The sequence below is a fragment of the Amphiura filiformis genome, chromosome 1 (genome assembly GCF_039555335.1).
Source record: "Amphiura filiformis chromosome 1, Afil_fr2py, whole genome shotgun sequence".
In the NCBI taxonomy this organism is placed as follows: domain Eukaryota; kingdom Metazoa; phylum Echinodermata; class Ophiuroidea; order Amphilepidida; family Amphiuridae; genus Amphiura; species Amphiura filiformis.
In genome coordinates this window covers 5,576,461-5,699,318 of record NC_092628.1, presented here as the reverse complement: position 1 = coordinate 5,699,318, position 122,858 = coordinate 5,576,461, and the positions used below count along the sequence as shown (strand labels likewise).

At 35.9% G+C, this 122,858-nt stretch overlaps 3 protein-coding genes across 8 annotated transcripts; 2 read left to right on the top strand and 1 right to left on the bottom strand.

The window, feature by feature from the left end:
* Positions 1-3,045: 3,045 nt before the first annotated feature.
* Positions 3,046-11,272, bottom strand: LOC140154715 (uncharacterized). The gene is made up of 4 exons (XM_072177284.1): positions 10,941-11,272; positions 6,399-6,546; positions 4,827-5,016; positions 3,046-3,722 (listed from the first exon to the last, which is right to left on the bottom strand). Exons 1-4 carry the CDS (start codon positions 11,270-11,272, stop codon positions 3,046-3,048), a joined length of 1,347 nt encoding a protein of 448 aa, XP_072033385.1.
* Positions 11,273-18,335: 7,063 nt separating this feature from the next.
* On the top strand, positions 18,336-65,811 carry LOC140157358 (uncharacterized). Of its 6 annotated transcripts, none has more exons than XM_072181408.1 (11): positions 18,336-18,464; positions 26,587-26,959; positions 33,032-33,061; positions 34,902-34,952; positions 35,699-35,749; positions 36,677-36,805; positions 47,417-47,551; positions 50,753-50,794; positions 60,753-60,873; positions 61,545-61,774; positions 63,245-65,811. In XM_072181408.1, exons 2-11 carry the CDS (start codon positions 26,842-26,844, stop codon positions 63,439-63,441), a joined length of 1,104 nt encoding a protein of 367 aa, XP_072037509.1. In that variant the 5' UTR covers positions 18,336-18,464; positions 26,587-26,841; the 3' UTR covers positions 63,442-65,811. The 6 variants fall into 6 exon arrangements, with proteins under 6 accessions (XP_072037509.1, XP_072036986.1, XP_072039026.1 ...); XM_072180885.1 differs by having other exon boundaries at positions 50,750-50,794; XM_072182925.1 differs by lacking the exon at positions 34,902-34,952 and having other exon boundaries at positions 50,750-50,794.
* Positions 65,812-75,431: 9,620 nt separating this feature from the next.
* On the top strand, positions 75,432-93,037 carry LOC140156481 (uncharacterized). The gene is made up of 15 exons (XM_072179775.1): positions 75,432-75,843; positions 78,731-78,970; positions 81,064-81,163; positions 82,816-83,053; positions 83,580-83,619; positions 83,863-84,032; positions 85,078-85,291; positions 85,736-85,852; positions 87,115-87,302; positions 89,152-89,256; positions 90,071-90,141; positions 90,539-90,579; positions 90,809-90,905; positions 91,764-91,863; positions 92,064-93,037. The coding sequence occupies exons 1-15, from the start codon at positions 75,771-75,773 to the stop codon at positions 92,133-92,135; spliced, it is 1,866 nt and encodes a 621-aa protein (XP_072035876.1). The 5' UTR covers positions 75,432-75,770; the 3' UTR covers positions 92,136-93,037.
* The last annotated feature ends 29,821 nt before the right edge of the window (positions 93,038-122,858 follow it).

The window sequence follows — 122,858 nt, the reverse complement described above, 5'->3', positions numbered from 1 at the left end:
TGGACGATATACATGTTATTTATTTTATTTGGCCTAAGATCTTATTTATATTTTATTGAATGCACTAGGTTTGATTAAACCTCCAATTTGAAAAACACTGTACAGAAGCTAACTAATTAATTATTTACAGGATAGTAAAATCAATGGTTTCAGCTAAAGTATTATAAACATATCCAATTGGTTGGGATAACACGAAAAGGAGAAATACATACAGTATACAATTGCATTGAGCATTTTTCAAAAATCCACTGTTGTGAAATAAAAAAATCTTCATTTACTTGTGTGCTGCTAATTTTTTCTGCAAGGGGGAAAACCTAGATGTAGATTAAGGGAGTACTACACCCCGCCCAATTTTTGTGCTTATTTTTGCATGTTTCTCAAAAATTATAGCGCATTGGTGACAAGTAAGATTTGGATATTATAGGGGCAAGGACTACAACTACCGCACTGGAAATTATATTTCGGCACAGACAACAGTTGTGGAGTTACAGGGAAAACCAATATTTGATCAATGAATTTTCAGTGCAGTAGTTGTAGTCCTTGCCCCTATAATATACAGTCTTATCATATCAATGCGCTATAATTTTGAGAAAAATGCAAAAATAGGCGCAAAATTTGCTAGGGGTGTAGTACCCCCTTAAATCGTGATGGTGTACCTAAGCACTTCCATGGCAAGTTACCACACCACAAGTATGATATTGGTGATATTTAGATTTAAATTTAGCAAATCACTGACAGCATCTTTTAACCAGAAATGTTAACAAAAACTTACAAATAGATTACCATGTTAATATGTGTACATAGTTTGCAAGTTGTATTTGAAAGTACTACAGTTAAGGGGGTACTACACCCATGTGGTAAATTTGTGACTATTTTTGCATTTTTCTCAAAAATAATTACACACTGGTAACAAAAGTTATGTATATTATTGGGGCAAGGAATCCAATTACTACACTGAAATTTCAGTGACTCAAGACAAGCGGTTCAGTATATATGACAGGAAACGAGGTACATCCTAGCGGTACCTTATTTCTGATCATAAATAACAAACCGCTTGTCTTGGGTCACTGAAATTACAGTGTAGGAATTGATTCCTTGCCCCTATAATATACATAACTTTTGTTACCACTGTGTTATTAGTTTTGAGAAAAATGCAAAAGAGACACAAATTTATCGAGGGGTGTAGTACCCCTTAAGGAACAATCCAAAGCTTTATGAAGTCCAATAAATGTAACTAGTTTTGTTTCTTTGCTGGTCACTTTCCCCTTGGTAGAAATGTTAACTTGAAACATAAAATTAAAGCCTTGTAGAATTTCTTGGAGACCTTTTTTGAACTGATAGTTTTTTAACACATTCAGAAATTGGACAAAATAATCCACTTGCGCTGATGTTAATCCGTCTAATACACTCCCACGTGCGTGAAACACTGCGCATAGTATGTGGAGTGCCCAATATATACAATCAATGCATGTTTCGTACTTTTCTAACAGCTTTTCTGATTGGCTGCTTTGATAACAGAGTGTTGAAAACTAGTTAATGTGAATAGGACTTCATAAATATTTTGGGTTGTTCCTTAAGATTCATGGGATAAAGTGAATTGAGCATATGTACTTTGTATAATAATCTAAGATCAACCAAGGAAATATTTTTATGCTGAGATCACGTGATCACAAATCACTATGAAAATTATAATCAGTGAATTCTTAAGGGGAGGTATAGGACTTGTAGGTGATTTTCTAAAATAAACACTTAATCACATCCAAATTTGGATATGCTATGTATATTTACATTGCGATTCATTTTGATACGATTTTATCTGCGCTGCGTCGTTCGTTGCCATGGTAACGGCAGCCATATTGGATTTTTCAAGGTTGTTGAACGCGCAGTTTTTAAACACTTTCTGAAATTATTTTTTACTTAATTTTGGCGTGCATGTACTTCAAAGTACTTTTGACAATTCTATGAAGAGAAAAAAATGAAAAGTATGTTCCGCTTATGCATACCGGGATATAAATTTTCCAGAATTACATAATTAGTCAAAAAAACCACACAAATGCGCTGTTTTCAAAAATGTTGAAATTGCTCTTCATAGCCTTGCAGATAAATGTATTTTCAACCTTCATGCAAAATTTTAAGTCAATCTGATGAGTGGTTGTGGGTAAAAACTGCGCGTAAGATTTGAAATAACGCGAAACGACAAGTGGGGGAAAAAGGCATTTTATGTTTAGAAACACTAAATATGTAAATTCAGACGAAATTATGCAAATGAATTTGACAAAAAACTTATTTCTGTTAACCACATCAATTTTAGACATTACAGAATAAAAAAAATCTGCACCAAAAATATGTTAAATTGTATATCTTATAATATTTAGCTAATTTTCTTAAATATCGCACCTTGAAAAACAATAAAATACAAAAGAAATACAACGCATTCATTAGTATTGGAGAAAAATAATTTCGCGTAAATTCTTTTGGTTAAAACAGCCATAACTTTTGATCTAAATGTCCGATTTAAGTCAAATAAAAAACATATTAAGGCTCAAAATATGCACAATTTGAAATTCAAAAGAAACTAAAATGGTCAAAATTGCCATTTTCCCACTTTCCATGTCCTATGCCTCCCTTAAAAGTAGCACTGAAATGAAAAACTCTCATGTTTTTCAGTTATGTTTCAGATGATTCATTTCAGTGGGATTAATAGGTTGATGAATCACACCGAAACTCCCTATAATACTTTAAATGATCACATTTTCAGTGGTTTTTTAGTGACCAATACAGTTATAATCTTTGAGTGTTTGTTTCATAATTATATTATCAGTGATATTTCACAGCATTATGTTGTTCCAATGTGGATTAGCACAGGCATGTATGCAGTTAATTTTCTCCAACTTTTGGAACTTCTTGCAAAAAAAAGTGAACCTTTGTGAGTTGGGGTGCTGCCCACCCTGTGTTCAGGCCTTGTCTGCACTATCTTGGACACAACCTTCATTTGCTTTAACAGAATAACAACAGAAAAGAGTTCCATACCGGTACTTAATTTATCTAAGAATTATTCTGCTCATTGGGTCTTTGCACCCTTCCTCGTCTCACCTTAGCCAGCTGCCATGCTACTTCTCCAACATCCGAGTTAAAATACTCCATGAAATGTTCCCTAATCTTACCAGCAGCATTGCTGAAATTATTACTCCCCACCCTTGCAACTGATTCAATCAAACTCCCACCCTCATGCTGCACAATTCGTCTCCATTGACCATTTTCTTCTTCGTTTCTGTCCATGAACTGTGCTGGACAATAAACCCTTTCTTCAGGTGGCATATCCTCTTCTGCTTTCAACAGGAAATTATGCAACACAATCGCAGCTTTGACATAGGATATTAGGCGCTCTGGTCGGGCTATTGTCGAGCCCTTGAATATCCTCCATCTTGCTACCAAAATGCCGAATGCATTTTCAATAATCCGTCGTGCCCTAGACAGCCTATAGTTATAAATGAGTTTCTCCTCTGGAATATTAACACCAGGAAATGGTCGCATCAGGTTTTGTTTCAAGGGGAAAGCTTCATCTGCTATGACAACATATGGAAACCCCACCTCTTCTTTCCATCCAGGGAGGCTTGAGGCGGGTGGCAAATTCAGCTCAGATGGATTGTCTACTAACTTACTGCCAAAACTGGTATTTGAAAAGACTCCGCCATCAGAGTTTCTTCCAGGGCATCCAATATCTGAAAGTAACAATACAAAAATGATAAATGAAACCCATTACATAAGTAAATTCATGCGTGTTTACACTATCATATTTTAACTTTTTTTATATGTTCTGAGGGGCACTTGTATTCCAAGTTGTATATCATCCACGTACAGAAAACAAGTAAAAAGGACAGTAATTGCACTCTGTGAACTTTCATGTAGTCGTGGTGTTCAAGGTGAGGTGAAAGGTCCTTTGAGGTCAAGTTGTCAAATAGACTGAAAATGAACTAAAAATTCCACATGAATATTTAGTATGTGTGGTGTTCACTACCCATTTCTTCAGATGACCTAATCGGGAATGCTTTCCTGATATCTGAAGTCGCTTACTCTTCTCATAATAAATTGTACAAAATCACAATATTGCTAAATGTGTAGTGTTTTGTCTTTAATAAACTGATAATGCTGTAGCTGACATGATATTGCCAGAAAAATGTGTACATGTATGTATTGTGTGTCTAATTTACCAAGCCATTTATCTTTTATTTATCTATTTTTATTTACTGTATTGTAACTAATAAAAATTCTTTGAACATTGGTACCATATTCTACTTAAATAATAATCCCTACCCAATCACGATGTTTGTGGTGTCATAGGTATTTTCAGTACAGAATCAGGGACATCATGCACTCTCAAGAATTTATGAATCTCTACTTGAAACCAGACACAGAAAACAATGATGCATAAAAAGCTGCATGGCGCAACTAATTTTACCTATTTTCTGCGACAAAAAAATGCTTTAGTAATCAATGTATTTCAATGGCTTCAACTTTGTCAATAATGCTGTTTCCTTTTTTTTTGCCAAAATTTGTTATTTCAGAAATTATACCTAATGATAATTTTTACAATTTATCCTTTGCTTTTAAGGGAGTTATACACAATTGTAATTTTTTTGTACTTTCGATGGGATCACTGAATGGGACTTTATTGAAAATATATAAATGTAATGTATGCTACCAAAAATGGATTTCAACTTGCAGAATCGTCATCATTTCACATGTTCAGACCAACAGGTGTTTTTTTTAATATAATTTTTACGATCCTCCAGATGAGCAAATCACTGAATAGGCCTTTAACTTACCTACAAATGTGAAACAGTAGTTGGCGTCACAAAGAGCCATCAATACAATGGAGTGCGTCTTCTTATAATTAAAGTAGTTGCTTCCTGCATTTGGGGGAGCTTGCATGGTTACATGTTTCCCATCCAGCGCCCCTAGGCAATGTGGAAATTGCCATTTGTCCTCAAAGCCATGGGCAATTTCAAGCCAATCCTGATAAAATAAGATCAAACCAGTTCTTAAAGTATTACTTCAGTGCAGTGCTAGGAATATTTTACTGTTGAGAAAAATAGTATTAAACATAATCTGAAAATATTTAATATCAGAATCAGAATTTTTATTGATATCCACCTCACATTGTTAAGTTTTCTATTTAAATTGGAAATGATGAGGGAACATTGACATAGGTTGCTATACCAGGAACAACCAAATGTTACATTAAATAATTGAATCAAATATAATGATACATTCAGTGGCGTAGCTTGGATTTTTTCCAGGGGGGGGGGGGGGAGAGCCAATATGGGGCGGGGGCCCAAATACAAGAACAAAAATGGGGGTAGGTGTGGGTGGTGCAAGGCACCCCCACTGGAAAGAAAGTATACTTTTAAAGTAAAAATATAAAAGAAAAAGAAAAAACAAAGGAAAGAGGGAAAATGGTAAACTGGGGTATTATTTAAAAGATATTGCGCACTCCGCAAGACAAATATGCTTTTTGTTATTACTAATTTGGTCTTAATAGAAAGAATTTTGTCCATAATTCTTAATAATTTCCTGGCTAATGTGCGCATGAAGCGTGCTAAAAATGTCCAATTTCAGACAATCTTAGCCCAAAATGAAGGTAAATTATATGTAAAAGCAGCTAAACACACTTGCCCCTATCACTTTTCAAACTGGCAGCTCAATATGTCAAATCATGGTGAAAAACACAGCCTGAGACTGAGAGCAATTTAATCCAAATTTCAAGAAAACATTTGACCTCAAATGACATACGGTGACCTTGAAATGACCTTCAAATTATGTGACACAACTTCATAATGTAAAGACCTTCATACTTCACCTATGGCCCAAGTTTCCTTGCAATAGGATTGAACTGTTCATATGAGAGCATTTAATCAAAACTTTAACCAAATTTGTCACACACACCCACCCACCCCCACACACAGATAGGGAAAAGTGATTACATAGTCTCCTGCCTTATCAGGCGAGACAAAAAATAAGGCAGGCCCATATCAAAAATCTAAAAAAACGGTTTTTGGAATGGAGCCTCAAGATTAAAAGAGAAAGACAAAACAATTTCTTTTGGAAAGAGTGGTTTATTGTTGTGATGTACGAAAACAAAATTGCCAAAAATTCACTTTTTGTGAATTTCTTCATAATTGTTGTTTTTACACCAAATCTATATTTATATTAAGATTCATTGATGTCTTGCCCTTATAGAAATGTATACTTTTATATGTCTTGCGTGAAGAATTACAAAGTTATGGCACTTTTACTACATGCATGTCTGAGAGTAGACAGCCACCTTAAATATACAGTTTTATTGGGCAAAATCTATTCAAACTGAATTTACATACATATCACATGAAGTTTCTTACCTCAACTGATGATGGGAATTTGACAAAATGAGCTTGTAATACTTCCCAAATGACATTGCATGTCTCTTCAACTACCATGTTTACTGTCGCTGCACCAACCCTGAACGCAAGCGCCACACTTGCCTGCTCGTTTCCTGATGCAAGATAACTGGAAGTAAATAGAAATATTATTATTGTTATTAAATTTTCTCATTTACTGAGTTTGGCAAATTGGTGAGGCTAAAAACTTTTATGTACATTTGAGGATAGCTAGTAACATTATTATAAATACGCTGGATATGGTTAAGGCGTTTTTCGCCTTCGTGGTTCGAATCCACGCCGTGTACTATTAATAATGTTATCATGTATGCAAAATATTATGGATCCTCAAATGGAACACTAGCTTAGAAAATATGAATTGTTCCGAATAAATTGATGCTCAACAGAGAGTCTTATCTGTATCGTACTATCATTGGAAATACACAGCTATAAATAGCCCTGATTAAATATGCCAGTAACTTTTGCATTGCACCATCGTCGAAAATGCACAGTGAATATCCCGGAACCATTATGCACTCTGGGTTTTTGAACTATTTATTTAATGTGTATCACGCGCCCTGAAAGGGGGAGTGCATTAGGCACATCAACATCTCAGTACAAATTGCAGCTAGGGGTTGAAAGTATGGGCAATTTCAAACATTTTATTTTTTTGGACCCCCTGATGGTCGCATACATCACAAATAGGTCACCCAAAAATGGGGGGTCCGTAACATGAAAATGCTTTCTTCACACTTCAAGTTTGGTTTATTCCAAAAGTATAATACCTATTGTAGCAAATTTGGTGTCATTTTGTAGATAATTATGTTCTTTGTCAAATACAAAAACCCCAAGTCAATTGGACATATACTTTGAGATTTATACTTCAATATGTAAGATGTGTCAATGGAGGATCCGGGGCGGGAGAGCCGGGGTGGGAGAGCCCCATAGGATTGTACACAAAATCGTGAAAATATGGCCAACTTTAAACATTTGTATCTTCAAAAGTACAAGTAGCATATGGACCACAAATTGCACATATATCATCCTGGATTGTAGATCTACCTCATAGTAGATCAAATGTAACAAAAGATGTAACTAATAAATTGCCTAATTAAATGCTAATTAAGACAGTTTTCCCTATATGTTTATGTACAAAGTATGCACGTAACGCCCCTACATTTCTAAGTGGCTTATCTCTTGCCAGAGTCACCCTGCTTATTCAAAAGTACACACATTTTTAAGGAAATTTGATGAGGAATTCAATTATGCTATTAGTTTTAGTGCCAGAAATGACCACCCTGTATGTTTAACGCAAGGGATAGCAAACTCTTTCTTCCTAATTTGCTTGAAGGGCCCATGCAATGTCTTTCTGAATCCATATTTATTTTGAGCTACATAGCTTTCAGAAAAGAAAAATATGGGGTTCATCATGACAAGAAAGATGCTAATTTTGTTGTTGTTTCACCCTGTATATTTCTTACCCACCCTGTATTATGATGTTATACTTTGTTGATTCGGCATCCTTGTAATATAAGCTTTCCAGAAATATATACTTTTAATGGTCTAAAAGGTTTTCATTAAAAGTTGTGTTTAAGTGAATAAAAATTGTGATTTTTTTCTCATTTTACATTAAGTTAAAAAATACACAAAAGATGACAGTTCATGACATGCGACCTGATACACATTTATTAACCTATTACATTTATATTTCACAGGTAGCCGATGTAAATCATGAAGGTTTGAAGTACTGTGATCATGTTTCTTAGTAAGCGAAATTAATCTAGCAGCTGTGTTTTGAATTCGTTGGAGTTTGGAGATCTGTGAGTCAGGTAAACCGTAAAGAAGACTTGCATTGGTCAAGGCGACATGTAATAAAAGCATGAACAAGCATTTCAGTACAATTTTACCGTTTTGTCCCCATTTAGTTTTAAATCATTCATGGTTGACCAGGTTTTAATGATGTTTATATATCTTTCAAACTTTGGAAGAAGATATTAACGTTCACATTCAATTTCTTTGAGCACAATATATATTTGAGTGTCATAGGCAATTTGGCATAAATCATTTTACTGAAACTCTGAGCATTAAGGGGGTACTAGTTACTACACCCCTGTGGTAAATTTGTGACTATTTTTGCATTTTTCTCATAAACTAATAACACACTGGTAACAAAAGTTATGTACGGTATATTATTGGGGCAATTAATCCAATTAACATACTGGAATTTCAGTGACTCGAGACAAGCAGTTTGTTATTTATGATAAGAAAATAGGTACCCTGGTACATCCTAGCGGTACCTTATTTCTTATCATAAATAATGAACAGCTTGTCTTGGGACACTGAAATTCCTTGCCCCTATAATATACATAACTTTTGTTACCAGTGTGTTATTAGTTTTTGAGAAAAATGCAAAATAGAAACAAATTTATCAATGGGTGTACATGTAGTACCCCCTTAATAACATCCTCCAAAGGAGCTGTGTACCAGTTTTGGAGATCCAAAATAGATTAGATACATGGCAACATTATCAATAGTACACGGCGTGGATTCGAACCACGAAGGAGAAAAACGCCTTAACCATATCCAGCGTATTTATAATAATGTTACTAGCTATCCTCAAATGTACATGCATCAGCATGATATACGATCCGGCCAGATGCACTGCTTTTTTCCCCAACATTAATATGTGCACAGACCAGAACTAAGTATACCTTCATACTTATGAAGGTTTGTGCATTTGTGATAAATATGCAGTTCTTATGCCTTCCCCTAGGAATGCGACAAACATCATTCAAACCTTATACCTTTTAGATTTACATTATACCAAGTGGCGTATCATGGCCGCTCCTACATTTTAAAACTTTATGAGTATATCTAATATTCTTAGTCAGTAGGAGTGGTCTATTACGTAGACACATAATCTGATTGGACAATCGCATGATTTTGGATGTTGTCTATCAGACTGTAGACGACCACCATCATCATGCGTGTTGATAACGCGTAACACGTTCATAGAGGTGCGCGTATGTATCGTGTTGTATGTGTAGACGCAGCGCGCAATACTCGCACGCGCTTGCAGTACACGCAACAACAAATGTGAAGTTGTAAAAAAAAATTATAAAAAAGTTATAAAAGTTTTTAGTTAACTGGCTAAGAATGAGAATAAACGATAGGAATTTTTATTTTGACTCTCCTTTACCTATGATAGATGACAGGTAGTCCAAATAATCAGACCCAGAACAAAATATTAATTTCTGACATGATCCTGTTCTGGGTCTGAACTGTTTCTATTCGAAATCTTGATGGCAAATTGGACAAAAGAAGCACATGGTCCTACTTCACAGTTTTTTAATCCCCTATTCATGTTGCGTGAATCACTCTATTGTGGACCATCCTTTTGATACTTGAGTATTTGGACAAGCGGAACAGTTTTGACAGACCCTTTGTCTACCTCTCTATTTGTAAACAGACGAGGAGGTCGAAATCGTCCTCCTCGCCGAAGAGGAAAGTCAGCGTAATAGTACGGCACTGGATGACAGGCAGGTCCAATATTTTTATCGGAGCGGAAAATACTCAAAATATTGGACCTGTCTGTCATCTATCACACGGTAGAGGATAGTCAAAATAAAAATTCCTATCGTTTATTCTTTAAAAATAATATGGTATAGAAAAATTATTAAATTTGTGTACATCGTGGAACATTCAACTACACTTGCATACTCCGCGACTAATACATGAGCGTACAGCGCTACTCTACACGTCCATATTGCGAGGTTATCTGCGTACAACAGCTTACTACGCACAGCCACACAAAGAGTATGTTCCACGATGTACACGAGTTAAGTAATTTTTCTATATTAATAACTATTGGCAACCTGTTTGACCCATCCATACATTCATACATCATGTGATATGCTTACATGTACCTGTGTTCATATCATATATTTTTGTGCTGTAAAATGGTGGTTACAAATGACATGTGTGATTTCAAATCATAGCAAAGATATTTCTTCGTGTTGTGTGCCATATAAACATGATGATGTAGTTTAAATGAAGAGAATCACTTGTATTGTACGTATTGAAACGCCACGGCGTATCCCCGAAGTTAAGTGGAGTTCACTCCCACGAAGTAAGCTTAAATTTTACGCTGCAGTATCAGTTTTCTGCACTGCCAAAACCCTCGACGGCTCAGCCAGGTAACGGTTTATCCTCGTTTCTTTACCACACTTGCACTTTTGCTCTTTGCATACAAAGATAAAGATAATTAATATTTTATGGTCGGCCAAAGGCTCAGCTTCAATTAAAACTTTAAATCGATCAGCTGTTCATGTTTACATTTGTTTGTTTGTAAATATTGCGCACACGTGACTGTACATGCACGACAATTAATTGACATGTGGGTTGATTTGACCAATCACATATTTCGATATTGAAAACAAAGAGGGCAGGTCATTTCATTATACTATATGGGGAAGCCATTAATTTCTGATTGATTGAGAAGAATTAATATATATATTTACTCACCGAATTGTCATTGCAAGCCTCTCCGCAGGTGATATAGGGCATGCATGGGTGTTTTTATGCTGAAGATGGGGCTCTACTCTTGCTAACAGCCAATCAAATTGATCGATGGTCATGCGCATCACTTGCCGGAATCGTTCACCCCCATCGCCCGAATTCCGTAACTCCTGTAACAGATTGTAAAAATCGCCCTGCTGCACCCGATTTTTATTTACTTCGTGCTGGTAGGTGCGGATGCGGCGCCGTCTTCGCCGCCTCAAAACTACCAAAATCAACAGAAGAAGGACATTATTAGCAATGATAGCGTTTCTGTGAGGGGCGAAGCCCGGCGCCATGTTGTCGTCTGCGCTGCGACGCACAAAAAAAGTATAAATGCAAAAGCGACGAGCGATACATCGCAAAATTCGGCGATTGCAAATCGCTTTTTCAAAAGCGATTAGTCGCATCGCTCGGCGATCGAGTATAAATTCAGCTTTAGAGAAGAATATTTTGCATACCATGGTATGCAATGGCTTTAACATTGCTCGTCTACTTGTTGAGAAAATCAGCGATACATAAAAAGACCGATTTGACGACTGCTAACTACATTTTCCCCTTGTGTATTCATGCGCAGATAGTCTTAAATATTGCCCGAATATTCCCGTTTCTTTTTAACCTGTGTGACATTCACATTAAGAAATTGTATTTAAACACGATTTTGAACACTAAAATTGCTAACCTATATCAATTTGTCACATTTTGAATGTAAAGATGGCACTATATGACTGATAAACTTGGGCAGAAGCTGGCAGAAGTCTAATTTAGTGGTATAAGCCCTTGAATTAAAATGAGCACGTGGTGATACATAACTGGGTGGAATATTTCCTAAAAATTGCAAAAATTCTTCAAATTATTTGCGAACCACACAAAAGGTTAATCAAAATTGTTAGGATATAATGCAATATATTTCTTAATTCACATTTGATTCACAAGTTGACAAATATTTTTATAGTTACGAACACGTATATTATCACCAAACTCGATACAAAAAGTCTATGCAAAACATCATACTTTAAAAGTATGTACATAATTATGCTATACCGGGCGGTATGCCCTACACTACTATGACTGCTTTTTCTGAATTCAACATTAGATTCTCTTGAAATGGCTCCAATAATAGTTTTATGACATACAAATGGTGGATAATATGCTGCATTATGTGACAGCTAGGTTCAGGGTCGTCGCTGTCAGGGGGGGGCAGGACAGGGTTAGTACGGCGGTGACCTGCTAAGTCCATGGGCTCCAAATTTGCAAATAAAGGGGTAAGGGGACAGACATCTAATTCTACACAGACGTACAAAATTAATGGGTCCAAATCACGGGGACCTGCCAAATCAGTCCTGGTCCATGATACCCCTTAAAACGCTACACCGGGGGGGGGGGTTGAGAAATAAATTTTGCTGGTCACAGTATGAACGTATTTGTGACACGATCTGGTCCTTGTGGGCAAAAGGAGGCATTTATGAAAATTGAGTTACACTAACTAGGCCTATTACCTAATACAAACTTTAGGCTATCATATACTGAAAACACCAAAGGTCTAGCATAGGTTTCTAAAGTTATGAAGTTTTGTGATGTCTATTTTCTTATGTATTTTATTGTTTTTTATTCCATATTTTTGCATTTATCTCAATTTCAAATTTGCCTTCTTTGGCCCCCATGGACCAGATCGTGTCACATTTTAGGCCTACCGGGGCCATGGCAACATGATTGCCATCCTTGGCTCTTCGGAAAGAAGACAACCACTGTAACCCAAGTTTTTGTCCAAGCTGTCGGCCCCAGAAAATGTTGACACGAAAATATGCTGTTTCATTAATTGTTTAAATTCAAAGGGGATGCCCACATATGCCGGAGTCACCGAGCCAGGGGCCAAAATTTCCTAATCGTCCACTGATCTGCTACTAAAAGAACATTACCGGGACAAATGCGAGTGAATTGCGCAAAGAAATGCAATGCTAAAAACTTGAAATAAAAATAATGAACAAAAATTGAGTACAATCACTAAAAGTCTACTACTAAAATCGTGCCAAAGAAAGATGCATAGGGGCATACGGTATGCCTTTTACAACTTTTAGTTTAATTTAGTCCCAATATTTTCCATACAAGTTTTATGCTTTTTTCCAGGCATCAGGCTGCCCTATACTGATATTATTTATGATTTACATATTATATAGAGAATGGAATGAACTCTCACTTTTCTCGTGTTCAAGTTCGATCTACAAATGTATTCAGATGGCCTGAGATAAATGCGCGCTAAGCGGGAGGCAACTTGGCATTTTAATACCACTGGGCTAAAATTTTGGGTCTAAAATAGACCACAAAAGGAAGATGCAAATGCAACAGAGGATCGAGGGCATGGGATTAACTTGATACCTTGCCCTATGGCTAATCTAATTGGTGCTGATCGATGAACAGTGATGTATTTGGGGAAGATTTCACGTTTTAGAGTTGTCCTTAACTCCTTGAAAGAGTTAAAATTCACTCTTTTAGAGTGGTTTTCACTGGGGCTCATATAATTATTGCACAGCCCAGGTGCGGATCCAGGGGGGGAGCGGAGGGGGCGCGCGCCCCCCGTAAAAATAGCAAAAGTAGGAAAGATGGGGCGCACGCCCCCCGTAAAAACGGGGAAAGAAGAGAAAGAGAAAAGGAGAAAAAGAGAAGAGAAAGGCGAGAAAAAGAGAAGAGAAAGGTTAAATTGCGCGTAATTGAGTCCTTCATTTTGCAAAATTTTCCCCCTCAAACACACCTACGTATGCGTAAACAACTAGCTGGCCGTTTTTGCTTTTGTTCGGACACCCGTACACTTTAGGCCTATATTGTTTTAAGTAATAACTGAATAATAATGATTAGGCCTACAGTAATAGTGAATAATGATAATGTTCCACGAATGGCTTCGATTGGGCCTTCATTTTCACACATTTCCGAACTTTATCTAAATAAAATTTTACACAATAATACTTTAATAGTGTCAAAATCGTCCACCAAATGGCTTCAACTGGACCTTCTTTTTGCACAATTTTCCAACTTAGACACCCCCCTGCGTATGTATAAAGAAGTTGTCCTTTTCTTTATGCTTTGGATACCCGGAACTTTATGTTTAAAGCAATTGAATTTATACAATAATATTGAAAACTTGTCCACGAATGTGAAATGAGCCGGCATGGTCATTTCACAAATTTTCCGCTCTTTAAAACTCAAATGTCACACAATAATAATGTCAAAATGGTCCCCCAAATGGCTTCAATTAGGTCTTCATTTTGCAAAAGTTTCTCACTTCTGAGGGGCACATCCCCCCTCAAACACCCCCTGCGTCGCGCAAGCAATTAAATTTATACAATTATAATATTGAAAACTTGTCCACGAATAGGAAATGAGCCGGCATGGTCATTCCACAAATTTTCCGCTCTTTAAAACTCAAATTTCACACAATAATAATGTCAAAATGGTCCACCAAATGGCTTCAATTAGGTCTTCATTTTGCAAAAGTTTCTCACTTCTGAGGGGGCACATCCCCTCAGACACCCCTGCGTCGCGCAAGCAATTAAATTTATACAATTATAATATTGAAAACTTGTCCACGAACAGGAAATGAGCATGATGAGCCGGCATGGTCATTTCACAAATTTTCCACTCTTTAAAACTCAAATTTCACACAATAATAATGTCAAAATGGTCCACCAAATGCCATCAATTAGGTCTTCATTTTGCAAAAGTTTCTCACTTGTGAGGGGGCACATCCCCCTCGGACACCCCCTGCGTCGCGCGAACAATTTAATTAATACAATTATAATATTGAAAACTTGTCCTCGAATAGGAAATGAGCCGGCATGGTCATTCCACAAATTTTCCGCTCTTTAAAACTCAAATTTCACATTAATAATAATGTCAAAATGGTCCACCAAATGGCTTCAATTAGGTCTTCATTTTGCAAAGTTTCTCACTTCTCAGGGGGCACATCCCCCTCAGACACCCCCTGCGTCGCGCAAGCAATTAAATTTATACAATTATAATATTGAAAACTTGTCCACGAATAGGAAATGAGCATGATGAGCCGGCATGGTCATTTCACAAATTTTCCACTCTTTAAAACTCAAATTTCACACAATAATAATGTCAAAATGGTCCACCAAATGCCATCAATTAGGTCTTCATTTTGCAAAAGTTTCTCACTTCTGAGGGGGCACATCCCCCTCAAACACCCCCTGCGTCGCGCAAGCAATTAAATTTATACAATTATAATATTGAAAACTTGTCCACGAATAGGAAATGAGCCGGCATGGTCATTCCACAAATTTTCCGCTCTGAAACTCAAATTTCACACAATAATAATGTCAAAATGGTCCACCAAATGGCTTCAATTAGGTCTTCATTTTGCAAAAGTTTCTCACTTCTGAGGGGGCACATCCCCCTCAAACACCCCCTGCGTCGCGCAAGGAATTAAATTTATACAATTATAATATTGAAAACTTGTCCACGAATAGGAAATGAGCCGGCATGGTCATTCCACAAATTTTCCGCTCTTTAAAACTCAAATTTCACACAATAATAATGTCAAAATGGTCCACCAAATGGCTTCAATTAGGTCTTCATTTTGCAAAAGTTTCTCACTTCTCAGGGGCGCATCCCCCTCAGACACCCCCTGCGTCGCGCAAGCAATTAAATTTATACAATTATAATATTGAAAACTTGTCCACGAATAGGAAATAGCCGTTATGGTCATTTCACAAATTTTCCGCTCTTTCAAACTCAAATTTTACACAATAATAGTGTCAAAATGGTCCACCAAATGGCTTCAATTTGGTCTTAATTTTGCAAAAGTTTCTAAATTCTGAGGGGGGCACATCACCCCTCAGACACCCCCCTGCGCGACGCCATGACCCCTTCGCGGCCATATAGTTCGTCGCCCTCTAGAAATCTCATGTATTTTGCGCCCCCCGTATTTTTTTCTCTCTGGATCCGCGGCTGCAGCCCCTAACACATTTCACTCTTTTTTCTTATAGGTGAATCTCTCTTTACATTTAGAGAGTATGCGCGTCTGGCCGATGGCATTGTAATTCACAAATTTTTTTTCAGGTAACATTTTATAGGTGTTACACCTTTTTCATTGATAATTATTCTTGTCCCGCCCTTTTTTCTTTAGTTGGTATTTTTGCCGCCCCTTTATCTTCCGCCGCCCCTTCTTTTTTGCCTCGCACCCCCAAAGCCCCCCAAAAAAAAAAATACGCGCATGGCTGTGCCTAATAATTATGTGTACCCCCGGTCTGGTGAATTAAAGATTTTTTGCAGGCCAAAAGGGTGGGGGGGGGAAGCACTTGGCAGGTCGAAAGGGGGAGGGGGTGAGCGATTTTTGGCAGGTCGAAAGGGGGGGGGGGAGGGTCGGATTTTTGGCATAGATATTTTCGGCACCATTTCTATATTTACACCCTCAGTAAAAAGGTCACGGTAGGAAAACATTCAAATATGCATAATTTCCTGTTCGCTGTGCTCGAATTATATGATATTAAGGGATGGGGTATGAACGTTTGGACCGTATTTTATTGTGGGACATTAGAGCACATCATAAATATCGAATTGCATTCTGAATACGAAGAATGTCCTTCTGATATCAAATAATTTTGATTTTTTGAAATTCGCAATGTAATACACATTTTATGGCAAATCATTAAAAATTGATATTTTTGATATTCAACAGTAGGGCCTACTTGAAGTAAACTTTATCAATCTGATGATTTATACTTAAAGTATATGTAGGTGGGATGAAAAGCCGACGATCAATTGTAAATTTTGACCTTTCGTATTGAAGATACAATGTATGGAAGATAAAATTAGGTCTTTTTGGGAGAAAAAATCCATATCTTCAATATGAAAGGTCAAAATTTTCAATTGATCGTCGGCTTTTCCTCCCAGCTAGCTAAATACACTTTAAGAATAATATTATTAAATTTATAAAATTTACTTCGAGGACTGTTATATATCAAAAATGTGAAAAATATCAAATTTTAATAATTTGTCATAAAATTTGTATTATATCATGAATTTCAAAAAATTATTTGATATCAGAAAGACATTCTTCGTATTCAGAATGCGATTCGATATGTCTGATGTGCTCTCATATCCCACAAAAAATACTGTCGAAACGCTCAAAACGCTCATTCCAGATCCCTTAAGGGTATGAACCTTTGGACAATATTTATTGTGGGACATTAGAGCACATCAGACATATCGAATTGCATTCTGAATACGAAGAATGTCCTTCTGATATCAAATAATTTTTATTTTTTGAAATTCGCAATGTAATACACATTTTATGGCAAATAATTAAAAATTTACATTTTTGATATTTAACAGTATATACTCGAAGTAAACTTTATAAATCTGATGATTTATACTTAAAGTAAAGTATATGTAGGTGGGATGAAAAGCCGACGATGAATTGAAAATTTTTACCTTTCGTATATATTGAAAATATGTATTTTTTTCCAAAAACACCAAAAAAATTAGGCCTTTTTGGGAAAAATCCATATCTTCAATATGAAAGGTACAAATTTTAAATTGATCGTCGGCTTTTCCTCCCAGCTAGGCCTACATACACTTTAAGAATATATCATTAGATTTATAAAATTTACTTAGGCCTATAGGACTGTTATATATCAAAAATGTGAAAAATATCAAATTTTAATAATTTGTCATTTAAATTTGTATTAGGGCCTATATCTTGAATTTAAAAAATGAAAATTATTTGATATCAGAAAGACATTCTTCGTATTCAGAATGCAGTTCGATATGTCTCATGTGCTCTCATGTCCCACAAAAAATACTGTCGAAACGCTCAAAACGCTCATTCCCGATCCCTTACGACAATTACATGTAAGGTTTTAAATTTGGGTTCCCAAAAACTTTGCATGTAAGGGGGGGGGGTAACGGTTTTTTGGCACATCAAAAAGGGGGGCAAAGGTTTTTGGCACGTCAAAGGGGGGGGCAAGCGATTTTGGCAGACCATTTTGAAAATTCAATTATTGCACAGCCCCTATTGTTCGGACTAAAGCATGCTCCGCTGCTGGCACAAGGCACAATCTGCGCCTAATAGTGCTCTTCCCCTTTCGACAAAAAATTATGTACCCCGGGTCTTCCCAAAATCGCTTGTTCCCCCCTCCACTTTTTTTTTTGGTAGTGCAAAAAATCTTTGCCCCCCTCCCTCCCTTTCAACTAGGCTGACAGAACAAAAGGGGAATCCCAGACACTGATTCTCTTAATTTGGAATACTTCTTTACAACCGGCAACACTAAAATTTAAACTCGACTACAGTTTCTGTAGGGTATGAGAACTAAGATTAACAAATGAGAACTTCGGCATGGGATTGAGAGTGTTATTGCAGAGTCAGACATGTCAACAAACAAAACACGGTGAGCTGCTACACAAAATGAGTCTGGTTTCTATGATGATTTCCCCGATCCGATGAGGATTTTAGCTGTCAATAATATATTAATTGTAAGTAAAGATATCCTCTGATCTATGCTTTCCTGTAAGAATTTAGTTCCATAACATTAAAGCCACAATAAAGGACTTGCAATTTCACGTCATTTTAATGCGTATGCCACCTGTCCCGGCTGTCGAATTCGTGTTGACAAATTATTGTACAGGCTTTTGCTATAGACGAATCCAACAAGCCAAGTGATGATGGTCAGAATTTAAGTCGGCCATTACTCATGTTACTGGGTCCCCGTCGCACCCAACTGGTGTTGTCACTGCCCAATTGGGTTGATTAATTAAATCGATGTTAACAGTAAATGTTGTTCAATTCAATTGTGTGTTGTTACAACTTGTAAGTTGTATTAGCGAGATCAGCGCATACGATGATTTAGTCATTTACGCATTTGTATCTGTTTGTGTGTGAAACTTAGTGAAAACAACTCACCATTTCTCATCCTTTCAAAACTCCAAATACAATAGGAAATTATTTTTACAGAGTTTAAAGATGAAATTTTCCGATTATGTAAAGTTTTCCACAAAATAAGAACAATAAGGGGTACTACACCCCTGGCCAATTTATGCCTATTTTTGCATTTTTCTCAAAAATTATAGCACATTGGTGACAAGTAAGATATGTATATTATAGGGGCAAGGACTACAACTACTGTACTGAAAATTCAGCAACTCAAAGCAAGTAGTTATTGATTTATTGATCAAATATTGGTTTTCCTCATTTTTTACTGTAACCCCACAACTGTTGTCTGTGCTGAAATAAAATTTATAGTGCAGTAGTTGTAGTCCTTGCCCCTATAATATACATATCTTACTTGTTCCCAATGTGCTATAATTTTTAAGAAAAATGCAAAAATAGGCATAAATATTGGCAGGGGTGTAGTACCCCCTTAAGCAAGTTTTTTTATGTCATGAACTTGTTGAAGTTCAGGAGTTACCACCGTAGCGACTCGATCGACGGGACGCCATTTTTTCGTCTGCTTGAAATTCACATTGTATTTATCCACGAGACTCCACGAGACTTACCTGGATGATGTCATCATTTTGTGGGTAATTTTGTGACCTTTGCACTCATACCAAACACGACGGGGTTTGTTTTGGGGAAAGCCCCTAATTTTTAAGTTTTTTGAGGTCTATTTTTTAGGTAAGATTTGGAGGTATTTATTTTGGGACATCAGAGCACATCAGACATATCGAATTGCATTCTGAATACGAAGAATGTCATTCTGATATCAAATAATTTAACCCTAACCCGCCTGAATACTACAAAATACTACTTGATATATGCGCTGTTCGTGCATGCATCCCACGTGGTGTGATGACGCAATCGCCCTAAGTGATAGGCACGGTTTCGCTGGCCAGCGAAGCCCAAGACCCGTGGCAAAGTGTCGCCGACCGAGTGCTTGGCATGGGAGGGGTCTCGGGTTCGAATCCCACCCAGAGCAAACAACTTCTTTCCTTCTTTTCTCTCTTTATTCTTTCCTTCTTTCCCTTTCCGTCGCCGAAAAGCCCTTAGGGGGTTAGGGTTAATACACATTTTATGGCAAATCATTAAAAATTGATATTTTTGATATTTAACAGTACTTGAAGTAGGGGGGTCACACATTAGCTCATTAGGTGTCTGCATATACGACCCATAAATGAACAATGGCATGTTTTGAGCATAAAAAAATATCAAATTGTTTTCTTCATAGAGACCTAAACATTTTCAAATATTTATTTAGTATGTGTAGTTACAAAAAAAATATTTTTAGGTCTATTGACCTTTTGAATTTTACACGGCGGCTCTGTGAAAGCACCAGATTATTTATCAGCAAAGACCAGTGTCTGGATCCGCAGAAGAAATTAAGAAATTGCCTTTAGAAAGTGAGTTTTTCGACCCGGTGCCAACGATGTAGTGAATTTTAAAGTTACTTTTTCTGAACCATGAGAAATGTATCTTTATTTTGGCACAACTTGTTTTTTTCTACGATATATTTGAAAATTTGATGTTTTTTTGCCCGAAACGTGTGTATTTTCCCATAGGAAACGCTGTCCAAGGGTGAAATTTTGATATGATGACTGTAGATGATGAGTTACCCTACTGTGTGCCACATGTGCAATCAAATTGAGACTCCTTTTTCCTGAATCTCCACAAAATATCTTTCTTTTGACGTAAACAAGAAATTTCTAGGATGTTGGGTTAAAAAATGGCAATATATTGAAACATTTGTTTTTTTTTCATTTTCCTGTGTATTTTCCCATAGAAATTGTTGACCTTACTTGTGAAGTTTTCATATTTTTCCATTTCTGGAGTGTAGTTATCAACATATTATGACCAACTTGTTGTTTTTATCTACTGCAGTGGTCCAACTTGAAGTCCTAGAGTTGTTTTACCTTGAATATGGATGTACAAAGTTGATATTTTTATTCCGAGGGTGTCCGTAACTTGCTGTTTCATTCTGTAGCACTTTTTTACATTGAGCGACAATTTCCTTGATTTTCTAGATTTTTCCCACTTTGGAGGCAATTTCTCACAATATTTTGATGCACATGAAGCTTTTGTTGTTGTTTTTGTGTTTCAACCCAAGGGTTAGAGTTGGCTTAGTGTAAATGCAGCCATTCACAATTCATATTTTTAATCTGAGATTGTCGTAAATCTGCAATTTTATTCTGCAAGGGGTTAAAATGAGAGTGCGACGATCCTTGATTTTGGTGTTTTAGTCCATATTTGGAGTAATCTTTTTCAAAAACTGAAGCAAATGATGTACCTCTTGACATATCTATGTTGAAAGACTCAGTTATACAGCAACTTTAAGTGAAAATCGGACATAGGAAGCATATAATTTTGATTTTTTAGTCTTCAAACATGCCATATTGTCGAAAACATGCGTTTTTATCAAAATCATGCTGAAAAACAGCCATTTTTCGAACTTTTAAATTGGCGTAACTTCAAAACGCTTTATCCAATTTGAACCATTTAAATTGCTATCTTCATCATTTTGCAAGATGCTTCTGAAAAACTTAATGCCAAACATTTATATTGTAGATAAAAGAATGATGTGACCCCCCTACTTGAAGTAAACTTTATAAATCTGATGATTTATACTTAAAGTGTAGGCCTATGTAGGTGGGATGAAAAGCCGACGATCAATTGAAAATTTTGACCTTTCGTATTGAAGATATGGATTTTTTTTCCCAAAACACCAAAAAAATTAGGTCTTTTCGGGAAAAAAATCCATATCTTCAATATGAAAGGTCAAAATTTTCAATTGACCGTCGGCTTTTCCTCCCTGCTACATACACTTTAAGAATATATCATTAGATTTATATAATTTACTTCGAGGACTGTTATACTTATATATCACAAATTTGAAAAATATCATTTTTTATAATTTGTCATAAAATTTGTATTATATTGTGATTTTCAAAAAATGAAAATTATTTGATATCAGAAAGACATGCTTCATATTCAGAATGCAATTCGATATGTCCGAGGTGCTCTCATGTCCCACAAAAAATACTGTCGAAACGCAATAAACGCTCATTTTAGATCCCTTAAGAATTATCTATAAAAAGACCTAAAGTTCATACTCGACTTGTGATACTGCTGCCGTTGATCATGAATGTTAAAAAACTAGGTCATGCTTGCATCACGCGATGCTATGTAGAGTGAACAACAAATAAGGTGCCAATCTGCCATCGGAACCCGCAACATACATATTTCAATTTTCATGTATTTCGGAGACGAACGAAAACAATTCTGCATCTCATCTGAAGCGTTTTAGGATAGTATCGTGTACAGCTCACATCAAGTGCGTCTCTCAAATGCGCCCATCATCCATGTCATGCATGAAGCATGACATGGATTGCCTCAACTTGAGCGCATTCCAAAGTCCAGGGAAACCAAATAGCCCCAATTTTGGTTCCATGCTTGTATCAAGATGGCCCGGGCGGTCGAGTCAACCTGGTTCTCTTTCTCTAATTATAACGTGTTTGTGACTAGGGACAATGCATGACCACTGACCAGGGCAGCTAAAAATAATCTCCTTTCTGGGAACGTGAATGCTGTGAGCGTGGAGCCGGAGTATGTCTGGTTCCACACAGCAAATACGCAGTATTTGCTGTCTGGTAAGCAGATCACGAAATGAGACCGCGTGAATTTAGTCTTGCCAGCAAGACTTCAGTCTTTATCATAAACATAATGACATCTACGGACCTGAGGTTTTGCCAACTTGGGGAATGTTGAACCCACCCAAACGATGAGATCAGTGTAGATCAATTATCTCAACTTTGGTATGTTACTAGTACAATGGGATTAAAATCATCCATGTACGCCCAAACTCTGGTACAATGGGATTAAAATCATCCATGCCGGCCAAAACTGTCCTTGAGAGAGTTCCTCGGCTACATCCTTGGAGCCCAAAATGAGCCCACATATTGTGATGTTTCTTATTTGTGGAATAGATATTTTAATAAAGAGCACTGTAACCATAGAGAGTATGGTTACATGTACAGTTACTGGAACTAGCGTGAATTGAGACATCAGAGCAGGTCAAAGTACTATTTTAGCCTATGTCCCTGTATCCTACTATCGCTCAAACAAGGAAACCTCCTCACGAATTCACTCACCTTGCAATCCTACATCACCAGTTGAAATATAAGTTTCCAAAAATAACTTTGTCTTTCCTCAAAATAACATGTAACTTCATTAACCCTAACCCAACTAGTTCTCACTAAAGCTCACTATTAAAACCGCTCTGCGTGCATGCATTCCACGTGACTTGATGACGCAATCAGCGTCATATATACCCAGGGAATCGTTGGACGTCACCTGTGTGGCTACATACTGGGAATCTTCTGCGTGGCATACGAGGGGTCCCAGGCTCGAATCCCAGGGGTGCCAAGTGACTTTTCTCCTCATCTTCTCTCCTTTTTCGTTTCTTCTTTCCCTTCCGATAGCAAAAAAAACACGGATAGGGTTAGGGTTAATATGCATGTTTTCCTAGACTTACATTACATGTAGGCCTCCTTAACCCTAACCCAACTAGGTCTCACTAAAGCTCACTATTAAAACCGCTTTGCGTGCATGCAATCCACGTGACTTGTAATTGATGACGCAATCAGCCCAAGTCATATATACCCAGGGAATCATTGGCCGGGCCAACGTCACCTGTGTGGCTACATGCTGGGGATCTTCTGCGTGGCATGAGAGGGGTCCCAGGCTCGAATCCCGGGGGACGGGGTGCCAAGTGACTTTTCTCCTCATCTTCTCTCCTTTTTCGTTTCTTCTTTCTCTTCCGATAGCAAAAAAACCACAGACGGGTTAGGGTTAATAAAAAATTGAAATCTTAACTACTATTACTAGTGGTGGATTAAGGAATCCTTCAATTGATGCAGTATGATCTCCTGAGCATTTTGACACCATTTTCATCCAAATCGGCCAAAAAATGAGTTGGTGCCGGCCAAAACAAGTATTTGATGGGGGTGGGTCTGTGGGGGTGTCTGAAAATCAATATTTTTTGACAATAATCATTATTATATGCACAATTCCAGCGTTCGAAATTTTGGTTGTCCGGTTGCCCGGGACAACCAAAAAAGTCGCCGGACAACCAAAAATACTGATTCGGTTGTCCGCCAGACAACCATAAATCTAGCCAAAAGTCACATTTTTGTACTTTTATTGTAGGCCTACGGACAACCAAAAATTGTAATCTGGTTGTCCGTGGGACAACCATTTATTTTTCCTAAATTCGAACACTGCACAATTCTATTAAAGTTGATGCTGATTTGTATGTAATTGATGTCTAGAATTCCATTTATGAAAGTTGCATCAAAATTGGAGTTGTCGTTTTCTTAAAATGGCTGTTTTACGTCCAAATATGGATGTGAGGGCGCTTGTTGAACTTGCTAGTGTCCATAGGTTCTGTAGCGCAGTTTGTTTACGACTGGAAAACCGGAATTTAACTTTGTTAGCCCGATTCTCGAAAAGTTCTTGTCAATTATGCTAGTTAAGAGGGTACTACACCTCTCGATAAATTTGTGTCTATTTTTGCATTTTTCTCAAAACTAATAACACACTGGTAACAAAAGTTATGTGTATTATAGGGGCAAGGAATCCAATTACTACACTGGAATTTCAGTGACCCAAGACAAGCGGTTCGTTATTTATGATAAGAAATAAGGTACCGCTAGGATGTACCTCATTTCCTATGCTGAACCGCTTGTCTTGAGTTACTGAAATTTCAGTGTAGTAACTGGATCCCTTGCCCCAATAATATACATAACTTTTGTTACCAGTGTGTTATTATTTTTTGAGAAAAATGCAAAAATAGTCACAAATTTACCACAGGGGTGTAGTACCCCCTTAATATAGCGTGTAATGTCTGAATGAGGGATTAATTTTTGCTTTTTGTTTTAAAACCCTAACTAAACAAATCTTACAAAGCAAAGCCCCTGTGCATGCATCCCAGATGATGTGATGAGTACTGATGACACAACCACCCTAAGTGTAAGTAAGGTTTGTTGGCCAGGCCAGCGAGACACCTATGGCTACCGCCTACCAGTCGCTGATGGCATGCTTGGCCCAGTTGACACCCAAGGGCGAGGGGTCAGGGGCAGGGTCTTAGCTAGCCACCCGTCTGGCCGTCATTTTAGACCGGGAGTTTGCTCCTGGGATGGGCAAAATTAATGCCTTTGACAGACGCTATTATAAATTGTATGTTTTTAGAAGCTAGTTTAAAACCTCTTTTGTAGTAAATAATTTAAAGGTCAAATTAGGACAGGCAATTTTATTCAAATGATGGGCAACCCTCAATTTCTAGCTAAGACCCTGGTCAGGGGTTGGAATCCTAAACAAACAACAATTTTTGTTTATTGTCTTTCTTTAAAACTCCATTAACCCCAGACGGAGACAATGAAACAAAGTAAACCACAAATTTTTCGTCTATCCCGACTGGAAGCCAATTGCAATAACAATAATACGCCCACTATGGCGACCTAGCGCCGATGAGAGAGCAGCTCTCATTGGTCATTGAAGCGTGATTGCGTCATACAGCCATGGAAACACACGGGAAAAACACAATAGGCACGACCGGGGCGAGCTCCGCATAGGGTCAAAGTTGTTTTCTTCCTGTTGCACGTCAGAAAACTTGGCACCCGAGGGTCTGGGGTTCGAAACCCGGGGCAACACACTTGTAACTTCTTTGTTCATTTTCTTATTTTAATACTCCCTCTTTTCATTTCCCAGCACTAAAAAGCCCTGCTGTGTAATCATCTTTTTTAAAACACTAATAATTTATGTACACCCCTGAATGCTACCAGATGTATGTTTACACACAGTGGTACATTTCATTGTACTCTGCACTTTAAATTTCATGTTGCCAACCAGCATTGTGAGGGTTGTCATGGTAACAGACTGGTAAAGTAGTATTAGCCATCTATTGTGTACATAGTCTTGGTGATTAGTCTAACTGCCATTGTTTGCTGACAGTTGTCAAGGCAACTAATGACATCATCAATACAGGGGATTCCCTGCCTGTTTAGCATACCGTACCATTTAAAAAAAACATGATTAATGGTAAATATCAAAACAGGGATGCTAAATGATACAATCACATATTGGGTTGGCAAGTTTCAATATATTGTGGTATTCAGTTTACGCACCGGTAACCATTTATACATGATACAGTATTTGTTATATAATTTTTTAACAGAATTCTGCATTACAATTTATATACTTATAGGTCTGAAAATGACTCCACATTTTAGGTCTTCTTTGAGAAAGTTAGCACTTTATAAAAAAGGTCTGATTTTCGTGTGTGATAAGATTTTGCCGGAAGCCGCTTCACAGGTGGATTTAGTGATGAGCATAAATAGATCTCACCATCTCCCATGGAACAGTTCAGTGGCCTCCATTCAACAATCATAGTGTAAAAGTTGACCTCAAGTTTTTGGGTACCCAACATAATATTCAAGTTCAATCTGTGAATGTAGACTCATATCAGAGTGACAGAACTGTGCCTGACAGATGAGCATGTTTGAGATCCCATTTGAGATCATAGTGAAGTGTGTATTTTTTCTTTTCCCCCAAATATTTTCTGACAAAATAAGTCTTCTATTTAATTTATTATTTATATTTATCCTCCAGGTTTGCTACGAGTGTTTGCCTACAGTAAACTCACAAGCTCAGTCAACTCAATACCCCATATCATCAATGATGAGCGTCATCTTAACAGGCCATAAGAAACAAGCTACTCCATAACTCCCTATATCAATGATGAGCACCGGTAGAATACGAGCTACTCCGTAACTCCCTATCACTGTGAGCACTAAGGATGACAGGATGTTGAGTGTAATCAATTCATCATTACCACTAGTCTAAGCAACTTGTCAGACTTTCATCATGAATGTGTCCCTGTACCCACTGATGACTATGACTTGGTGTTTCATGCAGCCTCCACCATCAGGGAGTGTGTGTAATTGTAGTGAAGCACCTCCTGAGTTTAACATCACATTTCCAGGTAAGTGTCTGTGTTTTTCTTTCTTTATTTTGTTCTGTGGTGACTGTGTCATTTAGTATACAGCTCAACTTACCGTACTTTGCCTAACCAGACAGTCCGTGCCAAAATTGTTACTACACCTTTACATTTCATCGAATCTCTTTTTGATGTCTGTCATTTTGAACATCATACTTGAAAGATGTATGCTATGTAGAAACTTTATTTTGCAATTTCATAATTTGCATATTATTAGCATATTTGCAAGAAAAAACATGAAAATCAATAAATACCTATATTTTTCACAATTTCAATATTTTATTAGAAATTAAGCATGTAGGCCGTTTGTTATGACTTGATGAATGAAACTGTTTGACAGATTTTGATATTTTTGCTTATTTTTCCTTTTTTGCCCCAAAATGTGTAAAAATCACAATTTTTTGGATGACCTATATTTTCTTTGAATATTTATCAAATTTCTTAATTTAGGTATAATACAGTGCAGAAAAAGATGTCAAAAAATCTGTTAAAACAGATTTCCAATAAATTGTTCCATTTTCATTTTTGGGTTAAATACTCAATTTTCATGCGCGGGATATTTGAAACATAAAATGAAAACATGTCCATTGCACTTTTTCCTCGAGATGTACTATAATATCAAGGTTACGGATATATTATAATCCTTCTTATCTTCACTGATCCATCAGATACCTATTGTTATGAATGATCAATGAAAAGGTTCAGAACTGGGCTACTAATGGTCTTGTCAAGTATCTATAGTTATTTTCATGACTGTGTCAACTCAAAAATCATGCAAGGTCGAATGTAGGAAAAGTATGATCAGTTGAGCTGTAGCAGAATTAATTTTAATCAAATTTAATTTAAAAGTATTTTTTTGTAATTTTGAAAACATTTGTGTGTTTGTTTTTTGTTCCCTTCTAGTTTAATTTACTTGTTTCTTCACTTTAAGTTGGTATACCTAAGCTTGCTCTTTTTCTTTCCATCTATAATAAATTACCGAATTGCAAAACTTTTCGTGATAAAAACTCGAACGGTGGTGATGCAACTGCAAATTGCCCTTTCAGTTTTGCCAACCTAATCATTCACCGAGTTAAGCTGCATATTCACCTCATTTTTTTCAATCTTAGTGATTAACCCTAACCGCCCAAGGGCTTTTTGGCGACGGGAAGGGAAAGAAGGAAGGAATAAAGAGAGAAAACAAAGAAAGAAGTTGTTTGCTCTGGGTGGGAATCGAACCTGAGACCCCTTGCATGCCAGGCACTGGGTCTGCGACACTTTGCTACGTGGGATGTGCGCACGAACAGCGCATATATCAAGTAGTATTTTGTAGTATACAGTCCTGTTAGGGTTAAAAAGTCTAAAATGTGCAAAAATACCTTTAAAAAATATCTAGGGACCTCAAAATAGTGAGCATCAGTTACTATGTCCGCCTAACAACTATATCGCGTCAAACAAAAAAATCTTGCGTCTTCGCGTATCAACATGCCGCTTCAAACAAAAAAATGTGTATCATTTAGTTCGCGACATCGCGTATCAACACGCTGCCTCTAAAGCAAATGGGAATAATAAACATGGGAAATCACAATGAGTGAGTGCATGGGTGCCATGGGTTGGCGATATTATTATTATCCGCGATGCACAGGTGACAATCAAACTTTGGGACATGGCAAAAATACAAATTAATAGCCGTTATAATATATTTTTTGAGCATAGGACCTACTTATACTGACTTAAAAATTGTACATTTTATGTTTCACATTCACTAATTTTTTAGCAGTTGAAGTACTAAAACCATGATACTTGGGACAGATAAGAGGCAGAGCGGATAAGAGGGAGAAGAGGATGTGAGCTAAAGGGGAAAGAACGGGAGGATATGGATAACGGGGGTGGGTGGGGGGCAACAAAGAAGAAGTTGATTAAATGAAACGACTGATCAATCAGTAATAAATTAGGGAGTTGGTAAAACTGTTCGCAATAAAAACTCGGAGAGTGGTGATGCATTTGTAAACTTGCATTTATTTACGAACCGCGAAAGACGGGTGACCGCTAGTTTATTAAAAAGCTATCATTTTCTAACTCTTCCTAAAAAGCAAATGGTGATAAATGCAAGTTTCAAATTTTACTTGATATACAGTGTGTATTTACATCATTATTACATGTTCGTTGTTTGTTTCAACCATTCCACTTTACCCCATTGTAAAATCCTCAATTGCCATAAATTTATGAAATTGAACTTGCTTTTTGTACTTCACAGTCAATTACATTCAATGCATGTGCCATTAAGAATTTGGAAAATGGTTTAGTGTTCTAGTTTTCATGCTTGTGGTAGAGCTAGCTGAGTTCAATTATCAAACCTATCAAACCTATTGCACATTATGGAATCATATATTGGGATGGATGATATTTAATAGCTCCCTGATATTCTGACTCATAGGGCTATTGAAAACACAACCTTAATCTTCCACACAGGGAGTGTGAATTTCAAATGTGGTTATACCTGAATGACCTGACTCCATTTGAAATCTACACCTCCTGTGTGGGAGAATAAGGTTAATGTCTTCCATAGGGGTGTTATGAGTTTCAACAGGAATAGCACATTTAAAAACAGCCAATACATGTAAACAAATATAAATAAACACATTCAAAGATGCATTTCATTCACTTTTTATGCAGGGAGGTAAGTTCTCTGATATTTTTCGAATTTCTGTTTTACTCTGGATCGGGAATCCGAAAAATCAACAAAACATCCCTGTTAAGAATAGGGTTGCATTTCACTTTTTAAGAAAATTGCAAGAACCAGCCAGAAAATTGCTTATTATTTGGGAAAATTTAAATTTGCCACCATACATGTATAGCTGGTTTTAAAAGGTTGATAGCCCATAATGCGTCCATGCATCGCTGTTGCCAAGTATATCGGTTTCTATGACAATCATTAAGATACTGTAGGGATTCATTAAATTATAATTGCAGTACAATTTGATAATGGTTTCTGTTTTCCCATTTGTCACGAATTCAAGTGTTAACTACCACTATTGTATTAGAGTCCATAGTCTTGTGCTTGGATGTACATAGAATACTCGGAATTATGTGTTGGGTTTTGTTGTTGTCAGATGAAATTTAAACCAACACAATACACAATTTATGGCATATGGTCATTTTCACGGTAAAGGGTGTAACTTTTGATTTTAGGGTCAAAATTTCAAACCACTTAAATATGTTTCTGTTTACTGAAATCATGCATAGAAGCAACTTAAATTCAAGTAAAATAATGTTTCAAGGCTTAAACCTTTTGATTTCTAATAAAAAATTTGACATTTGCATAACATTTTGATTAAAATCTAAGAAAAAATGTATTTTACATAACCTCAGAAAATTTTGACATGAAAGCTGGAATACATGTGAAATTCCATTCCAAAGTAAGTCAACAGATATAAGTTAAATTTTATACCATGTTTTGCTATGTTTGTAATTGCAGTTTTGAAAATTTTTAACATCAAGTGTTATTTACAATGGAAATTTCCAAACCTTAAACATATTTTTTAAGTTTTAATTGGGTTCCTAAAATAATTTGAATGTCTAACTTCATGTACAAATACTACTTGATGAAAGGAACCTCCCAGCCAAGTTTCACAGAAATTGGAGTTATTTTTTATAATTGGCAATTCAAGCGATTTGTGTTTCGGAGGCTTCAGTTAACAACACAGGTGATCATAAAAGTAAAATATTTAGCTAACTACTACAAGTTGACATAAAAAATAGGTAAAAAATATCACAATTACCAATTTTCATGCTTTGCTTCTAAGTATTGAATTTCAGTTGTGACAAAATTAAATTATCACAGCAAGTCATTTTTTTTTGTTTGGAGGCTTCATGTTAACAATTGTTAAACATTGCAGAAGTAGTTTTTTGAAAACAACAGTGTTGGGATCATCTAAGCTGTTATTTTCTTGTGTGTATTGAATCAATGATTCTATGCGGCAGATATTGTAGATTTATCACACATTAATTTTTTCACCCATTTGTTAAGTATGGTGTTTTTTGCATGTGAAGCCTCCGAAACAGGCTTTTTAAGTTATCAGTATATTTATCAAACATTAACCATAATGTCAATTTTTTTTAAATTTATGACATTCTGCACATATCAAGTAATAATTACAATGCAGATATCAGTATGAAACACACCAATTTAGATATGCATAGATGATAATTAAGTTTACTGTTGTTTGGAGGCTTCATTTGTTTCGGAGGCTTCAATTGTTAACGGAAAGTTTGTATTGGGTCCCATTTTCAAACGGTGATATATATCTCCACGATTTAAAAACATGTGACTTGAGGATCTACTTTGCTACATTTTGATAAATAGATTGGATGAGCTCTTTTATTTATATTTGCACAAGCTTGCTGAACAGTTTGTTTCGGAGGCTTCAAAAAGTTAACGGAAAAACGGCTATTTGAAGTCAAGATTTTATAAAATTTTAAAAGCTTGCAAATCGGCTAATTTTGTTACCCATTTCAAGTTAAGATAACAACTGTTATAAATCAAGAAGAAGTGAAGAAATAACCAAGAATTATGAACCAAAGCTACACCCACAAAGTTTGTTAACAATTGTTAACGGAAAATGAAGCCTCGAAACGACAAATATCAAGTCCGGTTCTCAAAAATACAGGGCCGTTCACAATTAAATCTAATGTGGCAGTGTTTACTGAACATATGACTGTACTTTCAGGATAAGAAAAATTATCCATGAACTAACTGAAGAAAACACAGGGTTTTACAAAAATGTTACTGGTTTTATAGTTTTTCAAAATGGCAATATTAAGTACATTTAAGCCTGCTAAAACTGAACGCAGTAACTCCCAAAGCTGATTATGCTACCCAAGGTAGCTGCTAACTAGATGACTTATGTGGCCAAAAATTATGGAATTCTGTGGCTTTATTAGAACACTACGGATTAAAATGTTAAAAATCCAAAGTTACACCCTTTACCGTGAAAATGACCATATACATTTGTACATGTAGGAGAGAAGAAGTAAAGGTAAAAATGTTACAAAATTTTGTATTGTCTTCATGTTATTGTTTGTTTCAAGGGAAGGAGTAAGCATTTTCTTTTCTTCATAAAAGCATTGGCCAGGAGTAAACAACCAACACAATGCAATGTATTGTTGTATAATTGTAACATTGCAAAGGTGGGGTTGCTTGACTGAAGATCAGATAGCAATGTATGCCATGCGCATTGATTTACATATTATTTGCCTTAATTCTTGTACATTGAATGACATTCTTGCATTTTGATATGAATAGTTTATCTATTGGCTGTTGCAACATGACCAACTTGTTTCTATTTCCAATGTTGTTTATTCTTTGATCTCCGTGTTATTTTCTATTTTAAATGTACATATTTGTTTAACATTTTTGTTGTTGTTGTTGTTGTTGTTGTTGTTGTTGTTGTTGTTGTTGTTGTTGTTATAGTTCTGTGTTTGTTTAATTGTTTTGTTCCTTGGTTATTTCTGAAGTATGCATTTAGATCTAAAATCAAAGCATGCTATTTTAATTCTATTTCCATGTTGTCTTGCCATCTTTAATATCTCATCTCTTGGGGAAGAAATGCAGACATTGCAGAAGATCCCATTATAATACCACCAGCCTCAATTTAATCCAGCCTCAATTTAATCTTGCATAGAGGTTTAATAAGCAAATTAATGCCAGCAGAGAAGAAGAACTATGGCTTCAGAAACCCATCATCTTCAAGTCAAGTTTCATCTTAGAGATATCTGATGACACAGTCCCATCCCCAACACTTCTGGAAAAAGTGTGGAATGTGGGAAGCCCCTTCCAGGGAAAATTTGAAATTTGGAAGGAAATTAAGGTCCTTAAACAAAGAAATACACAAGAATTTGGAGGAAATTTGTCCTTTTGAAGTGAAATTTTGATCATCTTCCAGGGGAATTTTCATTTTTTCCAGCCCTGATCCCCAATATCAATCATATTTCAGTGAAAAGATCTATGAGGTCAGTATTGTAAATTGTAATAATAATTCAAATGTTATATTGCGTTTTCGTTATTTTACTTTATAGTTTACCCTACGACCCCAGGACCAAGTACAGGTTAGTTTTAAATATGTTTCTATTTTCTGAATTTCAATATTGAGGGTTCAGAGCCAGAAAGTCTTTAAAGTATTTCTGGTTCTCAACTCTCGATATGCATGGTTTGCATTTTTTATGATTTTCTTACATCTCACTCAACCCTCAATATGCATGGTTTGCATGATTGCATGATTTTCTTACATCTCACCCAAGATATATAATTGAGATCAGGAGTGTAACCATGAATGGGGTACTGGTAAGAGCACCAAACAAGGGCACTTCTGCATGCAAGAACACAGAAAAAGCTTTTGTTAAATCTTTGACTTTATGTTTTTTAGACCTGCGAGAAAATTTATATGGATTTGTGTATTTGAAATTGCAATTCTTTAGTAATATTTTAATAGCATTTTCTTTGATTTGCCTTGTTGTTTGGAAGCAGGTGCACCCCTACTCCTACCCCCATAGTTACACCTGATTTAAGATACAGCATGACTTTAAAAGTGATGCATGTACTTTGTGTTGTACTTTGCTAATTTGTTTGCTTTCATTTTATTTGCAAAATTTTAATTTCTCAATTATTCCCATACTTCTTTCCCACAACATCCATCCATCCTCACTTAAAGAAAACACCTTAAGCTGTGATATACTGATTGGTGCTAATGGATCATTTTGATGTGGCTGTCTTGTATTAATCAAGTTACCTAAAATGTTGAGAAAACAGGTTCACCACAATGCAAAGATAGAAAGTGTAACAGGCAGCAGCTAGACAAATAAATAGAGAAAACTGAACGAGATATGAAATTTAGTCAACTACATAATTTCTGTACTAAAATATAAAAAGCAAAAAATATAAAAATGTGACAAAATATTTTAATTTTAAAACTGGTTGTGTTCATTACAAATTTACAACATGCTATTATCAATAAATACAAATGAATACACTCTTTTAGAATGTAAAAACAACATGCAGAGTGCATTATTATATAGCACTTTGATAAGTATGGACAGTGCTTTCAACTATGTGCGTGCCATGTATAGGACCGATTCATTTCCCTTGGAGATGGATGCATTAAAAAATAATATATATTTCAACATTTTGGGGGTAATTTCCTATAAAAAAACAACAAATTGTGTTTGTTGTTTGTACTGAAAGCATTTATGGCATGGATATCTCCGAATGTGTGTATTGCCTTTCTCTCAAGACAACAAGTGGTATGCATTGAGTACATTTGCCAAAACCAATTTCTATTCGCAGTTCATAGCTTTTGCCTCCTTTGATGGAGGCTTGAGTCATGTGAAGTGATCTGTTCCACTGCTGTTGGACTTGATTCTCTTTCCCAGTCGGGGTTTGTATTAAAAGCAGACATTCATACATATGTGATCTGCTGCTTTTAATGCAAACACTGACTGGCAAACAGAGTGACTACTATCATGTTCTGCATGAAAAGCAGTAGAGCAGATTACTTTGTGTTACAAACTGCATCTACAAAATGACCATTCCAGTTGAAATCCACACCCCCTATGGAAGACATGTTTTTTAGTTCTCATACAGGGGTGTAGATTTCAAATGGAGTCACCCGTTCATTTGAAATTCACACTCCTTGTGTTTGAAGATTTAGATAAATGTTTTCCATAGGGGGTGTATGAATTATAACTGGAATAGCCTAATGCGTCTGTTTCATGGAGCGATGCAGTGTTTAACCTATTAATCATGCATCTTGTTTCATTACAAATATAAAAGCCTATACTTCATTCATTCATTCAGTATTGCTACAACATCACTATCATATTTTATCATCGTGTTTTGCTAAAACAGGTCATCACTATCATGTTTTATTCCTACCCATTCTTTACTAAACAGATTCCATTGATACAACCAGCAGTGACATAGAAACAAGGACATTATATACAGGTATACCTTTGACCAAAATAAAAATCACAAAATTTCATGCCTCAATAGTACTGATTGTGATCTACAAAACTCAATAGGCATATTTATTGCAAAATGTAACGAAATGTTAGTCCTAAAAAAGAAATCTGTTTTGAAAGAATATGAATTCAATATCGATTTGAAACAATTTTAAATGCACACACATATAAAAAATGCACACAAAACTATATTTTGGCTCGTAGCTTATTCTCTTTTTGTAACTGAAAATAGTCAGTGTTGGAAATAGGCAGTCCCTCAGGTCAAATGTGATATAGGCCTGCAGACTCCAAATGCCAGTGAAAATCAATTTAATTCTGATACACCAGACTAACAGGCCTGAAGGATCCGTGATATTTGGGTACTAAAAGTCGGAAAGACTAACTTGTTTTCCACATTAATCCTTTTTAAAAAAGAAAAGCTTCTGCCATTATTATGGCATTACTATTTGTTGATCTCGGAGTCTGATGTCTTTAAAAGTGCACATGTTTAAGACATGTGTATGCGCAAAAATTTTTAAAAAAATAGTTTGGGCCTATACAAATTGATGGGAGCCCATAGCATTATATACGTAGGTGCTAAAATGGCCCTGGAAATTTTTTGGCTTATTTCCAACACCGACTCAAAATCTACAACTTTGAATCGGACAAGTGAGTACAGCCACCTATCCTTTCATTACTGTTCATCACATGTGTTGTCCCTACCCTTTCTCTTCTCTCATACCATACCAGATTCCATAGCTACAACCAGCAGTGGTACAAAAACAACCACAAAGCATACAGGTGAGATAACTTGACAAAATGGGAGTGGGGAGGGTAAAAAATTAGGACATTTTGGTTTTCGCCTTTCCAATCCAGCAATCCTATTTGCCATATAATTAAACATTTTGCTAGGCAAATCCAATAAAAGCAGTGGACCAAGACACTTGTGATCAAGCCATCAGCCCAGATGGTGAAAGCTAAAGTAGTGAGTTACTTTTTATTGGATTTGCCTAGCAAAATGTTTAATTATTTAATCTACAATCCTACAAAATGCATCTATTTACTGAATCCTATTTGCCATTTTTCTTAATGTGTTTATTATTTTGCTTTTTGATTGAGCCTTAATTAAACATTTTATTAATTAACTGATTAATTATTTATGCTTCTTAATTGAGCCTTGATTGAATATTTAATCAATTGATTAATTGATTGATTGACTGATTGATTGATTGATTGAATGATTGGTCGATCAACAACAAATTGAAGCTACAGCATTTTATTTGGCTTATTATTTTGCTTTTGCCCAGCTTCATTTTATCTGCAATAACACTGTTTTTGTGTTGAAATATTTGTTGTCACCAACTTCTTTTCAAAAAAAATTCAAAAAATTTTCTTATTAGTTGTCATGAACAGAAAAAAGAAATGCCTAATAAGTAATTAAATTAAATGATTAATAAGTTCTACCATCAAAATGAACATTATATGAAGCTATCTTAATTTATGCCTGAAAAAGTGTATGCACTTGAGACTTAGTTTTCTGATTTGCTTAGTGCTTACATTTGTCCTGAAGTATTGCAGGTTTTCAAAATGCCGGTTTTCAAAATACCACATTGATAGAGTGCTGCTATACATGTAAGACCTTCCATTAATAGAAACAATGCAGTCTTGAATTAACTCTATGCTTCTTTAATTTTGGCTACTAACACATTTGCCTCCTTAACACATCAGCAAACCCTACAATCCCATCAGATACAATCCCCACATCAGACATGACAACTAGCAACTCAGGTGGAGGGATTACAACACCCACAAGCAGCGATGTAACGCCTATGTCACCCTCAGCTGCTCCCGTAACAGGTGAGAGTTATATGCATTAACTTATACTAATGCTTCAAAACATTAACATGCTTCTGTTTTCTCAATTTTAAAAGCAAGAGCTTTGTTATGACTAATAGAAAGATTTTGGTTACATTAATGAATCATGAAGTTTGCTCATGCTAACCCTAATAGTAGAAATCTTCAGTATGCTAAAATGCTTTTACCATACAATCCATGCAATCCCTATCCTTTGCATCACACACAGCTTATGCAGTTTGTAAAAGTGATGGAATAATATGTTCCATGAACAGACTTAGCTTTCAATTTGTGGAAACATTGCCACACTTGTTCAGTGTAGGACACGGTTTCAGATTTGAAGCAGGTTTGACTGCCAAAAATGGCAAAATATAAAGTTTCAAAAAATATTGTTTTAAATATGTTTTCTAGACTGAAATTTTGTGCAGAATTCATTTCTGAAGTCAGAAATGCACAATCTGTCATTGTTTTCCTGATATGAGCATTACAGTAGAGGCATATGCTTTTGACGGAAATAAAAATATGAGATCCATAAGTGACAACATTATCACAACATATTTGAACTCTATTGGCACACTTATAAAGGCTCTGCAAGGCTCACATCATGTTGTAGTGCAAGTCTGACATCTGATTGGTGCACACACATTGAATATAGGTCACATGATTGCTAATATTACAGGTACTAATTGTTCCCGATTTTGCTCAAAAATGGGGTGGCGAAGTCAATTTGATAAAAAATTAGAACTTAAAAATATGCATTTTAGCACAAGTTTGATACTATATCCCTGTAGTACTGTATCATGGGAATAACGAATAACTGATTAGTTTTTCTGAAGTCAGAAATGCAAAATCTGTCATTGTTTTCCTGATATGAGCATTACAGTAGAGGCATATGCTTTTGACGGAAATAAAAATATGAGATCCATAAGTGACAACATCATCACAACATATTTGAACTCTATTGGCACACTTATAAAGGCTCTGCAAGGCTCACATCATGTTGTAGTGCAAGTCTGACATCTGATTGGTGCACACACATTGAATGTAGGTCACATGATTGCGCAATATTACAGGTACTAATTGTTCCCGATTTTGCTCAAAAATGGGGTGGCGAGTCAATTTGTTAAAAAAATTAGAACTAAAAAAATATGCATTTTAGCACAAGTTTGGTACTATATCCCTGTAGTACTGTATCATGGGAATAACTGATTAGTTTTTTAAACGTGTCGCTCTCATATTTTTTTTTTTGCGATTTTTCGAAATGCCAAATTTTACGTAATTTACAGATGTCACAAATTGTTAAAAAAATTAGAAAAGAAAATTGAGAAGGAATGGAAAGATATTAATGTTATACCCAAGTAGGAACTTATACTGTGCATAACTGATTAGTTTTTCAAGCCTATAGCTCTTGTAGTTTTCTTGTAATCCCGATTTTTATAAATGGTGGGAATTTTTACACACATCAAAATTTTAAGGGGTAGGGGAAACATTTTTACATTTTGCAAGTTTTTCCCTTAGTTAAAATGAACAAAGTTAGGTATCAAATGAAAGCCCATTCAATACTGCATAGACTGGTAGGTCAACCATCACTGTAGCACCTTCCTATCAAGAGTTATGATTTTTCAAATCAATTTTTTTGCCGAAAACAGCTTATTTTGGCATGTCAATTGTCACGGGCGTGTCATATTTGAATGAGTCTGGCGCGCGAATGATTAAGTCAATCACAAAACAAATACCTGAATCCATCAAATAGTACCCTCAGCTGATATGTTAACATTTTAAAGGGCCATATCTATGTATATTGTAGACTCTATGAGTATACAAAGTTGGCATGTGAAAATTTTTGTCACCCAAAAAGTGCATTTTTCGGGCAAAATCGGCCACAAATCAACATTTTGTAGCAAAACGATGTAAGATGCACGCGTTTTGACAAAAAAATCATGTTCTACAAACAATTTTACCCTAGAAAAGACACCTTAGAAATTAAACATAGCTATTTTCACTCTGGAGTGAATTTTTACACACTTTGGCAGTGAAACCTGCTTCAAATTTGAGACCATGTCGTAGGTGTTTATGTTGTTAGGAGTTTGGCAGAATGCCAAATTACGATTCATCTCTTTGTTTAAAGTCATGTCACATGAAATGGAGAACAGGGATGTAGACAGTAGATAGAGAAAGAGTTAAAAGGGCAGTATATCAATTATTTACTGGTAAAATTTATTTATTCAGCATAATTGAGACGTACATGTAAGATAGAGGCCGGCATACATATGATCAGTTTAACATTGTGCACTGCCACACCCTATGATCCATTTGCTTCAATTTTTAATACAATTTGTGTTTAACATGAATTAAATAAAGAGAAAAATTGATATTTGTCGCTCTGCCAAACTCATAAAGATATGACATAAAAAAGCTTATTTCAATTGTTGCTGATGGGAATATAGCATTCTGTAAAGTAAGATGTTAAATTAGTCAAATATTTCATTATGGGTACTGAAACAAACTATTGTCCATTATGATTTAAATTGTCATTCCCACAATTACCACAACACATACACACAAAATACACTTCACAGTTTGTGATGGCATTATCTTTGGCAGCAAAGTATCTTTTTACCGCTGCAAGTGAAAGACAGGAGGAGCAGGGTTGTCTTACCCAATGCAAATAAACTCACTAGACTAGAAATAATATAACATGAAGTAAACTTCCTCCAGGATCAATACGATGAGACAAGGGGCTAACTAAATATCTAGCTAATAGTGATGAGGTGACTTGTAAAAGTGTTACATGTGACATCAGCTGCCATGTGGAATGTTGTCATTACATGCACTTTGCAATAACAGCAATGATAGAAGTGTGTTAAATTATTCTCAAATATGTCCAGTTGGGATAGTACTTAGTTGGAGCAGCCTTCACAGCTCAATTTGCAAGTAAAATCATATAGTGCATGGTTGTCTGTATCCGACCATACCGTACTCTTAACCAGAATTGGGGTCAGAGTGTCCTCAACTGGTGCAACTTGAGGATAGTTGTTGCCAACACAAACAATTCTAACTTTAATTTCTTATCCCTAACAGAACTGTGTACTACAAAATGCTACTTGATATATGCGCTGTTCGTGCGTGCATCCCACATGGTGTGATGACGCAATCCCCCTAAGTGATATATAGACATGGTTTCGCTGGCCAGCGAAGCCCAAGACCCATGGCAAAGTGTCGCTGACCCAGTGCTTGGCATGGAGGGTCTCGGGTTCGAATCCCACCCAGAGCAAACAACTTCTTTGTTTGTTTTCTCTCTTTATTCCTTCCTTCTTTCCCTTCCCATCACCAAAAAAGCCCTTAGGTGGTTAGGGTTAGCCCCAACCATAATCCTATTCCTAACCCTAAAACATAATTATATCCTTATTCCTAACCATGAAACATAATCATAACCTTAATTCTAACCCTGAAACTTAATCATAACCTTAATCCCAAACCTATTCCTAACTAAACTAACCCTAATCCTTATCACTTAAGGGTTGGTGGCAGTTATTCCAACTTTAAAGTATTGGCATTCTCTTTGAAATATGAATGACCGTGAAACAGATCCAGTAGCACACATGTTGATTATATTACCAATATACACATGACTTCAGCATTTGAAAACAGAACTTGTAGACATCAGAGCAGCTTTCATACACGTTAACTTTCCCCCTATAGTCCGACCACAAACTAATATCATTTCTATCATGCACTATATCCCACCTGAACTAATAGCCTATAACCATGATGCATGCAACAAACCTAACTCCTTGAGTTTAAACATCCCCGAAGCATCCTCCTCACGTCTTGCATGTTATCTAACTTATCCACAGTTATACTAGCTGTACTTTTGTGTGCATGTATGCATGATGAATTTTAAGTTGTAAAACTGTTATTTTTAGTTGTAAGCTCATGGTGATGGAGTTAAATTGCTGGATTAATAAAATGAAAAACATGTTTAAAATGTTGTATTTCATATAAGGCCAAAAAAATAAAAGGTTCGTATCAAAGGTTACGAGTGGTTTGAAAACAAATGTGAAATGCGATTTTTTTTAATTCCGATTTGGTATTTTTATGGTATTTTGAGAAATATAATCTGATTTTCGCTTAAATTTTTCCAGAAAAAATAAAAATGTCTTTTATTTTTAAATAAAAAAAATTTCTGCATTTCTTTTTTTTTTAAATCATGCGATTTTACAAATGCGTGCAAAAGCTTTGAGATGAACCCTTTTTTTTTTGGCCTAACCTTATTGCAAAATGTAATAAGGACATGCTACATTATTTTGTTTTTACACACTTTAAAGCTTAACCAAAAATAAAAACATGGAAAAGGGAATATAAAAGCCAAGGTGAAGTCATTTTACTGGGCATGCAGGGCAGACAATGATAACAATTGCATGAAAACAGCAATGTATTTAAAAAATAACATTTGGTAAGGAATAAATAGTCAAAATCCTGCACTTTTCCCATGTCTTTGACATGGTAAATAAGCAGATAGGAGAATTGGCAGAGGACATGGTTTTTTAGCCAAGGGGAAATATCTTTATAAATAAAGCCTGGTGAAACGATTTCAATAGCAATAAAAGAAGCATAAGAACCATCCTTTAAAATGTGCATTAATATTGAGAATAATCATTACTTTTAAATAATGTTTATAGCTCACAGGGCATAAATATTGTACTTTACACAAGGTCCTCAAGATCAATTGCATATATATGCTATATTGGAACAAGTTTTACTATGCACACTCCATAGTGAAAAAAAATTGTTCAATGGAGTGGTTTTTCTCCACGTGTACATTTGTATACATGTCATGCTTTTAGCAAATTCTTATATCAAGTAAGTTTGAAAGCTTCAAATTTGGTCAGTATCCCTGTAATATGCCAGAGATGTTGTTGCTATGAGACCAATGGCTTCTATAACGTGGACAAAATATGAGTAATCATTTGCCTTATGCATGAAACTACTTCACAGTACTTGATGCTCACTGTATTTTACTTGAAGAGGGAAATGGTAATAACATTTAAAGGTTAAAGCCACAATGTACAATCTTATAATATTAAATGGGTTAGTTATATTCAAACCTGATTTTTTTTGGCATATTTGTAATGTTTATTCATGTCCCAACTTAATCCTAAATGGAATCAGCCAAATTTGTTGTGTGTTTGTCAGGTGGACAGAGCAATTTTGACACAAGTCATATTCAGACATTATGTCCCCCATAGATCTCCATATTAATTGGCCAACATATAGCCAGTGGGGTTTCTTTCACTTTACCTTGTTATTTTGGCTTAAAATGAACAGAAACATCTCTTGACAATTATTGTTAATATTATTTCAGCATGTTGAGTAAAGAATAAAGTAGAATTTGACGGATATCGTACATAATGGCTTGGATGAAAATCCATTACATGTTAAGGGGGTACTGCACCCCTGCCTAATTTTGTGCCTATTTTTGCATTTTTCTCAAAAATTATAGCGCATTGGGGACAAGTAAGATGTATATTATAGGGGCAAGGACTACAGCTACTGCACTGGAAATTTTATTTCAGCACAGACAACAGTTGTGGAGTTACAGTCAAAAATGAGGGAAAACCAATATTTGATCAATAAATCAATAACTACTTGCTTTGAGTTGCTGAATTTTCACTACAGTAGTTCATGGAAGAAAGAGATGAGAAGGAACCACAACGACTTCGATCGGCCAAGTTTTAATCCGCTTATCCATTGACGCATGAAAAGAAAAGCTATCAATGGTACTTACTTTCATGTATGATCCATTTACCGCGATCGATGCTTGGCGTAAATCATTACTGGAAAAAACTATAACAAACCCATCCAAGAACAAACAAACGCTACCCAGAAGTAAGATTATGGAATTTCACTGATGCTCTGAACATGTATAGTAGCTTTGTTTTGGGATCTACAGTCAAACTGTTTTCTTGATCGTGTTGTGTAGAAAATGTCCTTTAACACATCGAAAAGGTCATCAAAATCGGCCGTTTATTTGCTGAGTTTCATCTTTTGCAAATAAGGTAAGATTTTGGTGACTTTTTCGATGAAAAATAGATGCAAAATGTTCTTAAATAATGCACAATGTTCCGGTTGAGTCTGGTACATGAAACATGTTTAATTTAATAGTTTATATGTGTATAATCGTAACTAGCTAACTCGTTTCAATGCCAAAGACTGCCAACTCTGAGAAAAAAGTCATCAAAGTTCGGGAAAATTGGGCGAAATGGAAGAAAAAGATGTAGGCCATCAATGACCGATGATCACGTCACCAGAGAAAATCCTATAGAGTGCTTGCACGGAAGGTCATTAGTTCAAATCATCCTTCAGACACGCTCCAGAAGATATGCAAATACATAGAGTACAATACCAATCACCTATTTAACGCGTGGTATTGATCAAAGTAAATCCTCATGAATAACAATGTCAATTAAATGTCGGTAAAGGGAGTGGACAAAGTGAATGTGTTCGTTGTGGTTCCTTCTTATCTCTTTCTTCCATGAGTAGTTGTAGTCCTTGCCCTATAACATACATATCTTACTTGTCACCAATGTGCTATAATTTTTGAGAAAAATGCAAAAATAGGCACAAAATTGGCCAGGGGTGTAGTACCCCCTTAAAGAATTATCTCATAGAATTTGTCGATGCTTAAGAGAACCATAACCTCATATCAGATACTGCTTTTTCATAAATTGGTAGTTAGATAAATTACTCATAATGTAATGATGTATTTTCTACCTGCTATCTACTGAAGATAGCAGGTTTATACAATTTCAACAACTGCAGCTCTACAGGGACCAATAAAAAAGGTCAGCATTACTTTATGGATGTTTGGTTTATCAAGAAATGTTTTTATTCATTTTCTTGCTATCTACACAAGCTAGTAGATTTTAGAGATAAATTCACCAACAACAACCCTACAATTTAGAACCTTTAATAAAATCTTATGAAAACAAGTTGACAACATTTATCAAGAACAATTTAGTAAATTGGTAAAAATTTTATATTTGCTATCTACCGAAGATAGCCAGTGAGATGGCATATTTAGATAATTTCAACAACTGCAACTATTGCAAAGAGTTAAAAGTTACTTGATGCAGATGATTTCATAGGGATATCAAGAACAATTTGAATATTTTTATCATATTAATGTTGTTTTATGATTTATACTTGCTATCTACTGAAGATAGCAGATTTAGACAATTTCAACAACTGCAGCCTTACAATTTAAAAAAGAAATGTTAAAATTATCTTAATAATTAGATTCAATTAAAAATCACTGAAACAGTTCCAGTGAGTTTTGTGAAAGATTGTTTTATTTCTCTGCACATCTCTAAATCGTCATGTTTTAAGGCTTTATTTTTCAAAGTAAAACAAACATCTTGACGTCAATGCCATTGCAAATCTGGACACCGCTGTTCATACAAATACATGGAATTGATTTCACAGCCAACTAAATAAGGGAAAACAACTTGTTAACAAATAAATGTATGATGCTCAACTTTGCCAGATGTGCACCAGAATTGACAATATAAATCCTATTTCAACTTTGCATGTCTAATTTTCCCATTGTCAGGAAAAACAATGCTTCTATGCTATTGTGTTATTGTTTGTGACTGTTGACCTTTAGTGCAGCCTGCGCAGGTGCTACATATTGATTTTAGTCTGTCTACCAACATATGCAAGTACCTATTGTTTAATTGATATAAACTGGAACAGTGTGTGAACTATATTGGAAAATTATGTTAGAAATAAAAAACAATGCAGTACATTATTATTACATTTTACATTTTTGGGAAAAATTAAACAGTATAATAGAAGCCATATGCAGAAGATATAAAGTGTGATTGCACAGTGTGCTGTTCGGAGGCTGTCCCTATAACATACACATCCATGGCTGTCCTAATGGGCAGGATAACATACCTGGCAAGGTCTTAATTGAATTTTCTGTGCAGAATTTCACTGAATTAGGCAATTGTATTACAACTAAGTGTGTAAAAAGCTATAGTTGCATTGATTTAACCCTTTCCACAAAACCCAAGTCTGTACACTCAAAATTTAAAATTTATAATTCCTGAAAATGTCAGAATATAATTTTCATGTCCTTACAATTGGGGTGTGTATGAAAATGCATATAATGAGAACAAACATACCTAGTTTGGTTCATGGTTTCTTGTGATAAAGTGTTAAACTATTGACAGGAAGCGCCATATGAACTGCATTAATAGTATAGGTGTAGTAGTATTACCAATTACATCAATTTAGACTCTCTTCCTGATGGGTATTGACACAATTGCTTCATCTATTTTCAAAGTGATACTGTTGCTCCCTGGATACATGTATAGGTGTGGGCTATTCTTGTTGAAATCCATACACCCCATATGAAAGACATGACCTTAATCTCCCAGACAGGGAGTGTAGATTTCAAATGGAGTCATCAGGTAACCCCATTTGAAATTCACACTTCCTGTGTGGAAGATTAAGGTCAAGTCTTCCAACTGGAAGAGCCCAGTTCCATGGCATTCCAGACTTCCAAGCATCTAAATTTAACCAAATATTTTTTTCTGAACGAGTATTTTCATTTGCATGGTATTAAAATTATATATTTTAATATACTCTTTCCGTCTCGGCGAGTCAGTGAGGTCATCATGAGGCAGCTATGTGCTCCGGGGTACTCAAGTTTGGTGCTGCTGAGAATTTGAAAGTGGACCCATAAATATACCAATCTTTCAAGAAATTTGGACCCATTTATATACCAAAAGTCAAAATTTTCGGCCAAATTTAACCCAAATTTTCTTAGTTTTTACAATTTTTCCCAAAATTTTGGGAGAATTTTGAAAATTTTGGCTAGATTAAGGAAAAATTGGGCTATTTTCCAACAAAATTGAGAAAATTTTGAAAAAAGGACCCATTTATATACCAAAATAGGCTTTGAAAAAGGGGCCATTGATATACCAAAAGGCTGAAAATGCTACCCATATTTATGCACGCCCCTGTATGGTCATTTGTACTGAGACCCCCGGCTATGTGCATCATCTTTGATCATGTGTATGTATACAATAAGGCTGGCATTTTCGGTCGGGTAAACGGGTACTACCGAGATTACATTACCCGGTAGGAAATACCCTACCCGGTACCAAATTTAAAAAAAAAAAAAAAAAAGATTTTTTATTTTTTGGTTTTGTAGTGTCCCTGGACCTAGAAAATGCTAGGATCATTCATGGTTGACCTAAAAAAAAAAAAAAAAAAAAAAAAAAAAAATTTCAAGATTTTTTGTATTTTTAATATAAAAATTGATAATTTGTATTCATGTCATAGTCTATTAATGATTTCAAAATGCATTGAATTTGAATGCATTTTGAAATCATTAATAGAATATGACATGAATACAAAGTATCAATTTTCATATTAAAAATACAAAATATCTTGAAATTTTTTTTTATTTTTTTTTTTTTTTTTTTTAACCATGAATGATCCTAGCATTTGTCTAGAATGATTCCCACTACAAAACCGAAAAAAAAATTCTTCTCTTTTTAAAAAAAAAAAAATTTTTTTTTTTTTTTTTTGTATTGGTACCCGTTACCCTTGAAAAATGCTTGGTACCCGGTACAAAATTACCCGAAAATGCCAGGCCTAGTATACAACAGCAGATTGTGTGAATATATGTGATTTGAAGATGCAGCCAATGATGTGTGCACTGTAGTTGTAGACTCGCCAATGCATGTGAAGATAGTATAGTTCTCTATTTTTACATCATCTATGTAATTTATAAAGATACACACAAGGAAATGTTTATGTGAATACATATAAACTGCAATAAAAAGCAAATGTCTTTTATGATAGATTATTTCCATTAAGTATTGTGAGCGTGACAGGTAATACAATGATAAAGCCCTAGTATTCAAGCTAGTTCCTTTCATAATTAATGTGTTGTGAGCATGTTATCTTATGGTATGACTAGGGTTGCAGCAGTCAGTAACATTAAGCCAGGATTTTAGTCTGAGGGGGCAAAGCCAAATTTTTGTCCCCATTTGTCAATTTACACCCCAGGCAGCAGTACATTTGTTTCAAATACAACTGTCGCATACTTTAGGCCAGAAAAACTTCTAGTCAGCAGAATTCTACTGATCTCACATGCTTGTAGAAATGTATTGATCTGGTTGAGGCCGTATAAAATTAATGTTTTGGTTCTCGTCCAGAGGATTTTCATGAATTGATGAGGGAGGGAGGTGTTTTTTTTTTTTTTTTTTTTCAATGTAAAATTAGCATTGTCAGTAGTTTTCGGTCTTCTCCAACAGTGCTCTAGGAAACGATGAGGCCCTTTTTTTTTTCAAATGTGAGATTCTGAGGGATAAACCCCCTAGAGTACCACAAAAAGACTTGGAAGTGATGCTTGTTCTCTCATAAACTTATTTATATGTATGAAGATTTCATAAATCATTCCAAAGTCTAAAAAAATTGAAAAATCTATAAAAAAAAATTAAATTCTATGTTTCAGTGTATGATTTGTAAGCCTCTTGTTTATTTGTGTAATGTTTTGTTTCACGTCTGTCATGCATTCCCGGATTTTTCGTGAAGATGATAGTATGAGCTCTGTAGCCATGGTAACAGAGATGGAAACCATGGCAACAGACATGGTGACCATGGCAACAGACATGGAAACCACGGCAACAGACATGCCCACCATGGCAACAGATAATATGACAACTGCTGGTAAGATGGTGGTCTTTTTGAGCAATTCTCATAATAATTTCACCATTATGATTATGGCATAGATTCTGTAGTGTAAAGTGGCAGTAGAGATTTGTACTTTTTGCCTTGCAAGTATATTGCTCAATGTATCAACTCCATTTTCCAAGTAAACATAGGTGGCAGAGAAGTTGGGGGCACATCCCCCTAAATTTCTCCATGGGGGAGTTCCTCCCCCTAAAAATCCTAGAAGGAAAAATAAAGTAGTAATTGCACTGTGCATCGTCCTTTTTAGCATGCAAAACATTATGTTTTGGGTCAAAATAGGGTAAAATTGAACAATGTTGCACACTTCGTGCACACTACCCCATCAAATTCCAAAATTTACCTTCATTTTGGGTTATAAGAATAGTCTGAAATTGAATGTCCCAGTAATATACCCCACAAAAAATGCTCGTCTCCCCTAAATTTTCATACTTCCGACACCACTGAACAAATTTAGGTATTTTTTCCGCCCTTGGATTTATTAAAAATGCACTCTCAAAAGATAAATAACAAGAGCGATAACCGCACCGTAGCTGAACCATGTGGCTTCGGCAGTACATTGTGGTAGGCCTATACCACTGTCACAGTATGACCCCTTTAATGACCTTAAATGAATTTTAAAATATTTAAAACATGTTAAGAATGTCATAAGGATCATTGCATTTAAATTTCAGCTCAATTGAAGCATTTTGAAAACTTGACCTTTGACCCCTTTATTGCCCCTTAATGACCTTAAATGAATTTTAAAATATTTTCAACATGTTTAGAATGTCATCAGGATCATTGCGCTTAAATTTCAGCTCAATCAAGCATTTTGGAAAACTTGACCTTTGACCCCTTTATGACCCCCTTAATGACCTTAAATGAATCTTAAAATGTTTTTAAAATGTTTAGAATGTCATAAGGATCATTGCTTATAAATTTCAGCTCAATTGGAGCATTTTGAAAAACTTGACCTATGACCCCTTAAATGAATTTAAAAATATTTTTGAAATGTTTAGAATGTCATAAGGATCATTGCATTTAAATTTCAGCTCAATTGTAGCATTTTAAAAACCTTGACCTTTGACCCCTTTATGACCCCTTAATGACCTTAAATAAATTTTAAAATGTTTTAAACATGTTTAGAATGTCATAAGGATCATTGCATTTAAATTTAAGCTCAATCGGAGCATTTTTGGGTTTTTTTTTTACCCCTGTGACCCCTGGATGACCTCTGACGTTTGGAAATATTTTTATTATATTCTTTATGTCTTCCTCTTTCATATGACACCACTCATGGCGTCATACCTTCGTGGCATTTAGAGATATGTCCATTTCAGACCAAATGGTTAGTCAGTTAGCTAGTAAGCTAGTAAGATAGTAAGCTAGTAACATTCACTCATATAGGCTGATACCATTTCATGGTTCAGCAAAAATGGAAACAAAAAATCCTTGATAGTCTATGATGACTTGCAAGTCCATGTGTGTAAAAATGGAGAAGTTAATTTTTTTCCAAAAAAGCTTTGGATGACAATATTAGATGAGGTTTTTGTTTTGTTAATATTTCATTTAACATTTCGTTATCAATTGAACTTTGTTTGGAGAACTTTTGAAAATGTCTTTATCTCACCTTGTTTTCATAACCTGTCAATGTAACTAGAAGAAAGCAATTAGCTAGAAATATATAACTATGCAGTCACAAAGTCACAGTCTGTGTAGCTCAGTGGTTAGAGCGCTCGCCCGACAAGCGAGAGGTCTGGGGTTCAAGTCCCCGCACAGGGCAGGTATGTCCGGAGTTTTTTCTCTGGTATATCTGCCTATGATGCATGTTATGTTTCCATTTGTAAATTCATGTTTAAATGTGCTAGTGTGCGATGCGTAATTCTTCTTTCCCTGTATATTGATATATTAAGAATAACGATTAAGCATCATTAATTTGATCTCGTGCGCTAGTTGTAATGTTTCCATGTTCCAGTGTATGATGCGTAAGCCTCTTCCTCTGTTAGTATCCGTACACTTAAAACAAAAGTAATTCCTGAAAGACACTAAAACTAAATTACAAAATAGAGTGGTCGATAGATGGAGAATTTTGTTCTGCATATTTTGATACCTCGTTCGGCACGATACACCTTTATTCCTAACTTCTATGAATGAAAAAGAGAGCTTTTTAAAAGGGACAAAATTACATTGACTTTTCCCTTTACGCAGATATTGAGCACACCGGAGTGAGCGTTCATCAGTCAAGCTGTAAAAAGCCCATAACAAAAGGCAGCAGACATTTAAAACTCATAACTTTTGTCATTCCACTGCATGTAGCTTAAAAGGGATAAAGTTGCATCTTTCCGAATGAGTTATCAAAATACACAGAACAAAATTCTCCATCTATCGACCTCTTTGTGTCATGTTTTAGTTTTAGTGTTTTTGTATGTGTGCTTTTTGTGCGCAGCATAGATTGGTGTACATGTGAAGATTTGCTGTCAGATTAATGAATTTTGTTAAGCTTTTGGCAAGGCTTGATCAGAAAATGTACCATTATAATACATTGCCAAGCTGTCTGTTTCTGTGTTGCATTATGTATGTATACAGCAGTGTATGCCTAATTGGCTGTTAACAGTGATACAAACGGTCTGTAGTGTACAGGTATGTTGTCAAATATTGCTGAAATTAATATCTGTGAAAGCCTATGCCTAGAGTTCCAGATATTGTCAGAGAGCTTTAAAAAGGTGCAAATGCTGGTGACAGTTAAAAATTTTTGTAAAGAGAACTCTTATTCTAAACTAGTAAGTAATTTGTGATCCAGAAAAATGTATCCGCCAATATCCCCATACCCACCTTAAGGACCCTCCCATAGTCTTTTACAGTAGAAATTGTGTTCTTCACCTGTTGGTGACAAATATATCTTGCTTCTATCTGCTTCCAAAATCCTAGTAAATAAGAGAATCTTTTTAAAATAGATAGCAATATTCAAATGCAAAACTGCTGGGACACATACACAGTTCAATTATCCCCCGCCCCTTATTCAATGTCATATACCATACCAAATGCCTCAATTTGGATTGTTGGGTGAAGGAGGTATTGTGTTGATCCCAGCTCAGGGAGTTTTGCACTTGATTGTAGATGTGTTGCAATACAGCAAAAAAGGCAGTTTTTAGAACTCACACAATTCTTAAATTTGATTGAATTTTAAAACTTCAGCAGCTGGGACCACCAAATCAACTAACTATGTTGGCAGTAGGACTGGTAAGAGTACTACAGTGGTTGTTTCTCCGGCTGTAATGCATCCATCCCTTTAATTGCTACAAAAACCTTTTATTATTTTTCCCAGCAAGCCCTGATACCATTTACTTTACAGCAGTCCCTGGATGAACCTTCTTTATATACCATGTCTTGGAAAAGATGCATTTGTGCTTGAATTGTGTCCTGGGTATGTGTTGTTGAGATGAGTAAAGAAAAATTGGCAGTTGGGTGCTAATAAAATTGATTTAACGAACCCCAAAGTGTTTGTATTGTTTACTGCAACATGGATATAATTGCTTCCCTTGGATAACCATATAGCCTCCAGGGGTAGCGTTAACCCCAGATTGGGGGTAATTGACCCCCTAAATTTAAAAAATATTAATTTTTCACCCTCTATATTGGGAATATGTGCAAGCTCGGGGGTGAACTCTGACCCTCTACTTTTGGACCTTACTCCTACCCCTGACTACACTGCAAAACATTTTTCACCCCCGAGATTTAATTTTCACCCCATGTATTTGGATTTTCTGCAAGCTCTGGAGTGAAAAACACGGGAAAACAACCCCCGACTTTCGGGCCTTAATGCTACCCCTGATAGCCTCTACAATACCCTAGGTATAAATGTAAATAACTTGCCAAGTTACCTCTCAGTTTAGTGTTACCCTTATCACCCTGCAGGAACCAGTTTGCATACCCTTTGATACCACTCCATTTACTGTGCATATTAATACCAATAAGTTGCTTCAGTCTGCTGAATGCAAGACTTTCTTTTGTGTTGCTCCTTGTAATGAGTTACCAAGTTATATTAGACAATGTTTCACTGTTTTTGAATTCAAGAAAGCTCTAAAAATATTTATATTTATCTGTTTACTTTTTGCTCTGTTTATATGTGCATGCCTGTGGCCCATTATGTTTTTATAGTGCTTCGATCTAGATGTAGCAGCACTTGAAAACTATATGTACATGTAATATCTAAAAAAACAAAAATGGTCTTACTTCACAAATTGGCTCATTTTACTTGATCACATCACATATTGAACTAAAGGGCGCATTACACCAAATCACTGCGCGGAAGGTGCAATGGTGATGAGTTCCGGTTAAAAGTATATGGCTACTGGAGACAATGTGGTGTCCTTAGGGACTATGTTCTTCTTGAGGTTGGCATGTTCTGATTTAAATGAAATTTAATGTCTAAAATAGATATGAAATTATACAAATCGATTTCACAAGAAAAGTAGGCCCTGTCCGAATTACTGCTAACGGAACAAGTTTTAATGCTAGTTTTGGCGTTGAAATAGCGGCGTCGCTTTTCAACATTTTTTAATAAAAAACTGAATCTATAAAGTTCACCAAAATTGAAGCTTAAATGAAATTTCAGTCCTTAATTAATACAGGGATGATATAAAAAAGTGAAAAATATTGTCACACCACGTAGAAAACGTCGCTTAAAAAAGTTCATTTTTACATGCTTTTCAATGGAGAAGTTATTTGGTGGTCTACAAATACAGTAGATGTCATTCAATAGGGTATCCTGTACAATATGCACTTGATTTTCCCAGCAATAGAGGCCGTCAGCCTTTTCCGCGGGATCCGCCATCTTGTGGGTACTGCCATTCTGCATGTCATGCGTTAGACATTACGCTCCCGATTACGCGGAAGTCGCAGCGCGCGACGCACCTCTTCAGTCAAGCGTCAACGTGGTGATCTTAGCAACAAGATGGCGGCGTTGACGTCACAATGACTACCTCTATAGAGTGTAACTTTGGTATTTGATATACCATTTGTTTGTTTTCAATGATGCAGGTTCCTTATTCATGAAAAACACACATTTCAAATGGCATTATCTTGAAATTATCAAAGGCACTATGCAGTACACAGTGGCGGATTTAGAGGGGGGCGCACCCGGCGCGCGCCCCCTCTATTTTTTGCAGATCGGCGCCTGACTCTGTGTATTTTTACAGATCGGCGCCTGACTTTTTGTGGGCGCCGAGCCGTGGCGGCGGCGGTGTTGGCTCGGCGCCCCCTCTATTGAAAATTCCTGGATCCGCCCCTGGTACAAGCTACTTACTATTATGCCTGTTGCAGTCTAATTTTCAAGACATTTCTACCGAAGGGGACATATATCACCATGACTCAAAATGTTCTTTCTTGCTTTTTTTTCATATGCACTTCAAAATGGAGTTAGGTTGCTGCAGTGCAAATTTGAAGACTATATATGTGAATTGTGCAAAGGATACTTATCATTCAGATTCATTTAAACTTTACTTTGAAAGTTGCAATGACATTTTGAATGCAAGTATATGGCTCATTGTAGTATATGATATGTAACACACAAAATGCCTGCGTCAAGTTTAAGTCTGGCAAAAGTACCAAGAATAACCCAGTTTCATTCATTTAACTGCCTTTAGCCATAGTGCATATCCATAATTGTTACAGACACTCAATATTAAAATACTAGTTTGTATTTCAATCTGGTGTGTTATCAGGTTACATACTCATCATTGCCAATGCTTCATTGTCATCAACTGTTGATCAGAGCATGGAAAGAGTCTTATTCATCTACTTCCGTGATCAGGGAGACTACAATTTTAGAGATGAATTAAAATGTGCTCTGGGGACACTTATGCTGAAAGCTTTTTGACAAAATAAAATAGTTCTATGTTTAAGTACTGTTGCGTGGTTGTGCAGTAAGAAAAGTAGCGTTAATAATTTAGAATTGTACATTGAAATGCAGGGTGTCTCTGAAAGTACTGTACTGCAGGAAAATCTTACTATAGAGTAGGCCCATTATAATACCCAAACCTAACAAAACTGAATAGTTTATGTCATTGACTAATCAAACCGGGTCTCCCCATCAGTCCGAAACACAGTCAGTCCAAACCACCACTAGTCCGAATTTTTAGGGTTAGGGTTAGCATTAGGGTTAGATTATGGGTTAGGTTTAGGGTTAGGTTTAAGGTTAGGGTTAGTGTTAAGAAAGCTTAAAATTCGGACTAGCGGTGGTTCGGACTGACAGGTTTTTGGACTTCATTCTTGGATTATAGCAAGTAATAAATTGATAATGTGATATATTATCTGTTGGCATCTGAAACTGATGTCAGCAATCTAATGAAATTCAGATATGATAAAATATGGGGAAAAAATGATATAAAGCACAAGATAATGGACAAATTGAAAGTTAGTAACTTTGCAACCAAGTATGCTAGGAAACTTCATTATAAGGTACTGAACAATTTAGTTAGTATTAAATGCCAAAACCAAATTGTAAAAATTTCATACTTTGATTCTTGTGGATCAACTTGTGTAATAATAATTAATATTTCAGACTATACAGTTGTGTCAGAGTCACCCTAGGCTGTAGATAAATTCTAAAGAGATGAAGCAAACACAGATGTGTCTGAAGTCTTTCGACATCTTAAAAATCGGTGTATGTGAAAGGTTCAAGGAATGATCTATGTCTGATTCAACTAAATAAATATTGATAATATTTGATAAGAAAGATAAAATATGATAAGACATTTATGAGTAAATATGCACTTGTGATTTGTATGTGATGAAGGTTCTTATAAATGAGAACAATAGCAAGATTGTTTCTTTCATCGTATATTTTATCCAGACAATGGTTCATATATTTTCAATCCACATTAAGGGATCTAAAATGAGCGTTTATTGCGTTTCGACAGTATTTTTTGTAGGACATGAGAGCACCTCAGACCTATCGAATTGCATTCTGAATCTGAAGCATGTCTTTCTGATATCAAATAATTTTCATTTTTGAAAATCACAATATAATACAAATTTTATGACAAATTATAAAAATTGATATTTTTCACATTTTTGATATATAACAGTACTCGAAGTAAATTATATAAATCTAATGACATATTCTGAAAGTGTATGTAGCAGGGAGGAAAAGCTGACGGTCAATTGAAAATTTTGACCTTTCATATTGAAGATATGGATTTTTTCCCCAAAAGACCTAATTTTTGTTGGTGTTTTGGGAAAAACATCCATATCTTCAATACGAAAGGTCAAAATTTTCAATTGATCGTCGGCTTTTCATCCCACCTACATACACTTTAAGTATAAATCATCAGATTTATAAAGTTTACTTCAAGTACTGTTAAATATTAAAAATATCAATTTTAATGATTTGCCATAAAATGTGTATTAAATTGCGAATTTCAAAAATCAAAATTATTTGATATCAGAATGACATTCTTCGTATTCAGAATGCAATTCGATATGTCTGATGTGCTCTAATGTCCCACAATAAATACTGTCCAAACGCTCATACCCCAGCCCTTAAGGAATTAATAATATGTGACCATTTCAATAAAAACTGACAATTGCTGACATTGGTCATTGTTAATTTTAAGAGAAATGGATGAGTACGAAGAAAGAAAGTGATCAGGGTTTTTATTCTTCCTGAAATTGTAAGGAAATACTGTAATTATTGTATTTTGGCTGATAACTACAAGGTTTTGTATGTGATCACATATTTTATGGTAATTGTGCACAAATTCAGACTCAACCTTAAACATTGATGACAATTTTCTGATAACTCTGTACTCTGTGCAGTTTCAGTCAATAGCCAAAGGGTTGGAAACTGTCGTAAGTAACCTATTGACCATGCCACTCAAAGTATAGAAGCTGAAACATGAAGAGAAGAAGCATCAATAATCACATGGGAATAGTCACATATAGTTACTGATTGGATTCAGAGAGTGTCATCTTTATTGTTAGGCCAAAAAAAAAAAAGGTTCGTCTCAAAGCTGACGCGCGCTTGTAAAATCACGATTTGACAAAAACAAATGCGGAAATTTTTTATTTCAAAAAAAAAAAATTTTTTTAGTTTTTTCCAGAAAAAATCGGCTTTTTTCTCAAAATTTTCTCGCCGTGATTCTAAACCAACTATCTCGCTTTTTAAGAAAGTTTCCAAGCAGTGCACTTACTATAAAAATGTTGCTTTATGCCATAAAAGTTCGCGAATTCAATAAAATGCAGTTCGACTTCGCCAAAGTGCAGAATTCAGCAGCATTGCAAGCACATGGATGAGTGTAAAACTCAATAAAAACTGACATTTCATTTCAAATGAGTTCAAGTTTAGGCCAAATATCATTATATTAATCGAATTAGTGGAATATTTTGACTATAAAACATAATTCATGGTCAAATTTTTGTCACTTTTTCTTCGACTCACGCCGGGCCGGTAGTTCAGTGAGTTATTCACAAATTACATGACAATCTATACTGACCTAATCTGATCAACAGAGGGCCAGGTAGGCAATTTTTTTTAAATTTTTTTTATTATTTTCGTATTTTCGGGCGTTAAAAAAAAAAAAAAATCGCATTTCGCATTTGTTTTAAATTTCTCGTCAGCTTTGAGACAAACCTTTTTTTTTTTTTTTTTTTGGCCTTATCCAAATTCTTTATCACATGCATTTCTATATTCTGATGAAAGATACATGATGTTTTAAAACACTTGAGAATGTTCCTGCAATCTTATTGGTTCTTACCGGTGTGATATGATATCGTTATGAACACGGCAGAGTGACGAATCCGCAAAATCGCTGTTCTGAGTAAACGGCGTTTGAAAATATTGGTACCATTCCATCGGCCCTTCTAAAATATGAGAACATTCGTGAGCACTCATTTGAAATGTATATTATAGAAGTGAATGTGCACTAATTATCTGCAATACTTGCATGTTCTGAAACAATCGATATATCCTTCAAAACAGGTATTTACAGCTATTCGGCTTTATGCTAAATCCAAAAAGTGTCAACCGCTGCAAAAAGAGTTACATACGGGGACGAATCCGCATTCAACTACGTGTAAACTATAGCACCCATCCTTGATTTGGGGATTTTATGTAAAAATTGCTGGTTATCCTAAGGCTATAGATTCTAAACTTGGTATATCAGTTATAATTAGTCATCCCCGTAATATTTAGTGAAAACTCCAGTTGAAATCAAGGATTTTAGAGTAGATATAACAATATTTTGTGTATAAATTTCCCAATTTTGCGACGGCGCTCTGACATAATTACGCCATAGCGATATCGTGTGGGGTATGTTTGTACTTATTTTGGCATCACTGGGTAGAAGATACCTATAGCTATCCATTGGTATCAAAAATAACAGTATATGACATGTAATATAGAAGATTCGGAGTTTTCAGCTATACTATACAATTTATCATCATGATTTGTACAGCTAAGTATACGATTAAGTCTTTTGGTCAAATTCATTAATCGCACTTAGGCGCGATTCGTCCAAATCACAATTTCAATATCTACGTCGGGAAGTAAGATTTATCATTAATTTTTGGTGGAAATGAAAGATCGCCTGAAACATAATCACAAGCATACAGTTACTCAATGTGCTCAAAATGCTCGATTCGTCACTCTGCCGAATTCATAACGATATGATATAACACTGTTCAGCACATGCGCATCGACACTATACGCGTACCTATTATTTGAAACAATCAGAGGCACATAGCAACAATGGGACTGATTGATTTTAAGCCCTAAATAATCAGTGGCAGTCTAGAAATGATTTACAGGGGGACAAAATTCTAAAAACAAATGACCTAAAACCTTGCAAATTTGAGCACCAAAAGTGATCTTTTTATTTTTTATTTGTTTGATGAAGCATCTGTGGAAACCCCAAGACCCAAGACGGGCAATTTTCCTCAATGCTCCACCACCCTGGTGTCGCTACTGGTCGAGATCAGCTTTTTTATTTCTTTCTGGAAGTAAGTTAATGATCCTCAAAAAAGCTTCACAGTATAATAATTTGTAGTTGTGACCTCATTCTAGCCACAATATCACCACTCTAATAATGACTCTTCCTATTCGTCATGAAGCCATAATACCGCAGGCATATTGGTTCATTCACCCAGCTGCCTAGAAAGGAGCGTTTGAAAACCACAGCATTCTGAGAATCTTTCATCTTGTCTTTGTACTGAGAAAATGATGCTCAGTGACAGTGCACAATTATTGAGCCACAGGCAATTGATAATTTGTTTAGGGATAGATTCAGTAGGTTGGTCATATTTGGAATAATGCACCATTGCCAAATTTGTTTTTTAAGTATTCATGAGCTGATTTACCACACAAATCACTATTTTCGTTTATTTGTATAAATACCCAATGTTTTCATCTATAACTTCTTTTCTAGTTTATATTTTAATGGCATTTTTTCATCCGAGTTTAAAGTTATCCTATTTCAAAAATCTGAAAGTTTATTTTTAAGTGACATTGTTCTTATTTATTGGATTTGAATTTAAAGTGTTATCGTCAATATACTTCATTAGTCTGCTGTTAAGTACCTTTTTGATTCAGAGCTTTATAACCAACATCCAAGATTCCTCATGATCATTTGGTTTTTTCTTATTAATCTCTTACAAAAAAGAAAAATGGTTTTCATTGCAAAGTTTGAGGGTATCGAACTATTTCTACCATTTTTGAGCCATGTGTCTTTGCTTTAGCTGTTCTAGAATGAAGCCCAATTCAAGCAAGATACTGTAGAATTCCGTCTACAAACATTCAATGAGGGTTTTGTGACGGAAGGTAGACACCCTCAAACAACAACATTACAAAAGATTGATCTTACAATAATACTTAGTACATGTTTGTACAGCCACCTGTATAAGTAATAAGAGTTGCTCAATCTCCAAATAATGTTTTTATGGCCGGTGCATGCCTTCCGTCTCTTTCGTAAAAAAACTCATTGATAGGCATATGTGCTTGTAGACGGGATTCTCCTGTAATTTCAGGTAGCAAATATTGTGAGAATCCTTCATTCAAGTAGATGAATAGTGAATCATGGCCATAGTCAATTTCCTGCAATGTGTTTGGGTACGTATTATAGTGATGGCAGTTCAAACAGTATTGCTAGCCCACAGGCGATAGGTGATCTATGTTAGTATCACTGTGGTTATCATTACTGCCATTGTATTATCATCAAGCGATATGAGGACAAAGTCACAATTTCGAAACTGTTTTTTCTTTTTATTCATAGGGTTTTTTTAAATAATAACATTCAACAAATGAAATCTTTGTTGTTGTTACATATTTATTACCATCATTTTGTATAAAACTTGACCATTGCAGGATGCAGCTAATGTAATATATTTTCATACAAAGCGTAGTACATGTTACACATCAAATAATAATCTTAGAATCTCACATTCACCTTGCTGTCTTTGTCATCACTGATGAGATCAGAGAGAGAAGTGAAATGATTCAGAGCCTGGATAACAGGTTTGAAAAAAGAGACAGCATACAGGATCTTTCTTATTTCTGAGTCAGTGTACATGTCAGCAATGAAAAAATCCCAAAGTTGTGTCCAGTCGCCAGGTATGTGAGATAAACCTGTCCGCACCAACATGACCAACAGAGTGCATAGAGTGGATTCATTTTAATTGATGAATGGTAATGCTTGGAAACATCTCTAAGCATCTTTAGGAGTTTTGTTTTTTTAATTTCCATCCTCTTGTGTCTTTTTAACATTCATCCAAGCAAAATTTACAGTAAAATGCACACTGAAATTTCAAAGCACTTTTTTACTTACAAAATCATATGCATCCCAAGTTCAAAAGCAGGGAGGTGCAAGGGGTAGCTCATATCGCATTGTATTGAAAAGACTAGCAAGATGTATTTGAAACTTGTCCATAGTAATTTGAGATTTCCCTTGATATGTTTGACATAGTAAAGTCAGTTCAAATAGTAGATATTGACAGCCCATGGGCAATAGGTGATATGTATAGCCATACATTCTGTACTAGTTATTTCCCAGTTGTGCGTTATATGGGATGAGTGCTCCCAAATTAAAAATAACATCTCGTGAATAAGAGACTGTAATTTCTCTTCATGTTAGCTGCAGGCATGTATTTGTACATCTATGGATATATTTGGATGAAATCATAATCATTTCTCTTCAAAATGGAACATACATTTTATGTTGTATTTTATATTGCATCAAAGACAAACCAATTTGTAGACAGAACAGGGTGCAACTGTAGTAAAATGAAAATTGTCATCTGAAATATGGTAATCAATGTCCCAATGTGTTCCCTGCCAGTAAAGCAAACTGTATATTATAAAGCTTGCAAATTGTTCTGGATTCTCAATACTCCCGGGTGGTAGTAATCATCCTAAGAATCAAATGCATGCAATGAGCTATTCCAGTTGAAATGCACACTACCCCTGTGGAAGATTTAGCGAAGGTCTGCCACAGAGGGAGTATCAATTTTGAATAGAATAGACAATTGGGTAACTTCCATTTGAAATACTCATTCCAGTTGTGGAAGACATAGGTAAAGCCATAATACAGTGGGAGTATGGGTTTCAAAATGATTAACCCTGACCAATTACATTTGAAAAACATACTCCCCCTGTGGAAGATATTTCCAAAATCTTCCACAGGGGTGGTGTGGATTTTAAATGGAATAGCCCAATGGAACCCACTTAATACAAAATAGTCAGGGTCTGGGATTTTTAGATTTTGTGTTATTAGGTCATTAGAATGTATAAATACACATGCTTGGGACATAAAAAACATTTTATTTCCACTGTATTATTATGTCTGGAACAAGAATAAGTTTTTGGTTGTAATTTCCTGATGAGTATCGTTACGATTAAACTTAGTGAAAAACACACAATAAATACCTGTCAGAAAACACTCTAAGTGAAGCGATACATTGTGGCAGTATTCCATTAGTGCTAATATTTTAAATTAAAAAAATGTTTTTCTTCTGGCAACAATGTGTGTATGAAAGGTTTGACATATTTTGCAATATCCGGATAAGAGGTTTACATAATATCCGCATGCTTGCTTTTGTTGCTTGCATTTTGTAAGTGTTTAATATAAGATATGAACATATCAATTTTTATAGTTTAAACTTAACCCAAACTGATATTTTAATTTGGTTTCTCTCTCTTATATTCCAGATCCAGACGGAAATGAAATTTGGCCCATTATTGTTGCTGTGATATTCGGTGTGGTATTAGTTGTTTGCATAGTGGCATTCATAATATGGTGGATGAAGAAATATGGAATTCTAGCACAGTGGTAAGTATATAGGACATTTGTAGACTATTTATTTCAATATGTTTGGGGCTCGAGCAAACTGACATAAATGAAAATTTTGAGAGAGAAATAATTAGGACTCAGCGGGGACTGAACCTCGGTCACAGGATTACCAGTGACTGGGGTTCAATCCCCACTACCAGGGTTCAATCCCTGCTGAGTCCTGATTTTTTTTCTCTCTCAAAATGTTCATATGTCAGTTTAATTGCTTGAGCCCCAAACATGTCATTTAAATCATAATTTCTCGGGCTTGCATCATTTATTTCCGATCCTCGCATATATTAATTTGTGTCTCGCATTGTTACGCCCTGCTAGGGTGAAGCATACATATAGGCCTCCTCCTTCTTCATTATTTCAATATTTGAGCATGTTTCAGAGTAACAGTTACCTAGGACAGTGGCCCAGGAAGATTTTCAATATGAGGGGTGGGTGACCAATTTTGATGAAATTGAGGTGGAGCATGGTGGGCTTGTAGACGGCAGATAGATAGTGTCTCCTGATTGTGTTTGTAAGTGTAAGCCAAATGTTGTGCTAGTTATTATTGTAGTTGAACCAATATCCTTTTAGAATTACGGGCACAACTGCTAATAGATATCTGAGAAAAGCAAGCTACATTAATATTGTAATTTTGATATTGACCTTTTTACCCACAGCAAAGTGCACCCCGATGCAATGCATGATGAAGAGAAGATGACCCCAGACATGACAGAAGTGGACACTCTGTCCACAGACAAGCCTCCTCCATCAAATCCAGCAGCTCCTGTAGCAGCAGTAGGAGCAATAGGAACAGGTGCAGGTACACCTGTTAAGAAGCTATATAAGAAAGGCAGTGTGGAGTTGAAACCTATAGGAAAACCACTGCCACCTATAAAGAAGGGTAGCGGTAAGTATAGAGTGTGTGCTAAATGCCTACCAAAAAGTAATTACTCCCTTTTATTGCGATATAAAACTTAAAAACTATGCATCAAATTTAAGAACTAAAATAGCAAAAATAAACCCAGGCTAATTCTGCAAATTTTGATACCTCATTTGTTTGGATAGATCAAAGTTTGTAGCCATGGTGACTCCTTGAATGAAAAAGATGCATTTTCAAAAGTTTGCACTAAAAAGATACTCAAGGATGACCCGCAGTGACCAGTGACCAGGTACTCTAGCAACATTTTCAATGGGTTTAGGTGCAAATTTTGAATGGGGGTCTTTTTCATTCAAAGGGTCACCATAGCAAAAAATTTTGTGCTATTAAGATAAATGAGGCATCAAAATTTGCAAAACAACACTTTTTTTGCTATTACAATTTTAAATTTTGATGTATACATTTTGAGTTATTATCTCATAATAAAGGGGGGTGATTAATTTTTGGTCGATGTTTATTTCATAGTGAAAATAAATAAAACAAGAAATAAAGAAACCAGTTCACATCTTACAATCCTGTCTATCATTTCCCTATAGCCTGTGATTGGTTAGTATAATGTAACTAAGACTCCCCATCCTAGTTACCCGATTCTAGCCAATCAGGGGCTGAGCTGAAGTGTATGCAAACTACTCTGTCCTAGTTAAGTGATTCTAGTCGATCAGGGGCTGAGCTGGAGTTTAATTGACAGAATCGTCAGATGAATGTGAACTAATTTGTTTTATTTCCAAGTTTTATAGAGGTAGCTCAGTGGTTCATGGTCTTGTTGCATGTTGTGATGTTACAGAATAGCAAATAACAGTTTATGATATAAACTGTCCCTGCATACATTACCTGTGAATTGTCTTACTTGTTTTGTCGAGTGTGGGTAGCAAATTGGATTTGTGCCACCAACAAATTGTAATGCTGCCCTCTATAGTTATATAATACCATGAGGTACATGTGCAGGTGGTTTGTAGTTGGATGCTATTTGTCAAAATATGTTGATCATAATGATATGGTAGTTATGTATGTAACCAATCAGTATACTGATACAACTGCCACTACACAAAAACAAATGAACTGTGTAAACTACAGGATTTTTTTAGTCAAAATTTATGCAACTTATTTAATTTTGGCCTGTTTTTGGTACTTTTTACCCAATTTCACTCACATTTTCAGGTTTTTTAGGAGAGTGCAGTCTCATGGCTGAAACTACTGTGTATCAAAATAATCCATTTTAATTTGGATTCTTGAAGAGCATTATTTTGATTGGCAGTATTAAGTGGGAAAGACAAAACTAAATGGCTTAGCAAGCTCAATGTAAATATCTGAGTGCACCAACTTGTCACGGCCAGTCATGGATGGTACATATCATCAGAAAGGTCATACATGACCTGATTCAATATTTTGATAATTATGTACTTATCACATATTTCTTTTATGTTTGTTTCCTTGTTCCAGTAATCTTAGATCCATCTAACTTAACTGAGCCAGAAACAGACCATCCACACGTAGTGGCAAATTCAAACTCCAATAATACTAGCAACCAGAAACCTAAAAAGAAGAAGAGGAAAAAGAAAAAGAAGTTATCGACTAGTGAGGAAAGAGGAGACACAAATTTGGGGTATGAGAACACAGAGGACCTGCCTGATGGATGATGAGTGCAAGGGGTGATCAGGATGGACAAAGTATTTTTATATGGTTATTTATTTACTTGTTTCTATCGTATCAAATGTTCCCTCCAAAGAAACTAAATTGCTGTTTGTCGGTTTTTGTGTATTTGGAGCTTCAAAAGCTCAGCTGTTATGTTTATTTGTATGTAATATGTATTAAGTGACAGGAGATGATCCACACAGACCAAATCGACCTTTTCAGTAAATCCCAAAAGCCTTTGCGAGTACACCTGAGATGTCGTCATTTGGCATCATGCCGATCTGCGCACATCGTTTAGCGAACATATTTACTGCGCATTGCAAGTCGGTGTGACGTCAAATGACAACATCTCGGGTGTACTCGCAAAGGCTTATGGGATTTACCGAAAAGGTCAATTGACTGGCTGTCATTGTTTAACTATTCGGACACCAAACCAGTGATGTAAGGTCATAGGGGCAGGGGTGAAAAATATTGTGAACATTTTGAGAAATCTCATTAAAAATTACAGAAAAACACCCAGCACCCCCATAAGGCTTGGTGCTCCCAATCTGATGACTTGTGCTATGCTTCTACATCACACTTATCAAAGTTGAAATCTCCACAGCTCTATATAAACAGATGTGGTTGATATAGTTAAGTCTGTTTTTCTTACTGTATTTGTGCTCCTAAATTTGACATTTATTAATACATTTGGTTTGGAGTGGATCAGGTCATGTCACAATTGATATTTATACAGTGTGCAATGTTTTTATTAGAGGATACTATTGGATTCTACAAGGTACCAGAATATAAAAACATTGTGTGGTGTAAATTGTAAAACTGATGCAGGCCGGAGTACACTGGGCCATGTATCACCCACTGACCAAATTGGCTAAGGCAAATCTATATACCTGATTGGATAATAAGGTATCACTTGTTTATATAAGAAGATTCTTGAAAACAAATTCAAAACTTGCTCACTAGTCGTGACAGGTAGGCAGTGAGCCTGTCGTATCTTTTCATGATATTGGTTCCTCAATTATACACTCTGTGGTCTAGAATTGTCCTACTGGAAGAGAGGACCAGGAAAAGAGAAGAAAAGAAAAATCGTCAAAGCTAGTGAGCTTATTTTGACTTTGTTGAAATTTACATAATCTTCAAACTTACTGAATCTATTCAGTAATATAAGAACACTTATATATGTCACTTTGTTAAATTTGAATCCCTGAGTTTGTAAAGCAACTTGTGATCTCCTTAGCATACCATGGTATGGAGTTAATCACAGGATTACTGGTTCGAATCAAATCACAACATGTTATAAACTTAGGTAGGCCTACACTGTACATCATAGTATACATTGAAAGCAGTCAGATGCTGGTTTTTAATATGTGAAGATTTTAAAATGTTTTTACTTTAAGTTTTTACTCATTCAAACATTTCTTAAGCATATTGGACTGTTGAGGTATTGGTTCGTAATTTTGTAGAAAGTGTATTGTGATGAAGACTAAACCCGATAAGTAGTGTCAAAAGCCTTAATACAGATCTTAAATGAACTGCACAGATCTTAGTGAAGCGGACTCAATCAAATGAACCAAAACGGTACTAGTGTTTTTAAGTTGGTTTGCAGTAATAAAGATGATATGTACTTTTGACCAAAAGTATTAATATTTTAGGAAGAACTTATTTAAATATGGGTATATAGCCTATATATCAAGGCTGTATCAAATTGATTGGTGCTCATCAGTTTTAATGATTATTGACAAGACTGTCTCATCCAAATGCAGATGCCTAATTTGTAGAGCAATGTTGTGAAAGGTTATCAGTTCTGTTCATTTCAAGACAATCCAATGTTGCATATTAAAACTGATGGGTACCAATCATTTTGATACAGATTGTATATGTGACACAATTTGATCTAACCAGACCAATAAAATTGAAATGTAGGCAAAGATAGGTGCAAAAAAACATATTGACATAACTTTGTAATAAAGTATGCCAGAGACTTTGGAATCACAACATCAGTAAGCTTAGATTAGTGATGGTAATAACATACTTTTTTCTAAAATTTCCGCCTTTGGCCCGAGTGGATCAGATCATGTCACATACTATAAGTATTCTGAAAAGCTTTAAAATAGATATCTGAAAAGAACTGCACTAATTTTAAAAACTCATTGAATATGCACCTTTAGGGTTTCAATACAATATGCATAACAAAGGAGATGAACTGTATCTATTATTATGCAATATGCCAATTAGCTTGTGGGAAGGAATTTAGGTAGAAATCAACATCTGGTAGAGAAACCCTAATGGTGCATATTGGACCCAACCAATAAGCAGTATGGTATAGAATGTGCCTCCAAAGTAAGATTTGGAGATAGTTTAAGTTACTTGAAGGAACATTTATTCCAAGTATGTTTTGTTTGTTTATTCACATGCAGTAATGGATGAGTTTGAACCACAGGTCGACTAGTCTTTGTATATGGAATAAATACTAAATAGGTGACCATCCAGCACAACTGAGCCCTGAAGTCGCCAATCATCATTTTTGAGATATTCAACTAAAATATTCTGCTTGAAATTAGCTTTAAAATGATGTATATCATGTCTATAGTACTTGACATTTAAGTAGTGAAAAATCAATAAAACAGTCAATAAATCCTTTGTTTCCTATTGTTTATTGTTAAGTTCAATTGAGCATATCTCAATAGTGGCACTGTCGACATCCGGGCTCAGTTGTGGTGGATAGTCACATATCACCAATACCTTGCACATAGAAATGTATCCTTACTAGGGGAAAAGGAAAATTGAAATTGAATAATATTTAAAAAGCTCACACTAGGGTTTGAAACTCAGACCCCATTGTAAATTCTCCTTTGAATTAGGAATTGAATCTACCATAAAGTGTGATGCTCTTTAGCTAGGATGCATCACTATTGTTGGTAAGTTCCATTCCTACATGTACTCGCTTGACAGCTTTTGTTACAAGACATACTTGCTTGTGATAATTATTACAGCATTCCAATTGGGGGCTTTCAATTGGTTTTAATTTCATCAGGAGTGAGGGTCAAATTGATCAAGCACAGTTGTTTTACTATTTTATCTAATGAAAAAAGTATACTGAAAGTATGAACATGTTTTGAATATCATGGACATTTGAATTATCATCAATCTTTAATTATGCACATTATAACGCTTCTTGCCATGATGATAATGCAACACAGACCATATTGTGAACCATTCCCACAAAACCAGGGTCATGTCAAAATTTCAAAAAGAGACAATAAATTGGTGCTCGCATGACATATATTCCGGCGTATCAGCCATTTTTGCTAATAATGAGATCAGTTAAAAGTTTCATAATACATGTACAAACTTTCAAGACAAGCATATCGTTAAGTAATCAGATAATTATTGCTCAATGGGCAAATTGTGTACAACATTCCCCATGTTGTGTACGACATTGTGGCGTATCATTGACATACGCCACTATCTTGTAAATATGTGGCATACATCACTATGCCATTAATATGTGACATGCCACTATTTTGGTATTTTGCGACTGTGTGGCTGATATGACTTGACATACCTACATATCATGTGTAATATGTCAATTTTGAATGGAGAATCATTTTCAAAAATGTCTGAGAAGTAAAGCAATGACTTTTCTAATTACATACATGTAGTATTAATAGGGATTGCCCCATATACTCTGATTGGATATCACATCCAAATACAGTACAGGCCTTATCATCAGAGTAGGTCTGCTGGCATGTAGCCATGTTTTGTGCAAATGAGTCACCATTATGGTCATAAAAATTTTTTGTACGTTTCATGCCAAGTTAATTTTGTTACTCTAAACAATTACCTAAATCTCTGGAACTCTAAGTTATTATGTTTGGGTTTTCAGCACAATAAAGCTTTTAGAATGGCTCATGAAATGAAATTGAAAACACAAATAACAGGTGAAGACAGCACAACTTATTATAAAGAATATAAATTGCACACAGCAGCATATTATTACACTTTGATAAGAGGTAATTTCTTAAAGACATTAACACTCAATGACCAATTTAAGAGTTCTATGGATGGATAAATTTGTTTATTTTGATACTTCTTTTCTTGTTACAATGTAAGTTATTGTTTCAATATGTGTCCAGTAACAAAAGTAGAGTTTCAAAATATCTTACAACACACCAATGATGAACCATAGCATTGTGCAGTGATCCTGTTTGAAATGGGCTGGTAAAGCTCTTTGGAATAGCCAATAATTTAATTTGTTGTTTTTGTGCAGAACTAATGTCTCTATCCATGTCTCTATCCATGGACAGTTGAAAGTGGAAGAACATAATTATGGACAGTTGAAAGTGTAGGAACGGCCCAACTCCAACATTTTACAAAAATGAGTTTTATCGTATTAAGACCTGTACCTTTGCCATTGAAACATATATCATTTCACATGTATGTTATGCACCGGTACTAATGGTCCCATAAAAATGAAAACAGTCTGTCTCTAAAACTTTTCAAATATTAAGTTTTTTGTTAATATCTCAAAAAAGTGTTGATGGAGTTGGGCCCTTCTTCCACTTGAGTATTCAATTTTCCCTATCCATCCAAAAAGCACACGTTTTTTGAATGTTATAGAAATTTTGAATTTGGTAACATTTGAATGTGAGGCCACAGAAACCTAAAATGTGAAAAAACGCTACAGCAGAATTTTAAACATATTGTCAAAATGTTATTGTTAAATTATTTTTGGCAAACATTTTGTCAACACATAAAAACATATTAGTATCTTTTGCAGCTAGTTTTCAAAAATATTTTACTAAAACATTTTATACCATTTAGCCCAAAATTCAACATTTTTGGTAAAACATGTGTTTTATGGGTCATTGTACATTTCTTCAAGAAATTATCTCATAAATATATAAGTGTAAAATGGACTATTCAAGTTGAAATCCATACACCCCCTATGGTATGGAAGACAGGGGGTGTATGTATTTTCACTGGAATAGCCCAAAATACTCTCTGTATGCAGTTTAGTCAGAATTAATTAAAGTGTTAATTCCATAGTCTCATGGTTTATTGGAACCCGTAAGTATTATTTATTCATATTGTATTCTCATCAGTTCAGTGGTGACATAATTCTCGCTATTCACAATAAGGGCGCCGCCAGCGGTTTGCGATGTAATCGTGATGTATCATGGGAAAAGGTCGACATCCAAGTCCGCGCAATACGTATATTACCATGCTATTACATAAGAACATGTGACAATATTTTTTAGTTTGTCAATATAACGGTGTTACACGCGAATCGATACTCAATAATACTTGATAATGTGATTTGAAATGTGCACAATTAAATTTTTCTCTATCGATTTGCGTGTAATACCGTTATATTGACAAACTAAAAAATATTGTCACGTGTTCTTATGTAATAGCATGGTAATATTCAGTACGCGGACTTGATGTCGACCTTTTCCCATGATACATCACGATTTTCCCATGATACATCACGATTATCGCATAAACCGCTGGCGGCGCCCTTATTGCTAATAGCGAGAATTACTGTAAATAACTGTGTATTTATATATTGTGTAGAATATCTTGTGCATACCAAATTTTAAAACAAAGCCTTGATTATGTTGTCTTTCCTTTTGAATGTAATTCTGTTCAAGGTAATGCTTATGATTTCCTAAGCATTATAATAGAGGATGCTTGTGATCAGAGGCGTAGCTAGGGTTTGTGGCACCCGGGGGATAGGATAAGGAATGGTGCCCACTTCTCAAACAGGGAAGTTGTCCAGTAGACCTGATCCCATGATGACTCATAATGAACAGAGTGCTAGTAAAAATTCACACAGATATTACTAATTTGGTTATCGGCACCCGGGACAATTCTAGCTACGCCACTGTTTGTTATTATTTAGCTTGATGTCAAATTCAATACATCAAATTGTGTTTATTGCCTTAATTGTGTGCTTTTTTTTTATCTTGAAGTAACATTGTAATATGTGAGATGAGTTCTGTATGCAAGGTTGTGAACACGATGTCAAAATTGGACAACTAATATTGGACAACAGTTGTACAAAATGATTCTTGGATAAAGACCAAAGTTTTCTGTCCCATTATTGGATTAACATATTCAACCCTAATTTATTCTAGCCTAATCTAAGTCTTTCAAGAACCCTAATCTAAATGTCATTTCATTAGGCATTTATTATTTGTGGTGCTGCCACAGAATTGGAGAAAGAGAACCAGGACTCCTTGGGGTATTTGGGTCCTTGCCGACAGTGCGCAGAGACGAACGAAAACAATTCTGTATCTCATCTGAAGCGCCTTGGTACTCGCGTGCAGGTTGCATCAAGTGCGTCTCTCAAATGCACCCATCATCCATGATGCGCTTGCATGACAACGAATGCCTCGAGCGCATTCCGAGGGAAACCAAATACCCCCAATTTTTGCTCCATTCCTGTATCAAAATGGCGGTCGAGTCCCGGATCTTCTATAATTCTGTGGGTGCAGTACATCAAAATGGGTGACTTTACAGGTGAATTCAATAAGTGACAGTCGCTATAAACTACAAATAGGTAATATACTCTGATCAACTCGTAGTAGGCGGGACTCGTAACATTGTGGATTGATACAGAATAGCGTACACACAGCTGGTTGCAGTACCTACGCGAAGTGGGCTTTGCGTAATGTGTGACTGACGCATACTTTTTTGAATTAACACAGGTGTAAGTTGGGACTTTATTAACTTTCGCAGTAACAAAAAACTACCCCTATAATTCTCGCCTATTAGGAGCTGATCATAGTATATTAGATTATTGTACATTAAAGCTCTGGCCAAAACTACAGAAAGAACCTTGTGGTACCTTTAAAAATGTCACTTTTGCTCATTTTGTTAAAAGGACTGTATTTTGAAATGCCTGTAATTTCAATGCAGATTTCAGTGCAGATAGGACCTTGTTCAGAATATTCCCAGTGTTTTCAGGATTTATTTTGTAACAAAATCTCAATTTTGCTAATATTTCAGATTTATCATACAGAACTAATTTTTTTGGGAAAAAGTACTATCCTGTTTTGCCAAATGCAACATGGCTTACCTTAATCCTTTAGATAGTTCTATCTGGCAATAAAGTCAGATTTTAATATTGTTGCTATTTGAGGGCATGTTTTTGACCCTTATTTCCCAATATTGGCCAAATATTAGAATTTGACTTTTTATGCCAGTTAAAACTAAAAAAAGGATTAGGATTTAGCTATGTTTCACTTGGAAAACAGGATAATATTTTTTTTTAATCCCAAACAATTTGTGGTGTATTTTTCTTGGAATAGGGAGTAGTAGTTTGTGGCACCAATCCTTTGTTTGGTTTGTTTTACATGTCTTGCTACTGCAAGTATTTTAACTGTAAAGTTGAGTAGAGTATATATATTTTTGAAGTACTTTGGAAAACCAGTACTGCTTATAATTTTCTTATTTTGTTCAGATATAAATGAGAAACAGCTTATTATTAGCTTAACAGCTTTTATTTCCATTGCCTAATTTTGCATGTATTCTTGAAAGGATATTTGAATAATTAACATGTAAAGTCACAGGGTTCCCAAAATCTGGAATTATATACAATTGGCAAAAATCTGTAAAATATCATGGAATTTTGATTTTGGTCAGAAAAAAAATCAAGTCATTGCAAGGTCTAGGAATTTGATTACTAGTATCACATATGATTTCCAGGAATATGTTTCATGTGAAAGTCATGGAATTATTTTCCAAAAAGAAAAAAACTTTTTAAAATTTAGTGCAAATGAGTAAAACAGTACATTCATGTATGAAGCAATGCCAGTTTGACGAGGGCTAGGCCTAATTGGGATTTTTTATTTAGTGTTTTCGTATCTGTTGGCCTGAAATATTGTAAATCATGGAAACTTAACAAATTTGCCTTATTTGGTCAATGTAAAAAATAATGCTGATTTGGTCAATGTAAAAAATAAAGCTGATATCAAAAAATTGAATCACCCATTCACCATTGCTTTTTGAGCTCAGTTTACTATTATATGTATGGTTTGTGTGTGTCACAATTATCATGCATATAAAAATGAATAATGAAAGGGAAAAAGTACTATCCTGTTTTGCCAAATGCAACATAGCTTAACCTTAATCCTTTAGATAGTTCTATCTGGCAATGAAGTCCGATTTTAATATTGTTGCTATTTGAGGGCATGTTTTTGGCCCTTATTTCCTAATATTGGTCAAATATTAGAATTTGACTTTGAATGCCAGTTAAAACTAACAAAAGGATTAGGATTTAGCTATGTTTCACTTGGAAAACAGGAGAGTAGTTTGTGGCACCAATCCTTTGTTTGCTTTGTTTTTACATATGTTTTGCTGCTGCAAGTATTTTAACTGTAAAGTTGAGTAGAGTATATATTTTCAAGTACTGCTTGTATAATTTTCTTATTTTGTTAAGATATAAGTTGTTTCTCATTTATATCTGTTTGAATTTTTATTCCCATTGCCAAATTTTGCCTGTATTCTTGAAAGGATATTTGAATAATTAACATGTAAAGTCACAGGGTCCCCAAAATCTGGAATTATATACAATTGGCAAAAATCTGTAAAATATCATGGAATTTTGATTTTGGTCAGAAAAAAAAAATCAAGTCATTGCAAGGTCTAGGAATTTGATTATCACATATGATTTCCAGGAATATGTGTCATGGAAAGTCATGAAATTATTTTCCAAAAAGAATATAAACTTTTTTAAATTAAGTGCAACTGAGAAAAACAGAGGAAGATAACAGTATTTGTACATTCATGTGTGAAGCAATGCCAGTTTGACGAGGGGTAGGCATAATTGGGAGTTTTTATTTAGTGTTTTCATTTATATATATCTGTTGACCTGAAATGTTGTAAAACTTCACAAATTTGCCTTATTTGGTCAATGTAAAAAATAAAGCTGATATCAAAAATTGAATCACCATTGCTAGAATGCATCCCCTAGATAAATATTTTTAAGGTCACAATTTAAAAATCGTGACCTTACCTCACCCATCTCAACCCCACACTGAAGCCAAAAATACATGTTTGCATTATAAATTTCCACCAAAATGGATGTTGGTATGCCGTAAATGAGTAATGAAGTACATCACTTTCCTTGACTCATTTCCTATAAGATCAATGTATTTATTATGTATTACTCTGCAGAAATTTACTGTATTTATGTTGGTACTACACCCCTTGTTAAATTTGACTATTTTTTGCATTTTTCTCAAACAATAATAACACTCTGGTAACAAAAGTTATATTATAGGGGCAAGGAATCCAGTTTCTACACTAGAATTTCAGTAACTCAAGACAAGCGGTACGTTATTTATGACAAGAAAAGAGGTACCGCTAGAATGTACCTCATTTTTAGTATTTTTGGCTGTACCAACTAAGTACTAGTATATGTATGGTGTGTGTGTCACAATTATCATGCATATAAAAATGAATAATGAAAGGCTAAGGGTAGAGAAACGCTGATGAAATTTATAAATGAAATTATTTTATTGCGTTGCTTGTTATTTTTAGATAATGTTTTGTGTTATTTTAAGTGTACATTTAATAAGTTTGATCAAATGCAACTCATTTTATGAGAATAAATGTGTGCAAGCAACTAATTTGATTTTGCCAGTTTTATTTATTTTACTTCTAACGTGTGTAGCCATTCCATGATGAATGGATAATGTGTTCTATCAGGTGTCCGTTGTGTGAACTTATAAAATATTAAATGAGTTACTGCTGCTGTATTCGTTCCATTAACCGCCCATGGCCTGGCGCTTAACAAAGTCATTTTCGGTGGGTGTTTATTTCTTCACATTGTTAAGCAGACAATACGTAGAAACAGGGGTAGCATTCTTGCACGTCCTGGGACCCCTTAGTTTTTTGTTGGACAGTTTGGACCCCTGGAAAAAATCAATTGGACTCTTAAAATTCTCATTGGACCCCTTACGGTTTTGCAGGGCTTAAAAGGTCTGGAAACAAATCAATTGGCCCTTAAAATTGTTGATCAGTGTGTCATATGTTTCAGACCATGATTCAGATTTGCATGGGCAGTTAATAAAACTATTGTCAGTTTGTTGGGTGGTCACTGGGTGGGTGCCTATAGGGGCATGGGCAGTTAATAAAACGAATACTGCCAGAGCAGTTCTTCTGCGGTGAACCAAACCTGCATGCCTGGTTATCAAATTAATCAGTGACAAGGTTATCTCTGAATTTGACAGATTCTAATTGATGAAATAACATTAAAACATTAAATCCTAAATAATGTTAAACAACAGAAAAGAACACTCAACAGTTGCAATTTCAATTGTTACAAACAACATTGGCAAACTCCAGATATCAAATCTGAGAATCAAAGATGTAATCTTTACAATTTCCTAAAACTAAAAGCGGAATATGACTGGGGGTTTATAGAGACAGCCTGTCAGAAGCACGCACCATTATTACCATCAGCTGTTTGTTTTTAGTTAAAACGTTTAATGACATTTCAACATCAGGTTTATAACGTTTGAAAACATTTTATATTAAAAAACGCAAAGTAAATGATAAAAGTGTTTACCAAGTAAGTGTCGGATGCGTACCGTTATATCATTAGGTCTAGGCTAATAGGTTTTGCAGGCCTATAATGGTTAGTATTGGCCAATACGTTTTATAGGCCTATGGTATAACGACACTTTACTTGGAAAACCAAATTACAAAAATGTTTGTTCATTTGCAAACTTTTTTACACTAAATTCACATGATACAATGCTTCGCAGCAACTTTTAAAGACGTAAGTGAACAAATTTAGTTGTGTGTAACGGTTTAAACTTTACCAATACTTTTAAAAGATGTTTTTCAAATGTTATAACCCTGGGGTTATAACACAGCATTTAAACATTTGCTGGCAACCTTCGCGGCTCATTAATATTGCACAGCCCCTACATGGTATATTTCATTTCATTAAGTTTGTATTAGGTTATAGGCCTAATGTACACTCTGATGGACCACCCCGACCTAACTTATAGGGTTATTTTCATATAATTTTTAAAATTATATTTTATCCATTTTGGATTTTATACTTGCAATATCAATCATCAATTTCTATTAGCATGGTTACCCAACTCTCAATAGGTCCCATATCATAGTGTGAATTCTAAAGTTTGCTTGAACCACGTGGGCGATAGGTAATTGTGTATTACTTTTCATGGTTGCCATGGTAACTCTTAAGTTGTTTGTTTTGACTGTCTGCTGGAAACTTGAAGTGATTTTTGAAACCAAAGAGGTATAGGCTGTATATATTTTAAAACTTGACATATATTTGCTGGTCATTTACATGCAACGCTGAATTAATGATGAACTTTAATTAACAATGATTAAGAAACGGTAATTGCAAAATGAGCTTATTTCCCATTTTCAATTTGTGACAATAGCCGACCTTGGCTTTGACATGTTATTCTGTTGGCGATCACTGACCTGTAGCGCCCTATACTCATCATTTAAGATGTAATTGATTTGCCTAAGTTTAACACAGGTAAATAATAGTAACTAATAGTTGCAGGTTATTGTCTAATTTCTCGCCAATTTTCCACCGGAAAAAAAAAAAAAAAATGGGGGGGGGCGTATAATACTGTATCATGTAGGGGTAGATTTTTGTCATAACACATCCATACGCAGCTTGTAGATTAAAATGTTACTGTGAAATAGTAGAATTCTTATCTTGCGATCTTTTAAGTGTAGGCCTATTATCCCGGCCTATTATAGGCCCTATTGCGTTATTATTTTAATAACGTATAGATTTTTGGTATAGGCTTACTGCGTCCGCAGAATCCGCACGCTAAGGGTTATACATTATATACCCAAGTTGATAGTTGAATCGCTAAACAATGGCGACTGGTTTTTGACCAATGAACTAAATCATTGTACTATCCCCTTTGTCAGTAAATTCGCTACCTCTGCATCCTTGCCCTATATTGTAAAAGTGATCGTGCGCTGTTCAAAAGTCAAGTCAATTTGTAATTATTTCACGCTAAATCTATGACAGGTAATAAAACGAACTTTTGCAAAATTTCATTTTTGGATAAAAGTTTGCGCCATCGACGTCTTTTCATAACTCTCTGCCATACCGGTGTGAATGGAAGCGAAAATGGAATAAGCCCGAGGAATAATATCTACGCTCATTGTGGCATGAAAATATAATTATTCGGAGGCATGACGAAAACAACTTAAAACAGGATCACTTGTGCGTTAAAGTCCAATGATTAGTGACGAAATTGGCACAATACTATCTGCAGTGCTGTAAATATTATTGGGAAATACCTTATTTATTGCTGAAATGGCTTCGTGTAATGGTGTTCTGCTTGTGTGGTGTTTGGTAGTTTTGCTGGATTGTCGTGGTCGTGTGTCCTGTAAGTACAGTGTTATTAAAATTTTTATGTTATTAAAATGACATTAAATCTGACGAATATTTTGTTTACTGAAGGCGAAAGAATTGAACCTCAATTAGATTGACATGTTGACTGCAGCGTTGACAATTATACAGGTTATAACAAAAAACTTCATACAATTTAGAAAATAGTATTTGGCATGTCATTTAGGCCTATTGATTGGATTGAATTTTACTTGGTCCATAAAGTAATTTCCCAAGCTACTACATCAGCTTTGTAAGCTTCAATAAGATCAGTGTTCTCACAAGCGAAGATAGTTCTAAAACAGTTTGGGCCAAATCGTGTCTCTGTGTGTTGAGTTGAATCATGTTCTCTAAAGATGGGTAATTTTTTAACAATCTGGCATTTCAAGTGGTATTTTAATTTGTGATTTTGAAATAAATATATTATAAACATCATCAAACATAAAAGCATTTGCTTTTATGTTGACGTTATTTTACGCGGTACAAACTTTATGTGCGAAATTGGCAAAAAGTGGCCCAAGTTGGGCCGCCCAACTCTTGCTATAGTATTAAGTAAAATCGTGCATAGCGTTTGATACTGAACAAGTAAAGTTTTTCTGTTAGCCAAGGTATTACTGATTCTGATGGATATCACATTTACGTTATGACCCATTTTTAGGTTTTTTTAATAAGCAAAAATGCATTTGCTAATCATGAAAGTCGATTTTACGCAATTGCAAGCTTGATATTCGCGGATATGTCAAAAGTGGCCCAACTCGAGTTTTTTTTTTACGATTTAGTTAATGTTAATTGTGACACGATCTGGTCCATGGGGGCCAAAGGAGGCATTTTTGAAAATTGAGTTACTATAATTAATACATTATACTTGCAATTGGCTTTCATTTACTGAAAACACCAAAGGCCGAGCATAGCGTTTGAGCCCGAACAAGTAAAGAAACCAATTCAAATTTTTCTGTTTAAGATGTCTACTGCATATAACATTTTTGCCATGATATCTTTTTTTCTGAGAAGCGAAATTGCAATTGTATAATTTTTATTGTTACAGTCTTGTCCATGCATGAGTGGGTCCTATCTCCCCGCCTATCTCTAAACGTCCTCCAAACAAGATGTATTTTACTTGTGTCCTCAATGATAACATACATATCATTATATCGCTATTAATATGATGAATCGAGTAGATGTAATCCCTGCATTCAAAGCAATGTACCTTTTCACTTTATACCAAAATAATGAATTTCTATAAATGCATTCATCTTATTTAGATTTCAAGGTTAGGGACCAATATGTGATTGCCAACATATTTTCAGATGTTTGCCAAATACTGAGCATTGACCCATTTACAAAACTTGAACCGACTGTATCAAAATATAAGATGTTTAGAATAATTGTTTATTTGTTAACGACAATAATTTCACCAAAATAAATATACTTTTGACCCATTCGTCTGATATGCCGCTGACTTACTCGACTTGAAAATGAAGAAATTTAACCTGTATACATATGAAGTTTGCATGCATACCAAAAGCAGCGTGCAATACAAGCAGTGGAAATAATATACAGGGAAGTGTCAAGTGAAACATATTTACAAAACAATTCTTCAATAAAAAATCCCTTTTTGTCATTATTTAGCTTTATTTAATGTTTTTAATTTCCTTCCTTCTTTCTTTGTCGTCTTTCTGTCTTTCTTTCTTTTTTCTTTCGTTCTTTCTTTCTTTCCTTCCTTCCTTTTTCTTTCACTCTTTCTTTCCTTTTCTTTTCTTTTCTTTTCTTTTCTTTTCTTTTCTTTTCTTTCTTTTTTCTTTCTTTTTTTCCTTCTTTCTTTCCTTTATCTTTCTTTCTTTCCTGCTTTATTGTTTTTAATTTCCTTCCTTCTTTGTCCTCTTTCTGTCTTTCTTTCTTTCCTTCCTTCCTTCCTTCCTTCCTTTATTCTTTCATTCTTTCATTCTTTCATTCCTCGGCTTTCCTTCTTTCTTTCCTTCCTTCTTTCCTTCCTTCTTTCCTTCCTTCTTTCTTTCCTTCTTTCTTTCCTTCCTTCTTTCCTTCCTTCTTTCCTTCCTTCCTTCCTTCTTTCCTTCTTTCCTTCTTTCCTTCTTTCCTTCTTTCCTTCTTTCTTTCTTTCTTTCTTTCTTTCTTTCTTTCTTTCTTTCTTTCTTTCTTTCTTTCCCTTTCTTCTTTTTTTGTTCTTTCTTTCTTAACGTCTTTCTACTATTTCTTTCGTTGTCTTCTTGAAATCTTTCTTTCTACATGTTCTAAATATCATAAGTGTCATTCACGAAGTTTTTCTTTCGTCTAGCAGGCAAAAATTTAGGCATGAGCCATGCCCATGAACATGCCATGATCTTGCCAAGAATCCTATTTTCGCTAGCAACAGGCATGAATTTTCGTAAATTTGGGAATTTTTGATGGGTTTTTCAGGCATTTGCATGTTATTTTGTGTCATACGTTTGGTTAGAGCCTTGACATGTTCAGGGCATATCATGTTCATGGGTAACTCATGGGCATGAATCGCGATCAATGTCAACTTCACTTCCATGCTCATAATTTCCTTATTCATGGGTAACTCATGGCATGAATCGTGGTCAATGTCAAATTCTCTCTACTTCCACGCCCATGAATTCCTTATTCAAGGGCGTTGATTACATTTTAACATGATGGGTTCAAAATTCACCCCCCTAATTTCATGCCCATGAATCTGTATGTTCATGCCATATACAAAACAAAAGAATCAGAATGTCTTGCCATGTTCATGGCATGATTTGCATAGCAACCAGTAGCGAAGTTTGGGAACACCCGTGATTTTTTTGCCTGATCTTCCTCTTTTACTTGATCCCCTTCTCTCACACCTGACATTAATTCCTTTATATCTCATTCCCTCTCCTTCTTAGGTTCACCAACACCAACACCGCTTACTTCAACTCTTACTGTGTCAAAAAGCAAAGTCGATGCCTCTTCAAATTCAACATCAAGTAGAATTACCTCAACAGAGGCAACTACCAATCCGGCATCAACACAAATCACATCAACAGAGACAGTAACCGTTCAAGAAGAAACAACACAACAATTATCAACTGTCATTTTCCCGACTTCTGAAGCATTGACCATTTCAACGGAGATAACAAGTTCATGTAAGTCAAGGAAACATGAGAAACTAATCAAAAGTTACACAAAATACATCAACAATGTTTATCTGCATGTTGAAGTTGTAAATTAAATTAACTATCACAAATACTGGAAACTTACTTGATTTTGAAAGTTGCCTCTGATACCATCCCCCTCACCTTGTTCCTGTCAATGGACTTCCTTTTTTGAGGCAAAGCTTACATCCAATGACACCTTTTTCATCACCATACACCTAATGACCCCCTTTTTTCATCACCTTACACCCAATGACACCATTTCTTCATCAGCTTACACCCAATGACACAATTTCTTCATCACCTTACACCCAATGACACAATTTCTTCATCAGCTTACACCCAATGACACCATTTCTTCATCACCTTACACCCAATGACACCATTTCTTCATCACCTTACACCCAATGACACAATTTCTTCATCAGCTTACACCCAATGACACAATTTTTTCATCACCTTACACCCAATGACACCATTTCTTCATCAGCTTACACCCAATGACACAATTTCTTCATCACCTTACACCCAATGACACCATTTCTTCATCAACTTACACCCAATGACACAATTTCTTCATCACCTTACACCCAATGACACCATTTCTTCATCAGCTTACACCCAATGACACCATTTCTTCATCACCTTACACCCAATGACACCATTTCTTCATCAGCTTACACCCAATGACACAATTTCTTCATCAGCTTACACCCAATGACACAATTTCTTCATCACCTTACACCCAATGACACCATTTCTTCATCAGCTTACACCCAATGCCACCATTTCTTCATCACCTTACACCCAATGACACCATTTCTTCATCAGCTTACACCCAATGACACAATTTCTTCATCACCTTACACCCAATGACACCATTTCTTCATCACCTTACACCCAATGACACCATTTCTTCATCACCTTACACCCAATGCCACCATTTCTTCATCACCTTACACCCAATGACACCATTTCTTCATCAGCTTACACCCAATGACACAATTTCTTCATCACCTTACACCCAATGACACCATTTCTTCATCAGCTTACACCCAATGACACAATTTCTTCATCACCTTACACCCAATGACACCATTTCTTCATCAGCTTACACCCAATGACACAATTTCTTCATCACCTTACACCCAATGACACCATTTCTTCATCACCTTACACCCAATGCCACCATTTCTTCATCACCTTACACCCAATGACACCATTTCTTCATCAGCTTACACCCAATGACACAATTTCTTCATCACCTTACACCCAATGACACCATTTCTTCATCAGCTTACACCCAATGACACAATTTCTTCATCACCTTACACCCAATGACACCATTTCTTCATCAGCTTACACCCAATGACACCATTTCTTCATCACCTTACACCCAATGACACCATTTCTTCATCACCTTACACCCAATGACACCATTTCTTCATCAGCTTACACCCAATGACACCATTTCTTCATCACCTTACACCCAATGACACCATTTCTTCATCACCTTACACCCAATGACACAATTTCTTCATCACCTTACACCTAATGACCCCCTTTTTTCATGACCTTACACCCAATGACACAATTTCTTCATCACCTTACACCCAATGACACCATTTCTTCATCACCTTACACCCAATGACACCATTTCTTCATCACCTTACACCCAATGACCCTCAGATTTTTTTGGCAGAAATTTACACAAAATCTGACAGACCCAAATGTTTCGTTTTGGAATTTTTTTTTCTGTATTGTATGCATGTAAAATCAGATGGATTTTTTGTTGGCCAAAAGTGCATAGATTGAGTTTGACGGAAATTGCTGTATGCGTGTATAAAAACCTGTTTTGGACATAAGAGTATACATATATAGATTTATTTTGATTCTAAACAACGCATGCAATTCATACAGCGAGAGAAAAATTTTGGTGATTTGATAAAAAATAAATAAATTTAAAAACAAACAAACAAAACAAAAAACGTCCGACTGACACTATAGGTCCGCCTGTCCGTCCGTAGAATAGGGGTTAATTTTCGTCGCCTTACTTAATTTTTCAATTTTTTATTTCTATTCAGCTACTCGGCATCCGGATATACCTGAGCCCAATGAACCTCAAATCGACATTTCTGGTTCATCTGTTATCATATTGCTTGACGATCTGCCGCCAAGCGTAAGGTATGCAGTCAAACTCAAAAGGCACTACAGTGATCTCATAGCGAAAACATAACAAAAATAAGAAAAATCAGGAATTTAGCTTTTTAATAGGGATAAGAGGGAGAGCGTGGCGCAATGGTTAGGGTACTTGCCTTTAGTGCATGAGGTCCCGGGTTCAATTCCCGGCGGTGGCGATTCCCGGCGGTGGCGATTTGCTGGCATAAATGCCTTTGTAATAATATTGACTTGGAAAAAAGTCTGAAATTAATTGGCAACTTCTGTAGATTAAATTCAGACTTCCGCTCTCCCCATGGTTCATTTAGAATTGGGTAAATGAATCATGAAAGTTAACCCCTGACTGTTCCCAATCCGTCCCGGTGTTCAAATGGACCCCAATGGAAATAAGCTTCAATAGAGGCTTTCTTGGGTTATCCAGGGTTGTCAAAATCCGAACAAATCAAATAAGTCAATAATATTCCCATTTATGTTTTCCATATGAAAAATGAAAAAAGAAATAGTCCTTTCAATAATTTTGCATTAGCTTCAGCTTGACACAACTCCTTCAAAATTGACCAAAGTATTAGAAGTTATTTTCGGTCATCAGTTGCAGGGTAGCCCTAGCACATCCATTCTCTTTACAAAAATTCAAAAAGCCAATTTTTCAGATTTTAGCGAATCATGCCTCAGGCATATTTGAGGATTTAGATTTTTTGCATTAAAACACCGACTTATGGAAATACAAAATAATATAAAATTAAAACAAATTTGTTGTATCACTTTGGTTGCACCTTTGCGTATAATTTCAGCGAAAATATGCAAATGAAGTTGATAATTATACACCATGCATTTAATTAGAGATATCTTCAGTAGATAGCTCAACACGTGAATTCAACATCATATTATACCAAAAGAAAATGTTGTGAATTGTTGCCACGCTACCGTAATTTGCCAGATTTGGGCACCCGATGTCTATCCTATTAAGCTACTGCATTAATTACATGGTGAATGTCAATACCCGTCCATGGAAGGTTTTTGCTATCTACTGAAGATAGCATTTAAATAAAGCCTATATAAAAATACAATTCATCATACATTTAGAATTCTACAGCATTTGCGGCGAACCCTTTTTTTTTCCATGGGAGATGCCCCCCCTAAAAATCTTAATAGAAAAATATAAAGCAACAATTACCCTGTGCATCTTCATTTTAGCCCCGAAAACACTGTCAAAATAGGGCAAAGCATAATTTTACGCGCTTCGCCCGCAATGGCCCAGCAAAAAGCAAAATAATTCACCTTTATTTTGGGCCTAAATATTCTGAAATGCATAATTGCTCGTGCGATTTGCGCACAAATGTCCCAGTAAAAACTGTTAAAAATATTCTCGTCGCCCTTAAATTTTGATGTTTCCGCCGCCACTGTTTTAGTGTTAAAATCATGTTACGTATGTAATTTGTGATTAGAGGTTACACACCGTTTATCATGTTTATGCCGCTCGGCCTGTAGCTCACTTCTCACGCTGAATTACCTTTGGTTATATAATTTATATGTTACAAACACACAATCTGCTCTCCACCGGTTTTACCCTTTTCGCTTAATATTTACAAACCGACGAATCTCTATTCGGCACTATGCCCAAATCATAACAACATAAACGATTAATTGCACATTTTCAGCTACGTGTACATCACATCACAATCTACGTCTACATCGAGACGGAGAAGACAGGAAACCAACCCCAGTGATGACCAAAGTGCCTTTATAGTCGCCAATCTCACTAGGAGTGATGTTGAAAATGGCGCTTCAAATTTTACTCTTGGAGATAATAAAATCTATGGTGGATACAAGAACACACCTCTGGAAGATGGTATGGAGTATACTGTCAGGGTTGGATATGCGAGATGTACAGACAGGGTACGAAAATAATAATACGTAGAAAAGCGCTCAATAGACAAGTATAGGAAGAAATATATTGCATTCGTTGTGAACATCGCATACGGACGAATCCGTTATCATTATAAACCGCCCCTATATATTATAACCCATGAAATGCCTTATAGACGATTTCGCCGAGCGCGGATAGCGACCATATCAAAAACGATTTAACATTGTAAAAATAAAGTAACGTCTCCATGTAGTTAGAATAGTACAAGTGGTGCGGACGGTTTATAGATATGTGTTATTCGCCACTATGCGGTAATGATGACGATATGAGCAGAATCAAAATAATTTTAAAGTGGCATGGAATTTAAAATAAAAGTTTCCTTTGAATATAGATTATAGTTTCTCATGTTATGATAAGATAGTTCGGTTATGATATAATATTCATTAGGATCATTAGTGCCGTCATTATATTTAAAAGGTATTATTAATGAATGTACAAAAAGTGTTGATTCGATGGAAACTTACATGGAGTGTAATTGATGTTTGTTTCGTGCAGGGCTGTGATGTTGTATGGTCGAACCCAACAACCTTTACCGGTATGTAAATTTAAATTTCTCCAAAAACTATTCTTCTACACAATAATAAAAACACGCTATTGTAATTCCAGTCACTTAGCTGACAATTTTGTGCACATAACTGCATGGGAGCTTGTGGCCCTTTTGTGGGTATCAATAATTTTGATGCAGATTTATCGCATATTTCTTGCTCTTTATACTTGTTATACTTTGAGCTACTTGTAAGTTCTGATAGCTTTTTGGGCACTTTTTTTTTTATTGTAGCACCAGTTATATCAGCTGCGAAGGATTCTGCTGTTGTTGGAATTATTATGGGTGTCTTATTTACATTGATCGTCTTAGCTGTAGTGATAGTGATTTTCATCTTTTGGTGCAAGAAGAATCGGTCCAAGAAAAAATACTCTGCCGAGAAACCACAACCAAAGGAAGCGAAGGTATCTATATGTATTTCCATAAATATCTTACATTATACCATACGATTATTATCTTTTTTTAAAGCATAACATATTATGAAGACAACTTCATGACCAAGCTCTTCCATGGTTGTTAAAGGCCAATTCAGTGATTTTTGCTCATCCGGACGATCGTAAAAATCACAAAAATTCAAATTTTGGTACCTTTGTCATTGTCATAGATGTGCTAACATAGCTTGCTAGTGGTTCAGCCATAAGCCGTATATTATTTTATAGACACAATTATAAGGCGTTTAACCATGTTCACTGTAACTTAAATACTGACAGTATATAAATCAGTCAACATTAATAGGTAAATTTTCACGGGAAAATTTTCTGGACACGTGACCAATGCGTATCAATGTGAGTGTAACCTCGAGCCTGATCTCTGACCCCCGGCGGTGACCTCGCTATTCAAGTCTTAGTAATTTTGAATTGGAATAGTATTTTTGAACGCAATTTTGATAGAAATTTGTGCATTGCAAATTTATTAAATATTATGTAGGCCCTAATCTTAATTTCTTCACAATATCATCAAAACGTAATTTCAAAAATATCTATCTACGGAAAAAAATATTTATCTACGGAAACTCTTACCATATTATTATTAACTTGCGACAAGTAACTTATTTTTTATCAAAGGAGGAATTCTTCCTATTCAAATACATTGGAAGAACACCCGCTGTGCTCGGGGTCACGTTCCATAATGCTAATATGTCTGCGCCCATGGGTGTCACGTGTCCAGAAAATTTTCCCGTGAAAATTTACCTATTAATTCTGACTGTAAATTGGCTACATGTATTTGAATGGGGCTACAACTTCGTCAACACTGCGGTTTTCTTCGTTTTTTGCCAAATTTTTCATTTCGAAAATACCAAATGACAATTTGAATGAATTATCCTTCACTTTTAAGCAATTTATACACAATTTTAATTTTTACACTTTCGCTGAGATCACTGAATGGGACTTTAAGGTGATGATGTGTATAGAATGTATTTTGAAAACATTGTATGTGTTTATGTCACAGGTAAACGAAGCATTCTCAGATGAAGAGGGGTTCGAAGAAATCGAATTAGATGACGTAATATATAACGACATCAAATCATTCAAATGGGATATCTTCTGGTCTGATCTACGCCTAACCAAGCGAGTGTTAGGGAAAGGACACTTTAGTGAAGTTCGACTAGGAGGGGTTCGAATCCAAGATAGGTGGATCAAATCGGCTGTCAAAATTCTAAGAGGCAAGTAGCATATCTTTTGAGCGTTTGAGCATCAAACCAAAGGTTAGATATAAAATATATGGACAGGTTGTTTTCAGACAGAACAGGTCGCTTTAAGGAGCAGCCTGTCATGCGGACTATGTTTTGTTCAATTTTTAGGAGGAGGGGAGGAGGAGGAGAATGGAGAAGAAGAAGAAGAGGAATAAGGAGGAGAAGAAGAAGGAGAATGAGAATGAGAAGAAGAAGAAGAAGAAGAAGAAGAGGAAGAAGGAGGAGAAGGAGAAGGAGAATGAGAAGAAGAAGAAGAAGAAGGAGGAGGAGGAGAAGGAGAATGAGAATGAGAATGAGAAGAAGATGAAGAAGAGGAAGCTCGAAGAAAAATAAGAAGATGATGAAGAAGAGGAATAGGAGGAGGAGCATGGCGACACAATTGTCATTAATAATCGACTCATTTCTATTCATCAGACGGAGCCCCTGACTACGACAATGCCAAAACAGAAATTCATGAGGAGTTCAAAGCCATGACGAAGATTAGCCTCCATCCAAATGTCATCAATGTGTTAGGAATATGCGAACATAAAGGTAAATCTATATGAAATAAAAGCCGACTGAAACAAACTCAGCGAACTCTGCATGAAGTGAACACTGAAATGGGTATGGCTGACATTATCACTGAAATGGCCGAACACCATGCTGAAACGCCACTGAAAATGTGATCATTTTAGTTCTATAGTTTCAGACTATTTAAATCACACTGAAACTCGCTAATACCGAAATGTAGCACAAAGGTTAGTCTGAACCCTGGAATTATGGAAACTCATAACTGCTAAATTGTTGGTGTAAAGTATATAAAAGTAGCCTATAGCCTACATATTTAGAGTGGCAAAGACTTGATAAGTTCATCTGTGAGGTCAAATTTGGGCCAAAATACCATTTTTGGCCCCAAATCCCAAAAATAACGGTTTTTGGCCCACTTCTTTTTCATGCAACGTAACAAAAAAAATTCTTGGGCCAAAATTTTTTTTTTTTATTAATTTTTAAAAACTAGATAAAAATATTTAGGAGCCGTTTTTTTTCATTTTTTTGAATTTCGACCAACTTCGAGAAATTTGCACCAAAAATGGTCAAAAAATGCTGAATTTTCAAAAAAATCATAAAAAAGCCAGATTTTCGCCCAAATTTCAAATATTTTTGGTGAAGTTGGTCAAAATTCAAAAAAACGACTCCTAGATATTTTTATCTAGTTTTTAAAAATTAACTAAAAAAATTTTTTTTTGTTACGTTGCATGAAAAGAAGTGGGCCAAAAACCGTTATTTTTGGGATTTTGGACCAAAAATGGCATTTTGGCCCAAATTTGACCTCACAGATGAACTTATCAAGTCTTTGCCATTCTAATTATGTATACTTTTATATACTTTAGACCAACAATTTATCAGTTACGAGGCCCGAAAGTTTTCATAATTCCAGGGTTCAGACCAACCTTAACTGCATCAAACGCTTTCACTGACATATTTCGGTTACTCTTTGTTATTCCGAAAGATCGTTATTTCAAAGGGTCATTATATCCTGAAGGTTCATTACTCCGAATAATGTTCATTATTCCGAAGGGTCTTTACCCCGGAGTAATGACCCTTCTGAATAACGAGCCATGTTCTAAACTCGGAGTATTGACCCTTCGGAGTAATGAGCCTTGTTCTAAATTCGGAGTAATAACCCTTCGTAAGAAGATTACGACCCTTCGGAATAACGGTCCTTCGGAATAACGGTCCTTCGGAAGTTCGGATAAGGATCAGTTATCTGTTCCCGTATTTACATCGTATTTTTCATTTGTTTTTTTAAACAGGGAATGTGTATGCTGCGCTGGAGTTCTCCCCTCATGGTAATCTACGCAAGTTTCTGCGTGAAAATCGCAAAGAGTTGACGGGCGAAAACCAAGTGATAAGGAATAAAGTATCTAATCTTAACTCAGAACAATTGATCAATATAGCAATTGGTGTGGCTAAAGGAATGGAGCATTTAGCACAGCATGGGGTAAATTGATACTTTTAGTACACCCCCACCACCCCATACAACCATGTAGGCCTACCCACACATCCCACACCCACACCCACTGGTGGCCAGACCTGCCAAAAGCACAAAATACGGAAAACATGGACAGAATTGAATATCTGTGAGTGTTGACCCATCCCGTGTGACCCATTTGGTTAATTTGCACCCAGACAATTGTGGACTAACTCTATATGCCTATACCTATTTATGACTCACTTTTAAAATCAAAATGCATTTTTATTAGCGCCATCAGAATCAGAATCATCTAGGATTCCCCGCCTATTATTTCAGGCGCACCCCTTCAAGTTCGTTGCCACAGCTGTGTTGAAGGGTCCGTTGAGCGAAGCTTTTTTTTCTTTATTTCTTTAGTCCATCGAAGTTCAGCCGGTCTGTACAATGACGAATCCAATACAAAATGGCCAATAAAGCTCATTAAAAACACATCAAAATCCACAACAAAACTAAATGCTCATAGGGCCTACTCTAATCTAAGCTCTATAGTGTAAGTTCGTGCAAAATAAAAAATGTACTTGCAGAAAGTTCATCGAGGCACGATACAGAATATCTTAATTGATTTATATGAGAGAGCGTGGACGTCCACGGTCATCATGGCTGATTGTGAGTCCACAGTTTATAACAATTAAGCTAGTGTAATGAGAAAAGGTCACCAGGGGAAAGTTAACGTTTGATAGGTCTTATTACACACAAATCCTATATGCGTCTTGTCCCACCAGGAATGTTGTACAGTAACTAAAGAAGAAGTAGAAGAAGAACATCCGTCACACCACCACACAAGTTTATTTATGTTTATTAAATTTAAACACACTTCAATCGAGAGAAAGATTGTGCTGAGGGAACACTCTGTGAAAAGATTGAAAATTTCACTCTAAAAAGATTGAAATTTCACTCTTTGCAGAGTGAAAATTTTACTCGTATGGAGGAAAATATCATTATGTGATTATGTGATTTTCACTCTTGGTAGATTGAAATGTCAATCTTTTCGATTGACTCGAAGATTCACTCCGATGAGGGTTGACTTTTTCACTCTTTGAAATTTAGAGAGTATACAAATTGATTAGTGCAAGAATAATTTGTATTATTTTTATAAAGGTTTTTATTACTTCTACTGATGTGTGAAACTTTCTCAGTTTATTGAATAAGCCCTATGATTCAATAAAACCATGCATGCATATAGGATTTCTGTATATTAAATCTGTTTCCGTACAATAATATTGTCATATTGTGACTGTCAACGAACGCAACAAATTCACGAACTCGTGCGATAATTGCCGATATTCCGATAACCATTATGTTGACTAACGTAAAGCCAATGTCCCAAGAATAACATGATACAAAGGTTTTTATTACTTCTGCTGATGTGTGAAACTTTCTCAGTTTATTGAATAAGCCCTATGATCCAATAAAACCATGCATGCATATAGGATTTCTGTATATTAAATCTGTTTCCGTACAATAATAATTATGTTCATATTGTGACTGTCAACGAACGCAAAAAATGCACGAACTCGTGCGATAATTGCCGATATTCCGATAACCATTATGTTGACTAACGTAAAGCCAATGTCCCAAGAATAATACATGATACAAAGGTTTTTATTACTTTTGCTGATGTCTGAAACTTTCACAGTTTATTGAGTAGGCCCTATGATGCGATAAATCCAGACATACCGGGATTTTTGGATATCAAATTTGTTTCCGTACAAAAAGTCATTGCCATATTGCGACAGTCAACGAACTCAAAAGTCATGAACTCGCGCGATAATTCTCGATAACCATTTTGTTGACTAAGATTTGATTTTGCTTTGAACAGATAATTCATCGGGACTTAGCAGCGCGCAATATTCTTGTTGGCAAGAATATGACACCAAAAGTGGCCAACTTTGCTAAACCACACGGCAAAGTGTTAACAGCATCGGTAAGTGAGCTGATAACGATATCTTTCTTTCTCTTTAGTGTGAATGGTTTTAATTAATTGTGACGTGGCATATCAAAAAGAGACACTTTTGGGCAGGTTATCAATTTTAAGTGTTTTACATAATAGAGATATTTTGCTCCACAACACCGTTTTCCCCCAAAGAAATCGGACATTCCTAAACGAAGATGAGTTCGTAAGTTAGGCCTATTTTAAAATTGGAAATTTTGATATCGGCCTTATAAAAATATTATTGACAATGTTGAGAGTAGGAATGACCTTGAAAAATGTCTGAAAAAATACATGATGCCAGTATCAGACAATATTTTAAACATTATTAACACCCCAACACCAACTCGGGCAGATTTTTGGCTATTTCTCCATTTACGATCCTGTCCAAAAGTGTCTCCTTTCGATCATAGATTATCAGTTTTCGATATACCACGTCACAATTAGGCCTACTTATAATCTAAGTTACTGTAGCCAGGCTCTACCGGTACCAATGAGAATGAGAATGAGAATGAATATATGTAAAAATGTTTGACATATCTATAGTATTGCGCACCTCCCGACCAGGGTTTGCTGAAGGGGTATATTCATTTTTGTACCCTGCAATGGTGATTTTTTCTTCTCAAGGGGTATAACACATTGCCCAAGGGTATTCTTTATTTTGGAAGGGAAGGGTAATTCCAAACTACTTCTTCTACACTTGAAGCGGGGTGTGACGCAGATGGTTTACACTTGTATACTATTCGTCCCTATGCGGTATCATGACGAGTATAACACGTTGTGTTTCTTTTTCTTTCTTTCTTTTCAGCAACGTGATCCAATTCGCTGGTTATCAGTCGAGTCGTTACAAATGAGAATCTATACCGGCAAGAGTGACGCGTGAGTAACAAATCCTATGAAATAAACAGTAAATGATTTGAATACGAAGCCTTCAAAATTAAACTATTGGCTTTACAATTTAAAATCCGAACTAAATAATTAATTGTGCAAGGACTAAACGTATTTGGGCACTCCATAAATAAATATAATAAAATATCATTACTAGTGCAGTCATGACCACACATCCAATTACCGTTCACCCCAACAGTAGTGTTATTTGTGGCATTCTTTATACGTGTAATGGCACCCCAGCGTTTGGAAAAACGACATTACTATTTACTAACCATTCTAACCTAACATAATTATCACTCATCAAATTCATTTTGAAATATTTTATGTCTGCTTCTGTTAAGAGTAATATAAGTTTTTATATTCTGCATTATGCTTATTTTTCTAGATGGTCCTATGGAATTTTGCTGTGGGAGATTGCTACTTTAGGTTGGTAATGTCTTTGTTTTTAAAATATCTGATTAAGCCTATTTATTCTCTAGTTTCTTACATTATTACAATCTATATTGCGGTTCTTACATTATTGTTATAGCTATATTATTGTGTTCATAACACCTCATATTTGGATGTGATATTCTGTCCCCTTATGCATTAGAGTGATATAATGATATATACGAACAATCAAATAAAACGCGTGTGATCATCTTTGAATTTGCAGGTGGAACGCCATATCCGGAAATGGAAACCAAGTTTTTGAATTTCCATCTGAATAATGGATATCGTATGCCTAAGCCTGAAAACTGTGATAGTGAGCTGTAAGTACAAGCTAGTGATATATAGAACTAAACAAACTCTTCAAATCTTGTGATAGAGCAATAAGCCTATAGTTCTAAATATGCCCACTCGCTGAGCAGCAAGACCTTCCCTCTAAGCTTTTAATCCGATAAGCTGATTATCTATTTGTTTTCATGAATTGGAAGACATTCGTTGATGTATCACTCAGCTCAATCATCTAAAATTACTGGAGCGTGAACCACCCAGGCTGGTGGCTCAGCATAGTATTTTATTAACAGAAGGTTTTCTCCAAATTCATTACCAAATGTGCTTACATGACTCATTTCTCTCTTCCTTTTTTTTGTGCAAAATAATCATAAAAACTATACCGAATTATAAAAATGCTTATTGTGTTTACTAGAAAAAAAGCAGTATTATTGTTACAAGTTTCGTCTCTATATAAAATTCACGTTACGCACGAATGATCTCGAATTAGAGGGCAGGAATCAAACGGTAAAGAGCACAGATCCTGCTTTCATAATAATGTAGTGCCAAAGGGAAAACTATTCGCTACTTGCACGGTTCCGCCATTATGCACTATGTGCGGGAGAGCCTCGAACTGGCAGCATACATGAATGGGAATTGAACTAGTCATAACGTTCTGTGTAAGGTTACATAATTCTTCCTTTCATGTATGCTGCCAGTTCGAGGCTCTCCCCGCACATAGTGCATAATGGCGGAACCGTGCAAGTAGCGAATTGGATGATGATAAGTGCATGAGTGAAAGAGGGCGGCATACAGGGTTCGTTAACGGTGCTGTGCCGCTAATCCTATTTCTTAAAATGAGGATTATGAATAAATTGACAGCTCTAACTAAATGTCTAAATATTCTGTTTTAGATACGAAATGATGAAGAAATGTTGGAAGGAAAACCCGGAATCCCGGCCTTCTTTTAAAGACATCGTATTTGATCTCAACCTAATGGCTTCAATGAAGAAGGTAAAGTCAACGTAGTATAAAGCTGGATGTCAAAGATCCAGGGCAACTAAATGGATGAAATTTGTGGAATAGAAAGAGCTTTAACAAATAAAGTAAACTGAGATTGGGATGATAATTATCAATATACAGAAATACCGCTGAGTGTCATATCTTATCTTGAATAGATTTTCTGAAATAATCTTTTCAATTATTATTTATAGAATTGCATCTTGCTTGAGTACGAGAAAGGATTTAAATTCGTTCCAGTGCGACCAGACAGAGACAACAGCTGAATCACATCTCTCATAATGGGATGTGCAATTTTTATGAGGGGGAGAGGTAAAGTGGGGGTGGGTGCTCTGGGGGTGGGAGCAAGAATGTTGTGACAAGCCAAAGGGACGAATAGTTTTTGGTAAGTCAAAAGGGGAGGCAAGCGATTTTAGCACACCTTTTTGGGACAACTTTTAAATTAAACACTCTAAAAAGGCTTAGGAAAGAAGCACGGAAACGTTCAAATATTTACATTTCCTACTTGCTTAATTTGACAAGTGGAAATGGGGCCAAGGATTTTTTGGGAGACCGAGAGGGGAGGAAAATCAATTGTTGCCAGACCGTGAATGAGGAGAAGCAACTTTTGCGCGACATTTAGAAATTTACCCTCTTCATTCCCCGCTCATATATTTATTGCACAGCCCCTAAGAAGGACGGTGGAATATTTTTGGCGTTGTTGCAGAGTCTACAATCCATGAATATCATATGAGCCAATGCCGAAAAGATTATTTTTCAAGACAACACTGCAAAAACAGTGTTTAGAAAGTGAAGGCAAGAATATGTTTAGAAACGTCATGCTTAGAATATGGATGTCCGATGTTTAGAAATTGAACACCATCACTGACCAATGTTCAGAAATTTGACACAGGATGTTTAGCTTCTACATGTGTTTACAAAATGAAGGCAAAATTGTGTTTAGCAAAGTGTTTAATATCTAAACACTGTTTTTGCAGTGAGGTCAAAGGAAAATTCTAATCAAGCATGTTCATAACTTTTTACAGTTACTTAATTTGCTATTATTTCTTCAAAATAATTATATTGATTAGAGGTTATGGAACCGCTTGCTTTATCACATGTCAGACCTAGAAATTTCGGCAACACGTGGAGAAGTAAAAACAAATGAAGGCATCGTGAGAGAGTGGGGAGGAGGGGGGGGCCCTCGGGGGGCATGTGTTGGGGTGTGTTTATATATGTTCGTTGGGTATACGAGTGTTATTTTTGTGAGGCAATCCTCAGACAGGAAAGTCCACATTGCTGTTACAATTGCTTTACACACGTCCCACACATCAAATGGGCTGCGTGGTCCAAGAAGCTGCTCTATGTCAGTGCATTTTACTGTTGTGTCAGTTGGGCAACTGCTTGGTTACTGACATGTGTCTAGAGTAGAGTATTGAAGTAATCCTGTGTGTAATTTTGGTTCATTTTGTTGGACAGGATATGACCTGTGGTGAAACATTTCTTTTTGAGCTCAGTTTATAAAGAATCCCCGCCATTCGATCCAAGGAGGATTCATGCTATCTGAAGATGTTGTCACTGTCTCCCATGCAGTCAGTGCCCTATATGTTATACAGAAATTGGAACAGTTATTGTAGAATATATATTTATTTATTAAGTTTGCTTTTGTTTATGTATTTGCTTTTATGTATGTGTGCTTACTCTAATCAATCAAGACAGCTGTATCATATTAACGTAGGCCTATACTGTAGGTCGTATCGTAAGGTTTTGTTATAATTTAGTAATTTCTTACTTTGGTAAAATAATAGGCATGTGACTGATATGGGTAATTTAATTATCTGTGCAAATGATCGATGAACGAACTCGAATAAAACATTCAATAATTATAAAACTTTTGAAAACTGATATCATTTGAATAATTATCTTCCTCCTTTTGGATCCTGTATGGCCAGTATACATGGTATATGATTTTAAACGCTGCTGATACAAGCTGTATTAATATGATTGGTACCCAACAGTTTTCATTGACATTATAGATGAGCCTGACCCATCTAAATTCAACAAACATCCACATATTTTGTAAATTAATTGTAACGTACAAGTAAGAAACTATACATTCTGGATATTTCAAGAGTATCTGATGTTGTATTTAGAAGAGGCGCAGGCTTTTCAATAAACATCAAAATTGATGGGTAACAAACATTTTGATATACCACCAATGGCTGACACAGACAACAGTCAATATGGCATACGGTATGTCATTATACAGGGTGATTCAAAATGAAGTAAACTCATGTTTGTGGCACTTTTGCACGAAATCTAGTAGGAATACACTGTAAGTGAAAATATTATTGAAAAGAGCAGATTCTGAACGTCTGAATTAAAAAAGAATTGTTGTATTTGCTTACACCAATTGATACTTATTTGAATAAAACCAACCATTTTCGTAGTCTCACCGTTTCTTTAATTCTCAACCGATTTCTACAAATGATGTTTTAAATCAGAGCTAAGGGGTAGGCCTACATGTATTGGCTGATTGTTTTAATTTTGACATATTTGTCTACTTTTGTACAAGCAAATTAAATCAGCAATGTCGTCTTACCAGAAGCTGGATTGCTACGTTTAAGGGGTACTACACCCATGTGGTAAATTTGTGACTATTTTTGCATTTTTCTCAAAAAATAATTACACACTGGTAACAAAAGTTATGTATATTATTGGGGCAAGGAATCCAATTACTACGTTGAAATTTCAGTGACTCAAGACAAGCGGTTTAGTATCTATGATAGGAAACTAGGTACATCCTAGCGGTACCTTATTTCTGATCATAAATAACAAACCGCTTGTCTTGGGTCACTGAAATTCCAGTGTAGTAATTGGATTCCTTGCCCCTATAATATACATAACTTTTGTTACCACTGCATGTTATTAGTTTTGAGAAAATGCAAAAATAGACACAAATTTATCGAGGGGAAATAGTACCCCTTAATGAATCTCATCAACTATACAAATAGGCTAAAGACCACAAAACACTTACAATAATTATAGTTATTAATTCATGATTTCAGTTTCATGATATTTATTGACTGACGAATTTACATTCATTATTTCCAATATGGCTTTGTTTTTATCGTTTTACGTTAATATTTAAAATCATTTTATGTAAGTTAATCACTCAGTTTGTTTCAACAAGTCATATAGATATCTTTATCCAAAAGCTATAGTGTATAGTATAACAAGACCGAGCATGTTTCATTTTAATCAGTTTTAAAACCCATTTTAAACTCAGAAATAACACATTTGGCAGGGGTGGGCATTTCTTTATCACAATTATTCCTCGCATTCTTCGGTTATACATGTAGCAACAGATGACAGAGAAAACAGAACAAGCTGGAGCTCATCAATATCAGTAGAGTCCACGTGATTCACGGATGGACCAGTTTCTGTACACTGATTAAGGTATCCTAACCATCTGAATCGTCTTTTACCTTTAAATGAGAAAAACAAATAATTATGATATGCGGAAATAACAAAATCGGAAAGAAAAAACAACAAAATTAACTACAGTAGCTCCATCAAATAAATAATAATTAATAAATTAATTATTCAATCATTCATTCAGTCAGTCAGTCCGTCAATCATTCAGTCATTCGTTCATTGTTTATTAAAAGTTGTTTATCACAGGATAAAGGGATATTTTGCAATATCTAAATATAATATAAACATTCAAGAGACAAGCATCAACGTCACATCACGAAAAAAATATAAACATGATAAATATAAACAAATTGGCAATGGTGTCTCAAGATAAGCGATATTAAAGGAAGGACACAAAAAGCAGGACCAAAGAGGGAATAAAACCACCAAAACTAAACTCTAGCTTGTCTTAAATAAAAACAAACAAGCCTCAGCTTGCGATATAGAATCATAAACTGCCCAAAAGAAACATGGTTATCTCCACTAGGTTAGAAAACTGTTTGAAAGTACATCCGAATTACATGTGTGGCTCTGTGCCATCAATGCTCATATATTATATAGATAGGGGCCTACGACAAAATTATTCTTATGATAAACAGAGTTTTTAAACAGTTCTCTCAACACATTTTTGATATACTTGACAAACTATTTCATTTGATCATTTTAATACGCCGATCTTTATATGACAACGACAGTACCAAGATCAACATCAACTCTATCCTGTTTTCTCTGCCATTTTCACTCTCTGTTATTGCCACCTACACAGCAAACACAAAACGTTTTCGACATCATTCGCAAAAGGTTATAAAAGGTTGTCAGAAAACGTTTAATTGTCGGGTTATATAAAGGGTATATTAAGAGTATCAAACGTTTTTATAACTTTACAAAACATTTTTTGATAATCTACTGCTCAGCAAACAAAAATGTTTTACAGAAAACGTTCAAATGTCGGGTTATATAAAAGGTATAAAAACGTTTTAATAACATTCCAAAAACATTCTTAAAAACTTGATACAAAACATTCTAAACAGAATGTTATTTTGGGGTTGAAAAAATATTTTGCGAAAAATGTTTGCCCAAAATATTTGCAATAACGTCTTAAAAACGTTTTCATGACCTTTATATAACCCGACATTTAAATGTTATTAAAAGGTTTTGAAAAAAAACCATTTTAAGAACATTTCTGTGTTTGCTGGGTTCAAATATTTTAACATAATGTTATTTAAGTATTGACAAAATATTTGGCAACAATGTTTGCAAAAATAGTTTAAAATAACATTTTTTGAAAACATTTAAAAAATATTGTTGTAGTGTGTTTTCATACAAAACGTTTTAAAACGTTATCATGACCTTTATATAACCCGACATTTTAATGTTATTAAAACGTTTTTACCTAAACCAAAAGCCAAAATATAACTTATTTGAAACGTTTTTAAAACGTTTTTGTGTTTGCTGGGTACTTATCTCATACCTGTAATCATGTGTTTTAATTTGACACTTTTCTTACCTGGTTTAAAATGCAACGTATCATTAGTGGATGTGCCGCCTTCCTCGTTACATTTGACATCATTTCGTATCAGATTGTCGTCATCGCATTTGGCATGTTTGGTGATCTTTTCAACATCTGTTAGCTCGACCTGAAAACTTTGAGATTCGTTGATAATCTCTGATGGCAATTGAGACAAAGGGACCGCGAATGTACTACAAGCGTCTGCCGTGCTGATAGGAACACCTTCCGGAAGAGTCGAATGGACCGTGGACGGGTTGGATGTAGGAGAATGGCACTTGGGAAGGTTGGACGTAGACCGACTTTCTGAATCCTTATTCAAATCTGTAAATCATTTTGGTATGAAATTTTTTTTAAAAAGACTGAAAGTTGAAACGACATTAAGATATAACTATTAAAAACACAAGATGTAAAGGCATACATATCAAATTTGAACACATTTTCATACATTTGTGCTATACATATATAACGGCGCACGTTCATTGGCCGAGAGCCGGGCATAAACAACGTTCATACATACACGCTATGTAACGGCGCGCGTGATTGGTCGAGAGCCGGGCATAAACAGCGGCCCCTCGGGCATAAACAACCGTTTAGTCATGAAAATATATGAATGAACCCGTAAATTATGACAGAAATAATGACAAAGATTTGAGAAAAAAACCAACATTTTCTGTACAATAGAGATGAAGATATATATATCGTAAACACTTCCATGCAGCAAAGAACATCAAACGGCCTCATAAAATATCAAATGAAACGCTAATATGACGTTAAAAAATTATAGAGCCAGAAAACAAGCAGAAGGCAATTCTCCTGGCTGGACACCTGTCGACTACCAGATGACACGATGAAATGCTTTGGACTAACGACTACCTATTCTGGAAGGTCTGTTCTTTGGATTTAAATATTAAAAAGTATATAAATTCTTACGTGGAACAGAAGTAGCGTCCTTTTCTCCCGATACCAAATCCGTGGAGCTGCAGTGTTGTTTTGTATCAACCAACTTGGAACCTGGGCAGGTTGGAGGCATAACAAGATGAGTTTCTCTTTCGTTTCTTTCGGTGCATGACTCATCTTTCCCCGGCCCAGGGGCTAAACCAGGCTCCACATTTTGTTGACGACAAACTTTCCTCTCTGCTTTGATTGCTCCCCTTCGTCTACGACTAGGCCTACGATGTATACCTAAATTGATAAAATATGAATACTGAAAGTTGAAAACAATCAAGATTTCAGTTGATCATTATTGATCGGGAATTTGATTTAACTGATAATATTTGTTTTTCTTTGTTATTGCTTTTTTAGCCCACATCATTACACCATGTATCATGTGTTGTGATTGTTGTTTTTGTTTGGGTTGAGTGTGTTTTTGTGTCCCCTGTTTTGTTTTGTATTTTGTTTGTGTTGGGGTGGGTGTTGGACTTCCCCTGTGGGGGTGAGTGTTTATGTGTGAGAGTTGTCTGATGTTTGTGTATATAGTATTTTTGTTTTGTCTTTGTTTTGTTTTCGTCTGTTCAAAAACAAAAAAACCTGCATTATAATAGCTCAATCATCTTAATCATTGTATTCACAAACGTTTTGATACATTATTTCATGCTATGTATTGAATTTACACATTGAAGGGGTCTGGTGGATAGGCCATTATTTGTACACATGTCTCCCACCACCAGATCCAAGTAGGGGAAAGTGGGGTAATGCCGGACTGTGGGGAATCCCGGACACATCGATTGCAGCTAAACGGAGAAGGGTGGCACTATTATACTACCTTAGGGTATTAGCTACCTCAAGGTGTACCTCACGTGTACTACTACCAACGCTTTGGGTCTCATCTTTCTTTGTGAAAATTACGAAAAACAGACATTGTCATTTTGACTTTTTATCTGAAAAGTGATTTATTAGCTGGGTGACAGTTAATGCGACAAGGGTTACAGATGAAGTATGGATGACAATTATGTTTGATACTTGATTGTTAGCTGGATGTGTGAATTTTGGTATCTTAAAAATGGATTAGTAGAACAAGCACTGAAAAATTAAATCGGGACCGTGAGGGGTAATCCCGGACACACATGCGTCTCTATACAGATGGGGTAATGCCGGACACTTGTTATTTCGAAAATATAGACAACAACAACAGCCCCATAGTTGTATGCTTGAGGTAACAGAAGTACCTAATACATTCTAGGGGATTATCATCCTACTCCACTTTCCCTCTTAGCAACAATCATGTGTCCGGGATTACCCCGTGTCCGGCATTACCCCGTCATTTTTTACCATTTTGTTTTTTAATTATAACTTATTAACCATAGATGTTGAGTTATTAAAAACTAGACTAGTTACTAGTTAGAACATTACTCATACTTTGCATCAGCATTGATATGATTTTTACTGATGAACTTTATTTAATCTTGTACCTGTGTAGCCTTAACGAAAGGTGCCCGGGATTACCCCACTTTCCCCTACAGGGCTTAAAAATGAAAAGAAAAAAAGTTATACCTGGGGTTATAGGCCTACTACTGTGGGGTATGGCAAGTTATGGTACCTTTTCTAGCAAGTTGCGCGTCTTTCGTGTCTTCTCTCAGCTTCCGTAATTCATCTGTTGTTTTTGTCGCCAGTTCATCTCGCCTTCTGTGCTTCAATCTTCTACGCACCCGCTCCTCATCATGCTCAAAATCATTGTCGATAATATATTGTAAAATTAATATCAGGATACATAGCTGTAAAGCCCGTAGCGATTGAAACCTTTCTGGATAATCTTCCGAGAGAATAATTTGAAGAGTTGATGCTATAGGTATAAGCGGGTTGCACATGAAGGAACTTACAATCCAATTCATCGCTGTTGCTGATTTTTTTATCACCCAAATACCAAAAATAACTAATATCCGGAAGGCGTTATATAATGTCCCCAACCATCTACATGCCCACCAATCCTCGTTTTCAAGGCGCCTACATGCTTCCTTCTTGATACAAAAACAGAAGGTTGGTCATTTTTTTGAGACACCAAAATAATTTCACCGATCCGAATGTATTGAATGCGCTTACGCCGCTTGCTACTGCGAAATCGTATTGCGCGTTAGGTGCATCGCGTGGGCACACATGCGCTAATAATCGCGTTTCGGGCGCATTTCACCAATTCATTAAAACTCGCTGAATGTCGTCCCAGAATTACGTCATTATTATGCTGTGGTTCTATGATAAGCCGAATCCGAGCCAGGTACTAATTAAAGCTCCTTGATATTTAGACCTTTTTGTAACAAATTTAATATAAAAATCAATCGATTGCAAATAGATGAATGAACATAATGTCCGAGTAGTCACCAGACTAATTTTCGAGATATAAGCGTTCAAACAGCGCCTACTCCCTTTCCCACCTGCTCTCAAGCCTGCAAACCCGTTTCCGGTCATTTTTCAATTGAATAGTTTTAGACAAAATCAAAACAGATGAGTCGGTCGGAAACTCGAAACATCCCGAATTTAAAAGATGCACTTACATCGATATATTGTTATTAAACGCAAGCATTGTTAACTCCTGCAAGTTTTTTTTTATTTATCTACTTTGAAAATACTGCTGTGTTGAAGGTTTAATATTAAACGGAAATGTGCGAGTATGGTATCAAAATGCGGGTATAATAATAAATCACCTTTCTTTGTATGTTTAAATATTGTAAATACAATTAAGGTGGTAACCCCCCCCCCCCCTGATCAATTTTGTGACTAATTTTGCATTTCTCTCACAAAAATAACTACACACTGGTAACAAAAGCTATGTACATGTATAATTATAGGGGCAAGGAATCCAATTACTTCACTGAAATTTCAGTGATTCAAGATAAGTGGTTCATTACCGGTATGTTAAGAAATGAAGTACATTCTAGCGGTACCTCTTTTCGCCAGTCCATACGGGCTGGCATTTGGTTTAATAGATCGGCTTTGTTTGCACTAAAGATTATCAGCCTACTGGTATTTATGATAAATTATTTTATTTTAGTTTTTGTGGTGAAAATGTTTTAAAGTGTTGCCATTCGATTTGTAAGGAAAAGAAAGTATGTTTTGCCGTTTCAAGTGACGAACGAAACGTGTAAGTATTGCAAAAGTTATGTTTGAATTAATTATGACTTTAAAAGTTATAGGTTAAGCCTACATCTAACACCTTAAAAGTTATAGGTTAGGCCTACATCTAACAATAATATAGTTCTACAGTATATACATGGTCAACGAAAAAAAATTATATCACCAATGACGTCATATCAGTGGCATTTCCATGGTCAAATTTTCCGGTTATCCCGTAATTGATTATCAAAGAATAGGTCTGGATCGTAATTCTATTGAAATTTCACATTATGCAGAGTCCATGTACGTTTTAGTCACATCTGTACGATTAGTGTCTTTGAAATGAGTGGTATCGTATTAAATCTATGATTGCATACATACACAGACATAACAAGTGATGAGCCTAGGCCTACTTATAGTGCAGGGCAATACATTCAAAAATCGTTTTCTTCTATCTTATTGCTATGGTAGATAATCTTGTTATATCACTACTTCTACGGCAAATAGGCGTATTGGCAACGGCTGCGTTAGTTTTTTATCACTCATAATTGATGTTTAAGGGCGTACTACACCCATATGGTAAATTTGTGACTATTTTTGCATTTTTCTCAAAAAATAATTACACACTGGTAACAAAAGTTATGTATATTATTGGGGCAAGATATCCAATTACTACACTGAAATTTCAGTGACTCAAGACAAGCGGTTCAGTATAGGAAACGAGGTACATCCTAGCGGTACCTTATTTCTGATCATAAATAACAAACCGCTCGTCTTGGGTCACTGAAATTCCAGTGTAGTAATTGAATTCCTTGCCCCTATAATAAACATAACCTTTGTTACCACTGTGTAATTAGTTTTGAGAAAAATGCAAAATAGACACAAATTATCGAGGGGTGTAAAGTACCCTTAAGAAGAGCTCACATTTCCATATCGTTGCATCCTTATTAATATCAAACTAGGCGGTTACCCGTATTTGGCGGTTCTCGGCTGTCGCGATTACCTGGCTGATGGTGACTTATGCCCATAGGACAGTTTTTACTAATTTGACCTCAGATGACCCCTTGTGACCTCAAAATGACCTTCCAAAATTTGGCTCTAAATGTTGACTGTACCCACCACGTTTCATGCCCATACGACAGTTTTTAGTAATTTGACCTTGATGACCCCAAAATGACCGTCCAAAAATTTGACTCTAAAAGTTGACTGTACCCACCAAGTTTCATGCCCATACGACAGTTTTTACTAATTTGACCTCAGATGACCCCAGGATGACCTCGATTACCGAAACAAACTTGTTCTGTCTGAGGTCCAGATGCACCCACCCACCAAGTTTGAGGAACGTGCGACCCCTAGTCTCCGATAAAATAGGGGAAAACAGTTTTACTAATTTGACCTCACATGACCCCTGAGTGACCTTGACCCACTGACCAATACAAACTTGTTCCGTCTTAGGCCAAGATGCACCTACCCACCAAGTTGCATGCCCATATGACAAATTTTACTAATTTGACCCCTAGATGACCTTTGGTGATGTTGACCCACTAACCAATACAAACTTGTTCTGTCCTGGGTCAAGACGCACCCACCCGTCAAGTTTGAGGAACGTGCGGCCCCAGTCTCTAAGAAAAACAGTTTTTACTAATGTGACCCCTGGATGACCTCGGGTGACCTTGACCCCCTAACCAATACAAACTTGTTCTGTCTGGGGTCAAGCTGCACCCACCCACCAAGTTTGAGGAACGTGCGACCCCTAGTCTCCAAGAAAATAGGCGGACAGACAGACAGACAGACAGAGTCACAGACAGAGGCACTGAGTCACAGAGTCACAGACTACCAGTATTATTATATAGATTGGAGGAAATTTAATACGCCTATCAGCATCAGTAAAACACTTCCCAGGTTTATTCAAGGTGTGTGACCAGGTCGACAGCACCATCCCACATTCTTCTCATCAAAACTGAGATTTTGGTATCAAATGAAAGCTCTTTTTTTCAATACCTCAGTCAAATTTGACGCCATAGATTATGTTTCGTTTAGATGGTGGGAACAAAACGTGGTCAAAAGTGGTAACCATCACCAGAAGTACCGTATGTGCTATCATATGACGGGAGATTGTGACTTTTTTGCTTCTCAAACCAAAACCAAGATTTTGTAACGCAGATTGTTGTTATGGTGTTTGGGCCGTAATGTAAGGTATAGATTATGATATGACCATCTACCTTCAAGGAAATTTGTATTCTATATATATACATCTTAGGAGTCACGCGGGAGGAGTCACAAGTGATATTTCACTGCATCCATTTTTGACTTTCCAAGTATGAATGATGGAATTTTGTGCGACCAAATGCCCAAAGTAATCAAATCTCTTTCATTAAATACAAGTCGTGATACAAAGGAATAAATAGTATTTGCCCCTAGATAAAGATTTTTCTGCCTCTCTGCCTCCGCAGGAGGTAGTTTGCTTTGAAATTGGCACCTAAAATGCCGCACATTGCGAGGCATGTAGGCCGATTGTACAAATTTATATTCTGACAAGTACTCTAATTTCCGCCCAATATTGAGAGCCCAATATATATCCCCCACCTCTCTGCGCCATACATAAATTCGCCTATCGCCATTTCCGAATGTTCAAAAAGGTAATCACGCTTCCTCAGCATGTGCAATAAATTAGCATTAAAATTAATCTTATTCTATAGGGATTCTAGAAACACCTAGCACGTGGCGCCAATGGCGTGGGTCTATCAAGTTCATGAATTATGCATTAGAATATTTTCAAGCTCATTATGTTGTATAATTGAAGACCGAATTAAAAAGACTAGCTTGCGTATGCCGTCCTTTCAACCAAACCAAAAATGCCATACTGCGCAGGTCAGCAACCAATCACGGTGCGCCTTTGTCATGACGTCAGACGCAAACTAGTCTTTTTTAATTCGGTCTTTAATTATAGGTTGTAACCTCAGCGCTCATCAGCAGCTTTATCGTAGAAGAAAAGTTGGAAAACCGTTATGCTGTGGCAATGGGAATACACATCAAACAAGGTTTAATTTCATGATTACATGAAACCTGATTATCAATGCAAAATCTTTGGCTGGAGAAGTTGAAGCTGACGGTCATGGCGACACTTTGGATGTGATAATTTGACATCATGGATTGTTTTGTGCAAAATTGGTGGTATTGTTGTGCCGCGGCGAGTCAGCAGACCGACTGGCATGCAGGCCTAGCTCGACTAGGCCACAATCATCGTGTCTACATCATGGACGAAATATAGAGCATGTCATGATCATGATGCATTTGAACTGCAATGTATGGTATGATACGCCTAGCCGCGCCTATGGCCGGCTTCATTGCTGTTCAAATACATGTACTAAAGTATTGCAATTTTATTGCGTTGATATAATTCGGAATAATTCGTTTTAAAGTATTTGCTTCCCCAATTCCCATGCGTGGTTGGTCATGTTGGTGGTAGGCCTATGTATGTCAGTTTTTTACATTCTACTGAGTACTGTTGCAATATTTTTGCATGCATACCCATGACCGTTTGAAAACTATGACTGAGAAATTTGCTTTTTGTTTGTTAAGATAAAAATAAAAATAAAATGCAAGAATCATCTTTCCCCACACAATACTTCTTACAAACAAGGTGTTGATATTGGCCCTTTCGATGCAAGACAAAGCACAAATGAAGGAAACAAAACAAAACAATAATGTTTTTGATTTTTTATTCAATTACACATACAAAAAAGTAATGGCCTATGAAAAGACCCCTCCCCTAAATATAATAATAAGCCTATTAATATTATTTTAGTCCTGAATACAAAATATAATAAACAAGCAAATAAAAGAATCTGATACGAAAATGTGTTACTCTGAAACGTTACAATCGTAATTTTCAGTCAAAAAATCCACGAGAAATGACTCTTGATACAACTTAGGCCTATATTTAAAAAACAGAAACGGCTGCCTGCATCTGGAACTCTTCATATCTGAAAGTTTGAAGGTCTTATTTCATACATCAGAATTATCTGCAAGATGGCTTTAGGTGACCGTGGCCCTATTGGCTAATGCACAAATTTAGATTTTCTTTCTATTTAAATAATATGTTAAAGCTTATGCCCTGTAGATTACATTCGGTTCTTGAGATATGGCCTGTCAAAATGGCGCGAAACCAAAACAAAAAATTGGCAACAACTTTCTTTTTATTTTCTATATTTTGACAAGTCCAGTTGCCAGATGATTTTCTAATTACATGCATGAATTATGCAAAGTAAAGATTTCAGATACAATTAAAAGAGCTATGGTACTGAGGCATGGTACATGGGTATAGAACACACACTATACTACAAAATTACGGTTGCGTTTTGGCAAATTTCAATTTGCATAATTAATTAGGGCCACTTATTAGAAAAGTTGATTAGGGCCCTAATTAATTATGCAAATGGAAATTTGCCAAATGCATCCATGGGTTTTATATCTTATTTTGCAGCCGATCTGAACATTTTACTTTGTATAATTCTTGCATATATAATTAGAAAATAAGGCCAACCTGACAACATTGCATAACAAAAATAAAAGAAAGTTGTTGCCAACTTCTTGGTTTCGCGCCATTTTGAAAGGCCATATTTTGGTAACCGAATATCCGATTAAAATAAAATTTTCAGTCGTGTAATCAGGAGAGAATGGACTCACATATTTCAATCAGACAAAAATCTATATCCAATAGCGTTACCTTAAAGCTAGCATTATAAGTGTCTCCTTAACTAATAACAAAAGGTGCCCACTGGTATCTTGGAGGCATTGTCTTTTTTAAAGACATTTCTTGTTAAATCTATGCCGGAACTATGATTACGATTGCCCTTCCACTTCATGCAAACTATTATAACCATACAACTACGGAAAGTAATAACTAAGAAATCCATGTAATCAATTCAAATATTCATCATGGTTAAGTTTTCTTATTAAAATCACAATTGATGCCTAAACACACCGAAATAACATCACGTTTGTGACTCTGCCATTTGATCAATTTGCAGACAAAATTCCGTACGTTCACCTGAATTTATTTTCAAGGTCAGTTTATACGGTGGACTGTTCATTTTAAAAATCAAACACCAACGGCGATATCTTGATAATCTTGATGCCTCTTGAGTGGAATGTGTCGGACAGAAACAACATTACTAAATATCTTTGCAGAACACCGGTGAATACCTCCAAATGACTTGACTTGAAGTGCATCACGAGATGTCATTGTTTTATCACTAGTTTTATCTCCAAGTTGCAAGATATATATTTGAGTTATAATTCTCTTTGACTCAGTAGATAACGGACACCCAAAGTGACATCAAGTAGATATGTTTATTGCAATCTACAACGGACATCCAAAGTGACATCGTAAATTTCAAGAGTTTTGAAGAGAGTTAACTGCTGGCTCCATACAAGCTACCATGGTTGCAGGTCTCATCTGGTATGTACTCTATTCTCATTTCAGTGTTATCATTTTCGAGCACAATTGTTTCGACACCACTGTATCCGAAAATGTGGCTAATATATAAACAAAAGTAAAGTTGCCACTACTTTGAGAGGCCATAATTGTGAGCACAATAAACTTTTAATACAATTATTAAAAAAAGACAATAAAATTGATATAACGTTGCGCGAATTTTTAGCTGCAGTTTGAAACTACACCTAACTTGCGTAATACGAAATTGGAATAATTGGAAATGTTATATTGTTGATGCGATCTTGAAAGGTTGCATGTTCTATTCGCCTGAAGTGAGTGGCGGAAAGAAGTATTCTGTAATGGATCGCTAAGAACCTTCTATACTCGGACGGCGGTCTATTCAAATTAGAGACCATTATGCAATAAACGACTCTGTAACTTTACGAATCGCACCGTATTCCATTCAATTATTCATTTTTCGGTGACCCCCCCCCATATCCTTTTACACAAGTTTGGTAGCTAACAAACTTCCTTGCACGTTTATATCAATTTGATTGAATAAAGTCAAGTGAGCTGACAGTTATATAGTGAGGACTTCTTTTTTGGGTGTGTTTTTTACCAAACACTTCGAATTTGTTTACTGGGACATTTGTGCGAGAAGCGCGTGGAAAATGTTAATTTAGGTTCGGTTAAACCCAAATTTAAGGTTTAAATTTTGCTATTTGATGGACCAGCGACGTTTGCACAAGTTTGCGCATTTACTCATTTTTAGCCCCAAATACGGCGATTTTCTGGCTAAAAAGGATGAAGCACTGGCTAACTATTACTTTCTATTTATTTTCTTGAATTAGGACTTTTAGGGGGGCATATCCCCCACCCTCCCTGCTTTCTGCCGCATAAAAGGTAAAAGGCAAAGGGCAAAGGCGAAATGAATTACAAAAGCTTAAACTTTTGAATGAGAATTTCATTGTTGTTGGACATGTCGGCTGATGGAATATTCCTAATCTCCGCATTGATAAGAAATCTTAAAATCATGTAAATTTAATTTACGTATAAAACCCAGAGGATGATTTAAGGAAGCCCCATCATGCACTGCAAACGTGTTATCACTAGAGTTTCAACTGCCACTTTACTTTTCAAATCCCATTGAATTCTGTGCAAAAGATGTTGTTTAAGAATTGTGCGTGTGTCATTATTACTTGGTCGATTTCAAAGCAAAAGTGATGTATGCATAAAGGATAATTCACACCTTCTGTAGGTAACATAAAATGTGAAATCGACTAGCATTTTGAATGCGTTTTTATTGTAAATATATCAGTCCAAATTCAAATTTAATCATGCCCGTCAATACAATGTGCGAGCAGTGGCGTCATGTTCACTCACACAGCTGTGCTAACCGCAAGTCAACACAGTGGCGTGGTGGGAAGTGCTTTTAAATCATCCTCTGTATAAAACCATTGGTAATAAAATGCAATAGGAAAACATACCCAACATATCTGGAACTTTTTGAGTATAATAACTTTTGTGTTTACAATATTTCAACATAGAAAGAAGGATGATTTATTTATGCGCATTTTGATACCCCATTTGTCCAATGTCGTTCAATATTAACAACACAGCTGTGTTTTTAAAGAAAAATACCCGAATTTAAAAGTTGCAGCTATTTGTATTGATTTGAAGTCAGCGCGAAGATAAATGGAGGGTTTTACGTGCCATAATGCTTGCGTAATATCCATTGATCGCTGTAAACTGCAACTTTTAAATTCGCGTCAATAAATCATCCTTCTTTCTATATAGAAATATTGTGAAAACAATTATTAGTTCTGAAGCTATAGGCATGCGCGTATTTTTCTTGAGGGGGGGCTTTGATGGCGCGAGCCCCGGGATCAAAGTAAGGGCGGCAAACCACCGAAAAAAAATTGGGTCAACCTTTTCGGGCTGTTGAGGAAGGGGCGGCAAAATTTAATTTTCTTCAGCCCCCGGGGTAGGAGCAGTCACGGTACGCCACTGATAGGCGTATTTATAACAGCTGCGTGACTTTTGTGCACACTTCATCTACCCTCTTGCAATAATTACTGACTGTAACAATACAATTATACAACTACAATTTCGCCTTTTAGAAAAAAATAAAGAGATCATGGCAACAATTTTATATGCAGTGGAATCAGTAACAGGTTGACTAACAGAGTCCCGAAAACGAGTTGGGGTACTTTTGACATTGTCGTTCATATCAAGCTTGCATGTCATAAAGTCGACACGAAAGTGACCCAAGCTGTTTCAGGAATACTTTAAATAATTTACCATATCTCCGCTTGTAGATCACCACGTCCGATTTTATTGAAACAAAGCTTATGTAGTAGAAATAAAGAATGAACAGTTTACGAACCCAAAGTGTTAAAATTAAACATGACAACAAATAAACACAAATGCCGACCGGCACACAACCCAACAAAGGGATTGACATGTGCCGGTGGGAATCGAACCCACGACCTTCCGATCTCTAGACGGGCGCCTTATCCATTAGGCTACCAACTCCCACTGATAAACGGTGGTTAAAGCTGGGTCTTGCCGGCACATTCCTTGCTTTTTTTTTTCAAGTTGGGTTGTGTGCCGGTCGGCATTTGTATTTCTTATAATTATACTGGGTAAACGATTCAGCATCAGTAATGATCTCCTTCACTTGTGTACTTGCGTAATATTTGTTTGTGTGTATTGTATACAACGACTGCTGTAACATTAGACCCAACTTTAATCACCGTTTATCAGTGGGAGCTGGTAGTCTAATGGATAAGGCGTGCGTCTAGAGATCGGAAGGTCGTGAGTTCGATTCCCATGCCGGCACATTCCCTTCGTTTGTTTGTTTTTTCAAGTTGGGTTGTGTGCCGGTCGGCATTTGTGTTTATTTGTTGTCATGTTTAATTGTAACACTTTGAGTTGGTAAACTGTTCATTCTTTCTTATTAAATATATTCAGTTTCCTCTTGTAGCGAGCAATCGTTCCCCATTGTGTTTATTTGTTCTTGTGCGTTTCCCCATTACCTACTTTTCTTATGTAGTAGCTCAAGAAATAATACGATTAATAAGTGGTATGTTCGTCTAACCATGGAGGTATATAAATAAATGGAGAATGATCCAGCCAAGCCTCTTTTGTACTACGTTGGTTATGACCAATTATTGTTGAATAGGCAATTTCAGGTTTATATTGATTATGCTAAGCTGATTACATTGTGAAGTCTGTTTCACTGGCCATTGATTTCAATGGGGTAAACTGAAGTTTAGGCCTATACTTATTGGAAAGTGCTCATGTTTCATAAAATTTTGATATCAAAATCTCATTTTCGCCAAAAATTGAGTGCTTAAATTGCATCAAGAAATCAGTCTTTTGAAAAAAAACACCTTATCTGTTGTCATCTTGTGACTCCCTACATTTTGGTCATGAAAAATTGAATTATTTTCCAAAAGTTATGACCCCCCGTATATTTGGAACCCCTCCTCCAAAGAAAATGATAGCCTCCTAATAATATTAATAATCATTTAGGCCTAATGATAATTATTTATTATACAATGAGAAGTTTAATGATGATGATTTAGGCGGCCTATACGATTTCATGACAATACAGAATTAAAAGTTTAAAAACAATAACATGACATATCCGTCATGGCACTCAATCAATTTGACCCGAAGCTTCAACCAAAATCACGATTATCATACACTAAACTATGAGAAACTGTTTAAACAAAGTATATGTAGGGCCTATACATTCCGTATATCAATTTCTCTCTAGAAAAGATTGTCTTATCATCACTTTTGCTTGAATTCCGAAGTACTTCCGGTAAATTTTGCTCGCTCGTAACTCAAATGGCCCAAATTGGCCCAACATAATTTGTTCACAATCGGAAGGTAAAAACGTTTTGCTTTCATTTGCACTATATTTGAACTCCCTCAGACCCCCTTAAAAGCTTAATATATGAACATGAAAACTAAGTATATTTGTCAAGTTACGGCACAACTAGTGTAGAAAACAGTTTCATAACTTGAGAACAGAACATCCGAATTTCTTCGGGTTTTCGCACGATCATACATTGAAACTATAAGCTATCAAAACTGGTGACTTTGAACTAGCTGATTGACTAGCTGACGTCATTATACAGTCTCTTTTACAAGGCTTCCGGTACGGGTCAATGTAGGGTCAATTCCTATGAGGAAATTTTGGGAGTGACAATCAATGAACCATGGTAGAGGCTCATAACCATCGTGGAGATCAATAGCTTGGCTGAAGTGGCTGGTCAATTCAAGTTTGGTGACTCATTGAATAGAGGTAACGGGATAATCTCCACTTAGGAGATAAGAATTCTGGCGATCATTCTCCATTTATTTATATACCTCCATGGTCTAACTATATTTTCTAAATTGTATAATTTTTTTTGGTTAAAACCTGTATATGCACATCAAAACAGCAAACATGGCTAAAAAGTAATTTTGGGGAGCTCATTAAGTACAAATTCCTCCTTCTTGAATGATCCGCCGGTGGAAGGGTCCACGCCTATGACAGATGCATGCAGTAGATAACAAAGATATCACTGGTGGTTCCGAATAGGGTAAATTAGCATTTAACCTGTCGAGCTTTTTAGAGGATTAAAGACCGTTTGAAATAAACTACATTTGGAACAAAACCATTCGGAACAAAACCACTTGTGAGCATAGACATGCAGCAACTACATGTAAGAATTAACACCACTGTTTGTTTTCGTGTTTTATCTCCTAGATATCATCACCTCCTAGCAAACGCCATTCTGTGAGCATATGGAGTAAATGATTGTTTCTTCTGTGAAAAAAAAAGAATAAGGAAGCGCTACTTCGATTGTCGAAGTGAAATAAATCTAACCTGTAATAGCTGAAACCTATAACCACTATAACATCGTTTTAATAAAGGTCTTCGAACGAACACCGGAGAAGAAGACCACAACTTGAAGAACTCTTTGAACATTGAAAGAATGGAAAAGTGTGACATTGTTCGCAATTTTAGTAACATTTTATTGCACGATATTTCGTACAAGCTCAAAAGAGACCCGAAAAGATCAGCATATATATTGCATTTATTGCCAGTATCATAGGTGCTATAATCAACCTCTCATTCCTGATCACTATAACGCGAGTAAAACGCATGCGCACAACTCCTAATCTGTATTTGGGCTTGCAGACCATTAGTGATTTGTTAAATATTTTGGTAACTTTTGGGCCCATTTTGTGGAGAGTTATTTTTCCCATTTTTACTGGAGAAAAGAAATATTTCAATGTTGCTCGTACAGCTATTGAATCGCTGTTGACCTATTCTGAAGTCAGTTGCTTTTTTCATTACTATTTGAGGGTCTTTTGCTACAGCGCCACTATGGGTTTTCTAACAATAGTTTCATTTGACCGTTTCTTCGCTATAACTTATCCCTTGAAATATCAAGCGATGAAAAGTCAGAAACTTATCAAAATTTTGATATCATCTGTTGTTGTGTTTTCTCTAATCAACGCCTCTATACAAAGTATTCAACCGAGTGGATATGCAGTAGAATGTTACGTATGGCCTAAACGTCCTGAGTTCGATTCCTTTTATCGAGTTGTGCACCGTTGCGTCAATCGATTCAAGTCTAACACATATTTTGCAGTACATAACATTTGCATATTTTTCATCACTTTAGTTATCAATAGCTCATTTTACATAGCAATTATATATAATCTCAGCAAACGCTTCATAGCTAAGCACAGCTCTACTCAATCTACCATTGTTGCCATACGTAATCAAGTTGCCAAATTAGTTATTTTCAATGGAGTTTTGTTTTTTCTTTGCCAATTTCCCATTCGAGCGAGAGGAATTATGATTATTATAGAGTTGTTTACGGATTTCAGAATGGCAGAAAACACTAGAGTTCTTTTGTGGCTCAGTGGGTATGGTGTCCATGTAAATTCAGCGTTTAATGCGCTAAGTTATCCTATATTTAGCACATTCTATCGACAGGCATATCTTGAAGCGTTCCGTTTAGATGCTTGCAAGTCAAAACTACACTCAAAAACGCCCACAAATGCGTGTGCGCAATCAATAGCGACGGAAAAACCGCAGACTCAAATTTCTGCGATTTCATAGGGCAGGCATTAATCAATCATTAATTAAGCTTTTGGAAAATAAAACTAATGTCATTCGGCTCATTTCAGCATTTCCATGTCTGTCTATTATTACGAGTATAAGCAGTTAGCACCTTTTTGATGAAGCGAATCATACGACAAAATATGACCAGATTGATTGTCCAGATTTTTGATGCAATGACCCTTGTTTCTACTCCTCTTGTAACTATATCCACCATTTGTACTATTAAATCACACTATCGCACTTATTAATGGTTATAATGATGACAACGCACAATATCACAGGCTGAAAATGAGCATTACGCCGTGCGAAATCACGCGATATCGCATATCCGTATTGACATACCTGCACTGAATGAAGCTTTTTTTGTGTAAGATATTTATCACTAATACCACAATTTCATGTTCTAGTTAGTTAGGTCAAAAACTTCAATTTGGTGACCGCTCTCTGGCTAATAAGGTTTGACGATTGATTCGACTTCTATGGACCATTTAGAAAAAGTAGCCCCATGTCCCTCGCGAAAATCCCGGCATTTTTCGCTAGAGGCCAAAATCCAAAATGGCCGCCGCCACCATTTTGAAAATTTAAGTTTTGAACCAGAGCACCTATAATCATGCACAAAGACACTTTTTCGGATATGTCGAGTACAAGGATTCCGATTCTGACATTAGTTTGACATTACGGCATCATTTTCACCCAGAAATCCAAGATGGTGGCCGGCACCATCTTGAAAATTTAGTTTTGAACCAGAGGACCTAAAATCGTGTACAAAGACACTTTTGTGGATAAGTCGACCATAGGGATTTCAAATTTGACATTACTTTGACATTACGACCTCATTTTTACCCAGAAATCCAAGATGGTGGCCGCCGGCGCCATCTTGAAAAAATAAGTTTTGAACCAGAGTACCTAAATGTCACGATATTCTTGTGAAGAGCAGCAGTTTTTTCCGATGTTGCAATTATTGAAGAGGCGTGATTTGTATCAAAGATGAGTTGAAAGTTGCACTGTAAGTGTACAGTTTGTCCACTCTGAAGTACAAAGTGACAACGCGCGCGTATACAGCGCGTGAACAGTGCACAGTGCTACATCTCTGCTGCAGGTATGCGTGCCTTCAAAGTCGGCACAATGTATGCGTCCGCGTCGGTACTTTGTACTTCAGAGTAGACTGACTGTATACGTACCTAAATGAGGTTTAAAAACCTAGGGTTTTAAATGTCTTTTTTATAAGTTATTTTGACAACATTTTAAAACTGCTACCTGGGAACAGCTGTTGTTGTGTATTTCATATAAGACGTTTTAAAAGCGCTTTTATAACATTATAATTACCTTACACTTAAAGGAGGATTTCGTGATCCTAGCATCCTCTTTTTATGACATTTTCAGTAGATATCCACGAAAAAGCTTATTTCCAAAATTTCAGTTGATTCCGATTTGGCGTTTGCGAGTTATGCATGATTATGTGTATTACACTGCTCCATAGACAATGTGTTCGTTCTGGTGCACCAGAACGAAATTCAAATTTGGCGATATTTTTGCTAAACGAATTAATCTGCAAGAAATATTTGGTACATAAACATTATGTAGCCAGTGGTGTAAAAATCTCAACTTTTTTTGGGAAAAGTGGGGGGATGAGGCTGTGGATCACGAAATGCCCCTTTAAATGTTATGAAAACGTTTTGACAAAAACCAAAACATGTTTGTAACACTCGTTAATTTGTAACGTTTTAAACACATTTTGTGTTTGCTCGTAGTGAACCAATGTGCACCGTTCGCATTTTGTGTGTTGGTGGTCTGTTTTTACACACATACAGACTATCAAAATAAGAACTACACAATTGCAATTTCGCTTTATAGAAAAAAATGAAAGAGATCATAGCAACAATGTTATATGCAGTGGAATCAGAAACATCTTGGCTAACTGAAAAACCCGAGTTGGGCCACTTGATACTTTCATACGTATAAGTTAAAGAACTTTCATTCTTATTGTCAAAGATTTCAGAACAAAAGCAAAGGGTTTTCATGTTTTCTTTTACTATAATGATATTTATTTCAAATTTATAAATCAAAATACCACTTCAAAATGCCCCATTATTTAAAATTACCATAAAAGCGTCGACCAGATGGTTCTGATTCAAAGCAACTCAGTCACTTTTGCTTCACAATGATACAAAAGTGGCCCAAGCTTTTTTAGGACTTCTTTACATAATTGATATTATCCTGACGACAAATTAAAACATAATACGTAATCAAGTTGCCAAATTAGTTATTTTCAATGGAGTTTTGTTTTTTCTTTGCCAATTTCCCATTCGAGCGAGAGGAATTATGATTATTATAGAGTTGTTTACGGATTTCAGAATGGCAGAAAACACTAGAGTTCTTTTGTGGCTCAGTGGGTATGGTGTCCATGTAAATTCAGCGTTTAATGCGCTAATTTATCCTATATTTAGCACATTCTATCGACAGGCATATCTTGAAGCGTTCCGTTTAGATGCTTGCAAGTCAAAACTACACTCAAAAACGCCCACAAATGCGTGTGCGCAATCAATAGCGACGGAAAAACCGCAGACTCAAATTTCTGCGATTTCATAGGGCGGGCATTAATCAATCATTAATTAAGCTTTTGGAAAATAAAACTAATGTCATTCGGCTCATTTCAGCATTTCCATGTCTGTCTATTATTACGAGTATAAGCAGTTAGCACCTTTTTGATGAAGCGAATCATACGACAAAATATGACCAGATTGATTGTCCAGATTTTTGATGCAATGACCCTTGTTTCTACTCCTCTTGTACCTATATCCACCATTTGTACTATTAAATCACACTATCGCACTTATTAATGGTTATAATGATGACAACGCACAATATCACAGGCTGAAAATGAGCATTACGCCGTGCGAAATCACGCGATATCGCATATCCGTATTGACATACCTGCACTGAATGAAGCTTTTTTTGTGTAAGATATTTATCACTAATACCACAATTTCATGTTCTAGTTAGTTAGGTCAAAAACTTCAATTTGGTGACCGCTCTCTGGCTAATAAGGTTTGACGATTGATTCGACTTCTATGGACCATTTAGAAAAAAGTAGCCCCCATGTCCCTCGCGAAAATCCCGGCATTTTTCGCTAGAGGCCAAAATCCAAAATGGCCGCCGCCACCATTTTGAAAATTTAAGTTTTGAACCAGAGCACCTATAATCATGCACAAAGACACTTTTTCGGATATGTCGAGTACAAGGATTCCGATTCTGACATTAGTTTGACATTACGGCATCATTTTCACCCAGAAATCCAAGATGGTGGCCGGCACCATCTTGAAAAATTTAGTTTTGAACCAGAGGACCTAAAATCGTGTACAAAGACACTTTTGTGGATAAGTCGACCATAGGGATTTCAAATTTGACATTACTTTGACATTACGACCTCATTTTTACCCAGAAATCCAAGATGGTGGCCGCCGGCGCCATCTTGAAAAAATAAGTTTTGAACCAGCGTACCTAAATTTCACGATATTCTTGTGAAGAGCAGCAGTTTTTTCCGATGTTGCAATTATTGAAGAGGCGTGATTTGTATCAAAGATGAGTTGAAAGTTGCACTGTAAGTGTACAGTTTGTCCACTCTGAAGTACAAAGTGACAACGCGCGCGTATACAGCGCGTGAACAGTGCACAGTGCTACATCTCTGCTGCAGGTATGCGTGCCTTCAAAGTCGGCACAATGTATGCGTCCGCGTCGGTACTTTGTACTTCAGAGTAGACTGACTGTATACGTACCTAAATGAGGTTTAAAAACCTAGGGTTTTAAATGTCTTTTTTATAAGTCATTTTGACAACATTTTAAAACTGCTACCTGGGAACAGCTGTTGTTGTGTATTTCATATAAGACGTTTTAAAAGCGCTTTTATAACATTATAATTACCTTACACTTAAAGGAGGATTTCGTGATCCTAGCATCCTCTTTTTATGACATTTTTCAGTAGATATCCACGAAAAAAGCTTATTTCCAAAATTTCAGTTGATTCCGATTTGGCGTTTGCGAGTTATGCATGATTATGTGTATTACACTGCTCCATAGACAATGTGTTCGTTCTGGTGCACCAGAACGAAATTCAAATTTGGCGATATTTTTGCTAAACGAATTAATCTGCAAGAAATATTTGGTACATAAACATTATGTAGCCAGTGGTGTAAAAATCTCAACCTTTTTGGGAAAAGTGGGGGATGAGGCTGTGGATCACGAAATGCCCCTTTAAATGTTATGAAAACGTTTTGACAAAAACCAAAACATGTTTGTAACACTCGTTAATTTGTAACGTTTTAAACACATTTTTGTGTTTGCTCGTAGTGAACCAATGTGCACCCGTTCGCATTTTGTGTGTTGGTGGTCTGTTTTTACGCACATACAGACTATCAAAATAAGAACTACACAATTGCAATTTCGCTTTATAGAAAAAAATGAAAGAGATCATAGCAACAATGTTATATGCAGTGGAATCAGAAACATCTTGGCTAACTGAAAAACCCGAGTTGGGCCACTTTATACTTTCATACGTATAAGTTAAAGAACTTTCATTCTTATTGTCAAAGATTTCAGAACAATAGCAAAGGGTTTTCATGTTTTCTTTTACTTAATGATATTTATTTCAAATTTATAAATTAAATACTTCAAAATGCCCCATTATTTAAAATTACCATAAAAGCGTCGACCAGATGGTTCTGATTCAAAACAATTCAGTCACTTTTGCTTCACAATGATACGAAAGTGACTTCTTTACATAATTGGTATTATCCTGACGACAAATTAAAACATAATACAACAAATAAGTAACATATTTGCCTAATGCTACTCTATATAATGTATACTTTTTTTGTTACAAGCTATAAAGTTCATGAAATGAAATTCATGAAATAAGACTTGTGTCATATTAAGCCTTTAATACAAATAATTCCTATTATTTTTTGATAAAATATGTTTATAAAATTTCCTTGTTGCTTGTTTCACCTATTCCAGCTGTTTTAATGGCAGTATTAACCACCTAGCCCTTGCAAATAAAGAAATATGATTTAGGATAAATAGCGCCATCTATAGTTTGCATTTAGTTAATAATGAAGCCAATTCTGTATACATCAAACAGCCGTGGTATGGGTCCAAAAGAATAATCGTCTTTGCTGTACCAAATTTGCTGGTATGTCAATTCAAGACGGTTACACACCTAAATGCAACACTGAACACGATCTGCCTTGTTTGTAAAGTAAAGTGAGTTTGCACAGTATTTTTGTGGGACCTGAGAGCACAACAGATACACCAAGTTGCATTCTGAATACGAGGAATATCCTTCTTTTTGCAATTCGCGATTTAATACAAATAAGCCCAATCGGCATTGGAAGTGCATTGTGGGACAGTTTTGGTTGTTTTGGGACACTTTGCCCTCTGACCTATTGGGAAAATTCATGAAAATTGTTTTTTGTGCGTACAAAATATACCGTAAAATTCCGTCTACAAGCATATATATGCCTCTAAACGAGGTTTTTTTTTGAGAAGGGTATTGGCCTTTCATATCTTTCGTTAAAAAAAACCCTCGTTTAGAGGCATATATGCTTCTGATTCTACGGTAATCTAAAATGTTTTACAAGAATGAAAACAAACCCAAAGACATTATTATCGTCAGTTATATTCATCCTTGCTGTTCAATAACTTGATAATTTTGGATTATTCTTAAATATACATTTTGTTAATTGGACTTTTTTTCTCATTTGACACCCTGTTTGTGAACATTGAGCAAGAATTGACCAAGATATGCGGCTCCAAACTCTCAAACCCCAAAATGAAAAGTTGCAATTTTAACGATTCAATTGTGCCTGTTACACTGTGTGCTTTATTGATTGGCCCGTGTGCGTGTGTGCGATACAACATGCGTTCCCATTGAAAATCGTGGAAAATGCAACTTTTGATTTTGGGGTTTGAGGCTTTGGAGGCGCATATCTTGGTCAATTCTTGTTCGTTTTTCACGAACAGGGTGTCAAATGAGAAAGCAAAGTCCAATTAACAAAATGTATATTTCAGAATAATCCAAAATTATCAAGTTATTGAACAGCAAGGATGAATATAACTGACGAGTTTCTTTTTGTGCCTGGTGTATATACATAATACGGTTGTATGTTAGGCTAAGTGTAGCTTTTAGATTATAATATTTTGTACCCTAGGTTAATTTGTTGTTTAAAGCGCCTAGAGGTATTAGGGACGCACCATTAGACTTCAAGGGGGGGAAGTTTTTTCTTTAGTGTTGGTGGGGAACCCCCCACCCTGAAGTCTAATGGTGCGTCCCTTATAAGGATTACAATGATAACGATGCCTGTATAAACCTGTATAAAACACCAAGTAGAAACAATGTAACTTTGTAAAAATAGTAAGAAGAAGTAAATAACGGTGTTATTATTATTATTATTATTATTATTATTATTATTATTATTATTATTATTATTATTATTATTATTATTATTATTATTATTATTATTATTATTATTATTGTTATTATTGTTATTATTATTATTATTATTATTATTATTATTATTATTATTATTATTATTATTATTATTATTATTATTATTATTAATTCTATGAGTGTTGACTTTAATGACCCTACAACAATGTAAGAAACATGCGTATCACAAATTAAAATTAGCAAGCGTCAAATTCAATGTAACTGTTTCAACAATAGTAATAAGCAGTTATGGATGGAGTATCTGTCAATGTTGTGTATTAATTAGTGTTCAATAAAAAATATATGTTTACAAAAATATAATTGCTTGTCATGACTTGTTGCGTCAAAATTTAGGCAACAATTTTATGCGAACGAAATTATATTTTATGAATCTGATCTGTAGACTAATCTCCATAATGATCTTACGGGCGGGTGGGTGAGGGTTTGTGGGTATAGTGGGATGCGGCGTATGGAGTGTCTGTGATTTTGCAATTTTACTCGATCTTTGCCCAAAAATGGAAGATGCACAGGTACTATAATGATAGACAAAGATAAAAAAGACTAGTTTGCGTCTGACGTCATCTGTCAATCAAACTCCGAGCACGGTTTGTTTACAAGTGTCGTGACGATATGAGTTGCTGAACACGGCGGTAAAACCGGGCGCCTTATTGTTAATTTTGCACCTTTTAACATACAAACCATCTCAAAAGTTAGGTCTTAATAGTAGGAAACTTTTTTTGGTGAAGGCACCATGTCCACAATGCTTAGAAAAGTTGCTTTTTGCCTTGTAAGAGTACGTATTTTTCGCCATTCACTGCTATTCCTTTTCTCCGATCGGCACCAGCCAGATGAATCGACCTTCCTTATACGCGCTATTAGCCAATCAAGGATCGTAGAGAATTTGAATGACAGTGACGTCAGACGCAAACTAGTCTTCTTATCTTTGTCTTTCATTATTGATTATAATAAGCCCAATCGGCATTGGAAGTTTGCAATGCATTGTAGGACAGTTTTTGCAGTTTTGGGACACTTTGTCCTTTGACCTTTCAGAAAATTCGGAAATATTGGGTTTTTGTACGTACAAAATATAATCTAAAATGTTTTACAATATTTAAAACAAATATAAAAAATATTAGTATTTTATAAATTAATTATTTGGTATTTTTAATGATCAAAATTGTGACAACAATAAGAAAATTAATAATAATTACGTCAATTTTCCCGATATGTCAGAGGTCAAAGTGTCCCAAAACTGCTCTCAAAAACCGGAAGTTAGAATGGCGATTGGGCTTATTCATATTGCCATATCATTACATCCTTTTTGCAGTAGCGGCATCAGGAATTTTTTCAGGGGGGGCATTAGGTGGAAAAGTGAATTTCAGGGTGGGGGGAGGGGAATCGACAAATTTTGGGCAAAATTGCCGCATTGCGTAAAAAGTAGGGGGAAAACTGGGGGTGGTTATTTTTGGGGGATCCCCCCTTGCTCCTACCCCGTAGCGCCACCACTGCACTGCCTTTTTGATATCAAGTGGGAGAGAATTCAATACGTCTATCATTAAAACACTTTTACTAATGAGGTGTATGACCAGATGGACAGTGTCATCCCCCATTTGTCCGCATCAAAACTCATATTATTCGCTAAATGCGCGTTGCTTAAACGCGAATAAAACATTTTCTTATGCGTTGCCGCTGTTTCACCTCACCTCACCTCACCAGGCTGTGTTCGACCATTGTTGGAAGTAGCCCTATTCATGATTCTTGCACTGTTCTCTGTCTCTTGCATTTCTTGTCCATGTAGGTCCCATGTAGGCAGTAATGTCATCATGCCACCCCCTCTTCTGTCTTCCTCTAGATCTTTTCCCTGTTCTTGGTTGCCATTCCGTAAGTCGTTTAGTCCATCTGTTATCTTCCCTTCGTGTAAGGTGACCTGCTCATCTCCATTTCGCTTCTTTGAGTTTCACCATCATGTCTTTGACTTGAGTTTGACGTCTTATTTCAGTGCATTTTCCTTTCATTGCTCTTTGGGCTGTTTGTAGTTTATGTTCCAGGTACTTGGTTGTTGTCCATGTTTCTGCTCCATATGTTATTGTTGGCAATACACACTGGTTAAACATTCTACTTCTCAGATAAAATGGTAACTTTTTATCACATAGAATACCGCTGTTTATTAAACATTTATTACTATACACAAAACAACATTCATACAGGAGATGACGCCTTACCGCAGCAGCTCAGATGTAAGTGATGTGCCATATCGAGGGAAAGGCATATCCTTCATGTTCTTACGTCAACTAGTACTACTAGAAGCTACTAGAACAAAGAAAAGAGTTGAACAAACCCAACGAACTTCAAAATTGGAAAGATATTCTTGAACCTCTCGTGAGAAGTGGACTATTTACTGGTACACCCTAGCCGAGCGCTAGCGTGAAATTGAAACCATGAATATTTGGTAACGCAGATTGTTTTCATGGTGTTTGGGCCATGACATGACCATCATGACCATCTACCTGCATGGGAATTTGTATTCTCCATCTTAGGAGTCACGCGGGAGTAGTCATAAGGGATATTTTGGACACGGTGGCTCAGTGGTTACGGCCTTTTGAACACAGTACCGCCGACAAGGGGGGTTAAGGGGATGCGATACCCCGGGCCCGGGGTCCTAGGGGGACCCGTAAAAATAAAGAAAACATACAGCTTCATACCTTAATGGGCCCATAAAAACAAAGAAAAGAGACCTCAGTGGCCGTAAAAAGAGGCTCCGCACACCGACATCGCCTGGCTAATAATTACTTGGTGCAGCAGAGATACTAAAATAAATACCCGGGATCGATACACGTGAATTGCTATGCACGATTTTGATATCAGACGAAAATCTTCGGATACCGGGGTAGAAAATGATGAATATCTCCCGTAAATGATTTCGTCTTAAGAAACCAGATCTGGTCTCATACACTTGAAAATACGTGTTGAGCAGATATGATAGTCGTTAGCTTGCGTCTTGAGAAAAGGCCGTGCGTCTTGACTCAAAATCTGACCAAAATTCTAATTTTATATTGCGTTGGTCCTGTATGCACTACAGCGCGCAGGCAATAGCTGCACTCACTACCCCTGGGCCCGTAAAGGCTCTTGGCGGCACTGCTTGAACACATAATCTGAGAGCTTGCTCGACGTGCGTGAGTTTGAGTCCCCGTCTCACCACCGTGTTACGCCCTTGGGCAAGGCGCTTTGCCTCACTCCACCCCGGTATAATGGGAAGCTCTTAGGGGTAGTCACCATGGTCACAGTCGTTCTACTGATGAACCCTGCGCCCTTTGTTGGCAGCAAACGTGGTTCCGACATATTCTAATGACGGCGGAATAAATGTAAAGCGCTTTGAGACTGTTTACGGCATAAAGCTCCTTATAAATATCTGCATTTTGTTTATTTCACTGTATCTAATGTTGACTGTCAAAGTATGAATAATGAAATTTTGTGTGACCCAATGCTCAGAGTAATAAAACGTCTTTCATTAAATACTGATTTGCTCACCGTTGTAGTGAAGGTATTATCAATGCATTTCTGAATATAACAGAACTGATTGAAAAAAAAGGTGCGCTCATGGGACAATATTTTGGGAAAATAAATAATGACAATTCAGAGTTGGCGAGAGAGATAAAGTAAACAAACGGATACGATTTTATTTCATTACTATTTATTTCATTAATTGTTTCTGGTTTGGTAGAAATAAGCATATCAAAAAAGTAACTACCCCCTTATTGATAACCATTGTTTAACAACGCGTTATCGTATGCCACATTTGGCAAATTCGTTGAAAATAATTTGAAATCTGTAGCGAAATTTTAATGAGTTTTATTCAGTATCCAAATATGCAATAATCAATTAAAAATGACCTACAATATTGCAAGCTCTCCTTTCATTG

Coding starts and splice junctions, on each gene's coding strand:
- LOC140154715 (XM_072177284.1), bottom strand. CDS start 11,272: ATGGCGCCGGGCTTCGCCCCTCACAGAAACGCTATCATTGCTAATAAT. Junction 6,547..10,940: donor AGGCTTGCAATGACAATTCG/GTGAGTAAATAT, acceptor ATTTACTTCCAG/TTATCTTGCATCAGGAAACG. Junction 5,017..6,398: donor AATTCCCATCATCAGTTGAG/GTAAGAAACTTC, acceptor TTATTTTATCAG/GATTGGCTTGAAATTGCCCA.
- LOC140157358 (XM_072180885.1), top strand. CDS start 26,842: ATGAATGTGTCCCTGTACCCACTGATGACTATGACTTGGTGTTTCATG. Junction 26,960..33,031: donor GTTTAACATCACATTTCCAG/GTAAGTGTCTGT, acceptor TTTACTTTATAG/TTTACCCTACGACCCCAGGA. Junction 34,953..35,698: donor AACAAGGACATTATATACAG/GTATACCTTTGA, acceptor ATACCATACCAG/ATTCCATAGCTACAACCAGC.
- LOC140156481 (XM_072179775.1), top strand. CDS start 75,771: ATGGCTTCGTGTAATGGTGTTCTGCTTGTGTGGTGTTTGGTAGTTTTG. Junction 90,142..90,538: donor TATACCGGCAAGAGTGACGC/GTGAGTAACAAA, acceptor TTATTTTTCTAG/ATGGTCCTATGGAATTTTGC. Junction 90,580..90,808: donor GTGGGAGATTGCTACTTTAG/GTTGGTAATGTC, acceptor TTGAATTTGCAG/GTGGAACGCCATATCCGGAA.